General features: G+C 38.1%; 2 protein-coding genes and 1 non-coding gene across 9 annotated transcripts; 2 read left to right on the forward strand and 1 right to left on the reverse strand.

Annotated features, from left to right (window-relative positions):
- Positions 1-345: 345 nt before the first annotated feature.
- On the reverse strand, positions 346-450 carry LOC133236057 (U6 spliceosomal RNA). Its single transcript, XR_009732717.1, has one exon. It is a non-coding gene; the product is annotated as a U6 spliceosomal RNA (small nuclear RNA).
- A 6,749-nt stretch (positions 451-7,199) lies between these two features.
- Positions 7,200-10,369, forward strand: ATP5MC3 (ATP synthase membrane subunit c locus 3). The gene is made up of 5 exons (XM_061434834.1): positions 7,200-7,308; positions 7,496-7,607; positions 8,762-8,839; positions 9,352-9,545; positions 10,111-10,369. Exons 2-5 carry the CDS (start codon positions 7,569-7,571, stop codon positions 10,223-10,225), a joined length of 426 nt encoding a protein of 141 aa, XP_061290818.1. The 5' UTR covers positions 7,200-7,308; positions 7,496-7,568; the 3' UTR covers positions 10,226-10,369.
- An 18,517-nt stretch (positions 10,370-28,886) lies between these two features.
- On the forward strand, positions 28,887-112,378 carry ATF2 (activating transcription factor 2). 7 transcript variants are annotated; one of them, XM_061434852.1, is made up of 15 exons: positions 28,920-29,068; positions 39,770-39,869; positions 47,395-47,512; positions 53,350-53,424; positions 54,912-54,981; positions 67,071-67,167; positions 69,872-69,990; positions 70,119-70,247; positions 74,223-74,401; positions 75,897-76,011; positions 78,981-79,067; positions 90,499-90,648; positions 93,287-93,493; positions 105,370-105,475; positions 109,843-112,378. In XM_061434852.1, exons 4-15 carry the CDS (start codon positions 53,393-53,395, stop codon positions 110,067-110,069), a joined length of 1,518 nt encoding a protein of 505 aa, XP_061290836.1. In that variant the 5' UTR covers positions 28,920-29,068; positions 39,770-39,869; positions 47,395-47,512; positions 53,350-53,392; the 3' UTR covers positions 110,070-112,378. The 7 variants fall into 7 exon arrangements, 6 of the variants coding, with proteins under 6 accessions (XP_061290828.1, XP_061290836.1, XP_061290861.1 ...); XM_061434844.1 differs by lacking the exon at positions 47,395-47,512 and having other exon boundaries at positions 28,887-29,068; XR_009739997.1 differs by lacking the exons at positions 47,395-47,512; positions 109,843-112,378 and adding an exon at positions 93,938-94,008 and having other exon boundaries at positions 28,909-29,068; positions 105,370-105,454.
- The last annotated feature ends 31,801 nt before the right edge of the window (positions 112,379-144,179 follow it).

Here is a 144,179-nt window from a genome sequence, read left to right on the forward strand (position 1 = left end):
CTCCTTTTCCTATTTGGAACCAGTATGTTATTCCATGTCCAGTTCTAACTGTTGCTTCCTGACCTGCATACAGATTTCTCAAGAGGCAGGTCAGGTGGTCTGGTATTTCCATCTCTTTCAGAATTTTCCACAGTTTATTGTGATCCACACAGTCAAAGGCTTTGGCATAGTCATTAAGCAGAAATAGATGTTTTTCTGGAACTCTCTTGCTTTTTCCATGATCCAGCAGATGTTGGCAATTTGATCTCTGGTTCCTCTGCCTTTTCTAAAACCAGCTTGAACATCAGGAAGTTCACGGTTCACGTATTGCTGAAGCCTGGCTTGGAGAATATAGTAGCAGACTATAAAAATATAGAATACATGATGGGTTTGCATGTCACCCTTCCACAGGTGCCATGCTAGTTTTCTCTGTATCACTATAATTTTGGTATATGCACTGCTGAAGCAAGCAATAAGTTAGATTTTACATGGGTAAGAGCTCAGAAGTGGAAACTACCTGGAAGAGATAGCTTCAGTAGCTGCTGCCATGGAGAGCCTAACATAGCCACGAGACACCAAGAAAGTACAAGGTGCCAGCAGAGAGTCAGCTGCCCACTGACAGACCAGTGGCTTTGAGAAAAAAGTCAAGGACTAATCACCGACAGACCTTGCCTGCCTCACAAGCCAGCCCAGGGCCTATTCTGCTTCTGCTCATGTCCCATTTCTGCCAATGTTCTATTGTATCACGTGCACTGTGTGTGCTCAGTCATTCACGCATGCATGTATGCGCGTTCAGTCGCTTCAGTCGTGTCTTACTCTTTGCTACCCTAAGGACTGTAGCCCTCCATTCTCCTCTATCCAAGGGATTCTTCAGGAAAGCTCAGTTGTGTCCAACTCTTTGTGACACCCTGGACTGTAGCCCACCAAGCTCCTCTGTCCATGGGATTCTCCAGGCAAGGATACTGAAACTGGTTACTATTTCCTTCTACAGGGATCTTCCAGACCCAGGGATCGAAACTACATCTCCTGCATCTCCTGCAGTGGCAAATGGATTCTTTACTACTAAGCCACCTGGGCAGCCCCTTTGTATCACAGAACAGGTCAATAAAGGACTTTATTGTTTTGTTTTTTTAATGAATTCTTTAGGTACACAAGACTATAAATACAGAATCCTTCTTAGGTACACACACAGAATGTTTATTTGAACAAACTCATGCCACACATTAAAAAAAAAGAAGAAGAAGAAAATGTTCCTCGAGTTCTCTAAGTTTGAATTTTGCAATACAAGTAAGAAAAAGAAATTCTAGAGGTCATTCCAATTTGTCCCCACAGCCTAAAATTTTAGTTAGAATAAGTTTTTGCAAGTTACTTCAACCATACTCAGTACCTTAGTTACTACTGAGCAAACATTTATTGAGTGACTACTATGTTTAATACTTTATGTTAGCTGCTGTGGAAGACATAAATATGAATTAGGCCTAATTCCTGCCCTTAAAAATCTTACCATCTCTGCTAATTAGTAACTTATGACTCTCAGCTAGAAATCCATGCTTCTTTGCCTTGTTTCTGTTCTACAGCTGAACCCTATAGGCATTTCCACTATGACAACTGGCAGAACGTTAGGTTTGGCCAATAGAGGGTGCTGGAAAGACACTGGGAAGCCAGAACAAGAGCAAGGACTTTCTCCTTCAGGTGGATTGGCTTGCAGCAGAGGCCTGCTTGTGTTCACCTCAGCAATCCTCGTGGTTCGCTTGTGCGGCCCCTGCCTCCAGCAAGTTTCTTCACCACAAGTGGACTGTGGACTGCAGGTTCCTGCGACAGCCATGCCCTCTCCTCCTCAGCCAAGGGTAGCAGCTATTCTTATAGTTCCTGCTTCTAGACCCCTGAGAACCTACTCTCCCATTTTTAGTAGTTAGATACCTTTTACTGGTTAACAAAGTTTATATTAAATTTTCCCTGTTCAAATTACTATTATGATTTCTGTCTTGTGGTTGGTCCCAGCAGAAATACCTAGCAGATAAGGGAAAAAAGACAGATGTAAGTTAATGTAAATTCTGTGAGAGAATAGGCCACTATAATCACAGCCCCAAATCCAAAAAAGTTTCAGGTGTAAATCTACAGAATTATGTATCAGTTTGGATTGTGTTCAACTGCACATAACAGAAACCTGACTCAGTGGCTTAACCAAATAGATTGATTTTCTCCTGTACCATGAAGTCCATAAATAGGCAGTTAAGGGCTGCTGTAGCTACTCTAAAAGAAAGTTAACTCAGACTCCTTATTTATTTTTTAATTGAAACATGGTTGATGTATAGTAAAATTCCAGGTGTACAACATAGAGATTAACAATTTTTCAGGATTATGCTCCATTTACAGTCATATAAAATATTGGCTATATTCCCGGTGCTGTACAATATATCCTTGTAGCTTATTTATTTTGTATGTAACTGTTTGTGCTTTTTCATCCCCTACCCCTGTCTTCCCCATACTCTTTCCCCTCTCCCCAGTGGTAACCACTAGGTTGTTCTCTATATCTCTGCTGCTGCTGCTGCTAAGTCTCTTCAGTCGTGTCCGACTCTGTGTGACCCCATAGACAGCACCCCACCAGGCTCCCCCGTCCCTGGGATTCTCCAGGCAAGAACACTGGAGTGGGTTGCCATTTCCTTCTCTAATGCATGAAAGTGAAAAGTGAAAGTGAAGTCACTCAGTCATGTCCAACTTTTAGCGACCCCCTGGACTGCAGCCTACCAGGCTCCTCCGTCCATGGGATTTTCCAGGCAAGAGTACTGGAGCGGGTGCTACCTTGTTTTATTTTTATATTCCACACATAAGTGATATCATATAGTATTTGTCTTTCTCTGCCTGAGTTATTTCACTTTGTATAACGCCCTCCAAGTCCATCCATGTTGTTTCAAATGGCAAAATTTCATTCTTTTTTATGGTTGAGTGGTATCCGGCTCCTTTTCTTTCCCAGCTTCTCCATACTTAATGTGTTGTTTCTGTACTCATGGTTGCAAGATTGCTGCTTCACCTCCAGACACTGGTTCATATTCCAGGCAGGAAAAAGAAAAGGAAAGAAAAAAAATGAACCAGTTGCCTCTAACTTCTTTCTAAGCATTCTTAGAGGCACTGCCAAGTAACTTCAACTCACAAACCATTGATAATTCCTAACTGTAAGTGAACCTGGGAAGCTCAGTATTTTTTTAACTGGGAGCAGGATCCTGTAAGTAAGAGAGAAGGGGAGAATAAAGCTGAATAGGTAACTAGCAGCATCTGACATATTAATTGGAAAAGGAGTAAGTTACTTACTTCGAGATGGGTTAGAGTCAGCAGAGGAACATGATCTTATATTCATATACGTATTCTTTTAATGAAAATGACCTTTCTATATTAATTATCAAGCAGTTGATTAGATGAAATGAGTAGCAAAGTCACATTGCACAGGAGCATGCAGGATAGGGAAGGATTTATTTAGAAATTATCTTTCATACTTCTTTTTACTGCCCCTTTCCTTTCTTCCTCATGCCATCATCACCCAGATATTATCAGATATTACCTAATTCTAATGTCCCATAACTTAACATGACTGACTCCACAGTCTAAGGAAAAATGTAGACAGGATTAAATACTTATGACTAACTTATTATTTGTCTTTCTTTGCGTCTCTGTTTTAAACATGTGCGTGTGCGTGCACACACACACACACACACACTGTTCTCAAAGGTAGAACATCTGTTCTTTGAACACCTAAAATTCTTCATAAATATTTAAACTGTAACTGACAGAACCCACAAAGGACCTATTCTCTTCTAGGCCAACTCATCTGCTCATTGACATGCTGACACATGTCAGGCGGGAGCCTGGACACAGAAGGTATCTCTCACTCCTATAGGCAGCTAACCCATATGCACCATGCAAGTGAGACTGTTAGGGGGCCTGGCTTTTCTCCTGCCTCTTCTCAACAGTTACTGCTACTGATTTATGGCTGGAGAGGAAGGGCTTTTCTCTAAGCCATTTCCATACACAAATTCATTTAGAATAATTTTTCCCTTAAGATAATCTATTACTGAAGTATAAGGCCTGTGATGATTAATTTTATGTGTCAACTTGACTGGGCACAGGAGTATGTATATTAAACTTTATTTCTAGTGTCTGTGAAGGTGTTTCTGGATGAGATTTTTTTTTTAACTGGAGGATAATTGCTTTATAGTGTTGTAGTGGTCTCTGTCATACATCAATGTGAATCAGTCAAAATTATATATATAATTTTATACATATATATATATATATATATATATATATCCCCTCCCTAGTGGGCCTCCCTCCCCGCCAAGATCAGCATTTGAATCTGTGGACTCAGTAAAGTAGATTGCCCTCCCCAATGTGGGTGGCCATCATCCAGTCCATTGAGGAATAGAACAAAAGTCAGAGAAAGGAAGAATTCACTTTTTTCCTCCCTGTCTCACTACTGAAGTGGGCCATTCCATCTTATTTTCTCAGACTGGGATTTATATCATTGGCCTCCCTGATTCTCAGGCCTTCAGATCCAGTTCAATTATACCATCAGCTTTCCTGAGTCTCCAGCTTGAAGACATCAGTTCATGGAACTTCTCAGTCTCTATAACCACATAAGTCAATTAATTCCACATGGTCATTCTGTGTGTGTGTGTGTGTGCACGCGCGCACACAGGCACACACGCACACTAAGTCATTTTAGTTATGTCTGACTTTTTGCGATTCTATGAACTGCAGCCCTCCAGGCTCCTCTGTCCACAGGATTCTTCAGGCAAGAATACTAGAGTGAGTTGCCATGCCCTCCTGCAGGGGATCTTCCACGTCTCCTGCATTGGCAGGTGGGTTCTTTACCACTAGTGCCACCTGGGAAGCCTATATATATATGTAAACAATAATGCTTAATATAATAATGCTCTGTGTTAGTCCGGGTTCTCCACAGAAACAGAACCAGTAGGATCCTGCCAAGAGAGGTCAAATTTTTCTTACAACTAGTTTTGTTTCTCTGGTGAACCCTGACTACGACAGAGCGTTATTGTTTCCTCAACTTTAGATATCAAAGGACATCTTACCATATACTTCAGGCAAGAATTGAGTGCTTCAGAAAATATACTAATAAGTTCTCCTTGAACTGCACATGTGAATTAACTCTGTTTTATGTGCTAAAGATTGGGCCTAAAATGATTAGCTCACATGTGAGTTTGAAGCATTTGCCTGTGAAGCTGGATCAGTGTCTTAATTGCCTATGAAGTAGATCGGTCTTAACTCGTTCTTCAAGTTTTAGTTCTGAGGGCTTCTCCCCAGGATTACTGCTAGATGATACTGCACCGTGGTGCCAACTAGAAAAAAAGTGATCCTCTGGGTCCATGTTGTTTCAGGGCTCTAGGCCAAGTGGGTCGGATTTCAGTCCTTAGACATCCCTAGATACTTAATCTTTCATGTTGACTTGTACCACCTCCACAGCCACTTGTTAGAACTACTAAGTCAGATTTACAGAATTCAAGACCTGACACAAGTCCACTAAGAGCCATTTTTTTCCCTAAGATATTTCTGTATTGATCTGAAGCCCAAAGTTACCCACAACAAGTGTTAAAGTTGGGTCAGTTTTGAAAATACTCGGACTTTCCTTAGTCCCTGGCCCTACACGAAAAAACATTTACAACCCTTAATTCTCCCAATCACAGGGCTGGGAGAAAAACTGACCTCCCTCTCTTTATCAAGAGGTAACTTTGTGCCCAAGTCACAAAGCTCTTCAGTTCAGTTCAGTTCAGTTCAGTCGCTCAGTCGTGGCCGACTCTTTGCAAGCCCATGGACTGCAGCAAGCCAGGCCTCCCTGTCCATCACCAACTCCTGGAGTTCACTCAAACTCACGTCCATCAAGTCCATGATGCCATCCAGCCATCTCATCCTCTGTCATCCCCTTCTCCTCCTGCCCCCCATCCCTCCCAGCATCTGAGTCTTTTCCAATGAGTTAACTCTTCGCATGAGGTGGCCAAAGTACTGGAGTTTCCGCTTTAGCATCATTCCTTCCAAAGAACACCCAGGGCCAATCTCCTTTAGAATAGACTGATTGGATCTTCTTGCAGTCCAAGGGACTCTCAAGAGTCTTCTCCAACAAAGCTCTTAGATCTATTCATTTGCTTATTCCTTTGTCCCAGTATTATTTTGGGGGGCTCCAAAATCACTGCAGCTGGTGACTGCAGCCATAAAATTAAAAGACGCTTGCTCCTTGGAAGAAAAGCTATAACAAACCTAGACAGTATATTAAAAAGCAGAGACATTACTTTGCCAACAAAAGTTCGTCTATTCAAGGCTATGGTTTTTCCAGTGGTCATGTATGGATATGAGAATTGGACTGTGAAGAAGGCTGAGGGCCGAAGAATTGATGCTTTTGAACTGTGGTGTTGGAGAAGACTCTTGAGAGTCCCTTGGGCTGCAAGGAGATCCAACCAGTCCATCCTAAAAGAAATCAGTCCTGATTATTCATTGGAAGGACTGATACTGAAGCTGAAACTCCAATACTTTGGTCACCTGATGCGAAAAACTGACTCATTTGAAAAGACCCTGATGCTGGGAAAGAGTGAAGGCGGGAGAAGAAGGGGACGACCGAGGATGAGATGGTTGGACAGCATCACCAAATCAATGAACATGAGTTTGAGTAAGCTCTGGGAGTTGGTGATGGACAGGGAGGCCTGGCATGCTGCAATCCATGGGCTCGCAAAGAGTCGGACACGACTGAGCAACTGAACTGAACTTGTCCCAGAAGGTCAGGCCCACTTTCCCCCAAAAGATTATTCCAGACTTCTGGAACTCTTTTTCAGATTCCTTTACAGAAATGTATTTTCACTTTCTGCTAAGCAGTGAATGAACCGTTTTCCCACAGAGTCCTATTTTCACAAGGAAGAATGACCAGGAAGGGATCTCTTTACGAAAGAAACCTACCAACTGATAAAAGGCCAAATCTCATTAAGAAAGTCAACTGAAGGATTAAGTCCCACTGTCCTGCGACCAGCTTAGATCAAAGGCGAAATAATCCGTTCGGTTCCCTCTCCCTGGGCTAGTTTTCAATATCTACTTTTTGTCTCTCCTTCACCCCTCTTCTGCCCGCCACTCCATCTTGGGGCGGCTGTCTCTGTCCTTCCGGACTGGTTACCAATAAAGTTGTTACAAATGACCTTGAGCGTTTTCCGGGCTGCACCCAATTCCCCGCCTTCTCCATCCGGGTGCTGCGGTGCGGATAAGAGCGGGACTGCGCTTGCGCGCCCAGCCCCATTCCTTCGACCTCTGCCGCAGCGGCCGCCGCCACCTCCCTGGAAGGTAAGCGGAGGGCGCGGAAGCCGGGTCTGGCCGTGGTGGAGCCGCGCCCCAGAGGGACCCATTCATTCTGCAGGCGCCTCGTTTGGCGCTGGGCCCGAGCTGACCGCGTGCACGGGAACCTGAGGGACTTGGGTGGAAGTACGGGCCCTCGGAGGACACTTGACCTTAAGCCTCTTTGCCTCCGCAGAGAGGAAGCGGGAGAGGAGCCCACGTCTCCTGTCACCCAAGTCCTCCAGCTGCGCTGCCCCGAAGAGTGCAAGATGTTCGCCTGCGCCAAGCTTGCCTGCACCCCAGCTCTGGTGCGTAGCCCAGACTGGGCCCGGAGCTCGAGGGCCCGACCTCTTGGCCCAGACGTCCACGTTGTTGAATGGGTCACCTCCGCGTGGAACTCACGGCCCTTTCGGGACAGTTCCCTCACGCCTCTTAACCTCTGTGTCTTTTTATCCCTTTCCTATTCCTTCCTGGGGTTTCTTACTTCGCTCCTCCCCTCCACTCTGGCTATGGAGAACCGCCGAGGCCTAGTTGTCAGGCCCAGCTCGGTGTAGGTCAAACCCTCCTTGCTCCTTGTCCTGGAACGGCCCCTCCCCCACCTCCTCCGGCACCCTGTTGGATCGGGGCACGCGAGGGTTGGGGTGCAGAGAAGGCTGGAAGGGGCCTCGAGCCCTACGTTCGCTACTGCTGCGGTCTCCATTACGATCTGTAGGTCAAACTCGATGCTGCAGAGGGAGGAACTTTGCCTCACCTTGTGTGGGCGGAGGCGGCTAGTGCAGGAGCCGAAAGTTTCTACTGCGTTTGGGGTGTTATTTCCCAAACTATTTTTGGGCACTTTGTGTGAAGATCTGCGGGGTTTATCTTAGAGAATCAGGTCTCGGTTCTGAAGGAATTTTCTGTGACCTTAGTGGACACTCAAGGGCAGGAATATGTCCTTATGGTCAGACTGTTTAAAAGATTGTTCTTCCACCAGTGTGGAATTGTTTAAACTGCTTTTTAATTTTATGATTAATGGACATATAGGAATAATCTTAGAAATAGCGCGAGCTCATTTTAACTAATGGGCTATTTAAAATGACAAGCGTGTATAGTACTTGTTGATCCACTTAACTTACCAAAGAATGTGGGGTATTTATTGCTGGTTTTCTGATCTGAATTGTGGCGCTACAATAATTGAAATTTTAAAAGCAATACTTACTCTTTCTAACTAATTGTTCTTAAAAGTTTTGTTCAAAGTATTACAAATACACTATGAATAAGTTTTAAAATTTCATTAACAGTTTTGTTAAAATTGCTTCATGCATTGAAACATGATCAAAAAGCCAGGATAAGAATCAATAGAGAGAAGTCATGATGTTTCTGACTCATTTTTGCAACTTGCCTTTTTAGAATTCATGGTGTGGGAAGGGTCCTTGAAGTCATATCTGTTGTCTTAATAACATGGAATCTTTTTCATGAACAGATCAGAGCTGGATCCAGAGTTGCATACAGACCAATTTCTGCGTCAGTGTTATCTCGACCAGAGACTAGGACTGGAGAGGTAAAATTAACTAATGCTACCAAAGAAGTCTTAGGGTCTTTATCACAGCAAAGGGGGAAAACCTCATTAATGAATGGTTTTAGGCAGTCCTTTCCACCCTTTCATCCAAAAAATTTGCAGAGGATGAGCCAATGAAAGAAACTTTATCTAAAACTTAGTCACCTGAATTTTGGCCAGGAAGTATAATTAATATATATACTTAAGTGTATAATTTTGACTTGCTGGTGTTTATGATTTTGATAACAACAGTTACTGAACAGCCTACTCTATTAAACAGTATATGCACATACACTGTTTCTTAATTTTCAAAGACCTTATCTGGTGTAGATACTGTTCTTTTTCTGCAAGACTGGAATTATTCTAAGCCCTAGAGTTTTCCATTGTGCCACACCATCTTCTATTCAAACTCAGCTACAAATATAGAGAAGTGGTTATCATTTTGACAGTACCATGATTAAAATAGCTAACTATGATTACTGATTTGACCTTTGCTTTTATTTCCTGCTCTCTAGGGCTCTACGGTATTTAATGGCACCCAGAATGGTGTGTCTCAGTTAATCCAAAGGGAGTTTCAGACCACTGCGGTCAACAGAGACATTGATACTGCAGCCAAATTTATCGGTGCGGGTGCTGCCACAGTAGGAGTGGCTGGTTCTGGTGCTGGTATTGGAACAGTCTTTGGCAGTCTCATCATTGGTTATGCCAGGTAATTTCTATTGCCAAATAAATAGTTTGAAACATGTTTGAAATAGTTGGAAACTTAGAAAACTAGTGAAATAATAATAGCTACTTTCTATTAAGTGCCTTTCTGTGTCTTGCATTTCATTTTGAGTACTTTGCATGCATTGTCACTGCTCCCAAAACCCCTTGGAGAGACTCCAGTATACCTATTAAGGACCAGAGAAACTCCTTGTCTAAAGTCAAAGCAAGAGAGCTCATGCTTTAAAAAAATACCAGTCTCCATTTTATTATTTAAGACCTTTTATTTAAACTATTAAATCTTAAAACATACTTTTTTGGGGATAAGAAGGTCAGAATAAGAAGGTAATAATGGATGAAGACTGACCATTGACATAGGGAGAATAATGCCTCCCTTTTCCCATATGATTAGGAATGAGGGGAAAGGAATGTCACAGGCAGAACCAAAAGAGATCTGGGCAGAACGGTGTGCTAGTACTTTTCAGGTTACAAAGAACCCAACACTAATAATCTGGTTCTTTAACATTTATCAACCATGCTAAAATTTGAATAATATGTGTTGTCTCTTTTAGAAACCCTTCACTGAAGCAGCAGCTGTTCTCATATGCTATCCTGGGATTTGCCTTGTCTGAAGCTATGGGTCTCTTTTGTTTGATGGTTGCTTTCTTGATTTTGTTTGCCATGTAACAAATTACTGCTTAAAATGTTGGCATTCATATTAATTACGGATATAATTCTGTGTATCTTACTGTGACTCCGAAAACTATAGTGTTGGTGTCATGGAAATGTATGTTATTTCCAAAGTCATTTCATTAAAGATGAAAACTTTAATTTTTGCTGTGGTTTGTATTTACCTGAATTTAAATTTAGATCATCACTGAGAAGACCATGTATTCAGGCAGAGGCTGTACCAGTCCCTGATGATGGAAAATATGCTAATATAATTTTTAGGGGAATTATTTTAATGTTTTGCACATTGTAAATTATAGGGCTTTAGTTTATTCAAATAAAGGGGAAATGTTTGAGTGCTTTGAGCTTCTATGAAATATGATTAAATCAGAATAGTTAATTACTTAAGATGGTTTTATGTTTTTAAGGGCTAATATGAATTACAATACTTGGAAGCAGTATTACCTTCCAAGACTAACCTGGCTGGTCTTACACACCTGGATCTAAAAATAAATCATGTCGGGTTTTTAGGAATTGAAACTTTATTAAATAGGTGTTGGGATTAGGGAGGCAATTTTTGATTGTCAGTAAGTCTCACATGAAGCAATTGTGTGTCTATAGTGAATCTTATCTGTCTTCTTAGAAGAAACTCAATATCAAAAAGCAAACTGAATTGGCTTCAATTTAAAGCCAAAAGTTGCTATAGCATTGCTTATCTTTGATACTAACAAATGCTTACAATAGGAGTCTTGGGAATGACAACTGGTTCAGTTATGGGCTTCCCGGGTGGCTCAGATGATAAAGCGTCTGCCTGCAATGCAGGAGACCCATGTTCAATCCCTGGGTCGGGAAGGTCCCCTGGAGAAGGAAATGGCAACCCACTCCAGTATTCTTGCCTAGAAAATTCCATGGATGGAGGAGACTGGTAGGCTACAGTCCATGGGGTTGAAAAGAGTTGTACACAACTGAGTGACTTCGCTTTCTTTCGCTTTCAGTAGTATTTTATTTGTAATACTATGTGTTGCTTATTGGTCAAGTTTTGCCTATTAAAATGAAGAAAGTCTTAGAAAGACTTGAGTTTTCCTCACAGCAGATATATAATTTCCTCAGCAGATATATTGTTTGTCATCACAGTTGCAGGGTTTCTATAAAAGATTAAGATAACAGTTGAGAAAGCTTCATTTTACTCCTTTAATCCCTTCTGCCTAATCTGATTTCAGTTGAGAAAAAGCCATCAGCTTCAAGGGTTTGTTAAAGTGCAGTGGAAAGACCATCTCCATCAGAATTATCTAGGATGTCTATAAAGTACAAATTCTGGGCTCCAGACCTACTGAATTAGAGTATTTGGCCTTGAGACTCAGCCATCTGCATTTTTAAAAAAGTGCCAGGTAATCTTTGTGCACACTATTTGAGAATCAGTAACTTTTCCATATCCTTCCCACTGCTGCTGCTACTGCTAAGTCACTTTAGTCGTGTCCCCCAGCTTCACTCTGTGCGACCCCATAGATGGCAGCCCACCAAGGCTCCCCTGTCCCTGGGAACCTCCAGACAAGAACCCTGGAGTAGGTTGCCATTTCCTTCTCCAGTGCATGAAAGTGAAACATGAAGTTGCTCAGTCGTGTCTGACTCTTTGCTACCCCATGGACTGCAGCCCACCAGGCTCCTCCATCCATGGGATTTTCCAGGCAAGAGTACTGGAGTGGGGTGCCATTGCCTTCTCCAATCCTTCCCACTACCTAGTGTCAAAAACTATAGGGCTAGAGCTACTGCCACTTTTTGGTTAATCATCTAATGTGTGTTAGATAATTTCCTGGAGCCTTCACTATTTTCATAAATAGTACCACTCAGTATTTGAATTCAGCAATTTAAATGAGAAGTATTATATGTATTATATGACCCAGCAATTCCACACCTTGGTGTATAACCCAAAAAACTATAAGCATTCAAGCAAAAGCTTTATATACGGATGTTCATAGTGCACTGTTCACAGCAGCCAAGAGGTGGAAACAACCAAATTGATGTTTGGATGAACAAACGATGGTGTTTGCATAAACTGATGATAAGATGTGGTATATCCATGTAATGGAATATTCAGCCATAGAAAGGAAGGAGGTACTGATAAGTGTTACAACATGAATGAACCTTGGAAACAGACTAAGTGAAAGAAGCCAGACACAGTAAGGCTGCATATTATATGATTCTATTACATGAAATACTCAGAATAGGCAGATCCATAGAGACACAGAATTCCCTGGTGGTCCAGTAGTTAGGACTCTGGACTTTGACTGCTGAGAACCCAGCTTTGATCCCTGGTTGGAGAACTAAAACCCCACAAGCCTTGCAGTGCATCAAAAAACAAAAGTCCACAGAGACAAAGCAGATTGGTGGTTACTAAAGGCTAGTGGGAGAAGATTGGGAAGTGCCTGCTTAATGGTTGTGGGGATTCTTTTTGGGGTAATCAGTGTTCTGGTGATAGTTGTACAACACTGTAAATGTACGAAGTGCCACTGAATTATACACTTTAAAATGGTTGAAAGTATGCATTTTACAACTTAAGTACTGTACAATTAAGTCCAGATTGTAAAGTCATGCCAGTTTTGAAGCCCTAGGGAAATACTTAGATTAACCAATCCTTTGTAATAAGTTCATTTTATTTTGTTAATTTTTAAAGCCATAATTAATTTAAACTATTTGGCTGTGCCAGGTCTTATATGCAGCATGCAGGATCTTTAGTTATGGCATGCGAACTGGTAGTTGAGGTATGTAGGATCTAGTCCCTGAGCAGCAATCTAACCTGGGTCCTCTGCATTGGGAGCCTAGAGTCCACCACTGGACCACCAGCAAAGTCCCCAGTTCATTTTAAATAAGATCAGCTTAAGTCAGACAAACCAAAACCTGCTCTTAGTGCTGGTTTGGTGGTTAAAGAGGCCTGAAACATTAATTATGGAACAGGTTTCTTAAAAGACATGCCCTTAGCTGAGGAAATCCCCTGAGAATGAAAAGGAAATTGTGCTATGGCTGCTTGGCTTCTAAGTTTCTGAACAAAAAAATTCTTAGAAAATAAGTATAACTTAGCAGTGTAACCACAGGCAATTTTATCATACTTACAATAACAAGTTTCCAACACTGGAATATATCTTTAACAGCAGCAATGTTTATTGTACAACATTTTTGCAGCAAGTGCTACCAGCCTTACTAGCAAATATTAATGGTGTTTGCTTTTCACTAACTTCTTGGTTTCTGAACAGAGGCCAATAAAGATGTTTTCACATCAAAGACCAAATGACTTTTCCATGTTGATAAGAGTTTGGCCTGTTTAAATACTCCGAGAGACCCCACCACCCAAGAGTGGTAGAAGAATGTTGTTCCTAATGGTATTTCAGATTTCCATGTGTACCTATTTAGTGACACGTTGTTACCTTTCCTCATTGCAAAAATGGGGTATTTTTGATGCCTTTGGGATTAACCTCAAATGCAGATTTGAATATAAAGTGTAACTAACGAGAATTTTGTCATCTAGCCACAAACACTAGACACTCAGGGAAATACCTGAAACAAAGTAGAATGGTGAGTTGCAGAAGAATGGCAGAAAGTACTACGATGTTCAGAAGGGGTAGGAAGAGTTTTCTAGTGATGGAATTACATGAAGAAGAGTTATTTTTCTACAAATTAATATAAACCTTGAACTGGTGGAATGAAGAAAGCGTAGATTAGGAGGATATCTTAGCCGGTGAACAGCATGAGGTTAAGTTCATGAGAAACAACTGCCAGGGTAGGGAAATAGTATAAGATAAGGCTACAAAAGTAAACTGAAGCCAAATTATGTAATCTGGCAGATGTAATTCATTTGACCACAGCCAGCTATTGAAGGTCTAGATCTGCTTAAAGTTTAATACAAGAACAGTGTGTAGGATGGACTGGAGCCACTTATGGTCAAGATAGAAGCATACCCTTAAAGACTTACGGGCTCGAAAAGGGGAGATGTATATGATATGGAGTGTACGTGAATAAAAGAAGTGCAGAGCAGGAGTAAGGACAGTGACCACGGACTCAAAAACACCTGGGAATACCTTAAGGTTTACACATCAGGCTGATTGATCCTTGGCCCAAGAGCCCACAACAATCAAAAAATTAAATCTTATAGAAGGAAGATAATCTGATTTCCAGATCAGATCAGATCAGTCGCTCAGTCGTGTCCGACTCTATGCGACCCCATGAATCGCAGCACGCCAGGCCTCCCTGACCATCACCAACTCCTGGAGTTCACTCAGACTCAAGTCCATCGAGTCAGTGATGCCATCCAGCCATTTCACCCTCTGTCGCCCCCTTCTCTTGCCCCCAATCCCTCCCAGCATCAGAGTCTTCTCCAGTGAGTCAACTCTTTGCATGAGGTGGCCAAAATACTGGAGTTTCAGCTTTAGCATCATTCCTTCCAAAGAAATCCCAGGGCTGATCTCCTTCAGAATGGACTGGTTGGATCTCCTTGCAGTCCAAGGGACTCTCAAGAGTCTTCTCCAACACCACAGTTCAAAAGCATCAATTCTTCGGCACTCAGTCTTCTTCACAGTCCAACTCTCACATCCATACATGACCACAGGAAAAACCATAGCCTTGACTGGACGAACCTTTGTTGGCAAAGTAATGTCTCTGCTTTTGAATATGCTATCTAGATTGGTCATAACCTTCCTTCCAAGGAGTAAGCATCTTTTAATTTCATGGCTGCAGTCACCATCTGCAGTGATTTTGGAGCCCAGAAAAATAAAGTCTGACACTGTTTCCCCATCTATTTCCCATAAAGTGATGGGACCGGATGCCATGATCTTCCTTTTCTGAATGTTGAGCTTTAAGCCAACTTTTTCACTCTCCACTTTCACTTTCATCAAGAGGCTTTTGAGTTCCTCTTCACTTTCTGCCATAAGGGTGGTGTCATCTGCATATCTGAGGTTATTGATATTTCTCCCGGCAATCTTGATTCCAGCTTGTGTTTCTTCCAGTCCAGAGTTTCTCATGATGTACTCTGCATATAAGTTAAATAAGCAGGGTGACAATATACAGCCTTGACGAACTCCTCTTCCTATTTGGAACCAGTCTGTTGTTCCATGTCCAGTTCTAACTGTTGCTTCCTGACCTGCATACAGATTTCTCAAGAGGCAGATCAGGTGTTCTGGTATTCCAATCTCTTTCAGAATTTTCCACAGTTTATTGTGATCCACACAGTCAAAGGCTTTGGCATAGTCAATAAAGCAGAAATAGATGTTTTTCTGAAACTCTTGCTTTTTCCATGATCCAGTGGATGTTGGCAATTTGGTTCCTCTGCCTTTTCTAAAACCAGCTTGAACATCAGGAAGTTCACGGTTCACGTATTGCTGAAGCCTGGCTTGGAGAATTTTGAGCATTACTTTACTAGCATGTGAGATGAGTGCAATTGTGCGGTAGTTTGAGCATTCTTTGGCATTGCCTTTCTTTGGGATTGGAATGAAAACTGACCTTTTCCAGTCCTGTGGCCACTGCTGAGTTTTCCAAACTTGCTGGCATATTGAGTGCAGCACTTTCACAGCATCATCTTTCAGGACTTGAAATAGCTCAACTGGAATTCCATCACCTCCACTAGCTTTGTTCGTAGTGATGCTTTCTAAGGCCCACTTGACTTCACATTCCAGGATGTCTGGCTCTAGGTCAGTGATCACACCATCGTGATTATCTGGGTCGTGAAGATCTTTTTGCACAGTTCTTCTGTATATTCTTGCCACCTCTTCTTAATAACTTCTGCTTCTGTTAGGTCCATACCATTTCTGTCCTTTATCAAGCCCATCTTTGCATTAAATGTTCCCTTGGTATCTCTAATTTTCTTGAAGAGATCTCTAGTCTTTCCCATTCTGTTGCTTTCCTTGAAATGCAAATAACCCACTAGAATAGTTACATCAAAAAATTACATAGTTGACATAATAGGGAGACAATGGAATCCTTATGCACAGTAAGTAGAAATGTAAAATAGTATGGTTGCTGTAAAAAAAATAGTATGATGTTCCTCAAAAAAAAAAAAAAATGAGAGTAGTCAAAATCATGGAGACAAAAAGAATCATGGTTGCTAGGGGCTGAGGTGGGGGAAGTTGGCGGGGTGGCTATATATTAATGAGTGTAGAGTTTTAATTTTACCAGATGGAAAGAGTTATGGAGATGGATGGTGGTGATGCTTTCACAATACTATGTATTTAATGACTGAAATGTATACTTAAAATGGTTAAGATGGTAAATTTTATGTGTATTTTATCAAAAACTTTTGAAAGGGAGGGATTAAGGGCCTAGAGATTTCAATAAGGTTGAAGATCCTTTCAATGTTTAGACAAATTCTTCAAATTTCAGTGTTCAAGATCTCAGAAGTAAGGTAGGTCCAAGGAATGATGACATTTTGTGGGTAAGTTGCTGAACAGCTAAAGTTGGGTAGAAATTAATGTTATTGAAGTTAAGCTTAAGGGAGAATTGTAGAAAAATGGGAAATAACATTTAAGAATCAAACTATCTCATGCTTCTAGTACGTTTAAAATTCTGTTTGATTATTTTAGCTAATATGGTTTTGTTTGCTTGATAAGTAAAGAAAAGTTTGTTATATTGCAGTACTATCCTCTGCAAAACCTAGAGAAAGTCCCCAGGTCAGTAGGTGCCCAATATGCTACTGGAGATCAGTGGAGAAATAACTCCAGAAAGAATGAAGGGATGGAGCCAAAGCAAAAAGAATACCCAGCTGTGAATGTGACTGGGATAGAAGCAAGGTCTGATGCTGTAAAGAGCAATATTGCATAGGAACCTGGAATGTCAGGTCCATGAATCAAGGCAAATTGGAAGTGCTCAAACAGGAGATGGCAAGAGTGAATGTCAACATTCTAGGAATCAGCAAACTGAAATGGACTGGAATGGGTGACTTTAACTCAGATGACCATTATATCTACTACTGCGGGCAGGAATCCCTCAGAAGAAATGGAGTAGCCATCATGGTCAACAAGAGTCTGAAATGCAGTACTTGGATGCGGTCTCAAAAACAACAGAATGATATCCGTTTCCAAGGCAAACCATTCAATATCACAGTAATCCAAGTCTATGCCCCAACCAGTAACACCGAAGAAGCTGAAGTGGAATGGTTCTATGAAGACCTACAAGACCTTTTAGAACTAACACCCAAAAAAGATGTCCTTTTCATTATAGGGGACTGGAATGCAAAAGTAGGAAGTCAAGAAACACCTGAAGTAACAGGCAAATTTGACCTTGGAATACAGAATGAAGCAGGGCAAAGACTAATAAGAGTTTTGCCAAGAAAATACACTGGTCATAACAAACAGCCTCTTCCAACAACACAAGAGAAGACTCTATACATGGACATCACCAGATGGTCAACACCGAAATCAGATTGACTATATTCTTTGCAGCCAAAGATGGACAAGCTCTATACAGTCAGCAAAAACAAGACCAGGAGCTGACTGTGGCTCAGACCATGAACTCCTTATTGCCAAATTCAGACTGAAATTGAAGAAAGTAGGGAAAACCACTAGACCATTCAGGTATGATCTAAATCAAATCCCTTATGATTATACAGTGGAAGTAAGAAATAGATTTAAGGGCCTAGATCTGATAGACAGAGTGCCTGATGAGCTATGGAATGAGGTTCGTGACATTGTACAGGAGACAGGGATCAAGACCATCCCCATGGAAAAGAAATGCAAAAAAGCAAAATGGCTGTCTAGGGAGACCTTACAAATAGCTGTGAAAAGAAGAGAAGCGAAAAGCAAAGGAGGAAAGGAACGATACAAACATCTGAATGCAGAGTTCCAAAGAATAGCAAGAAGAGATAAGAAAGCCTTCTTCAGCGATCAATGCAAAGAAATAGAGGAAAACAACAGAATGGGAAATACTAGAGATCTCTTCAAGAAAATCAGAGATACCAAAGGAACATTTCATGCAAAGATGAGCTCAATAAAGGACAGAAATGGTATGGACCTAACAGAAGCAGAAGATATTAAGACGAGATGGCAAGAATACACAGAAGAACTGTACAAAAAAGAGCTTCACGACCCAGATAATCACAATGGTGTGATCACTGACCTAGAGCCAGACATCCTGGAATGTGAAGTCAAGTGGGCCTTAGGAAGCATCACTACGAACAAAACTAGTGGAGGTGATGGAACTCCAGTTGAGCTATTTCAAGTCCTGAAAGATGATGCTGTGAAAGTGCTGCACTCAATATGCCAGCAAATATGGAAAATTCAGCAGTGGCCACAGGACTGGAAAAGGTCAGTTTTCATTCCAATCCCAAAGAAAGGCAATGCCAAAGAATGCTCAAACTACCGCACAATTGCACTCATCTCACACGCTAGTAAAGGAATGCTCAAAATTCTCCAAGCCAGGCTTCAGCAATACGTGAACTGTGAACTTCCAGATGTTGAAGCTGGTTTTAGAAAAGGCAGAGGAACCAGAGATCAAATTGCCAACATCTGCTGGATCATGGAAAAAGCAAGAGAGTTCCAGAAAAACATCTATTTCTGCTTTATTGACTATGCCAAAGCCTTTGACTGTGTGGATCACAATAAACTGTGGAAAATTCTGAAAGAGATGGGAATACCAGACCACCTGATCTGCCTCTTGAGAAATTTGTATGCAGGTCAGGAAGCAACAGTTAGAACTGGACATGGAACAACAGACTGGTTCCAAATAGGAAAAGGAGTACGTCAAGGCTGTATATTGTCACCCTGCTTATTTAACTTATATGCAGAGTACATCATGAAAAATGCTGGACTGGCAGAAACACAAGCTGGAATCAAGATTGCTGGGAGAAATGTCAATAACCTCAGATATGCAGATGACACCACCGTTATGGCAGAAAGTGAAGAGGAACTCAAAAGCCTCTTGATGAAAGTGAAAGTGGAGAGTGAAAAAGTCGGCTTAAAGCTCAACATTCAGAAAAGGAAGATCATGGCATCCGGTCCCATCACTTTATGGGAAATAGATGGGGAAACAGTGTCAGACTTTATTTTTCTGGGCTCCAAAATCACTGCAGATGGTGACTGCAGCCATGAAATTAAAAGACGCTTACTCCTTGGAAGGAAAGTTATGACCAACCTAGATGGCGTATTCAAAAGCAGAGACATTACTTTGCCAACAAAGGTTCGTCTATTCAAGGCTATGGTTTTTCCTGTGGTCATGTATGGATGTGAGAGTTGGACTGTGAAGAAGGCTGAGTGCCGAAGAATTGATGCTTTTGAACTGTGGTGTTGGAGAAGACTCTTGAGAGTCCCTTGGACTGCAAGGAGATCCAACCAGTCCATTCTGAAGGAGATCAGCCCTGGGATTTCTTTGGAGGGAATGATGCTGAAGCTGAAACTCCAGTACTTTGGCCACCTCATGCGAAGAGTTGACTCATTGGAAAAGACTCTGATGCTGGGAGGGATTGGGGGCAAGAGGAGAAGGGGACGACAGAGGATGAGATGGCTGGATGGCATCACTGACTTGATGGACATGAGTCAGTGAACTCCAGGAGTTGGTGATGGACAGGTAGGCCTGGCGTGCTGCGATTCATGGGGTCGCAAAGAGTCGGACACGACTGAGTGACTGATCTGATCTGATCTGACACATGAAATAATGAATGAGTTGCTGAATATCTGTACAGACTGAGAATATATAAATTTCATAATTTCATGGTATTGATAATACTATGAACTTCAGAGACAGTCTATCACTACTTACCCAATTATTAGGGGCAAAAAAAATTTTTTTTCAGATCTTATACCATTCTCCTCTGCCTCAACAAACATAGCAATATTATGCCTTAGCTTGCTTTGATAGTTAACAAGTAGTAGTGAAAATCTGTCATAGTATAGGATTTATTCATTGGAAGGACTGATGCTGAAACTGAAACTCCAATACTTTGGCCACCTGATGTGAAGAATTGACTCATTGGAAAAGACCCTGATGCTGGTAAAGATTGAAGGCGGGAGGAGAAGGGGACGACAGAGGATGAGATGGTTGGATGGCATCACCGACGTGATGGACATGAGTTTGAGGAGGCTCCAAGAGTTGGTGATGGACATGGAAGTCTGGCGTGCTGCAGTCCATAGGATCTCGGAGTCAGACGTGACTGAGCAACTGAACTGAATAGGATTTATAAGAAACAATAGCATTGTAATAGTTTTTTTTTAAGTATTTAGCATTAGTTTGTTTATACTTCTCTCTCTCCTCCACTTGTCCCTATCCTACACTTCCCTCACACACAGAAGCTCATTTGTGCATAGTCCTATAGGTTTTCTGGTGATATGTATATCATAATTTACTTGAACATTGCTACTCAAAGTGATGTCCATGGATCAGCACCATTAGTATCTGGGAGCTTGTTAGAACTATAGGTTCTGGAGCCTCACAGCACATCTTTTGAGTCAGAATCTGAATTTTAACAAGGAACCCAGATTATCTGTATATATTAATACATTAAACTCAAAGCTTACAGTGCTTCTCAAAGAAGCACTTCTGGAATACTACAATTGCCAGCATGCCATGACTCAGACTCCTTTATCTTTCAAAAAGCTGTCAACTCACTCGTTGGGAGACTTATTTTCTCCTCCCTATTGCAGTGTACCCAGAGAAGGCAATGGCACTCCACTCCAGTACTCTTGCCTGGAAAATCCCAGGGACGGAGGGCCTGGTGGGCTGTAGTCCGTGGGGTAGAAAAGAGTCGGACATGGCTGAGTGACTTCACTTTCACTTTTCACTTTCGTGCATTGGAGAAGGAAATAGCAACCCACTCCAGTGTTCTTGCCTGGAGAATCCTAGGGATGGGGGAGCCTCGTGGGCTGCCGTCTATGGGGTCGCACAGAGTCGGACACAACTGAAGCGACTTAGCAGCAGCATTGCAATGTACCACTTGTGGTACTACATTATGTAGTGATACACTGCAGTGATTCTTAAAGTGTGGTCTGAGAATTCTGAGAGCCCCAAGAGCTCTTCAGGGAGTTCATGAGGTCCTCTTTTCCATATACTTCACTCCGTGAGGCTAGATTTTCATCATTTGCTTCAACTGCAAATCAAGTGCAGAAGAAGATACAATAATGCAACTATCTTCTCTTAAGCATGACATAGTAATTTGGGAAAATGAAAACAATTTTATTCCTTTTGTTTTGGAAAATATAATTATTTTTCCCCAAAATGTTACTTAGGTTAACATGTGGTTATGAGGTACAGGGTCCCAAAGTCAGGAAGTTGAGAACCACTGGTCTAATTTGTCAGAGAGAAAACAGGCTTCAATACACATCTCAAAAATCTATAGAAATGTCAATTTTGTAAATTGAGAGTCATCTGTCTCCCTAGGTCATATCCTTTTAGTATCAATCTCTTTATAATCTCGAAAAATTGGCATTGGTTCTTGGCAAGAATCTATACTTCTTTCTCCCAAATGATGTAAGTAATCTGTCTCTTAGATATTTTGTAATTTAGAGCTTCTTTCTCAACAATAATGAAGGGGAGAACTGACCTAAGATCAACAGGGACTTGTAAATCCAAGAGCTCCTGATTGTTCTGCCTATTAGCGTTAGCTATCATCCTGCAGCAGATCTTGGTAGAGACTCCTAAAAGGACTCATGGTTGTTGTCAGTGGCTGCTTTTGAACAAAAAGCATTTAGTCAGCAATTCCCATCCATGGAAATTCCAGGATCTGCTCCTCTTATAAAAAAGTCACAGGAAAAAAAAAAAAAAGTCACAGGATTTGCTTCCTCAAATAGCTGCATAGGTTGGCTGAGTCTCTCGGATGCTGGACAGCTCAGTATTATTCCCTCAAGACTTGTATCTAAAGGACAGTTCAAAGCATTTATCTACTTCTCTAGAGAGGTCTAAACTATCTGTAGTTCTCAAGTCCTGTAAAGTTGTATAAAAGGAGTAAGCTTATCATACTGCATGTTATCACACTCCTGCTTTATTTTCTCCACAGCACTTACCACTGAGTTATCTTATTTATATATGTACTGTTTTGCCCCTCCTCCCACCATGAGGATCTGCTTAGAGGACTTTGCCTTGTTTATTGTTGTGGTCTTAGGGCCAGGAACAGTGCCTAACATTGAGCATGTTTTATGTTCCATAAATATTGACACTTGATGAAAAATAGACAAAGCATTTGGTTGACAGTTATCCTGAGAGACTGTGTCCAAGGTAAGAAGGTAACTGGAAAGAGCTAGGTATTAGCTAGGGCCCAGGAGAGTCCATATGACTAGACCTACCTTGGTTTCTGATAAATAAGGAACTCATGGTTTTGGTCTTACTTGGGCTTCAGGTTGATAAGTAGACTAGATATGGGGAGCCAGGAAGGGTAGACACAAAGGACAGATAAAAGTCTTTATTCTGGGAGTAGTTCTATCTACTTTTACTGGTAATTTAATAGTGTGTGGAAAGCAGACCATAATGATGACAAACCCTCTTTGTAGAGAGTGGGATGAGAGAGATAAGAGAAGTCATTGAGATGAAGGACGAAATGAGGCCTTAAATTCCATTCTCTCTCTTTGGGCTGGTGTCACTGAAGCTGGAATAAGCTAATTGGTGTAATTTGAAGATAAATACAGCTCCACAATGCCACACACAATGATAAATTCTTTTGAGAACCAAAGATTGGGGGCTGGGAGGTGTGTAGTGGTCTTCCTTGCACTTGAAATGTTCAGAATGGAAACTTCCACGGTGAGACCAGGTGCTAAGAGATAACTATATCATAGGACATGGCTGGCAGTGTACAAGAAAACTCTGGCAGTGTACAAGAGAGAGAATCTGCTACGAGATAGAAGCTACCCCCAAAATCAACTAAAGTGTCTTAGGCTATGCAGTCCTCATCTTTCAGATATCAGGTGGGTGGGTAAGTATTCTGCTTCACACGACACAGATACACATAAACACACCCTTCCTGATTCCACAGGCAAATCTAAACCACTGTACTGAGTTGCACCTTGAGGATACCTGTGAAAATGTAGACTCTTTCCCCTAGTCCAAGGCAGACATAAGGGATGCCCTGCACTATGCTATGTTTTGTTTAGTTACAAACAGAAACTACATCTTATAAATCTTTCCATTTTACTCTTTATAGATAGATATTTATCTATCTATACATAGTAGGGTTTTAGTAGCATTCTTATGAGCAATAACAGATTTTTGGATTAATAATCACATAAATACTTCTAAATAAGATGGAAACATAACATTCTGTGGCATTGGGAAAGTTTTGAGAGCATTTAGAGGCCACCATTTTTTCTTGTGTTTATTTAGTAATGGACACTTTTTTCAACAGAAAGGTGTTTTCTTCAAATAGTCTCTCCTTGTATCGAATGAATACGAGTTTTATTCAGAAGTCAGGCTAGTTTCTTAAAGGTGATTCACCAGGTCCTCACTAATTTTCCTAGGAGTAAGTTAGATAGATACATATGGGGAACAATAAGACAGGCAAAGAAGCAGTCCAGAAGTTTCCTGCCCTTGTAAAAAAAACTTGCAAAGAACTTTAGAGCTCTCGGGGATATTGAGAAATGAGAAAGTGAGAAAAATTTTATGAGACTATTTTTGCCTGGAAAACCCCATGGATGGATGAGCCTGGTGGGCTGCAGTCCATGGGGTCGCTAAGAGTCGGGCACGACTGAGCGACTTCACTTTCACTTTTCACTTTCATGCATTGGAGAAGGAAATGGCAACCCACTCCAGTGTTCTTGCCTGGAGAATCCCAGGGACAGGGGAGCCTGGTGGGCTGCCGTCTATGGGGTCGCACAGAGTCGGACACGACTGAAGCGACTTAGCAGCAGCAGCAGCATGCATAAATAGTGAGCTTACAAGTTCACAGGATCAGAACTGAAAATACTGACTGCATTTGTACACACCTAATGTTTTCTCCATTGCAGAAAAGCTATAGTGAAGGAACTGTTGTGGAACTAGATGTAGATAAAGTGAGCTACTTTGCTATGCTAAACTGCTACATGTATATATAACAGATTTGCATTCATTCCACCCGTTTTTCCCTCTGAACTTCATTTTTTAAAAAGTTTTTAATTTTTTGGCTGCATGGCATGTGGGATCTTAGTTCCCCAACCAGGAACTGAACCCAAATTCCCTGCATTAGAAGCATGGAGTCTTAACCACTAGACAGCCAAGGAAGTCCTCCTCTGACCTCCTTTATGTTTTTTCAGTTTTGATATATTTTCTCTTTAGAAAATTAGCAAAATGTATCCTCACAACAGATCAGGGTACCATCTGTATAACTAATGATTCTTCTCTTGTCTAAAAGGACTCCCAAAGACTTTTTTAAAAAATATGTTTTAACCCATTATTTAGATAATTATCAACTTGGCAAAGTCCTGGAGGAGGAGGGATGAAGAGGAGAAATTTAAAACCAAACCTATTGCCAACTGAAAATGAATCAAAACTAGAGAAAAGGATTTCAAATTTTTGACATAAGTGAATGGAAAATGTTTTTTAAATTCATCTAATTTGAAATACTGTAACATTTATAACTGACTTATAAATGAGTGACAAGTGACATTATACAGGGTATACTGATTGACATGAGTGACATGTGACAGTATTCAGTAAACAGGGTGACAGTATACAGCCTTGTACTCCTTTACCAATTTTGAACCAGTCCATTGTTCTATGTCCGTTCTGACTGTGCCTCTTGACCTGCATACAGGTTTCTCAGGAGGCATGCAAGGTGGTCTGGTATTCTCTTTAAGAATTTTCTATAGTTTGCTGTGATCCACTCAGTCGATTTAGGATTTGAAATAGCTCAGCTGGAATTCCATCACCTCCACTAGCTTTGTTCCTAGCGATGTGTCCTAAGGCCCACTTGACTTCACACTCCAGGATGTCTGGGTCTAGGTGACTGATCAGACACACCATTGTGGTTATCCAGGTCATTAAGATCTTGTTTTAGTTCTTCTGTGTATTCCTGACACCTCTTCCTAATATCTTCTGCTTCTGTTAGGTCCATTACTGTTTATTCCTTTATTGTGCCCATCTTTGCATGAAATGTTCCCTTGGTATTTCTGATTTTCCTGAAGAGATTTCTAGTCTTTCCCATTTTATTGTTTTCCTCTATTTCTTTGAATTGTCCACTTCAGTTCAGTTCAGTCGCTCAGTCGTGTCCGACTCTTTGCGACCCCATGAATCGCAGCACGCCAGGCCTACCTGTCCATCACCAACTCCCGGAGTTCACTCAGACTCACATCCATTGAGTCAGTGATGCCATCCAGCCATCTCATCCTCTGTAATCCCCTTCTCCTCCTGCCCCCAATCCCTCCCAGCATCAGAGTCTTTTCCAATGAGTCAACTCTTTGCATGAGGTGGCCAAAGTACTGGAGTTTCAGCTTTAGCATCATTCCCTCCAAAGAAATCCCAGGGCTGATCTCCTTCAGAATGGACTGGTTGGATCTCCTTGCAGTCCAAGGGACTCTCAAGAGTCTTCTCCAACACCACAGTTCAAAAGCATCAATTCTTCGGCACTCAGCCTTCTTCACAGTCCAACTCTCACATCCATACATGACCACAGGAAAAACCATAGCCTTGACTAGATGGACCTTTGTTGGCAAAGTAATGTCTCTGCTTTTGAATATGCTATGTAGGTTGGACATAACTTTCCTTCCAAGGAGTAAGCGTCTTTTAATTTCATGGCTGCAGTCACCATCTGCAGTGATTTTGGAGCCCAGAAAAATAAAGTCTGACACTGTTTCCACTGTTTCCCCATCTATTTCCCATAAAGTGATGGGACCGGATGCCATGATCTTTGTTTTCTGAATGTTGAGCTTTAAGCCAACTTTTTCACTCTCCACTTTCACCTTCATCAAGAGGCTTTTGAGTTCCTCTTCACTTTCTGCCATAAGGGTGGTGTCATCTGCATATCTGAGGTTATTGATATTTCTCCCGGCAATCTTGATTCCAGCTTGTGTTTCTTCCAGTCCAGAGTTTCTCATGATGTACTCTGCATAGAAGTTAAATAAGCAGGGTGACAATATACAGCCTTGACGTACTCCTTTTCCTATTTGGAACCAGTCTGTTGTTCCATGTCCAGTTCTAACTATTGCTTCCTGACCTGCATACAGATTTCTCAAGAGGCAGGTCAGGTGGTCTGGTATTCCCATCTCTTTCAGAATTTTCCACAGTTTATTGTGATCCACACAGTCAAAGGCTTTGGCATAGTCAATAAAGCAGAAATAGATGCTTTTCTGGAACTCTCTTGCTTTTTCCATGATCCAGCAGATATTTGGCAATTTGATCTCTGGTTCCTCTGCCTTTTCTAAAACCAGCTTGAACATCTGGAAGTTCACGGTTCACGTATTGCTGAAGCCTGGCTTGGAGAATTTTGAGCATTACTTTACTAGCATGTGAGATGAGTGCAATTGTGCGGTAGTTTGAGCATTCTTTGGCATTGCCTTTCCTTGGGATTGGAATAAAAACTGACCTTTTCCAGTCCCGTGGCCTCACTTACGGAGGCTTTATTATCTCCCTTTGCTAATCTTTGGAACTCTGCATTCAGATGGGTATATCTTTCTTTTTTTCCTTTGCCTTTCACTTCTTTCTTTTCTCAACTATTTGCAAGGCCTCCTCAGACAACCAGTTTGCCTTTTTGCATTCTTTTTCTTGGGGATGGTTTTGATCACTGCCTCCTATACAATGTTACAAACCTCCATCCATATTTCTTCAGGTACTCTATCAGATCTGATCCCTGAGCTCCTGAGGTTTTAATTACACTACACTAACAGTACTACAGTGTTACTAACATATAGGGATGGTACTTTCATTTTAACTTGAGACATAAACTGTGTCAATACTTTGGCTTCTTTCAGGTCTCTTGAGTAATGATATTAGTTTTAAAAGAGGGGTTTGTTGACTCACATACAGGCATACAGGCCGGAAACCTGCTAAATGCCAGATACCGTTACTGAACTGCAGTTCTTTAACTGTCAAATACATGCCCCACAATCTTCCAACAGTTTCTGTTTCACTTGAGTTTGGAGATGTTCGAGAGTACCATTTATGCTCATGAAAGTAAAAGTGTTGGTTGCTCAATTGTGCCTGACTCTTTGGGACCCCATGGACTAAAGCTCGCCAGGCTCCTCTGTCCATGGAATTCTCCAAGCAAGAATATTAAAGTGGGTTGCCATTCTCTTCTCCAGGGGATCTTCCCAACCCAGGGATTGAACCCATGTCTCTTATGTCTCCTGCATTAGCAGGTGAAGTTTTTATTGTTGAGCAAATATGTTTATATGTAAGCTCAATTCACAATTTTGCTACAGACTAGAAATCATCACTTAATAAGCAGAAAAATAGGCACTGGAAAAAATGTGCTTTAAAAAAACTAATGCAAAAAATAAAAAACTAATGCAGATTTTTGCAGGGGTCCCTATCATACTTTTCAACGGTGCCAGTGTGTATTTATTGAACAACCAATATCCCTACAGTTAACATTTGAAACATTTAAGTTGTAAAAAGAATCACAGATTTCTAGTTTGTAGGAGTGTATTTGTGTTAACTGCGGCACAATAAATATGATCTCTTTTGTCCTTAATGTTAATCAAATGACCCCCCCACACACACACACACAGTTTTTAAACAGGTACCTTCAAAGTTTGACAGATATTTTCTTGGTATTGCATCGACCTGTGAAGCAGTAGGATAGTAATGTGGAAACAGCGCTATTTCTATGCCGTATTAGTGCCCTTTGATTTTCTCTGAAGTGTTAACACGGAGTTGTTCATGTTCTAAAGATTTGAAATTATCTCTACTAAAATTGATGTATTTTTGCCTATAACTAACTTAGTAAAGGAAAATTGATAAAATAGGATACACCATAATATGGAAGGTTTTCTCATAAAATGTTTACTATTTTAAGTTAGGGAGATATAGTGTAAAGCACTGTATTTCCTTTCGGTAAGTTACTTTGAACATAATTATATGCTAACATCACGTACAGGGCGCTAAGAGCCGGAGGAATCAGTTTCAGCTACAGCTTAGTAAAATTCGAAAAAATGCCATTCATAGTAAAGGCTTTCTCGTTTATTTTCAGAACTGACATCTTTCCCATTTCAGACATGTTGGGGGCTCGAGAGTTAATTTCCAGCACACTCCGCTTCTAAACCGAAGCTCTCCGTCTCAGGGTTCAGTTGTAGCCGGAAGGTGGGTTTTGGTGAGCGCCTCCCTACGCTTTACTCTCCTTTCTACCTAGGACCGGGAAGTGACAGCAACGGAAATACCACGTTTCCGGAGCTGGGCTCAGAGGACTCCTGCTTTCTCTCCCGCCGCTCGCAGCCTTCCCAGAGTTCACCTTTCCTTCCTGCACACCATCAACCTCACGCGACCTCAACATCCACCTGCTCCAGCGCCCCACACTCGCGCCCGCCTCCCAGCCGTCTGCCAATCACAGTCTGCAGTTGCTCGCGGGTTACAGAGACACAGCTCTTTTGACTCTCTGGTCCCGCCTCCTCCATAACTGCTTCCCGCCCTTCGAGTTCTTTATCCAATAATCAGCGCTCGAGTATCCCTTGGTTCCCGCCCCCCTTTCCCTGCCCTCCTGAAGTCCCACCCACTTCCTTAAGCCTGAGGGAACCACCTGACCCGGAGGCGCTCCGTCTGAAGGAAGGCTAGAAGGGGAGTGTGCGTGTAGGGGAGGGGCGCGAAAAGAAAGGAGGGATGCCGGGAGTGGGGCGGAGAGAAGGGTTGTCAGTCCGATCTCGCGAGAGAGGACGGAAGCCTGTGGGAGCCCGTGGCCTTTAAAGTGCGGTTCAGCCCTTTCCTCTAGGGGTAGTTTGTAAACACCGCGGAGCTTGGGTCTTCCCAACGACCGAAAAGAGCATGAACTAGTGAGCTGGAAAGGTGAGTAGTGATGAGGAGAGAGCCGCAGGACTGGAGACTGTAGGGATACGGAGAAAGAAGGCACTAACATGGCGACGTCGCTCACCATAGTCCCCACCCCCCGCTTCCCATCACCTCGGGCTCTCCTGCCTCTGTGCCTAGCCCTCGGGGCGGCTGTGGCTGCGCTGCCGCCTCTGCGGCCCGCGCGGCGTCGGCTTCAGGAGCCGGACTGGCCAGGCCGGACCGTTAGGTAACTGGCATTTGTTGTTCCGGCCCCTCCCCGCTCGCGCGCTTTCCTAACGTGGAGGAAAAAGGAATAACGGCGTCTCTTAGACCCCTCCCCCGATGTACCTTCCCCTTCTCTGGTCTGTTCAGAGGTCGCGGGGGCACATGTCGGAGTAGCAGAGGGCGCAGGGAAACCCCCCTTCAGTTCTGGAATGGAACAGGAAGAGGGCCGGCTCTGGTCTCTGCACTCAGTGGTTGGGCACTGTATATGATGGTGGCGTGGGGAGGAACTGGAGGTGCGGTAGAAAATAGGGTCAGGGTCTCTGGCTGCGGTGGAAGCTGACGGAACAAATGGAATGGAGAACCTGGGACTTGGAAGTCTTGGCCTTATCTGTCCTTTCTGCCCCTTCACACTCCCGCCACCCCCCACTTTTTCCCGATGGGGCGGGGCTGAGGTGCGGTGCAGATTGATTCTCCTATTTTCCCCCATTTTTTTTTTTTTAAACCTTCCTGGGTAGACTGTAGAGAATCGTAGGGGTATAACCTTTTTTTTTTTTTTTTTAATTGATGCCCTGGGGACCAGTACCGAGAGTGTGTGTGTATGTATGTGTGTGTGGGGGGGTTCTGTGTTCATTTGTTCAACTGACGCTAGAAGGAGGGAGAGAGCGAAAGAGATGGGGACTATTTTTGTGCCCTTATATCGTATAAAATTATCTTTGCCTTTGGTTAATGAAGAGTTTTAAAACTGGCCAGGCCAAGAGCAAAACTACTGTGAATATGATGGAGTAAAAGGGATTACTCCTGATGGACTTTAGGCTATTGACTAATACCTATTATTATGTGAAAGTAACAATTTCTAGGGAATTTTAAAATTTGGAGACAGTAACAGTAGATACACTTAATGTATAGATTTGAAATCAGAACAAAAACTGTTGCGCTGAGCACATTTTTTGTCCTATCCGAAGTAATTTATAACCACTGTCAGTCTCTCTAGGCATTATCTTAAAGCCTATATTTTTGGTGTTTTGTACCAAAACTATGAAGGTGAGAAACTTCTTAGAAAGTCATCCCTATATGGTTAAGTGCCCTGAAAGACAAATATAATAGCAATTATATTTTGTTATTTAATTGATTACACTGACTTGAAGAATCTACTAAAAACACTGTTCTCAAAACTGCAGGAACATCGTTGTAAAGTATGTTAAAAAAAATAGAGATGTCTTTCTTCAGATCAAACAATTAAGGCCATCGATAATTGAATCCTAATCTTTGTAAAATAATCTGTAAGAATAGTCCAAATTTACAGTGCTGTGTATGCTGCTTCCCCAAGACATGTTTAATCTTACTCTGAGAGGATGCTGCCGCCATTAGGTTTTTAACTAAAATATAATATTGTAATTTAGAACATAAGTGCTTGTTTTTTAACTGTCATTAAGGACGGAGCTTTCAGGTGCTTTTGTGCTTATGTTTTTAAGGTACATGATACCTTCTGCAGATTTGATTGTATTTTCTAGAAGTTCTTTTTAAAACATATTAGAATGTTTATTTTATATTTGGGGCACTATATTATCTATTAGATAATGTAATCCAGAAATTCCTACATTTACTTTACTTGGAGTATTTGTTTTGTGTTTTAAAACTAAGATTAACAGTAAAAATGATTGTGTCAGCTCTTTCATAAATTGGAGTATTTGTATTTAGGATTTAGAAGCTATATGAATTTCGTTTTTAAAAATGATGTACTCTGCCTCAAATTTCTACTACCTATAATTAGTATTAACTTTCAATTAATCATCTACATTTTTTCTACTTAAATTTTTGTATTTTGGAAAAGTTGGGGTTTAATGACTTGTATGTTATCTGCTGGTAAATTGTTGTTAGATCATATTAGATCAAGTAAACAGTCCCACTGTACATGCTGTTTCCACTCATTTTTGTTTTCAAGCTCTTCCTTCCATTATGAAGTAAAGACTATAAGCTGGTACTTCTTTCTCTTTAATAGTCTTACTGTAATGTCCTCCAACAAGGTAAAGTAGTTGAAGTCTCCCTATTTAAAACCAGATTTCCACCAGTCTCTCATTGAAAACCCAGTGAGTAGCAATAATGTATTTTTTAAAATTAATACACAAAATGTTATTCTAGGCTCTAATTAAAATGTACTGTAAATAAAACAAATTAGCAGTTATAGTCAGAAGTTTAACTTACTATATTTCTGTTTATCTTATTCTCACACCTATTCCTTAAGACTAAGAACGTACATAAAATTCCTCATGTTCTCTTAATGGAACTTAACGAGGAGGTAGTAGTAATAGTATTCACCATTCATATCTAGGGGCCAATCCCACAAAACATCTTATTTCTGTTTCTTAAGGTTAAAAACTTAGTGTAAGGTATAGTTTCAAAGAAATTTAAGGAAGTTTGTGGATTTTTAAGGCCAACAATAATTGGAATTATTTTACATATATATTGTAATTGTAAATACAGATTATTACTTTCACTTAATTCTTTTTAACAAGCTTGAAACTGATACATCATTTACATTTTTATTTTTACTGATGCTTTTTTTCCTCTTGGCATTTTGGTAATTGTAGTAATTAAAAACATTTTTTGCAACAAGAAGGGATGTAAATAAATGCTTTGGGGGCTAGGCCTATTCACCCCTCTGCAGTCTGTCTTAACAAAGATAGTGATTCTCAGTCATTTTTTCTGTCACAATATCCAAGGAATAGAAAGCACTCCCAACAGCTGTTGTTGTTTAGTTGCTAAGTTGTGTCCAACTTTTTGCAACCCCATGGACTGCCAGGCTCCTCTGTCCTTGGGGTTTCCCAGGCAGGAATACTGGAGTGGGTTACCATTTCCTTTTCCAGGGGATCTTCCCAATACAGGGATCAAACTTGTCTCTCCTGCTTGGCAGGCTGATTCTGTACCACTGAGCCACCTGAGAAGCCTAGTCCCAACAGTAATAGTAGCTTATTATTGGAGAGATTCTCAAGATTAGTAGAGAAAGACAAGGAAAAGGCAATGGCACCCCACTCCAGTACTCTTGCCTGGAAAATCCCATGGACAGAGGAGCCTGGTAGGCTGCAGTCCATGGGGTCGCTAAGAGTCGGACACGACTGAGCGACTTCACTTTCACTTTTCACTTTCCTGCATTGGAGAAGGAAATGGCAACCCACTCCAGCGTTCTTGGCTGGAGAATCCCAGGGACGGAGGAGCCTAGTGGGCTGCAGTCTATGGGGTCTCCCAGAGTCAGACACGACTGAAGCGACTTAGCCCCAGCAGCAGCAGCAGAGAAAGACAGGTGGGAATGATTGTAATTGGCAAAAGCCAGTTGGTAAATCACCAGGTGTATTTTGGTATTACATGGCTACCTTAATAATGACCTTAAGTTTATAAATATGTTCCCTAAACATTCTTTAGTTTGCCTCATGGAACCTGAATCTTTGACATTCCAGTTTTATAACTTAGTTTTTTTCTAATTGTATTGTTTGGGTTAGTGAGTTTCCTTTTATTTATTGGATACTTGCTAGGATAGTGTTACCAGAAATCACTGAACTGATAAAATTATAATACTGTGATTTCTGTGCAATCCAGTTATCATTTTCTTCTACTTCACCAATCCCACTATAAACATTTCAGTGAGACCTTTCATTTCTTCCTGATGATTCAATTTAAAGACCATACTTCTGATATTTGTGCTTTTGATTTGTTTACTAATTATTTACTATAAGTACAACATCATTTCTCAATCACAGTGTTGAGAGTCACTGGTATCTTTTATCTTTCGTAAGATAGATTTTAATGATTGTGAAATATGGATGTTGGAATGAGGGTTACTTCTGAGGTAGTATCTCTTTCATTTACTTGAATTTTGACATACTTTGTATGGTGTCGGAGGATATAAGCTTAGTAGTGTTGTTATGGGAATTGTACATAATCTATATCTTATTTGTGCCCTCTTCATAATGAAAAATTATTATTGATATACTCCTGAGGGGTGATTATGAATTATTTTAATTCTTGCTGAGCTGTGAATTTCTATTTAATCTTTTTATTCTTTCAGAGATAAGTTTTTAGGGAGGAAAAGCAGTGATCAAGAAGCGTATTTTGCTCATCTGCCTTGAGCAGAAACAATGCTGGAGATGTTATTTCACATAACTCATATGATTACCAAGTCTAAAATAATGTTATTGGTAAAAACTTGGATTAGCACTGTTCACATTCATAACCATTAATCTGTAAGTTCTTTGTGTTTATATATTTCTAATCTTGTTCTATTGTAATTTTAAAATTTAAAGTAAGAACTTGCTTACCTTGTATCACCTAGGAAGTAGAGGTCTGGGAATAATCAAGACTCACTTGAGAAATGAAGTTCGACTTAAAAATTGGACTACCGTTATTTTTATTAAAGAATATTTTGAGACATTGGGCTAATTTCACTATTCACGTACAGCTATCCCTCAATATCTGTGGAAGTTTGGTTCCAGGATCCCCTGTGGATACCAAAATTTATTGATACTCAAGTCCCATATATAAAATGGCATTGTATTTGCATATAACCTAAGTTCATCCTCCCATGTTCTTTAAATCATCCTACATGACTTATGATACCTAATACAGTGTAAATGCTGTGTACATGGTTGCCAGCAGGAGACAAACACAAGATTTGCTTTTTAGAACTTTCTGAAATTTCTTCCCCCGAATTTTTTTTTTTTTTTTTTTTTGCCACACTGCTTGGGATATTGGAACTTCCCTGACCAGAGATTGAACCTGTGCCCCCTGCATTGGAAGTACAGAGCCTTAACCATTGGACCACCAAAGAAGTCCTGTTCCCCCAAATATTTTTGATTCAAGGTTGTTTGAATCCATAGGGCCATCTGCACTCATAATGTACTTTCATGAATACAGTATTGAGAAGAGTCTATGATGCTCTTCATGTATCTCATCAACTTTGAGGAATTTCATCAAAACTTGGGTATACTCTTGGGAGTGGTGATATGTATGAAGAACATCCGTCATGTGTGCTGTGTGTACGTATGTGGAATTTTCCAGGCAAGAATACTGGAGTGGGTTGCCATTTCCTACTCCAAGGAATCTTTCTGACTCAGGAATCGAACCTGTGTTTATTGCATCTCCTGCTTTGGCAGACAGATTCTTTACCACTTTGGCAGGCACAGATTCTGTGCCACCTGGCAAGTCCCATGTCTGCTGGCAGTGGGCAACAATTAAAAACTACTGCTTTCATCCTTAAAGCTGAGTTTATATTTTTCTCACTTCCTTACACTGATGAACTAAACATGTACCAGATAACTTGAGGGGATACCATCAAATTCATGGGTTAAAGATTAATTAAAAAAAACTTCTGTCTAAAAATTTAACTAGTTCTCACCTTCAGACTTTAAAAAAAAGGAGGTAGTAAGATTAGGATTATTAGGAAAATGTACATTTAAAGTCAAAATAAAACAGTAAAATTTATAATAAACTGAATAGATACTGTATGAGTGCTGTGCACTGTACTTAATGTATTTTACATATACAGTAATTTCACTTTTTTTGGACAATCCTGAAGCTAGTATATTTTTCTTACTGGAGAGGATAGTAGTGAAATCATACCATTTAAATTTTTCGTAGCTTAGAAATTCAAAGAATCTTAAACCTTGAAAGGAGAATGAAGTCCTTCTAGCTTACACCTTCAGGTTTTCAGCTTCTTAGGTTTATTATGACTATACTGCTGTTCCCAGTGTGAGCTCTAGGATCATTTCTTGGCTTTTTTTTTTTTTGGTGCTTACCAAGATATGAGAAGGAAATTAGATCACAGAGAAAACTCTAATGAATCTTTGCAGCTCCTTGGTCTGCAAGCCTGTCCTCCCAAGTCCTACAGTTTTTGCTTTATTAATTTTCTATTCCTCATCAAAGATAACCACATACTTTGCATTATAGAACAATTGAAATTTATCTCACAACTTTTGTCAGAAGTCCAGCTGGGCCCTCTTTTTAGGACCTTACAAAGTCTAAATCAGTATGCTCACAGAGCTACATTTTTTGGGAAGTGGGGAGTCTCTGAGGAAGAATCCACTTTCCAGTTTGTTTGGATTGTTAACTGCATACAGTTACAGGACTGCCGTTCCTCTTGCCTCGTTGACTGTCAGTTGGAGCTGGTCTTCACTTGTAGAAGCTAAAATGCTTTCAGTATTGCTGCCTCAAGTAATGGCAAGTAAAGTCTATCTCTTGCTTATCTCTGACTTCTGCTACTGTCAGAATCTGACAGAGAAAGTTCTCTGCTCTCACTGGGTCATATGATCAGATTGGCCCATTTGGATAACCCAGGATAACCTTCCTGTTTCAAAATCTGTGACCATTTTTATATCTGCAAAGTCCATTTTGCTCTGTAACATAACCTATTCATAGATTCCAGGGGCATCGGGGTGTGGACATCTTTGGGCAACCATTCTGTCTAGTATACTCATACTCCTGAAAATAATTTGATGAACTGTGTACTCTTGCACATTTCTAAGTTGATTCTTAAAATTTTTCTTTGTAAGTTTAGTTTTAGTTGGCTTAAAACTCATCATTCAGAAAATGAAGATCTTGGCATCCAGTCCCATCACTTCATGGCAAATAGATGGGGAAAAAGTGGAAATGGTGTCAGATTTCATTTAATTGGGCTCCAAAATCACTGTGGACAGTGACTGCAGCCATGAAATTGAAAGATGCTTGCTCCTTGGAAGAAAAGTTTTAAAGCAGAGACATCACTTTGCTGACAAAGGTCTGTATAGTCAAAGCTATGGTTTTTCCAGTAGTCGTGTGTGAATGTGAGAGTTGGACCATAAAGAAGGCTGAGCGCCAAAGAATTTATACTTTCAAACTGTGGTGTTGGAGAAGACTCTTGAGAGTCCCTTGGACAGTAAGGAGATCAAACCAGTCAATCTTAAAGGAAATCAACCCTGGATATTCTTTGGAAGGACTGATGATGAAGCTTCAGTACTTTGGCCACCTAATGTGAAGAGACAGCCCATTGGAAAAGACTCTGATGCTGGAAATGATTGAGGGCGAGAGGAGAAGCGGGCAAGAGAGGATGAGATGTTTGGATGGCATCACTGACTCAATGGACATGAGTTTGAGCAAACTCCGGGAGATAGTGAAGGACAGGGAAGCCTGGCATGCTGCAGTCTATGGGGTTACAAAGAGTCAGACGCAGCTTAGTGACTAAACAACGAGCTGAAAAAAAAATGATTTCTGACTTTTCAAGATACTGACACCATTCTAAGTACAGTTGATTTTTGATGAACACAGGTTTGAACTGCATGGGTTGACTTATGTGAATTTTTTTCAGTAGTATATACAATATTACTGCGTCACCTGCCAGTAGTTCAACCTGTGGGAGCAGAACTGCGAAAGTGGAGGATCCACATATACAGAGGACATCTCTTCAGTTACAGTCAGGTTTTGGACTGTATGGAAGATTGGTGCCCTGAGTTGTTCGAGCGTCAACTGTGATCCTTAGTGATTCAATCTGTCATTGGTTTAAAAAACAAACGACTTAATTCACCTTTAACAATTGAGCATTTTTATTGTTCCTTTTTCTTACTGAACTTATAATTAAGAATAATTTTATTTGAATCCAGGGTATTTTAATGCTTTAAACTATTTTGATCACATCACCTTATCCTACTTCTTTGCAACAAATATAAATTGAACTTTACAGAGTTTCCTATTGATTTCCTCTTTGCTTTGTTCTCATGAAGCTCACTCTCAGGACAATGCATTTTTCCACAGTATTTTGAGAATAGAAGAGGCAATCATTAAATGAAAGGGTTTTTGTTCCTGTCATCACATTGTTCAGTACATCTGAATTCAAAACATGCCTCAACACAAGGCACGACACCATTCTTAAAAAGCCATGCTTTGCTTTAACAGCACTATTTTAAGGGTGCCTTGATTAATGGAGGCTTTAAGACACTCTTATTTTAAATCATCCCCTTGTTTTGTTCCATGGAGATTTTTACAATCCAGGGCAATGCATTGTAATAATATTTGATATGGCTAAGAGGTATGGGTTTCTTTTCAAGTATGGAATTATGAGCACTTAGGGAAAGCAGGCAGATTATTATTAGGAAAGCAAACATAGGGAAGTTGAAGATACAAGAATTGATGTTCTTAAAACATGTCTTACTTATGAGTCCCTTGAAAAGTCTTAGTGTATCTGCAGTAATACAAACACCTGTCTGAATGTTGCTGCCTTGAAAGTCTATTCCCCCACCCACCTAGCTCTTCTGCTCCCACAAGGCCAGAAGCTAGCTTCTCTCCCAGAATCACCCTTAAGTAGAATTAATTCCTTTCTCACACTGATGTCTACCTTTTTGGGCCCTGTTCCTTGCCCCAATTTCTCTTTCCTGAATACTTGTCATTAGTAGTGTTTGTCCCCTTTAGCAGACAGATCCTACCTCTTACCTACAAGTCGATTTTATCCAAGTATAAGACACACATACACAGTAGCTGGGGTAGGGTAGTAGTAGTAAAGGAGAGAGTCCTTACATTTGTGCCCTTCAAGTTACAAACAAATAAACCTTTATTTTTAATGTTTTTCAAAGTCTAGATAATTAGCTTAACCTTGCATGCATTAAACATGAGCTCTGTTTGGCAGATTCAGCTGGCTGGCTTAATGTTCTTGCTTTTGCTTGAAGTAAAGATCATAAGGCTATCTTCCTGCTTTCTAGATATAAGTTCCTGGTCTTTTGTAAGCAGCTGCTGAACTAAATGCAAATATTCAATAGGAAAATCTGAAGCCATACTTAAGCATTTCCATGAAAGATAATTTGCAGAAATTTCTCTCTCTCTGGAAGATGTGAAACTTTGAGCTATCCCACAGAGCCATTTGTCCTTTGAATTGCTGCTCCTTTCATAGTCCCCATTTTACATTTGTCTAGCAGAATACCCTCTTCTGGTCCCTTTTCCTTTAAGGAATAGTCTGTATATAAAACAGAATTTTGTTGCCAGCTTTGAAATAAAGAGTCATTATCGCTTTTGGTATTTGCATCAGAAGTTTTAAACATATTAAGGCCTTTTCAGCCAACCTTATTCAAGGTAAAGTACAAGTTCCTCTTTTCAACAGTTTGTGCAATAAGGAAAAGGAGCTTCAAATTCACACTTGGCTCTCACGTAAGGGAGCTCAGCACTCAAATGTAGAGAAAAGTTGATTTTCCCTTTAACTTTGTTCAGGAACAAAGTTCCTGCCTTTTCCTAATGCAGTTAATAACTGAGCTTTCTAGCAGGTTCTTACCCAATTTCATCTTAGGCACTCCATTACTTACCTAACGGTCCCGTGTAATCATTTTTATGGAAAGTTTATGGAAAACCTAGTGAGATTATCCTTCCAAACCTTAGCTATTTACGTTGTTTCTTTACTCTGGTCTTCAGATACAGATTGGTCTTGCATATTTAGAGAAGTCCTTATTAACATTGGTCTTGCTCCTTGGCTGCTAGCAGAACTATCTACTTTTGAAAGCTCCCATCAGTGAACTGATAAGGCATCTCTACAAGGGATCCAACCATCTTCCATTTTAGAACGACCAGAGTATGATGATAGAAAAAACTATCCACCAATATTCATTCTCGTCTTTTTTCCTTATTGTAGATGCTCCATTTCCCCCCACCCCCACCTTGAGCATATGATGAAATAAAGAATGTATTTCCCGGCTTCCCTGCTAGCTCTAGCCATGTGACTTAAGTTCTGACCAGAATAGAGGTTTCCTGTAAAATTTCTGAAAAGTGTCCTTGAAAGGAGGCTATCACTCATCTCCCCATTTTCCTTCTTGTCATCTGATGTGATGGTTAGACCTTGAGCAGTTATTTTAAGCCATGATGGAGATGGCACATGTTGAAGATGGCAAAACTGCAAAATAGAAGGAACCTGGGTTCCTAATGGTCATGGTTCTGACTGCCTGTTTTCATGTGAGAAATAAACTTTTGACTCACTTAAGCCATTGTTATTTTGAGTTTTCTCACTCACAGCTAAACCTAATCCTAGCTGATACAGGTGTAAAAAAGTCAAGTTGTTTTCAAATAAGAACCACATAAACTGTTGTGTAGAGCACACAGATACAGGAGGAACTATTAATATGTTCACTCTAAGAATTTTGCTGCTCAGATTCAGCACTGCCATTTTACAGATCAGCTATGACTACCTCTCCCTTCTGTTGCATTAAAAAGTTTTATTTTTCTCTTTTCACCAAGACTCCATTACCATGCTTCCATCCTTGAAACTATTACACCTCTAATAGGTGGCAGTGTGCCAGGAGTTGTGGGAGGCCACAGGATAAGTATCTTCCTGGAAGATTTTTGAGGGAACCTTAATTTTTATATTAAATAATGGAATGGAAGGCAAAATTCACATGCACTTTAAAATGTAAAATAGCCATTTATAAATTTTTGTAGTGAAGTTATTTAGCTCTTGCAGAGTAATGAGTTTTCTCTTTTCTGTCTCTCCTTTGCCCTAAGGATATTTAGATGGAAGCTTGAGAAGCACTGCTTACTTGATAAGAGCTGACAGATACCTGGCAGCAGAGTAGATAAAGCTCATGGCCTACCAGCTAGAAAGGTAAGAGATTTTAAGTTTTTACTGCAAAAGTGGCCTTTTATTTTGTGATTGTCTCTCAAATATTATTAAAGAGGTATTTCCAGACAGCAATCCTCAGAATGTTAGTGTCCTACCGTATTGACTATTGTTTAATAAAAAAAAAATTCTGAGGTTTGGCAGATTTGGAGATGTCCTTTTGGAGCTACAATGCATATCAGCATATAAAAGCACACCAAAGACTTTACATAAAAGTACATAATTTTAATTCAAAGGGTCCTAACTTGTCTGACTAGGGAGTCCTTTATAGCAAAGGGTCCCAGTATGAAAGTCGCAGCTCTTGTAGGACTTCATAAGGATAGTAACAGGAGTTAATCCTTGAGATATTTTCTATATTTTAAAAACAATTTGGACAGAAAGTCCTACTCTCTTGGATGTGCTCAATAACTGGATTACTAAAAGAGACATTTGAAATTACAGGGTATGGGGAAAGTGGAGGGAGGAAGATCAGTGGTGAGTGGCATTAACTAAGAAACAGATGAATGGGAAGTAAAAGCACTCTAGGATGAGAGAGTGAGCTGATTAAAGTTTGCATTGCTACAGCCAGAAAATCAAGGTATCATAAGAATGCGGTGGGTGTCAGAGGCCAGTCCATGCAAGGGTATCCAGACACTGTTAAGGATTAGAGACCTAATCATAAGAGCATAACTTCTCCTTTCCTCTCATTTTGACTGGCATTGTTTGAGTATAAATCATCATTCTCTTTCCTGAATCTAGATGTTTGTAACTGATTTTCTTATGCATGGTGTTACTCTCACTAATCATCCTCCACACTTCTATTAGTGATGTTGCCAAAATGCCCCTTTGATGATCTAAATCACCTATTTAAAATCTTTACATTTTTTATTATTTAATTCTTTAAATTTTTTAAATTTATTTTTTAATTGCTTTACAGAATTTTGTTATTTTCTGTCAAACCTCAACATGAATCTTCCCATTTTTAATAGCAAGATTAAGCAAACTTCTTTGACGAGCCAAATAGTAAGATTTTAGTCTTTATGGGGGTCACATATAGTCTCTATTGCTTCTTTCTCTCCTCCGCCCCTCCCACCCCACACACACCCCTCAACTATTTAGAAAGTTGAAAAACTTTAACATTTTGGCACAGGGCCATAGTTTATAACCTCAGGGTAGGGGTCAGATAAGGGAATAAGGTTGGACTCCAGACTCCTGCTCGGGCACTAAAGGCCCTTTGAAATTTGCCTCCTGCTGTGGCCCCAGCTCTCTTCTTCTTCAATCACATAGCCCATAGTTTAGCCATTAGAGGTTCTTGGAGATCCATCCTTCTGTGTATTCTGCTATTTCCTCTGCCCAAAACATCATCTCTTTTTTCTTTGAGAAGACTTAAGTCCAGGCATTACTTCCTTTAGTACCCTTCGCAGATCCTTTGTCTCTCCAGGGTTGGTTAGGTACTTGTCTTAATGACGGGGTAGAAGATCTGATAAATTTAACTTTAGAGAAAAGAAGAGCTCATACTCAGTATAGAAAAGATTCTCACTTGACCCAGTCACAGAAAGCATCAGGCTTCATTTCACTCATCTTGGCTACATGGTTTTTTGTCCCTGTTTTCTGTGCCTGCTCCATTCTGGCTTTCATTAATTTCTTTTTTTGTTTGTTTGTTTTTTTTTCCATTAATTTCTTATCAGTATGAACATGATAGAAGGTGTCTGTGAATCCTGAGTATGATTTTAAATGTCTAATGTATAGCTCTGGTTGACTTTTTTTTTTTTTTTAACACATTTCTTGAAGAGGTAATCTGATTGGCTTAACTTATTCAGATGTCTTTCCTGGTTTACCTGAGTGAAACAGGTATGTCGGGTAATGGAAATATAGGATTGCCCTTTGCTGGCCATCTGGCTCTAAGAGGGGATTACGGGTGGGGAAGAAAGGTAACCAGCTCTAGTATACTCCCTGTTCCCTATGTTCCCATAGCACCTGTGTATATCTTTATTATTGTATGTATATCACTAAATTAGTATTACTATTTTCACTTGTTTGTCTTCCTTACTAAACTAATTTTGAGGTCAGGAAACATACCTTATTCTTAATGCAGTATCAGGTACAAATAGTCAAATATCTTCAAATAAATTTCATAAAATATATTTGTATTAGAAATGTTTGGGAATTCTGCACATCATAGGTCACATTAAATATTATCTGTATTTCAGAAATCTGCTTTGAAACTTGAGTACATGTTTTAAATGTAGAGGTTACAACATTTGTAGTTCTATAACTAGAAGATGAGTAAAATTCATATTTTAGAATGTAGTGATTTCTGAAATTAACCACCAGAAACGGATTCATTTCCCCCACTTCTGTTTTCAAAGATTCATTTGCTCATACTAGTTTCTATGAAGTGATTTCCTTTTTACTTGTTTTTGATAGGAGATCTAAGAAAAGCAGATATTTTTATCAGTTGTATCATTTGAATAATATAATTAAAAATGGCATGGGAATATTGATATTACAGGGTAAAGGATTGTCTATCTTAATATGTTTAATATTGTCTATCTTAAAATGTTTAACCCACATTTCATGTTTTAAACAAGGGAGTTGCCTATAGGACAGCTAATTGTCTAAATTTTAGTCACCTCTCAAGTCTTTATTCAGATATAGAAATTATTATTCTGTTTGCTCTTAACTTTCAATACAGAACATAGTTTTTCTGTTCTTTGACACAATATGAAAGTTATAATCCAGAAACAATCAGAGAATTGTTAAGAGAATTTGTATATTTTAGTATATTCTCTTAACTATTGCTAAGTTACATGATGCTAATTATATAATGGTTATATGTGAATTATGATAGTGCATGTTATTTCTATACACTTTAAGCTCCTCCTGTAAGTTTTTCAGTTTTTATTTTTAGTTTTTTTTAGTTCAGAACCTTTTAAGATAAGTTGCTAGCATGATGTCTCATTCCTGCAAATACTTTATTTTCTACAATAAGACATTCTCCTCTTAAATCATAATACAACCATGAAAATCAAGAAGTTAATTTTAAAATATTGCTATCATCTAATCTGTACATTATATTTAAGTATTGCCAGTTATTCCAATAATGTCTGTCCTTTATAGCAAACAGATTCAGTCTAGAATCTCATGTTGCAGTTAGTTGTCATGACTCATTGGTCTTTTTCGATCTGAAACAGTTCCTTGATCTTTCCTTGACTTGGCACTTTGAAAATTATGGGCCAGTTGTTTTGAGGGGATTTACCTCAATTTGGGGTTGTGTAGTATTTCTTCATGATTAGATTCAGATTATGTGTCTTTGGCATGACTATCATGAAAGTGATGCTGTGACCTCCTCATTGCAACCCTTTGGTTGCAATGATATGGATACTGATTTTTCTTATTTTTAGTATTGTTAACTTGTATCACTTGAGTAAAGTGATGTTTGCCAGGCATTTGTACTGTATATTACTCTTTTGTCTTTAGTAATTAAAATGTATTTTATGGGGAGATAGTTTGAGAGGATGTAAGTATCCTGTCTAATCAAACTTTCAGTTTATTCTTCTATATTGGTATATATCTTTATATCAGATTAATGAAATCCTATTTTATTTATAATATCTATTACTGTCATTTATTTTGATTCTGAAATTGTCTGAGATCTAGCCACTTTCTGACTAAATCCATAGTATTCCTTCTTTCTTGCACAAGGTACTTAAGGCCCATCATGTATTTTTCCTGCTTCAGCCCTGAAATCAACCAATTCTTCAAGGATCCCAGGTTCCTTTTGGTTGAAAATGGCATTTTGACATCAAGGTCTGGGTGCTAAGTGGGCTTCTTGCTTATGTGTTATCAGTGTTCCTAGGCCCTCTCAGTGACACAGCTAGGGAACTATGTGAATATATGTGCATATTTATACACATATTATCATCTGTGTTTCTGTATGTTTACATTGAAAATCATGAGTTCATACCAATATCTCTAAATCCCATCATCAGGATTTATTCTGTGTAATTATTTCCATCCTCTGTATAGTGTTGCCTATTTTCATCCACTGTATCCTTGAGAAATTCACTTATTCATTCATTACCTGCGTTACATGTAATGAATTGCCTGTTGCCACCAGGCCTTTTCCTCTCAGCAGGTAGGTATCCTCTTGCTCGGTCCTGATATCCTGTCTTGGGCTGATGCCATCCCTGTTCTTTACCTCACGTGGATGCCTCCTCACCCTTCTGGGGCACCGACATCCCACATCAGACTGCTTCCCCCTGCATAGACAGATCTTTCCTCACCTAACTCAGTCTCCTGTCCAGCCCAACCTCCTCCCCCCATGAGCACCTTTCTCTTCTTGTCCAGGTTCCCACACTCTGTACTTAGACAGGCTGCTCCCTCAATGGCCTGACTAATCTGTCTCCCGTGAAGATACCCTTATTTATGTTTTTCCTTGGAAGGTTGTCTTTTTATTCATTTTAAGTTACAAGAAATGGTTTGCTGGTTAATTTCAACCATTTCCTTCCTTTCATCTTTCCTTAAAGTGTTCTTCATTAGGATTTTTTAATTGGCGTCTTATATTATGTGTGGTTTTATTTGATAATGGGTCTATTGAGTAACTCTACAAGTTCCCAGAGAGTCTTTCTGTACTATTTTTTTAAAGTGGTTTACATAAAATTGCTATATAGTTGGTAAGCAAAGAATTGCAACGCAAGACAGTTCATATGCACAGTATAGCAAAGCTTGCCAGCTGGCAGGCACAGTATAGCAGGAGAAATTTCTCATACCATTTTTTACCTTGAGTAAGTCATTTCACTGTTTAGGGCATCATTTGTAGTTTGCATAGTTAGGACTAGATCAGGAATACAATGAGGTAAATAATCAGAAATCCATGTTATAAGAAAGAGCCTCTGACCTGTATTCAAGAGAGAATTTTGGACTAACATTTTATTTTTTTGAATGGGCAAAAGGCATAAATAAAGTTGATGTTTAAGGATACAGATTTGAAAGGAGTAAGCTAGGGTGATCTAATGTACAGTATAATGGATATAGACAACAATATTGTACTATAATTAGGTAATGTAAAATAAATATACAATGTCAGTTGTACTACAACATACAAATGTATCAAGGTAGCGTATTTTACACCTTGAATTTACACAATGTTGTATGTCAGATATCTTCCATTTTTTAAAAAAGATTGGGCAAAGGAAGCAGTTTAGAGATTACAAAGAGCCAATATATATATGAAAAGGTTCAATCTCATTTGTGTGTCAGGATATGCAACTTAAACATTTTTTTCCCACTAATTTAACAAAAATGTTAAATATTCACTGTTGGTGTGAGCATTGAGAAATTAGGTCTTTCTGTACACTTACAGGTAAAGTAGAAGTCAGTGTTATGTGTCTGAAGAGTTTAGCAATATAAATTAAGTCTTAAAAATGTGCCTTCACTTTGATATAGTAGTTTCAGTTCTAGAAATTCATCTAATGGAAATAATTACAGATATTACACAAAGATTTGTCCTCAAAAATAGTAACTGATGATGAAAATCAGTAAGAGAATAGTTGTAATAGAGCTCAGACAGTGAAGAATTCACCTGCACTGCAGGAGACCTACTTTCAATCCCTGGGTCAGGAATATCCCCCAGAAAAGGGAATGGCATACCTTTCCCTTCTGGTATGGTGCTTCCCAGGCAAGCACCCATACCAGTATGTGCTTGCCTGGAGAAACCCACAGACAGAGGAGCCTGATGGGTGACAGTCCATAGGGTCACAGAGTCAACACGACTGAGCCACTAACACACACACATAATGGAGTAATAGAGAATTAGTTATAAATATGTTGTATCTGTATGACACTGTAGATCTATATGGAGTACTATATAGCCATTAAAATGACATTTAAAATTTAATGATTTTTATCAGGAGTCCCTAACCCCCCAACTGCAGACCAGTACCTGTTCTCAGCCTGTTAAGAACTGGACTGCACAGTGGGAGATGAGCATCAGGGAAAGTGAGTGAAGCTTTGTGCCATGCACCAATCCCCATCACTCTCCTCATGGGTTCAGATTACCACCTGAACCATCCACCCCCACCCCAATCCTCCACCTCCATCTGTGGAACAATTGTATTCCACAAAACTGGTCCCTGGTGCCAATAAAGGTTGGGGACTCCTGATACTATTTAATAATGTGGCAGAATTTCAGTTCAGTTCAGTTGCTCAGTTTTGTCCGACTCTTTGTAACCCCATGAACTGCAGCACACCAGGATTCCCTGTCCATCACCAACTCGCTGCGCTTGCTCAAACTCATGTCCATTGAGTTGGTGATGCCATCCAGCCAACTCATCCTCTGTCGTCCCCTTCTCCTCCTGCCTTCAGTCTTTTCAGCATCAGGGTCTTTTCCAATGAGTTAGTTCTTTTGCATCAGGTGGCCAAATTATTGGAGCTTCAGCATCAGTCCTTCTGATGAATATTCAGGACTGATTTCCTTTAGGATTGAAAGTTTGATCTCCTTGCAGTTCAAGGAACTCTCAGGAGTCTTCTCCAACACCACAGTTCAAAGCATCAATTCTTTGCATTCAGCTTTATTTATAGTCCATCCATATCTGACATCCATCTATACGATTACTAGAAAAACCATAGCTGTGACTAGACAGACCTTTGTTGGCAAAGTAATGTCTCTACTTTTTAACATGCTGTCTAGGTTTGTCATAGCTTTTCTTTCAGGGAGCAAACATATTTTAATTTCATGGCTGCAGTCACCATCTGCAGTGATTTGGAAGCCCAAGAAAACACAGTGTCACTGTTTCCATTGTTTCCCCATCTATTTACCATAAAGTGATGGGACTGGATGCCATGATCTTAGATTTTTGAATATTGAGTTTTAAGCTAGCTTTTTCACTGCAGATGGTGACTGCAGCCATGAAATTAAAAGACGCTTGCTCATTGGAAGAAAAGCTGTGACAAACCTAGACAGCTCAGCATTTCACATGATGTACTCTCCATATAAATTAAATAAGCGGGATGACAATATAAAGCCTTGACATAGTCCTTTCCACTTTGGAACCAGTCCATTGTTCCATGTCCCATTCTAACTGTTGCTGCTTGACCTGCATACAGATTTCTCAGGAGGTAGGTAAGGTGATCTGGTATTCCCATCTCTTTAAGAATTTTCCACAGTTTGTTGTCATCCACATAGTCAAAGGCTTTAGTGTATACAATCAAGTGGAAATAGATGTTTTTTTGCAATTCTCTTGCTTTTTCTATGATCCAGTGGATGTTGGCAATTTGATCTCTGGTTCCTCTACCTTTTCTAAATCCACCTTAAACATCTGGAAGTTCTCAGTTCACACACTGTTGAAGCCTAGTTGGAGAATTTTGAGCATTATTCTGCTAGTGTGTGAGATGAGTGCAATTGTGCTATAGTTTGAGTATTCTTTGGCATTGCCTTTCTTTGGGTTTGGAATGAAAACTGACCTTTTCCAGCCCTGTGGCCACTGCTGAGTTTTCCAAATTTGCTGACATATTGCTGACATTTTAACAGCATCATCTCTCAGGATTTGAAATAGCTCAGCTGGAATTCCATCACCTCCACTAGCTTTGTTCGTAGTAATGCTTCCTAAGGCCCACTTGACTTCGCATTCCAGGATGTCTGGCACTAGGTGAGTGATCACAGCATCATGGTTATCTGGGTCATTAAGTTCTTTTTTGTATAGTTCTTCTGTGTATTCTTGCCACTTCTTCTTAATATCTTCTGTTTCTGTTAGGTCCTGTATTAGGTACAATTATTTAAATAATTGTGTTTTAAAGGAAATTGTAATATTCTTTTTTTTTTAATTAAAAAATATTTGTGTATTTTTATACATTATTCTTTCTTTTTCTGTATTTTTCTGAGAGCAAATTTAAAGTTCTTTACAAAGTCTTAATTCAGCAAGTGTAATTTAGTTCATAATATCCAAAAATAGCAATGACCTCTTTGTGAACCCCAAATAAACCTTAAGCTTTAAAGATTTTTTTTTAGAATTATATTATGTAAGATTGATCATTTATGTGGTATACTTAGTAGTGGATACTGCTATGACTCTGTTATAACAAACAAAATTTAAACTATACCTTCAACCATGTTTGGAGTTCTAAAATAAAATGCCTTATAGCAATGAAATAGAAAAAATATGAAGAACATACACATGTTTATATGTGGAATTGTCCTAGAAACTGGAAAGAGAAGTCTGAGCTGGATATTTGATTAGCTAGTATAAACTCCATCACTATTCTGGAAGTCTTGATAGCAAATAGTCTTGAGAGTATCTTAGTTCACTACTACATCCCTAGCACATAGCATAGAGTGAAGCACAAATTAGACCCTCAGATATTTGTTGAAAGGTGGAAAGTAGAAACCTTGGCAGTAAATCACAAAGAGAGGGAAGATGAAGAATATTAGAAGAAGAGTTAAAAGAGAGATTAGAGAAACTAAAGAAACTGACTTCTTAAATCTTGTGTAGAACCCTCTGTGTACTCTTCATGCCAGTGATTTTCCTACCAGTATAGGTTGTAGAGTCGTCTCCTGTGTTCTTGGAAGAGGGTGTTTGCTATGACCACTGTGTTCTCTTGGCAAAACTCTATTAGCCTTTGCTCTGCTTCATTCTGTACTCCAAGGCCAAATTTGCCTGTTACTCCAGGTGTTTCTTGACTTCCTACTTTTGCATTCCAGTCCCCTATAATGAAAAGGACATCTTTCTGGGGAGTTAGTTCTAGAAGGTCTTATAGGTCTTCATAGAAATGTTCAACTTCAGCTTCTTCAGCATTACTGGTTGGGGCATAGACTTGGATTACCATGATATTCAATGGTTTGCCTTAGAAACGAACAGAGATCATTCTGTTGCTTTTGAGATTGCATCCAAGTACTGCATTTTGGACTCTTTTGTTGACTTTGATGGGTACTCCATTTCTTCTAAGGGATTCTTGTCCACAGTAGTAGATATAATGGTCATCTGAGTTAAATTCACCCATTCTAGTCCATTTTAGTTTGCTAAAATGTTGATGTTCACTCTTGCCATCTCCTGTTTTACCACTTCCAATTTGCCTTGATTCATAGACCTAACATTCCAGGTTCCTATGCAGTAGTGCTCTTTACAGAATTAGACCTTGCTTCAATCACCAGTCACATCCACAGCTGGGTGTTGTTTTTGCTTTGGCTCTGTCCCTTCATTTTCTGGAGTTATTTCTCCACTGATCTCCAGTAGCATATTGGGCACCTACCGACCTGGGGAGTTCATCTGTCAGTGTCCTATCTTTTTGCCTTTTCATACTGTTCATGGGGTTCTCAAGGCAAGACTACTGAAGTGGTTTGCCATTCCCTTCTCCAGTGGACCACATTTTTTCAGAAGACTCAATATATGGACATCACCAGATGGTCAACAGTGAAATCAGATTGATTATATTCTTTGCAGCCAAAGATGGAGAAGCTCTATACAGTCAACAAAAACAAGACCGGGAGCTGACTGTGGCTCAGATCATGAACTCCTTATTGCCAAATTCAGACTGAAATTGAAGAAAGTAGGGAAAACCACTAGACCATTCAGGTATGACCTAAATCAAATCCCTTTTGACTGTACAGTGGAAGTGAGAAATAGATTTAAGGCACTAGATCTGATAGAGTGCCTGATGAACTGTGGATGGAGGTTCATGACATTGTACAGGAGACAGGGAGCAAGGCCATTCCCAAGAAAAAGAAATGCAAAACAGCAAAATGGTTGTCTGAGGAGGCCTTACAAATAGCTGTGAAGAGAAGAGAAGCAAAAAGAGAAAAGGAGATACACCCATTTGAATGCAGAGTTCCAAAGAATAGCAAGGAGAGATGAGAAAGCCTTCCTCAGTGATCAATGCAAAAAAAGAGAGGAAAACAATAGAATGGGCAAGACTAGAGATCTCTTCAAGAAAATTAAGAGTTATGAAGGGAACATTTCATGCAAAGATGGGCTCAATAAAGGACATAAATGGTATAGACCTAACAGAAGCAGAAGATACTAAGAAGAGGTGGCAAGAATACACAGAAAAACTATACAAAAAAGAGCTTTACGACCCAGATAATCGATATGGTGTGATCACCCACCTAGAGCAAGACATCCTGGAATGTGAAGTCAAGTGGGCCTTAGGAAGCATCACTACAAACAAAGCTAGTGGAGGTGATGGAATTCCAGGTGAGCTATTCAAATCCTAAAAGATGATGCTGTGAAAGTGCTGCATTCAATATGCCAGCAAATTTGGAAAACTTAGCAGTGGCCACAGGACTGGAAAAGATCAGTTTTCATTCCAATCCCAAAGAAAGGCAATGCCAAAGAATGCTCAAACTACCTCACAGTTGCACTCATCTCACATGCTAGTAAAGTAATGCTCAAAATTCTCCAAACCAGGCTTCAACAGTACGTGAACCGTGAACTTCCAGATGTTCGAGCTGGTTTTAGAAAACGTAGAGGAACCAGAGATCAAATTGCCGACATCTGCTGGATCGTTGAAAAAGCAAGAGAGTTCCAGAAAAGCATCTATTTCTGCTTTATTGACTATGTCAAAGCCTTTGACTGTGTGGATCACAATAAACTGTGGAAAGTTCTGAAGGAGATGGGCATACCAGACCACCTGACCTGCCTCTTGAGAAACGTGTATGCAGGTCAGGAAGCAACAGTTAGAACTGGACTTGGAACAACCGACTGGTTCCAAAAGGAAAAGGAGTACGTCAAGGCTGTATATTGTCACCCTGCTTATTTAACTTATATGCAGAGTACATCATGAGAAACACTGGGCTGGATAAAGCACAAGCTGGAATCAAGATAGCTGGGAGAAATATCATTAACCTCAGATATGCAGATGGCACGACCCTTATGGCAGAAAATGAAAAAGTACTAAAGGGCGTCTTGATGAAAGTGAAAGAGGAGAGTGAAAAGGTTGGCTTAAAACTCAGCATTCAGAAAACAAAGATCATGGCATCCCATCCCATCATTTCATAGCAATTAGATGGGGAAACAGTGGCTGACTTTATTTTTCTGGGCTCCCAAATCACTGCAGATGGTGACTGCAGTCATGAAATTAAAAGACACTTTCTCCTTGGAGAAAAGCTATGACCAACCTAGACAGCGTATTAAAAAGCAGAGACATGATTTTGCTAACAAAGGTCCATCAAGTCAAAGCTATGGTTTTTCCAGTAGTCATGTATGGATGTGAGAGTTGGACTATAAAAAAAGCTGAGCACTGAAGAATTGTTGCTTTTGAACTGTGGTGTTGGAGAAGACTCCTGAGAGTCCATTGGACCGCAAGGAGATCAAACCAGTCCATCCTAAAGGAGATCAGTCATGAATATTCATTGGAAAGACGGAGGATTTGAAGCTGAAGCTCCAATACTTTGGCCACCTGATGGGAAGAGCTGACTCATTGGAAAAGACCCTGATGCTGGGAAAGATTGAGGGCAGGAGGAGAAGGGGACAACAGAGGATGAGATGGTTGGATGGCATCACCGACTCAATGGAGATGAGTTTGAGTAAACTCCAGCAGTTGGTGATGGACAGGGATGCCTGGCGTTCAGCAGCCCATGGGGTCGCTAAGGGTCAGACACGACTGAGGGACTGAACTGAACTGATGGGTTTGTAGATGCTTGCCCGAGAGCGGTGTGCTGTAGTAACAGTTCTCTATCTGCAGTCGTTGTCTTCTCTGACAGTTTAGAGTTGAACAAAGCCTCCTTCCCATGCTTTCCTAGGAGCATATTTTCACCCTTGATGTGAAAGGGAGATAAACCTGGATTTAGAGGTTTGAGATTAGCATTTAAGCCTGCTGGAGAAGGTGCTTCGACTGTTGTCTTTACAGCTACCTCAGCTAGATATTAGGAAATAGTATAAGGAATGAGAATTGTTATTGGTTGGCTAGAAAATAATCTGCTGTGTATATAAGGAACTTCTTTTGTAGAATGGGACAGTAGTAGTCATGGGGGTAGAAAAGAATACCAAGGGTTAATTCCTTCAGAAAGCTTTTCTATAAGTATTGTATTGGTTCCCTGAACTACTTCTATATTTTTAATATTTTAACTCTTATTCTTAACCAGATTGTAGTGAATTTCTGTTTTCTTTCTTCTGCTTGACTAAAAGTTTCTCAGAGTGGAGGGTCTGTTTGTTTTTTTCACCTTTGTGTCTTTGTGTGTGATGTTTAAATGTTTCCTGAACTCAACTGAGTTTAAATATTGCTTTGATTTTTCAAAGTAATATGAACTGCATCTTCTTACTAGTTTTAGGAGTTTATTGAGATAGGTAACATAATCTAAACTTACCTGGTTCATATCATATAGCAGTTTATTCATTCCTTAGTATTTAATGGGGGCTTCCCAGGTGGCACTAGTGGTTAAAGAATCTACCTGCCAGTGCAGGGGACACAAGAGGCACAGGTTCAGTCCCTGGTTGGGGAAGATTCCCTGGAGTAGGAAGTGGCAACCCACTCTAGTATTCTTCCCTGGAGAATCCCAGAGACAGAGAAGCCTGGCAGGAAATAGTCCATGGGGCTATAAGGAGTCAAGATGACTGAGGAACTAAAACGTTCTCTCTCTTTCAGGAGAACTTTCTTCTTCCTATCTCTTATATCATCTTTGATTCCGGGACTCAGAACTGTAGCTATTTGCACATTTCTCCACAGGAATTACCCAATTCTGTTGAGCAGGACATTCTTCACCACATTTATAAGCAATATTATGTAAAAATAATTTTTTTTCTCTTATGTACCATTGGCTTTTATGGATAAGCATATAGTTAACTCTGCTCGCCACTAGATGGGGTTTCAGTGAATGTAATGGAGTATTAGCTGGGTTTAAAAATGAGACACTTAGGGGAGGGAGGTGGGAGGGGAGTTCAGGATGGGGAACACGTGTACACCCATGGCGAATTCATGTTGATATATGGCAAAACCAGTACAATATTGTAAAGTAATTAGCCTCCAATTAAAATAAGTAAATTTATATTTTTTTTTAAAAGTGAGACACTCACCTAAGTAGTTTAAGTGTTGTACTCATCCTTAAGCTAATATCAGATAAGTAAGCTATGAAATTAGGGAAGAGGGAGCTCCTTCAACAACATTGTGGCAAATAGACTTTGATGAATTAGGCTGAGAACCAGACCACGCTGACTGCATTTGAAAAAATTTAAAGCTTTCTGAATAGGTATTTTGAAATACGAGGTCTCGTCTTTTTGCCAGACTTCAAAAGTCAGGATTTTCACTCTTAATTATTGCCCTTCAACCACAACCTTAAAGGCTAAGCTAAATGTTTCTCTTTTACCTTACGGTCGAGTTGGATATATTTTGCATTTATATGGGTGTTTTGTTTTAGGAGCAGAACTCTATTATAAAGATTCTTAATAGTGAGTGGGTTTTTGGATGACAATAGTTACAGAGAGTGTAATTATCTGAGTTTTTTTATAAGTGTTTCAAAACTAAATACTTAATAGTGTGAAACCACTTTGTTTTTCAGTATCCTTGCCATGAAAAAGAGGACGTGATAAGTTGTTCAGCTTATGAAATTCAAGTTACATGTAAATTCTGCCAGGTGTGTATGCAATAATTTGGTATTTTGGGCTATTCAAACTTTATTTTTCATATTGTAGATTATAAGTATTTTCATAGGTTATTTCTAGATCATGTTTTTTTAATATATAAATAAGGAATACTTATTTATATAGTATGTAGTTTAGCTGATACTCCTATTGTATTTTTAAATTATTAAATAGAGCATCAAAGTACACTCAACTATGACAAAGATAAATATATATATTTTAGGGTTTTGATTTCTCCTTAAATGAGTTCCAAATAATACTAGTCCCATGAGGTGAAAAAGGGTTCAGATAGAAAATGGATGTGGCAGATATGCTGCATTCTAGGTGCTCTTCTGGTCATTTCCCTTGAATATACTGTCTTTGAAAAGTCCTGCCTCCCAAAAGAAATAGTCTAGCACTTCCCAAATCTGACTATAATAGCTATTGTCATCTCTGTTTGTGAAGGGGTTTTTCTGAAAGGTTTTTGAAGGTTACATATTTCTGAAAGGCTAACAAACTAGTGTTGAGAAAGGAATAATTTTACAGAATTGTTAGTTCATTCAAATATAGTTGTTACATGTAGTTTGTAGGAAGAAAGCAAAAACAAAAACCTGCAAGTTAATGGAAGGACTAATTGGGAACTTTCAAGTCTAAATCAAAAAGTAGGAAAATAATATTGACTTGAAGATGTCTTTTTTTGTAGTTTTTGGTTTAAATCAGGATCCAGGAAAGTCCCCATATTGTATTCTGTTTAATATGGTTTATTCAACCTCTTTTAACCTAAAGCAATTCCCCTCTACTTTCTCTTTTCTTTTATTCCCCATGACATTTATTTTTGAGGAGACCAGGTCTTTCGTGCTGTAGAATTTCGCTAATTGTATCTTAGCAGTGGTGTTTGACCTTTTTGTCTATCTCCTTTATTTCCTGTAGTAGAATCTAGAAAAGCTTGATTCGATTTCAGGTTTGGATACAGCCGCACCCTCCGCCCCCCACCACGAATACTTAATGTGCTTTCTATTGTCTCATCAGGGGACTCAAAATATTTGTCCCACTTTTGGTGATGTTAACTTAACACTGACCCATGAGTTCAGATGCTGTCAGCCTGACGCAGCCATTATGAAGCTCCCATCACCTTTGCTCCTGATGGTTTTATCAGACATTGATGAGAGTTGCCTATCTATTATTTCATTGGTATTTAAAGTAGTGATCTTCTAATTATTTCATTCTTTCCACACTTATGCTACTGAACAGGAAAGGTTTAACCTAATAGATCAGAGTTCTTAACAATTTTTTCTATAATGTAAAATCTGCATGTTGCATGTCTTTATTCATAGTAAGAAAATGGAAGGTGGGGTTAAGATGTCGGTAAAACTGTTTTATTTCACATTCAGATAGAAAAGGTAAAAAACTTAATGAAAATCAAGTAATACTACATTTTAAGTTCTTTATTTAAAAATCTGTACTGTAAAATGTTTAACTATCTCTGAATGTTTTATTATAGGCAATACAAGGACCTGTGGAATATGAGTGATGACAAACCATTTCTATGTACTGCCCCTGGATGTGGCCAGGTAATACATAAAGTATTTGGTATGTTCACATTTATTAAACACTTACGACAGTGAATGTTGTCATTAAGGGGATTCCTTTACGATATTTTGTACAATTTTGGAGTTAGAATGAAAATAACCCAGAAAAATTTGGAGAAAAAAATTCATTTTCCTCAGCAGCATATCTGAATTTTAAAGAAGACAATCTAATATGGAAAAAAAAAGTTAAGTCTTGTAAGGGAAAGATGGAAAACCTGGAGAAAACACAAGGTTTAAAAGTATTTTCATTTGACCATTATTGGTTAAAAATCATTGTAAACTGCCCAGTTGGAAATCAGATACATTATCTTATATGAAAATTGTTTTATTTGCTGAACTCTTGTGAAATTAACTAATTTTTACCTCTGAGCAAATCACTAATGTACAGCATATCACTAATATACTAGTGTTATTAAGTCTAAAATCTTTAGGCTTGTGTGGAAACATTTTCAGAAAATAATATTTTAGTGTTTCAGAAGATATTTCTGTGGTTTTCAATAGGCCATTAAATAATCTAATATTGTTATAATAATCTTAAAATAACTATAGACACTGAGGAATGAAAAAATAAATTTAATGTGTAGTAAAATTGTAGAGTACTTAAATATATAAACTGTAAATCATAAATATTAAAATGTTTCTCTGGTTCTCATTGTTTTCTTTAGTTGATACTTTGAGATATAATTTATATACAGTAAACTGCAATTACTTCTAAGTGTACAGTTTGATACATTTTAACATATGTATGTACCCATAAAACCATCACAATTCAGATAGTGAACGTATTCGTCATCTCGCAAAGTTTCCTGTGCTTGTATTGCCTCCCTCTCACCCCTCCCAACCCTGTCAGCGTCTGTTCTGCCTTCTGTCGCTATAGGTTAGTTTTTATTTTCTAGAATTTTATGTAAGTGAAATCATACAGTATGTACTTTTGACTGGATTCTTTCATTCCACATAATTTGCAGTTTCTCCCTTTGTGATCCATAGTTAATTCCTTTTCATTGAGGAATAATATTTCCGTAATTCACAAGCAGTTACTTATTCACTTATTTATGGACTTTTGGCTTATTTCCAATTTTTAGTTGTTAGAAATAAAGCTATTGTGAATGTTTAAGTACCAGCCTTTGTGTGAACACATTCTTTCTTTTCTCTTGGGTGACTACCTAGAAGGGTAGTGGTGGGATCATATGTTACATATAATAGGAAACTGTCAACCTGCTTCTAAAAGGCAGGAACCACTCACTATTTCCACTAGCAGTCTGTGAGCAGTCCTGTTGTATAATACCCTTGCCAATATTTGGTGTGGTTCTTTTAATTTTAGTCATTTTCATTGGGTGTATACTGATGTGTGTTAATTTGCATTTCATTAATGAAAAGATGAGCACTTTTTCATTTGCGTATTGGCCATTTTTATACCTTATTTTTTGTGAAATATTTTCAAATCTGCTTGTTTTTTAAAATTGGGTTGTCTTTTAATTATTGAGTTGTATGAGTTCTTTAAATATTCTGGATACCAGTCCATCTTCAATTTTTTCTTTATGTCTCTGGTTTCCAACTTGATTTTCATAATATGAAAATAATCTGTCCATCAAAAGATGGACAGATGTTTCTAATTTTAATGAAGTCTGATGTGTTAATTTTTTCTCTTTGGTGGTTGCTTTCTGTGACTTATCTAAGAAACTGTTGCTTACCTTTAAGGCACAAAAATACTCTCCTTCATGTTCCTCTGAAAGTTTGGCTTTTCATTTAGGTCTCTTGCCTTTTGAATTAATATTTGTGCATAAGTATGAGGTAGGAGTTGAAGCTCACCTTTTTTTTCCCTTACGGCTTTTCAGAGATTCTAGTGTCACTTGTTGAAAGATTTTTTTTTTCTTTCTCCATTAAATTGCTTCATCCCTTTTCTTGAAAACCAAATGATTTGTAAAGCATGGGTCTGTTTCTGAGCTTCTATTCTGTTTTTTCATCAATCTGTCAAGTTTTATGCCAGTACCATATGTCTTGATTACTCTAGCTACATAGTGAGCCTTCCAGTCACTTAGGGTAAGTTCTCCGATTTAGTTCTCCTTTTTCAGGATTGTTTCAGATGGTCTTTTAATTGTAGTCCTTCTGGTGAGGGTGTAGTGGTATCTAAAGATTTTAGTTTACATGATGTCCAGTGATGTTGAGCAGGATAAAAGTGGGGCTTCCCTAGTGGCTCAGACAGTAAAGAATTCGCCTGCAATGCAGAAGACCCAGGTTCAATCCCTGGGTTAGGAAGATCCCCTGAAGAAGGAAATAGCTACCCTCTCCAGTATTCTTGCCTGGAGAATTCTATGGACAGAGGAGCCTGGTCTTGGGGTCACAAAGAATCAGACACAACTGAGCGACTAATGCTTTCACTTTAACAGGATAAAGGTAGAAGTTACCAGAGTTGGTGATATTTTAAATGGGTTGGTCAGTGAATGCCTCTGTAATAAGGTGACACTTGAATAAAGATGTGGAAGCAAACCCTATACATACCTTGGGGAAGAATTTTTCAGAGTGAAAGAACAACAAGTTTAAGGCCACGAGGGAAGAAATGGATTTGGTGTGTTTGAGAGCAGAAAGATGACTGCTGTAACTGGAACATATAGTGATTAACTAGGATAAGGGTAGGAGATGAGGTCAGAAAGGTAGGGGAATAAAAAGAGCCCATAACCTGTAGAGCTTTTTTGTTGACTGTGGTCTAAGGTGTTTGGGTTTTATTCACAGAGGAATGAAAAGCCATTGCTGAGCTAATAGTAGAAGCTGGGAAAGTAGACTGGCAGCAGTCAGCTGAGAGATAATGGTGGTTTGACTAGGTGTTAGTAATGTACATATAGAGAAATAGAGTGATTTGACATATATTTAGGAGATAAATTTTGTATACATTTTTCTATAAATTCAGGAAAGCAATTTCCAAAATCCTTTTCCACTAAAATTTTGGATATGATTTACTTATAATGGTAAATTACATTTACTCCTTGGATTTGGGACTAAGTTAAATAGAAAGGTGGACTTAGAGAGTCCACCACTTAAAAAGTCCACCACTCTTTTTTTTAATGGACTTAAAAAAAAGTCCATTTTGCTGAAATGGACTGTACAAAGAGAGCGTAATTCTGTAACCCCTGGATTATAGCTAATACAGTATATTTCTCAAGCCAGCCTTTGGACCATGACCAATTTTGCTGTGTTGTTCTAGGAATCATTCTTGAAAAGTCAGTCTCAGACAAGTCCCTGATTCTTTGTCTTATTCTTTTCTGCTTAAAATAGTTGGAATTATCATCTTGTGATTGACTCTTTAGTAATATATATGCCACTTTTAATAAAAAGCATTGTATTTAAATTTACTTAAGAAATAAGGTTAAATGAAGCTTAGCTCTCATCTGGCATTTAACCAAATGAAGATTAAATGCCAACAAAAGATCAGAGAGGATGAGAACCAAAGATCGAATTAGTAACATCTAACTTTCCCGGTTTTTGGTACCTCAACCCCAAAACTGGGAGATAGAACCAGTGAGAGAATGAATTCAATAAAATTAGGGGAATTAAGGTAAATGAAAATGAGATAGTTTTCAGGTAGAGAAAATATTTTAAAATTGCTGAGGAAAAGTACACAATCTGTTCAAGCACACCCATACTGTTTATAGACACTATTAATGCTTCCTTAGCTGATGAGATGAGGCAAATGGAACATTACACAACACATCCCAGGGGTAAAGCCAGAGCTTATTCACCTCAATACCAGATCCAGGAAGTCTGGGAACTTTTTGATACTCATCATTTGAGTTCTCATAGCAGACTGCCTTGTACATGCCCAATCCGTGGCACAAATAGTCAAGAGACTGAGAGGTAGACTACCCCTCAGGCCACGAAGAATAGGAAGGAGAGCCTTTGTAGAGTCTTCGGCAGATAGCAAGGGTGTTCCAGTGCTTTATCAGGCCTAAAAATCACCCAACTGTTCTTCCTCAGTATATATATATCAGCAGCATTTCCATCTAATGATGCTGTCTATAAATCAATCTATTATTATTTTGACATTTTCTACCATCAGAATGTTTATATTTTTGGCAAAGCAGCAGCCATTTTACTTCAGTCATATTAAAAATACTCCTTCTGCACTCTCCTTCATTGTGGATAAAAGTGCAAGATGGCAAATGCATTTACGGTTTGACCCAGCAATCCCACTTCTGGGATTCTGTCCCACAAATGTTATGTCAAAACTATGAAAGGACATATGCCAAGGTTATTAAATATATGTTCAATATATTTTGTTACCTGGGAATCGTTGGACAGCAGTTTTCCATGGGAATAGAAGCTGAAAACTACAAAGCTCCTTGAAGCTTTAGTTTGGAAGTGACAGGGCATCAGTCCTGTAGCATTCTGTTGATCATGCAAGTCACCAGACCAGCTCAGACTCAAGGGGTGGAGAAATAGGTACCATCCTCTGGATGGGAGAACCAACGTTAACCACATGGCAAAGGGAGGAGGGTATATATCATACCAAAAGGAATTTGTGGCCATGTTTTACAATGTGCCACAGATGAATACTGCAATATTTCTAGGTAAAGTAATTCTTGGGATTGGTCTCAAAAAAAGAAATGCTTTGGGTGAATTGTGAGTAGCGATGAAATGAGATGGATCATAGGTTGATAACTGCTAAAGCTGAGTGAAGTGTACCAAGGGTGTTTATTACACTATTTTTTTTTAATTTACTTAAATTCAACAGAAGAAAAAGCAACCTATGGCTGAATATAAGAACATGTGTGTATCAGAGATTGCTTAAAATACTTAATTTTTTTAGAAAATATGAAAAAATATTGTTAGAATAGTTTTTTAGACTCCCTTTTATGAAAGGAGATAACACTCATTTTTCTTCTTCTCCTTTCCTCCTCCCTTGATGTCTGATAATAATTATTTTTCCATTGGTAGAGTTAGAAATACATTTTGATAATCCACACTCCCCATATTTCTTCAGTTTTACTTCTGTATTTAAGTAGTATAGAGAGGAAGGATGAGAACTAAGCTTTAAGGCACTCCAGTGTTTAGCAGTCAGAAAGAGGGGAAGGACACAGAGGAGGCAGAGAAGCAGCAGACAATGAAGAAAACTGTTCTAGAAGTCAAGTAGAAAAAGTTTCAAAATGTGGAGAAACAGTATAGTCATATAGTTGATAGGATAATTCAGTATTTACTATTGAATTTAGGAATATGGGGACTGTTAAGACACCCTGGTAAGAGTAGTTTCAGTGAAAGAGCAGTGACGACAATGAGATTGGAGTCAGCCTGAAGAGTAAATGTGGAGAATCAGAAGTGGAGACTTTATAAGATACCTTTTGTAATAGCTTAAAGGGAACAGTGAAATACTGCTGGAGGAGGATTAAAGATGGAGCTTTTTTGTTTTGAATTTTAAGTTGCGACTATCACAGCATACTTTACACTGTAGAGAGAGGAATTGTTGCAGAAATAGGGTCCTTAAGAGAGGATGGGATTCAGTGTTCAAGTGGAAGGACTGGCCTTACATAGGACCATGGACAATTTATCCATAGTACCTGAGAATGAAAACTCAGGAAGAGGTGTAGAAGGTTTGAATAGAGAAAAGGAACCATATCAAAACTTAGACATACAAACATGTTTCTTCGATATGGTCACCATCACATCAGATCAGATCAGTCGCTCAGTTGTGTCCAACTCTTTGCGACCCCATGAATCACAGCACGCCAGGCCTCCCTGTCCATCACCAACTCCCGGAGTTCACTGAGACTCACGTCCATTGAGTCAGTGATGCCATCCAGCCATCTCATCCTCTGTCGTCCCCTTCTCCTCTTGCCCCCAATCCCTCCCAGCATCAGAGTCTTTTCCAATGAGTCAACTCTTCGCATGAGGTGGCCAAAGTACTGGAGTTTCAGCTTTAACATCATTCCTTCCAAAGAAATCCCAGGGCTGATCTCCTTCAGAATGGACTACATTTCTGTATATTCCGTTGCACAAAAGAAATTATCTTTAGAGGCTATGGCATATTGTTATTAAGAGATGCAGGCTGAGACAAAGAATCAACCTTAACAACAGACTGATCGGCTTGTTTTTTAATATAATAACCAGGAAGTAGGAGTCCCAGGTTGGCTGATTATGTAATCCTCATCATGCTGCTTCCATTTTTAGGTCCAAAATGGCTTTTCAGCTCCTGACATGAAGTCCACATTCCAGCAGTAAGGGAGGGAGAAGGGGAAGCAGAGAAGAGCATGTATACACGCATCATTTTAGGAGCATTAACTGGAAATAATGCATATGATTTTCACTCATTCTTTTGATCCCAAAAGAATATGGCCACCTAACTGCAGAGAAAGCTAGAAAATGTGGTCTTTGTTCTGGGCAGCCAAGCGCTCACCTAAAATTTAGAAATTCTTAATTTGAAGGAAAAAGAGTAGTAGATATTAAGGGACAGCTGGCAGTCCTTGACATAATTTTCAGAGATGATTTTGAATTTGGGAACATAACAAAAAGTCATTTGGAGCCAGAGTCTGGTTAAGCTGGGCAATACTAAAGCTACCAGTTGTGAGTTTAGTTAATAGTAATATATTAGTGTTGGTTTCTTAGTTTTGATAAATGTGCCACAATAATATGAGAACACTAGGGGAAACAAACTGAGTAAGGAGTGTACAGGAACTCTGTGTACAATTTTTGCAACTTATCTGTAAATTTAAAAGTTTTCCAAAATAAAAAGTGTATTCAAAACAGTAATGAAAAAGGTCTACCTGAGAAACTCAAAAGTTGCTTGTGAACCATAGACTAGAGCTTTCAAATATTTATCAAGTGTGTAGCATACCATGTCTAAATTTGTGCTCCAACTTGTTTCAAAAAAGATTGGAGGAATTAAAAGTTCCATATAATCGTTGTTGTAGTAATAAAAGCAATTACAATGATACTAACATTTTTCAACTGAGTCACTGTGCTACTAAGCTTATGTGGGTTATGTTATTTAATCCTGCACCAGCCCTATGAAGTTGGTGCTACTGGCCTCATTTTACACATGTACAATCAAATATACATTATTGAATGCCTCTCAGTCACAGAACCTGTGAACACTGGAGATAAGTGTGAACCCAAGCCTACTTTTGTGTTATGTTTATAGCAAAATATCGCAAAGCCTTCGAGGTATATTTCAATAGGGGTCTTTGAATATGTATCTTTTTCAGTGAACATTAAAAGTTTTTCTTTTTTCTTAATTACAAAAGTATCACTGAGAATGCTGACAAAGTAAAATCTAGAGAGGATGTCTGTCAACATTTTGTGCATTTCCTAAGTCCTTCCCCCCTTTTATTTTTCAAACAAAATTGGGATCATACCGCATGTATTAATTTGTATTCTATTTGTATGCAGATGACATTATATAGTATTATCCTATACATTATACAGTATAGCACTGTACTATATTACATAGTATATTATACATTATATAGTATGATATATTGTGTGTTAATTGAAAACATGAGTTTGAGTTCCTGTCTAGTGTTCTGTTGTCAGAATATATCCCAAAATCTACTTACCTATTCCTCTTTTATGGCCTAAAAATTAATTATTATGGCCTAAAAAAATCACAACATTGTGATGAATATTCTCTATAACCCCTTATGTACATCTCCCTAATTCCTCAAAATACATTTTTAGAAACCAAATTATCAGATCAAAATGTATACACATTTTTAAGGCTCCTCATACATTTTTTCATATTGTTTTTAAAAGCGAAAACAACTTTTTAGTTTCACTAATAACTTTTAAGTATTGTTCTCATCATGAACGCTTCATTCCTAGGTATTAATAACTTTTTTGGCATATATTTGTTCTCTGAGATACTTAAAATAGTCTAATCTATATTATAGTAATACTTTATAAGTGTTACTGGCCAAATGATAACTGGGCCAAGGTCAGCATCATCCATTTGTTAAATCTTGCTTGGACTAGGAATAGTTATGGTCTCTCTCTAGATTCAAATAGTAATTTCCTAGGAAATCAAAAATTCTATTAAGCATTGATTTTAGAAGCACCAATCTGATGGTGGTAGTCCAAATTATTTTTTGTCACTAGTTAATAACATTCTTCCAAATTTGAGTTTTAGCTTTAAAACACTTAATGAACTTAAATTTTCAAATAGATTTAAAAAATTTTAAGTATATTTTGTTGATAATGTTATTTCAGAGAGACCTATAGAAATCAGTGCAAAAGTTTTAACTGTTGGCTCTTTCTAGTAAATTTTTTTATGTCCCAGTCACTGTTAGGTATTTCATAGATAGACTTTTGATAATTTCATTTATTTTAACATGATGTTCCATTGAATTTGGTAAAAGAGACAAAGTTGAGATAATTTAGTGAAAGAGTCTTTTTAACATTGAAATTTTTACATTTTATTGATAATAGCTTTGCTTTTGGTGATGCTCTCATTGAAAATTTTTTCTTTGGTGAAATGTTAATACATTATAACTTTTTTTAAAGGAGATAAAGATTTCATTTTATTTAATCTGAAGTTTCAATGAAAGTATGGGAGAGTGTGTGTATCTGTGTGTATTTGATCAGTAACTCCCTGGTGTTAAATTAGAGTACTTAAATTCGTGAAAGAAGTAGTAAAATGGGCTATTGGCCTAATGACCTTATAATTTAATACCTATTTAATGTTTTATATTAGGAATAATCATCTATATCATGGATATAAATGCATGTATTAAATGCAGAATGACTCATTTCTTAAGTTAATTCTGATAAGAGTGTTCACACTTTGGAAACACAAATTTCTCCAATACCTGAGCTTAAATTAATTTTTTATGGAAGCAACTATTTCACCGCCTCCTATATTTGTCAGGTTACCCTTACTTTTTAACCCTGTAAGAGACATTGTTGGCCTATTCTAACTTTCTTGACTGCCTTTCCCATTGTTTATTCAGCTGCATGTTCAAAGTCTTTCTTATTTGACAAAACACTGCACATGTATAACATTTTCATTGGAGTAGTGCTCTCAATTGCCTGGAAGAAAGAAATTGTATGAATGCAATATATTATTACTAGCAGTCCCACTCCAGTGTTCTTGCCTGGAGAATCCCAGGGACGGGGGAGCCTGGTGGGCTGCCGTCTATGGAGTCGCACAGAGTCGAACACGACTGAAGTAACTTAGCAGCAGCAGCAATATCATTATTTTTCTACAAAACTTATTTTTAGAATAAACCTTTTAATTTGTCTGGAAAAGCAGTTCAAATAGATTCTTGCAAAACTATTTTAGCTTGTAGTAGCTGTTTTGTATTTGTTGAAAAAATAATGCATTTTACATATATATATATCTTTTCCTGGTGACTGCCTTTTGACACTGTTTTAAGTTTCTCGTTATAGGTAAATAAGTCTTCTCAGATGGTAGGCAACGTTATAGATATAGATAATATCTATATCATGATAAAGATCCATGATACTTGATACAAGTGAGTGTCAGTGTATCAACTTGATACTAACTTGTATCAAGTATCAATTTCAATGTATTTTACCCATGTATAAAAATATTATATGATTAACAGTTCCTTTATAAATAGCATTTAGATAAACTTGATCTGTGTTCTCTTTGAAACTTTGTGAATTCATATTCCTGGCATTTCTCCTTTTACTATTCATATGATCTTAAATGTATTTTATGGTCTTTTTACCTGCTACTTTTCACTTAGAATCAATCTTGTTGGTATTTTCACATATTTTGTACAAAACATAATGTTATTTATTGTATATGTAGTTGCTGTTCGATTTGAATATTTGTGTTCAAACCAGTAACTAAGCAGAGGATACCGTTGGGATAAAATTCCTAGGAGATAACTTTGTAAGCTTGTCTGTTAATTATGCTGACTTTGCTGTTTTAAAATCTAAGACCTCTACTAAAACGCATTTATTTGCAAATGTTTAATGATTACCTTCAGTGGAGAAGCCACATTGTTAGGTTCTTTGGAACATAAAGTGAATCTTGCTTTAAGATACTTGTAAGACATTCAAAACTGTAATGCAAAGTAAAAAGCAATGAAGTAGTGCTGGTAAATGCTATCGCTATGTTCATTCTCCAAAAGCTTCGTTATTGGAAACTCTACGAAAGGATGACTATTTCTTATTTTTCCAAATTTGGAAAGGATTCTTACACATAATGACAAAGCAGTAGGAAAATAGCACTTGCATAGGGCAGAGCTAGATTATGATTGCTCAATGATTGTTTCAGTTGTAAATGAGTAAGTCAAGGGATAGAGTTACTCTTTGTATATGTATACTCATCTTCAATGGGAATACAAACAGGTTCCAAAGAGGGGACATATTAATAATTTTCCACTGGTGTACAGTAACTTAAAGACTTAGTAGAAAGCATACTTACATGAGAAAACAATATAACCAAATTAAATTAACGCTTAATTCACCTTTAGGAACAGTCTGTGGTTTGGTGGTTTTTGTTTCTTTTAGATTGGGCTTGAAGATTCAGTTCTTTACTTGTAAGGAGTTCATTCTTTTAGTTAGCATTTATTGACTATTTACTATATGTTAAATTTAGGGAAACTGAAATAGTAGGAGCTCAGTCTACTTGAAAGGAAATATGAAAACATCAATATAATAAAGGCAATGGCACCCACTCCAGTACTCGTGCCTGGAAAATCCCATGGGCAGAGGAACCTGGTAGGCTGCAGTCCATGGGGTCATGAAGAGTCGGACATGACTGAGCGACTTCACTTTCACTTTTCACTTTCATGCACTGAAGAAGGAAATGGCAACCCACTCTAGTGTTCTTGCCTGGAGAATCCCAGGGACGGGGAGCCTGGTGAGCTGCCATCTATGGGGTCGCACAGAGTCAGACATGACTGAAGCGACTTAGTAGTAGTAGTAGTAGTAGGTGCTATAAACATGTACCGTACAGAGCAAAATCAGATATAAATGACAGGGATTAACTTTTTACAGTGGGCTTGTGGGCTGGGCCAAGGATGATACAGGTCATACTTTTAATATTTAGAAAAGAAAGCGTAATAGATAGAAATATTTCTTTCTTTTACATTGTTTTAAGGTTAACCCTAAAGCTGCTATCACTAGTTGCATGAAAGGAAGTATGTATTGAGTTGAATAGGGAATGGTAAGACCACAGGGTAAGGAATCCATTTCTGGTAGTTCTGAGAAACCATGTTCATTATTTTAACATCCCATTTTTAAGGATATAGCCTAGAGAGTGAGTATAGATCTCTTAATTTAACATCTTATAATTATTTCTTTGAAATTAAAAAGTGCTCTATATTCAGTTGTAAATGTTGCTAAAGATAAGGAGCATCTTCATAAAGATTGCTATCCAGACACAGGAGATATTTAAACAATGTATTTATTATATTGTAATCATAAATGTCACCTTTAGCATGTAGGACCTATCAAAGTTAAGTGTAGCTTTAGAAATAATTTTGCTTCATTTTTTTATGTAAGAGTATGATAAAAAATGTAAAACCACTTTATTCTAAGTTAAAATTTTTATTTTGAAATGAATTGCTTTATTGTATTGACTGCTGTTTCTTTGCTGGATTATAATCAGGGCATTCTTTTTTTATGTGGTAACATAAAGCACCTGATTTACTTCTTAATTTGTCCAGGAATAATATTTTTATAAGAAAGTTCTCATTTTAAAAGTGGTAAGTAACCTGAAATCTAAGTAAAATAACAGTACTTTGTTCAAAAGTCATTATACTGTGGAGTATATATTTCTACTATGATATGGCAAAAATTAAGTCGTCTATTTTTAGTGTCCAGATGAAATTTATGTAAAGTTTCTTTGCCTCAGGTTTTGTTTTTAAATGCTCTCAAATGAGTTAAGTGACCTAGTATTATCATTATTGCTCATTCTTGGGTAATGAGTTTCTCTGTGATTGAGACCTAGTATGTTTATCTATACTAACAGTAGATTCTTTATAGTTAACAAACTGCTATGTCTTTGTTAATGGTGGTTTTACATGTTGTTGTGGAAATGAAAATTTCCTTATCATTTAACTTATTTGATCAAATTGAAAATCTTAACTATATTTTAAAACTTTTTGCCACAGCGTTTTACCAACGAGGATCATTTGGCTGTCCATAAACATAAACATGAGATGACACTGAAATTTGGTCCAGCACGTAATGACAGTGTCATTGTGGCTGGTTAGTATATGCTTTTATTAATAGTTTATATACATATTTCACCTGGAATGTGCACAATTTTTGTGTATTCTCTGTAAATAATATAGTCTGGTGATATTCCAATGACTTCATTTACAATAAATGTTGGCAACATGTATTTTACCCATTACATTTTCATGTTTCCTTCTGACCATTCATTTCACATTTTTGTATAGTTTTCAAATGTAGACTTCAATATCATTTTTTGTGGAAGTTAGTTAGGATCTGGGAGCATTCATACCATTTCCAGAACTTACATTTAACTGATAATTCAATTAATGTGATGTTTAGTCATTGTTTCTTTTAGCTGTTTACATCTGCTTTACAGTGCTATGTGAAGCTAGAAAATGATCAGGCTCCTCCTGTTGGAGAAAGCAGTTAGCAGACTTGTTCATTAGGATTTTGTTTATGTTTCTGTTTGGACTAAACATCTGTGTTAGTAAAATACTCTCAATAAATGGGGCTTAAATTCAATAAATGATTTTTATTTTCCTATGTTGCTCCTGTGAACATACTGTATCACCTAAATGGATGATTATCTTTCAGTATGTGAAAAGAGAAGCCCAGTACATGCATTGGTTTATTGTCCTTCCATGCTGTGTCAGCTACTTCTTTTTTGGGTATTTATAGATACATACATCTCTGTATATGTATACACACAGAAGTATTGTGATAAAATAATTTTATATAAAATTTAATATATAAATTTCAGTCCTTTTGTCATAACCACAGTCATGTAGTCCAAATATTCAAATTAATGTTTTAATTTTTTTCTCTTGTAAAGCTTAGGTTATATATTTGTAAGTCTAGAATTATATCTAAATACTGAATATTATTAATACTTTTAAGTTATTACCCAGCTTGAAATCAAATTATCTTTCATAAGCATTGCATATGATAATGAAGAAAAAAGATAATTCTTGTCATTCAGTATCAAGATTTTTGTCTTGAAAAAACTGGAGGTAAAACAGATAATTCACCAAAAAACAATTTGTTTAGGAAAAATGTAGGGAAACATTCAGCATATCTTTATTTCTATAAGTAAAAGGAAGCAGGTAAGAGTGTGGTGTGCATTTCTTTAAAATCCCATGTATCAGATATTGAGAGAGAAAACCAAAAATGCCAACAAAATAACTACAGCCTGGAAGTTTCACTCCCCTGAGCATGAAGGTCTTTCCTTCTCTGGAACTTCTTGCTTTAGAGCCATATCTCTCTCTGTAACATTTAACTCAAAAATATTTTGAGATTGGTTTCTAGAACTTACTTTCCGATCTGTTTACATTTAATGCGCTAGAAAAGTAGAACACATTTAAACATAGCACTTGACTTTTTTTCTTTAAATACATTTGAGATCAGTAGTATAGCGTAACTGTGTAAATATAGTGCATGATGCGTGTGATATATATTTGATGATCAATAGCCAAAAACCACATATGCATGTTTAAACAATTGTGCCTGTGTTGACTTTTTTCTTTCCAAGCCTGATCATTATAGTAATTGCTGATAAAAAATGATTTTTGCATATGTATTTTAAAGACTCCTCTCCCTTTAATACAAAATAGGAACCCTCTGTTAGGCATAGATAAATCCTTTGGGCATGAACAGAAGAGTCAAATTTAGGTTCAATTTACTATTGCAGTCATGATGGATGGACCTAGGTTGATACAAGAATGCTGGGCCCTTATTACCATTTTGTATGTCTTTGGGGGAGTACAGGTTATGTACATTGCAGACTGTTAGGTAAAATGATGACAAAAAGTCCTTCAGTAATTTTGATAATACTACTACTGTCTGAGGTAGGCCTATATTATATCTAATGTGTATGACAAATAGATCGTTTTAGTGTAAAATATTTATACGTTGGGTTGAGGGTGATGATAAAACAGTAAGTAATGCCCACTCTAGGAACCCAGTAGTTAACAAATATATATTTTAATTTCACAGAAGGTTTTATGAGTATTATATCTTAAGCCAGGAGTCATCCTTATACTTTTATTTAGTTTAGGCTAGATCCTTGATGTAACTTATGAAGTTGATGCCCTAAAGTATATAAAATGTGAATAGAATTGAATGTGCTATTAATCCTAATCAATGTGAGCAAATAGCCTTGAAAATAATAAAACAGGCAAAATTCATAACTTGGCTGTTTTTCATTCAGTGTAGACCTTAACTAGCTATTGTTTTGTAATTAATATGTGCTCACATGTACACCCAGTTTGTGTTTTAGTGCAGCATTGTTTCATCTTAAGCTTGCTTTCATAATAGATTATGAATACTAGTGGAAGGGCCAAGTTCAAGCAAATATACATGTTCTGGTCCTAGTTTTCCCCTAGTTTTAAGCATTAGTAAGTTTTAATACTATAAATTTTTTTTAATTTGTGTTAGATAATGATAATAGTTTATCTCTGAATAGAGGATGCTTATGTCACTCTACTCAGAACCTGTGGAATAAGGAACAAGAAGGAATTCTTTTCATACTTTTATTGTTCATAAAGTTGGAGGAAATACCTTAAACTGCAACAAGAACTTAACCAAATTTTGTTTGCTTTAAAGGAAGAGGTCTTTCCAAAGAGAATTAACAGCTGACTGAACCAGTCTTGCTAATTCATTAATTTACTAGCTAAAATACTTTAGAGTCCTGTATGATACTTAAATCTGTGTAATTGCTTATTGACATTTATTTCAGATCAGACCCCAACACCAACAAGATTCTTGAAAAACTGTGAAGAAGTGGGTTTGTTTAATGAGTTGGCAAGTCCATTTGAGAATGAGTTCAAGAAAGCCTCAGAAGATGACATTAAAAAAGTATGTTATTAACCATGAAATTAAAAGAGTGCTTCTGACAGAACAGTTTTCACTTGTTGCTTTCTTATTTTAGATAAACTGATTGGCTGTTTTTAAACTCCTAACACTTTCTCTAATTTGCATTTTAGATGCCTCTAGATTTATCTCCTCTTGCAACACCCATCATAAGAAGCAAAATTGAGGAGCCTTCTGTTGTAGAAACAACTCACCAGGATAGTCCTTTACCTCACCCAGAGTCTACTACCAGTGATGAGAAGGTTAGAAGTTTGTATTTACAGAAGAAACTCAAACTAAGTGGGAAAAAAAATCAGCATTTTCAGTGAAGTCTAATATTTGGTCTACATAAAATTTTAATGTAATATGCCTTAATCAGCATCAGGTTGTACTTGTCTTATATGTGAAAGCCTGTGAATACTCAGATATTTTAGGGAAAGAAGATAATTTGTTTATAGATAATTTTTTATGACAAATTATTGGAGAGACTAATAGTCATTTAAGATAAACCTGTTATTTTTTTAGAGGATACATACATTTATAAATTTAATTTCTCTGGGTTTTGCTATTTTTTTTTTTTTTGCTACTTTTATACAGTGATAGCTTAATTAAGAATCTTTGCAACTAAATATTGTTTGAATAAAGGTTATTTAGACTTTTAAAGGGTTAAAGGAATAGCTACTTACTTCAGCAGTGATGTTTGGTAATACCAACTAATATGATGACGATGACACTGTCTTACTTGGTATAGTCTTTTTGTAGTAATTTAGTGCCTCATTCCTAGATCTGAATACTTTGGTACCTGGGGCCAACTGGGGTATATTATGTGCTGAGTTAACCATTATTACAGATATTTCTCAATTAATGTTCATTCATTAGCACATCTGCTAAACACATTTATTTGGAGGCATGGGGCACAGTGAAAGGCAATGACAGTGTTCTTTTGTAGGTTATGTTACTCTAAAATCATAGCCTAACGGACTTTTGCCATGACAGAGGAGCTAGAAGTAAGGCAGAAAAGGTAACTATTTATTGATACCTAGGAATAAATGCTTTGACCATTAGGTGTTTTGTATTTTTTTATTTACTTATAATAAAAGTGCATTCTCATTATTAAAAAACTTTAAGAATCCAGAAAAATATAAGAAAGAAAAAAACACCTTTTACCCCATGACTGAGCAATAAGAATTACTAATATTTTGAAACATTTTTCCTAGATACATGTATACTTTTATACATAAAAATATACATATATGTATTAGGCTTCTGTAGTGGCTCAGACAGTAAAGAATCTGCCTGCAGTGCAGGAAACCCGAATTCAGTCCCTGGGTTGGGAAGATCACCTGGAGAAAGGAATGACTACCCACTCCAGGATTCTTGCCTGAAGAATTCCATGGACAGAGAGGAGCCTGGCAGGCTACAGTCCATGAGGTTGCAAAGAGCTGCCTAACACTTTCACACATATACAAGTGAATAGTTACATAGAAGTATAAAGGGATAAAAAGATAAATACCAAGAAGAATCATAGTTTACTTTTTTATATCATGTTTTAGACATTCAGCATTAATCAAGATTTTCCCATGCCATTAGAAAATTTTCCAAAGTCATAATTTTTAATGTTTGCACTTTATTTTATCATTATCATAATGTATTTACTGATCTTGAATGTAAATATTGTTTCCACATTATCGCAGTTATAAGAAATGCTGTTACATCTTTGATATAAATACCTTTTACCTAGAGAGTATTCCAGTCCCTTCACACTCAACAGTTTTTTCCTGCTGGTTGCTGCTTTATCCCTCTTAGGGGTATTTCTTTTTCCTGCATTCTTCAGTCATTAGCTCACACTGGGCAGGGCATAGTTATTCCAAGTTGTAAGAAGTAAATTCTGAGCCCCCTTCTCTTTCTCAGTTTTTTCCTTCTTAAATGCTCTCATCCAGACATGTAACTTTAAAAACGATCAACCTGGTTTTCAAATTTATATCAATCAACCCAGATATTTCCCGGATTTCCATATTCATATGCAGCTCTGTCTTGACATTTCCTTTTATGTGTCATCTTAAACGTAGTACGTCTGAATTAGAGCCCCGCCCCCCAGTCTTCTCTGTCTCGGTAAATTTTCTCTCCATCCATTCTCTAGTTGGCTCTGGCCAAAAATAAAGAATACTTAATTCCCTCTTTTCCTTCTCAGTGAAACCAGTAGCATATCTTACCAAACCTACTTCCTGAATATATCCTTAATTTATCTGTTTTATCTTCACTGTCACAACTGTAGTCATCTTTTACTTGAATAATTAACAGTTACCTTCTAATAACTGTTAATAATTATTTGTTAATATATTGTTCAGTTAATATAACTTTTAACAATTACCAGGACTTTCTACTTCCATCTCCAACCTATTTTCCATTGGCTGTATATTTTTCTTAATTGGTGGCTTTGTTTTTCTTTTTATTTTTAATTGAAATGTAACAAATATGCAGAAAGTATCCAAACACAAGCATATACAGAATACATGTACATGTACATGTATATCTGAATATATATGTATGTGAGTGAAAGTCACTCACCAGAATACTGGAGTGGGTAGCTGTTCCCCTCTCTAGGGGACCTTCCCAACCCGGGGATCGAACCCAGGTCTCCTGCATTGCGGGTGGATTCTTTACCAGCTGAGCCACCAGGGAAGCTAGGATGTATATTTTTTAATATATTATGTCACTTCTCTGCTTAAAATCCTTCAGTGGTTTGCCTTTGCATTTAAGGTAACTCACACTTCTTCCATAAGCCATCATTGATTTAGACTTGTGTTCTTATCCAGCCTCACCTCATGCCTTTTCTGTGATAGTGTCCATCAGATATTCTAAGCTTTTTCCTCCCTCAAAGACATTGCTCTTGGTATTGCTTCCTTCTCCCTAGAATGCACTCCTCATCTTTTCAGTACCAGTTCAAATGCCATTTTTCAAAGAAGCTCACTTTACCTCACTATACTATCTAAAGTAGCCAACTCCAACTTTCCCTCAGTTAATCTCTCATGATTTATTGATATTATATTTATACTGTTAGCCTATAACACATTATTGTCCAAAATTTTCTTGTTTGTTTTACCTGTGTACTGTCTCTTTTCCTACTAGTCCTTCAGGGCATGTTGTAATTTCTCAAATTTGTCAAGTAAACAAAGTTCCAGTAGTACTAGTTTTATCTTTCTTCCTATGTAGCTTAATAAAATTCTGAGAATAAATGGCAGTATAAAGGCAAATTCAAAGAACATGGTGGACCAATTTTTATTCTAGTTATGGAGTTCTGGATAACCTGTTTTCTAATCTGTAAACTGGGGAAAAGACCCATCTATAAGGTTCCGTGTTTTTCTTTACTTTGGAAAGATCTTACTCCAGTAGTTTAGTTTTACATTCAAGGTATTAATATTACTTCACCTTTTGATATTGAGAAATTACTGGTAATGTAGAGATAGTTACCTGAAATTAGCAAACATTTGTATTACTTAAAAAAAAATTTTAACATTTCTATTATTGAATTTATATCAACTATAAAAGAGTCTCCTGGACCTATTTCTTCTTTATACAATATAATGATGGAGTAGGACAAGGAAGTCCCATCTGGATTTTAAGTTCTGTACTTCCATGAGCATGGAATTGTAGTTTTATTTTTTATTAGAATTCTCATGGAGTTATATAGCCAAGTTGCCCAGCCTAAGTTATTTCTAGATTGATGGTAAAACAAGTTGTACTGAAAAAACCACTCAGATGTTTTTTAAATTAAAATATTAACATTGCATTTGAAACAACTACTTCTACAATTTTCTCTTTAGTTCAGTTCAGTTCAGTTCAGTTGCTCAGTCGTGTCCGACTCTTTGCGACCCCATGAATTGCAGCACGCCAGGCCTCCCTGTCCATCACCAACTCCCGGAGTTCACTCAAAGTCACATCCATCGAGTCGGTGATGCCATCCAACCATCTCATCCTCTGTCGTCCCCTTCTCCTCCTGCCCCCAATCCCTCCCAGCATCAGAGTCTTTTCCAATGAGTCAACTCTTCACATGAAGTGGCCAAAGTACTGTATTTTCTCTTAATTAACTTTAAATAAATATTAATATATTTTGGGGTGATACTAAGTACTAAGTTTGTGGGGCTTTTTTAAGAGATGTGTTATATTCCTTTCATAAAGGTACATGAATTGACTTGGATTTTTAAATTTCATTGTTTCTCCATCTCATTACTAAATAGGAAGTACCATTGGCACAAACTGCACAGCCCACATCAGCTATTGTTCGTCCAGCATCTTTACAAGTTCCCAATGTGCTGCTTACAAGTTCTGACTCAAGTGTCATTATTCAGCAGGCAGTACCTTCACCAACCTCAAGTACTGTAATCACCCAGGCACCGTCCTCCAACAGGCCAATTGTGTAAGTGATTTGGGCCAGTCATTGAATTTTATGAATTGTTAAGTTTTTCTTGTCATGATTTTCCAAAGACATTTAATTATTCTAATTGTGGCCTTAGTTTTGTGTGTGTGTTAATCATTTTTGCATGCTTTTATTTTTGGAAAAAATACTCGGGTAATTTTTTTTTTAATATAAATGTTTTCTAACACATTAGAAAACATATACAGTGCCTAATTTTAAAGACAAATTAAACAGATTGTGATTTTAAGATGATCTCTTATTTTCATGCTATTTTACACAAAACACATAAGATTATCTTTATCACTAGATAACATTTCTTTCAGGGCTTCCCTGGTGGCTCAGACGGTAAAGAATCTGCCTGCAATGCAGGAGACCCGGCTTTGATCCTTGGATCAGGAAGATCCGCTGGAGAAGGGAATGGCTACCCACTCCAGTATTCTTGCCTGGAGGAATCCCATGGACAGTGGAGCCTGGCAGGCTATTGTCCATGGTGTTGCAAAGAGTAAGACACAACTAAGCGACTAACACAAAACATTTCTTTCAGTTTTTACAGGGAGTTCTCAAGAGTTTTCTGACAAGAATTTTTCTCAGTTAATATATTGCAGATTGTTCTCTAAGTAAATTCGTAGCTTTTCCCATTTTTTTTCTTTTTTTCTACACTGCTTACATACATTGTACATTTAAGATGCAATTAAAACTAATTAAATTTTACAGTGTGCTTTGCAGTGGTTCAGAAATTTTTGTTTAATTACTTGAGCAGTGTATATATACCATGTATGATTTTTTGTGGGTATTTTGTTCATTTTATGAGAAATGGTATCAAGTTTGCATCTGTCACATGGGCATTTTCCTTGGGCTGACCTCTTGTTCGTTTTTTTTCTTCTAGTTTTATTGAGATGTACAGTGAACGCTTAGGGCTTCCCAAGTGGCGCTAGTGGTAGAGAACCCACCTGCCAGTGCAGGAGACATAAGAGATGCTGGTTCAATCCTTGGGCCAGGAAGATCCTCTGGAGAAGGAAATGGCAACCCACTCCAGGATTCTTGCCTGGAAAATTCCATGGACAGAGGAGCCTGGCAAGCAGCTATAGTCCATGGGGTTGCAAAGAATCAGACATGACTGAGCACACCACATTACATCCCTAGTACTTATATATCTTCTAACTATAAGTTTGTATCTTCTGACCACCTTTGTTACCATACAGAGATGATATTACATTATTAATGATTATATTCCTCACACTGTGAATTTCATTCCTGTGACTCATTTATTTTGCAACTGGAAGTTTGTACCTCTTAATGTCTCTCATCCCTCCATTCCCTTCCCTCTGGCAACCACCTGTCTGTTCTCTGTTTCTCTTCTGTTATGTTTATTAATTTTTTAGATGTCTCTGGAAAATTTATTTTTAAATTATAATGGTAAAAATACTTTTATATTTTTTAGACATCATTGATATGGATTTCTTTTTTCTAATTGCCCTTCTTTTGTTTTCCTTAGTCCTGTACCAGGCCCATTTCCTCTTCTGTTACATCTTCCTAATGGACAAACCATGCCTGTTGCTATTCCTGCATCAATCACAAGTTCTAATGTGCATGTTCCAGCTGCAGTTCCAGTAAGTTTTTAGACTATTTAATATTTTCTTTATAGAAAACTGATCTTTATAATCAGAAAATACACTTGGGGCTGCTTGATTGGTTTGTGAAACTGAGTTCAACAAAATACTTAATGTTGAGTAATATTTACTCATTGATATTTACTGTGATCGCGTAAATCTTTCAAGGCAAACATAACTGGATAAGTAACATTTTTCAATCCTCGAAATCTTAATTGTTTTCCTTTTATTTTTAGTATTAAGAACTAATAATTTAGTAATTAAGAACTAATTCCTAAGGTTCAAAAGGGAGGGGACATATGTATACCTATGACTGATTTATGTTGCTGTTTGGCAGAAACCAGCAAAATTCTGTAAAGCAATTATCCTTCAATTACAAAATAAATTTAAAAAATAAACTTAAGGTTGAAACTAAAAAAAAAAACTAATTCCTTCTTCAACCCATTTCAATTTGCTAGATTTGTAGAATTCAAATATTAACATAGATTTCTGTTCTGTAAGAAGATATTTATACTGGAACATTTATCAGGTAACTTCATGTTATTTTGATTATTAGAGAAATCGTTTATAAAAGCATTCTGAACTTTTATGATCATGTTGGGTTTATGGAATTCCTTTGCTTTCCCAAGCGTGTGAAAATCTAAATGGTCTACTAGAATGGACAATAGATAGTTTCCACTTTTCCTAATGAGAAGATCAAAAAGAAGTTTTTTGAAGGGCATGTTAATTATATAAATGTTGAAAGACATAGTAGTTAAATATCTACTTATACTATTCAGTAACTTAGTGAGTATTTAAAGGCACATTGTTCTGAATAATATGTTACAAATAATGCTTTTTTTTCTATTCTCACATTTCATAAAATAACAGAATCTTCAAGTGTGTCTTCAACATGCAAGTTTTTGTCATTAGAACCACTTTTTAAGGAGCCTCACAAAGTTTTCCGAAACACATTATTTTCATCCTCATCTAAATAATTTCAGTGTAACACTTTTTGAATCTACTATTATAATCCTGGAAATCTTACATCAAGTCCTGATACTCAAAAATACAGTCTCTTTATCACCTTGTAGATAGATATTTCTGGTCAGTACAATATAATCATTTATTGTATAGTTCTTAAAAATTATTTTTAAAATGCTCTTTACACTTTTGGTGAGATTATATCCTCATGAATATTAACTAAAATTACTATTAAATATTTATTTTATTAACTAAAGTGACCTAAGTATCCAAAATTAGCATTGATTGTAATATTTCAGATATTTCCACAAAATCAAGGTAATGTGTTGTCTTCAAATGGAACTTTGTAGTTCAAAATGCATTATTTGAGAGTTTTATAAGGACTCAAATATAAGGTGACTACTCTCTCTTTTCTCCAGATATTTTTGATGGGGAAGCATTCTTGTATCTGGGTTTATATGGTATCCTGTTAAATGTAACTGCAGTGAGAGAAACTGAAATGAAAAAGAGATATACTTTAGTATACAATAACTAATCATTCACTGTTGATATTATGTTTTTTTTAAAGGCAAAAGACGATGGAAAATCTGTTAAGTAGTAGTATTAGTGAAATTACTAGAGGTAATCAGGTTCTCCTTTGTCATTATGCTGTATTTAATGTATTAAAGAACTTTCATGTATATATTTTATAAATTTTATATGTATATATTTTAGAAAAGCAAAGTTCATTGTTGAAATTACTTTTTATGCCTAGTTATACAAGTTTTAACATTCTTTCTCATTCAAAACGGAGGTGTGACAGATCTATGAGAAATTTTGCATCACTGTGAATATTATTAGTTTCTGTAAGAAGGAATTATTAAAAATAAATTATGAGAATTGAAGATTAAAAATGAATGTCTCAGAAAAATTGACAAGTTTTGAAGGATAAGTCAGGATTAAGATCATTAAGGGTTCAGATACAGTTTTCTGAAGTTTTCTGATTCTGCAGTCTCAAATAATTTTATCAATTATTATATTTATATTACAATATAAATATTAATATATTGGGTTGGCCAAAAAGTTCATTCAGTCCCTCCCCATGAGATGGCTCTAGTAGCACTCAGTTGTCTTTAACTTCATTTGAAACAATTTTGTTAGATTGTATTGTGACAGCTGTCGTATTAGTGTACATTTTTTTTAAAAAAATTGAAATCGGTGAATTATTTATAGCCATTTTAATATTGAGGATGAAAGAAAAAGCAACATTTTCAACACATTTATGCTTTATTATTTCAAGAAAAGTAAAAACACAATTGAAATGCAAAAAATAAAAAAAGATTTGTGTAGTAAATGAAGAAGGTGCTGTGTCTGATAGAACGTGTCAAAAGTGGTTTGTGAAGTTTGTGCTGGAGATTTGCTGGATGATGCCCCATGGTTGGGTAGTCCTGTTGAAGTTGATAGTGGAGGCATTAATTAAGAACACTCAATCTTATGAGTTTGATAGCTGACATACTCAAAATATCCAAATCAAGCACTGAAAATCATTTGTACCAGCTTGATTAATCATCACTTTGATATTTGTGTTCCATGTAAGTAAAGTGAAGAAAACCTTCTTGACTGTCATTTCTACATGTGATTAGAAAGATAATGAAAACATTGCATTTTTAAAACAAATTATGACAGGAACCTAGAACAGTTCTTTGCTCAAAAAGATAAAAGGTTTTGGGAAGACAGAATCATTAACTTGCCTGAAAAATGGCAGAAGGCAGTGGAACAAAACAGTGAATATGTTGTTCAATACAGTTCTTGATGAAAATGAAAGATGTGTCTTATTTTTACTTTAAAAACAGAAGGAACTTTTTTGCCAACACAATATATACTTTCTGTTAATGTGTAATATATTGTCATATACATATTAATATATACTTATTATGTAAATTATTATAGCAGCCATTTTGCAAATAAAGTACAAATCTCATTTTGAATATATTTTCTAGTAATTATTTTTCAATATCTTCTGATAGCTTGTTCGACCAGTCACCATGGTGCCTAGCGTTCCAGGAATTCCAGGTCCTTCCTCTCCTCAACCAGTGCAGTCAGAAGCAAAAATGGTAAGCAAAATTTTATTTGTTCTGTACATATCTTGACTCTGTTTTGAATTAGCTTTTTCAATTAAAGCCCACTTCAGATGCACAATTTAGATCAAATTTTATAAATTTGTGGGCCTGTACTACATTATAGGGGAACCAGAAAGTTTGGAAAAGGAAAGTTTTAATTAGCATGGTGACAGGGTACTGGTACTTGAAAGCAAATGAATCGATTGGAAGTAAAGTTCTAGTTTTTACCATTGGTTTGTCTGATGTTTGATGTGGCTTTTTAGGCAAACTCCTCCTGCTGGAGGCTAGGGATATTGCAGCTGAAACTAGAAGTAATCATCTGAAGGCAGCACTGACATTATGAATGATTTTAAACAGTCATTCAAATGAGTAGAACAGTATTAAGAAAAAATTCTGAAATAGTATACAGGTTAGTAAACATTATATATAAAGGAAAACCATATTTTTGACTTGTGTTTCAAGCACTAAGAAATCGATGTTAAGGGGTGAACTATAGAGTAGGAATCAGAAGACATTTTCATTTTACTCATAATTCTTCTGTTCACTACCCCCAAACAAGCCACTTTAATTTTTCTGAGACTCATTTTCCTCATCTGTAAAATAAAGGGATTAAACTTTGATTTCTGGGGTCTTTCTTAGCCTCAAATCTTTCTTACTTGCTAACTTCTTAGTAGATGACCTGAAGCTGCTGCTAAGGGGTGGGAGGATCAGTGGGGTAATTTTCTTTTAAATCAAAATAATTCTCCTTTCTACAATTTAACACACTTTAGAGCTAATTTTTAACTAAAATCAATCGATAGTTGTTAGACACCTATTATTTGTTTCAGTTATATGCTAGGCACTACACTGACATTATAAATTTGTACACATAAAAACCATTATATATTATTGCAAGGCTTTAAATTTTTTACTGCTATTCTCCATTAATGCAAATAATCATTCTGAATTTGGCATGTGATAACTTTTTTTTTTTTTAACAGTAAAACTTATATACTGTCTGAATAAATAATAGTTGGTTGAAGAGTATTAAAATTAGCTGGTTATTGATGATAGTGAAAGAACTTGAAAATCCAAGAGGACAATTTTTCATGTAACACCATGTTTAGGTCAAAGCCATGGAACTAAGATGAATCTTTTTCATTTGTTAGCAGAAGACCTTCACTAGGAATGTGTTTTACACTTCCTACTTAACGTAACTAGTATAATGAAAAAATGAATTAGTGAGAACTATGTAGAATAGAAGTTAAAGAGATCCTGTTGTTGTTCTCTGCATCTCAGAATACTTTTACATATTCAGTGGACTTTTCCCTCCACAGTTTGTAAAGAACAGATCAGATTTAAAGAAATACTTTTGGCTATAAGATAGAAACTAGTAAGTTTCCCTGAATAACTGAATAAATTTGAGAAATTTAATTAGTAAGAATAAAAATACTTTGTATGCTTGTACACTGAAAAATACCAAAGCTGTATTTCACATATTTATGTATGAAACACAGTTATAGGTTGAAGGCCCCCCAAATTGCATGGGGAGTCACAAATTGCCTCACTTAAATTTAACAGTCCAATTAAATTTCTTAGTAAAATATTGCTAACATATAAAATAGCCACATTTAGGTGATTACCTATTTTAATTGGGATAGTAAATAAGATTGTCCTATTTTTTAATTAAATAAAAAGATTCAGAAATTAGCCTCCCCCCTCCTTTTTTTTAAGCTTTTTGTTATGGAAGATTTCAAGTATTATATACAAAGTAAATAAGATTCTGTAATGAATCCCCATGTGCTCATCACCCAGCTTCAGTTATTAGCAATGTAACTGTTGTTCTTCCTCAGACCACTCCTTACCGTCACTGAATTATTTTTTAATAAGTCTTTCTTAAATGTAAAATTTACATAGATTGAAATGGACCAATTTAAACTGTACAATTTAAGTGCATTCATGTAACTCACCTCTATTATGGTATAGAACATTAACATCTACCCACGTTTCTTTATGTTCCTTCTTCCCTCAGTCCATCTCCCCCAGCTGTTAATATTTATCACCAGCAATGTAAATAAAATCAATATATACTCTTGCATTCAGTTAAGTATATGTCTGTGAAACTTACCCATGTTGTTGCATGTTCTGTAGTTTCTTTTTATTGCTGCGTATTTTGCTGTGAGTATACCACAATTTCTTTATCCATTCTCCTGTTGCTAGAACTTTGAATGGTTTGGTTTGATTGTTTCTAAACTTGAATTAAAATGTCAGTGTCATTGATTTTCTTAATTTATTAAGCATCAGGGGGCTAAAAGATTTACTAAATAAATAATTGTATAATTCTAATGGGAGAAAGTTGAGACTAGATTCATATCCTAGTGCACAGAGGTTTTTTAATGATCAGATAAATGATCATAGGATTGGATTCTTTTCTCTGTCAGTGATAGAACTCTTAATTCCATTCTCTCCAAATGAATGGTCCCCAGCTCACATCCCCTAGATTCATGTTACATGTTAAATAATTTTTCTGACTTTTTACCAGTCTGAAGCCCCCCAGCAAACATTATAATTTCTTCTTTAACTGCTTCAATTGGATTTTGCTTTGTTGTTTTCAACTCTTTGAAAATATTTAAACATCCTCCCTGTTTGATTCTGCATCTCTGCTAAGGATTTATTTGACCTTTGTGGTCACAGTCTGTTAATGTTAAATAGTACAGCAATAGTAACTCTGCTAAAATGTGGTTAAAAAAAAAATGTTTGAGAAATGGCAACATTGGAACACAGAACAATAAGTAGTACACTATAGCTGAAGAGAAACTTACTTGTATCCTAAGATAGCCAAGGATGCTTTTGCAGTGGCCTGGTTTTCATGTGCCCAGTGCTTACTGGAAGATTTATATGCATTGTGTTTGTTACAAATATTTTAAAAAGATCTTTCTTTTTTTTTTATGAAGAAATTCTTTCAGGACAAGTTGTGCTTGTTTTGTTTTTTAAGAACTTTGAGTTTTTGGAAAAGTAAAAACTTAGTTTAAGTAAAAATGTATTGGGGGGGGTCCACAAATAAAAGATTACCCAGTATTTTTTAATACTCTAGGAAAATTCCTGGGATCTACTGTTTTCTACAAAATTGCACTGGCTCTCACCAAATGTACATATAGTTTAGGGGTTTTGTTTGTCTTTAAGCACATTAAACCATAGATATTTGCTACCTGTGTTACTCTTCTAAAAAAACAAATTTCCTATGTAATATTTATAATCAAAAAGTAACTCATCTGAATAAGAAAATGTTAACCATCCATGAGTTTCATTTAAGAAGATTTAGTTAAGTATTTAAGATGTATTCCCCAGAATCATTTCTTTAAGACTTGTGTGACAAACTGAGAGAGATCTTTGCACACAGTGGGTAGCTGGTAGGTTTTCTGCAGGGGGTTTCTACTGAGAGCTGACAGAGGGCATCTTGGCAAATGTTCAGAAACCTACATTAACTTAGTTGGGCCCTGCATGGAGCCTCATGTTCAGCAGAATTCTTCTGACCTCCCTCTGCATGCCAAGCTAATGAGCAAACACCAAATGAGCCCACTCCAACGAAACAGACTCTTTCCCAACCTACTTCATTTTCATATGTTCTCTGGGGGTGGGGAGCAAGATTTCACAAGGACTGATGATGCTGCAAAGACCACAATAATGATAATTAACTTGCTGAATTTAGAAGATTATGCTGTTAATTAGTTGCAAAATAAAGATAAGTAATAGAGCAGCAGATGGTAGGATAACACCCAGGAGAAGGAGGGTTATTACTCTGATGAGCTTTTGTGGTGCTTATGAAATATGGATCTGACTTTTTCATAAATTGTTTCTAGAGAACATTGTGTTTTTTCTTTGAACTATGATCGAGTAGTTTATTCCTACCAGGTACTGACAGATGTGATAAAAATTTGCTTTCATGGGTACAACATATAACATAGAATTTGAATAACATTATTTTTAGCAGATTACCTCTTAAGATGGATATCAGATTGGTCAGCACAAGACTATATTCACTTTTTTTTCCCCTACATTCACTCTAATTGACATAGTCTTTAATACAAAAAGTTTTCAACATAGTAGCTGAATTTTACAACACTAAAATGTAACTCTACCATTAAATTACTAGTCTGCTTAGAAACATAGTAATAAAGATTTTCGTTTTCTTTCCTTTAGTTTAAAATTAAAATTATGCCTAGCTTTTATTGTACATGTTACAGAATATAGACTTGTTAAATCTTATATAATTTCTCTGAGTACTTAATCTTCATTTACTTACATTAGATTTCTCTATTGATAGAATTTTGATCCAGTAATGGACAGACCAGTGTTTGATACTCTTAATGGTTACTAAACTATACTTAGAATACTTAATGTTAGGACTTCCCTGGTGGTCCAGTGGCAAAGACTCTGTGCCCCCAAGGCAGAGGGCTGGGGTTGGATCCCTGGTCAGGGAACTAGATTCCACATGCTGCAGCTAAGACCCAGCTAAATAAATAAATACTAAAAAAAAAAAAAAAAGAATACTTAATGTGAGACAAAAGCTCTAGTTTTTTCAAACCTTTTCAACCTTTTGTTTAAAATATGTTTGTTCAGTGAATCAGGAGTCAACAGACAGAATTTCTGGTCCTAGATCTGCTTCTAACTTGCTCTGTGATCCTGGGAAGTAACTTCACTCTTGGGGCCTTAATTTCTTTACCTGTAAGATGGTAATTGGACTAATTGAGTAGCTCCAAAATTCTGTTGTAAGATAAATATCTATCATATTTATAGATGTTTTCATTAATTTGGGGGGACCAAATTACCCTTCTTTAAAATGTCTCAACATATATGTGGGTGGATTATAGATATCCTTACATTAGTTGTAAAATGTATATGAATCACCGTTTAGACAACTTTCTTCTCCTAACCCACTGTAATTTTTTTAGCATACATTTGTTTTTAAACATGTTTGTTTAAAAAAAATTTATAGTTTAAAAAAAAATCTGTAGTTGAAAGCAGTGTTAATTAACCCTTGAAAATCTTTTTCTTGCATTTTGTATCCAGTGGCACACTTCCAAGATAGACCCATTGTAATCAATGTAACAGCATGGAGCAAACATTAGCGCTTCCTCACTAGATGAGTACTGTATACCCTAGGGCAGTCAAGAGAGGATAATGAATGAATACTGATGCTGCTTTTAAGTGCTCTATAAGGTAGTAACTTGCCCTACTAAAGATTATTCAAGAGAGTGATGTTTATGTACTTCAGACTCCCCTATGTGCAGTTACTGTATTTCATTAATTCTAAGAGCTAAGCTCTTTACTATAAAACTTTAAATGCTCTTCAATTCTGTTTTCTACCTAAGGACTTAAAAATGTTTTACCAACACATAATTTACCAAGGTTCACATCTCAACCAGTACTTATATTTTTATACATTTTATATCCAGAAATGAAAGCCCTAACCTAACGCTATTATAGATTGGCTTATAAAAGATGTAATTATGCACACTGACCACCTTCCCAGATCTTCCTCCTTCTGTTTATATGACCCACACTTTCAAATTCCTCTCTTTTTGCTTTCACTTCTTTGACCATTTAGTTTAAGTATTCCTTCCTAACTACAGCCAAGTACTACTTTGGTCACCTACCTAATTAGTTTTAATCCATCCACTTCCACATTATCCCATCAGTTATGAGTGTCCCAATTTCCTGAATCTTAGCTGCTAATGTGGTTATTTCTGCTTGTTTATAAGAGAAGGCAGAGAAGGCAATGGCACCCCACTCCAGTACTCTTGCCTGGAAAATCCCATGGACGGAGGAGCCTGGTAGGCTACAGTCCTTGGGGTTGCTCAGAGTCGGACACGACTGAGCGACTTCACTTTCTCTTTTCACTCGCACGCATTGGAGAAGTGAGCAACCCACTCCAGTGTTCTTGCCTGGAGAATCGCAGGGACAGGGAAGCCTGGTGGGCTGCCATCTATGGGGTCACACAGAGTCAGACACGACTGAAGTGACTTAGCATAGCATAAGAGAAGGAAGAAAAAATGGAACTGGGAATCTTAATCTGGATTCTGAAAGATGCAGTGTACCATGTGGTCTTGAGAATATATTTTCCAAAATAAAATACATCTGGAGGAGTTCATGATGGTCCAGTAGCTAAGACTCTGCGCTCCCGATGCAGGGGACCCAAGTTTGATCCCTGGTCAGATCCCACATGCCACAACTAAGAGTTTGCATGCTGCAACTAAGAGCTGGCACAGTCAAATAAATAAATTATATATTTTTTAATTTAATATATTAAATATTAAAATTTTAATTTAAAATTTTAAATATTTAGCTCCAGACTGAGCTAAACCTGTCCTTAAGATGATCCCTGAGTACTTTTTTTCCTAAGTATATTTTGAAAATACAAAAGTAAAGGAACTCTTGTGATTCTTTGGTGTCCGTACCCTAACACCTGAACTATGAAAATAGAGGGCTCAATAGATATTTTTGAAAAAGGTAAGGAAGCTGATAAAAAATTAAGAAATCCTTATATGACTCAGGTAAGTTTACTAGGTTGGTCATAACTTTCCTTCCAAGGAGTGAGCGTCTTTTAATTTCATGGCTGCAGTCACCATCTGCAGTGATTTTGGAGCCCCCAAAAATAAAGTCTGCCACTGTTTCCCCATCTGTTTGCCATTAAGTGATGGGACCAGATGCCATGATCTCAGTTTTCTGAATGTTTAGCTTTAAGCCAACTTTTTCACTCTCCTTTTTCACTTTCATCAAGAGGCTTTTTAGTTCCTCTTCACTTTCTGCCATAAGGGTGGTGTCATCTGCATATCTGCATATTCAAAAGCAGAGACATTACTTTGCCAACAAAGGTCCGTCTGGTCAAGGCTATGGTTTTTCCAGTCGTCATGTATGGATGTGCGAGTTGGACTGTGAAGAAAGCTGAGCACAGAAGAATTGATGCTTTTGAACTGTGGTGTTGGAGAAGACTCTTGAGAGTCCCTTGGACTGCAAGGACATCCAACCAGTCCATTCTAAAGGAGATCAGTCCTGGGTGTTCTTTTGGAAGGAATGATGCTAAAGCTGAAACTCCAGTACTTTGGTCACCTCATGTGAAGAGTTGACTCATTGGAAAAGACTCTGATGCTGGGAGGGATTGGGGGCAGGAAGAGAAGGGGACGACAGAGGATGAGATGGCTGGACGGCATCACCGACTCAATGGACGTGAGTTTGAATGAACTCCGGGAGTTGGTAATGGACAGGGAGGCCTGGCGTGCTGCGAATCATGGGGTCACAGAGTCGGACACGACTGAGCGACTGAACTGAACTGAACTGAAGTTTTACATATTTAATCTTTACCTCAGCCCTACAAGGAAGTTGTCATTGTTCCCAGTTTTACAGATAGTTTGTTCAGATAGTTTGAGACAGAGTTAATTTCTAAACAGTAAAGTATCTTCTCAGCTGTACACATTTTGTATGCTAATATATATACACAGTATATCTTATGTATGCTAACCAGTGAAGAAACTAGGACTTTATGAACTGCTATTTGCAGTTCATAAGGAAATACTTAGTCAGAAAAGATGGGGAAAATATACCTAATCTGGGGTGATATGGCTTTAGAGGTTACAGTATCAGACTTGGCATTCCGAATCGTTTGTGGTTGTCTTTCACACCACTTGGCTTGCTGGATCTTAGGTCCCTGACAAGGGATTGAACTTGGGCCTATGACAGGGACAGAGCGAAGTCCTAACCACTGGACCACCAGGGGATTCCCTTGTAGTTGTCTTTTGAATCATCAAGCCACCCAGTCTTAGATTATCTTTCTTGATTTTTGCATTTTCTTTTTTTTCCCTTCTTTTTTTGGTGGGGGGAGATAGGATAATATACATAACATGATGCCATGGAAAAACTGCACTTTGAAAAGAAGGAGATCCAGATTTAAATCTAGGATCTTAACTAGCTTAATGGCTCTGTGACCTTGGGCAAATGATCTCTAGTGTCCTAATGTGCCATATTCAGACTGAAATTGAAGAAAGTAGAGAAAACCACTAGACCATTCAGGTATGACCTAAATCAAATCCCTTATGACTATACAGTAGAAATGAGAAATAGATTTAAGAGACTAGATGTGCTAGAGAGGGTGCCTGATGAACTATGGATGGAGGTTCATGACATTGTACAGGAGGCAGGAATCAGGACCATCCCCAAGAAAAAGAAATGCAAAAAAGCAAAATGGCTGTCTGAGGAGGCCTTACAAATAGCTGTGAAAAGAGAAGCAAAAGAGAAAAGGAGATACACACATTTGAATGCAGAGTTCCAAAGAATAGCAAGGAAACATAAGAAAGCCTTCCTCAGCGATCAATGCGAAGAAATAGAGGGAAACAATAGAATGGGAAAGACTAGAGATCTCTTCAAGAAAATTAGAGATGCCAAGGGAACATTTCATGCAAAGATGGGCTCAATGAAGGACATAAATGGTATAGACTTAACAGAAGCAGAAGATATTAAGAAGAGGTGGCAAGAATATACAGAAGAACTGTACTAAAAAGATCTTCATGACCCAGATAATCACGATGGTGTGATCACTTACCTAGAACCAGACATCGTGGAATGTGAAGTCAAGTGGGCCTTAGGAAGCATCACTACGAACAAAGCTAGTGGAGGTGATGGAATTCCAGTTGAGCTATTTCAAGTCCTGAAAGATGATGCTGTGAAAGTGCTGCACTCAATATGCCAGCAAATATGGAAAATTCAGCAGTGGCCACAGGACTGGAAAAGGTCAGTTTTCATTCCAATCCCAAAGAAAGGCAATGCCAAAGAATGCTCAAACTACCTCACAATTGCACTCATCTCACACAGTAGTAAAGTAATGCTTAAAATTCTCCAAGCCAGGCTCAGCAATAAGTGAACCGTGAACTTCCAGATGTTCAAGCTGGTTTTAGAAAAGGCAGAGGAACCAGAGATCAAATTGCCAACATCTGCTGGATCATCGAAAAAGCAAGAGAATTCCAGAAAAACATCTATTTCTGCTTTATTGACTATGCCAAAGCCTCTGTGTGGTTCACAATAAACTGGAAAATTCTACAAGAGATGGACATACCAGACCACCTGACCTGCCTCTTGAGAAACCTGTATGCAGGTCAGGAAGCAAGTTAGAACTGGACATGGAACAACAAACTGGTTCCAAATAGGAAAAGGAGTACGTCAAGGCTGTATATTGTCATCCTGCTTATTTAACTTATATGCAGAGTACATCGTGAGAAACGCTGGGCTGGAAGAAACACAAGCTGGAATCAAGATTGCCGGGAGAAATATCAATAACCTCAGATATGCAGATGACACCACCCTTACGGCAGAAAGTGAAGAGGAACTAAAAAGCCTCATGATGAAAGTGAAAGAGGATAGTGGAAAAAGTTGGCTTAAAGCTCAACATTCAGAAAACTAAGATCATGGCATCTGGTCCCATCACTTCTTGGCAAATAGATGGGGAAACAGTGGTTGACTTAATTTTTCTGGGCTCCAAAATCACTGCAGATGGTGATTGCAGCCATGAAATTAAAAGACACTTATGCCTTGGAAGGAAAGTTATGACCAACCTAGATGGCGTATTAAAAAGCAGAGACATTATTTTGCCAACATAGGTCCATCTAGTCAAGGCTATGGGTTTTTCCAGTGGTCATGTATGGATGTGAGAGTTGGACTATAAAGAAAGCTGAGCGCAGAAGAATTGATGCTTTTGAACTGTAGTGTTGGAGAAAACTCTTGAGAGTCCCTTGGACTGCAAGGACAGCCATCCAGTCCATTCTAAAGGATATCAGTCCTGGGTGTTCATTGGAAGGACTGATGCTAAAGCTGAAACTCCAATACTTTGGCCACCTCATGCAAAGAGTTGACTTATTGGAAAAGACCCTGATGCTGGGAAAGATTGAGGGCAGGAGGAGAAGGGGACAACAGAGGATGAGATGGTTGGATGGCATCACCGCCTCGATGGACATGGGTTTGGGTGGAATCTGGGAGTTGGTGATGGACAGGGAGGCCTGGCGTGCTGTGGTTCATGGTGTCGCAAAGAGTTGGACACGACTGAGCGACTGAACTGAGCTGGACTGAATCTGTAAAATCAACATACTGTTTATTAGAAACTGATTTAAAAACTACTGATAACACAGCAGCAGGGATGGATCTCAGGTGCATTATGCTAAAGGAAATAATCCAGATTCAAAAGGCTTATTATATATACTGTATGATTCCATTTATATGATATTTGGAAAAGCAAAACTTTGAAAATCAGAAAACAGACTTGGGGTTTTCAGGGACTGTGGTGGGAGGTAGTCATATGTGGATGTGAGAGTTGGACCATAAACAAAGCTGAGCGCTGAAGAATGATGCTTTTGAGCTGTGGTGCTGGAGAAGACCCTTGAGAGTCCCTTGGACTGCAGGGAGATCAAACCAGTCAATCCTAAAGGAAATCAGTCCTGAATATTCATTGGAAGGACTGATGCTGAAGCTCTAATACTTCGGCCACCTGATGCGAAGAACTGACTCATTGGAAAAGATCCTGATACTGGGAAAGATTCAAGGTAGGAGAAAGGGGATGACAGAGGACAAGATGGTTGGATGGCATCACCAACTCATTGGACATGAGTTTGAACAAGCTCTGGGAATTGCTGATGGACAGGGAAGCTTGGGGTGCTATAGTCCATGGGATCTTAAAGAGTTGGACATGACTGAGTGACTCAACTGTGGTGGGAGGAGAGTGTGACAAGAAGCATGAGGAAGTTTTGGTGGGTGATAGGACTGTTCTGTATCCTCATTGTAGGAGGTGGTGCACAACTGTATGTGCTTGTTAAAATTCATAGAAATATATGCTGAAAAGACTTCGTTTTACTGTACGTAACTTATACCTCAACAAAACATTTTTTACACTACTGACCTTGTTTTTAAAATCATACCCAGAATCTACAATGATTAGCAGTAGAAAATGTCTACTAACACTTGCTTAAGCAGAAATATTGGTGGTCTTTTAATATATACCTCATTTCTAAGGTATCTGAATCAGTTATAGATATTAAGATATGCACAGATGAAAATAAATTACAGATTTTCCAGATTATTCTTAGTTGAAGTAAATGAAAACAATTGTATTAGAATCATGTAGGGGATTTTGTCTAAAGCTCTTCTCTAGTATCTACCCCTTTATGCTATTTCCAAAGAAAGAAGAGAGGAAAAGTTGCCAAGAAAGACTCAGGAAAGCTTCCCAAAGGTCCTTTTATCTGTCTTACTGATATTTAGGAATGCAGTGGAATATAATAAATCAAAACTAAGTTTAAAGCCTATGTATTCATTAACAAATGTCTCATTTGGTTAACTAAAAGTGTGTTGGGAGTTAGATTTGGGTAGAAAGCAGGGAGCATTTTTATTTTAATTGGTATTTGCATTTCAGAGATTAAAAGCTGCTTTGACCCAGCAACATCCTCCAGTTACCAACGGCGATACTGTCAAAGGTCACAGTAGTGGTTTGGTTAGGACTCAATCAGAGGAATCTCGACCACAGTCATTACAACAGCCAGCCACATCCACCACAGAAACACCGGTATGTGTGTTGTTTTTATCATTCATCTCTCAGTTTTCCTTTAAAAAAAAAAAAAAAAAAACACCACACAGTGTGACTTCAATGACTATATACTTTGAAAAGATTTTCTCGTCAAATTTTTATTTCAAAAGTGTATTTAAAAAGCCTTAAGAAAAGGTAACTCAACATAAAAGTTGAACATATAAAAAATAAATAAGCAGTTGTTACTGCTGAGGGCACTCTGTAAATGTTTCTCAGAGTATCTGTATGTTGGTTTAAAATGGCATAGTATCCATCAATAGTATTTAAAGAAAATTTTACTATTGGTTGTATTCAACAAGTAATTTATATATGAACCATATTACTGATATAAGACAGTTCTTGAATTTAACACTTGTGAAATGTCACCAAAGTCGCAGATAGGTTTAATGGCAGCTGTTTATACTAGAGGCCCATTTCACTCTAATTTGTGTCTGGCCATTAGATGATTGCTATTTCTATATGTCTACAGTAAAGCATTACTGTATTTCTGTTAAATGTTTCAGAGCTCTATTTAGACCTTTTTCTTCTCTACTTAAAGAATATTAGCATTTAAAAGTAAAACTTTCCAATTAAAGAAACACAGCTGAACAACAAGTTTAATACTACCTCCTAAGCATAGGTGTTTAGATAACAGTATTTTTACCTTTGTGAAACTTAAGATAAAGTGAAATAGTTGTGGTTGTCATCCACCAAGAACTTTACCTAGGAGCCAAAAGAGAGGAAAAGTGAATGTGTTCTTATGTCTTAATTCAGGGTTAGCCAACTGGCTCATGAGCCTAATGCAGCTCATGGCTGTTTATCTATGGCTGGCAAGTTCAGTATGGCTTTTACATACTTAAAAGTTTATTTAAAAGAAAGTAAATGAATGTAATTTACTTTCTTGTACTAACTATAGTTTACCTGGATCTCGTTTTTATTTATATTTTTATACTTTATTGTATTGGGATGAAGCTCCAGGACAGCAGGACTTTTATCTGGTCTATCACTGCTATATCACTAAAATAGTTCCTGCATATTTTTCAGTGAAGTAGAATGAATGAATCAATAGAAAAAGGGAGAGAAGGAAGAATATATGCTTCTAAGTAGCCTCAAATCCTTGTTAGAGGTAGAGATATATATAATTCAGGTTAATTACCTGCAGAACGTAAAGATTTCTGCCTATGGTATAGATGAAGAGAATGTAGAAATTTTTGTTTACATCATTAAAGTAGAGGCAAGAGATTTGTTTTCAGGCTGCTACTTTGGATCACGTGTCTACGGCCACAAAGTGCTTTCTTTTGCACTGTTTCCAAGGGTTTATATCGTATCTCCTGTATTCAGGTGTTTTGTGGCACTATTTGGGGATTTGTGAGAGACATGAAGATATCCTATAATCCTAAACACTGGACAGTATCACTAATGACTGAAGATTTCTGTCTGGCTGATATTGCTGGGCAGGCGGACCAATTAAAATGAAAATCTAGACTCTGGGATTCTACCTACCGGAAAATGAGCGTTAATAATTATATAAACCTGACCCTTAGAAAAAGACTGACCCCAAATTTCAGAAACTGAAGAAAAGCTGAATACACTAAAATGTGTATGTACTTTCAACTCCTTAATTTTAGACAAACCAATTTTTAAAAAACATTTACAGTTTAATGCTATTTTTATTGTAAAAATAGCATAGAAACCATGGTTTCCCATAGTGAACTTAAATAAAAAGTTATTTTTTATTAGTACCTTAATAATTATCAAAGCACTGAATAATAACATAATGTTTGCTTAAAAGTGCACTTGGAAAAATAAAAGATCTGTACATCATCGTTTGTATTACATTTTTCAATTTCTTTGTATTCTGTCTATAAACATGAAAATATTATTTATACAAATGTTAAAGAATAGAATACAATCCTAAAGGAAATCAACTCTGAATATTCATTGTATGAATATTGATGCTGTAGCTCCAATACTTTGGCCACCTGATGCAAATAGCCGAGTCATTGGAAAAGACCTTGATATTGGGAAAAATTGAAGGCAGGAGGAGAAGGGGGTGATAGAAGATGAGATGGTTGGATGTCATCACCGCCTCAATGCACATGAGTTTGAGCAAACTCCAGGAGATAGTGAAAGACAGAGAGGCCTGGCGTGTTGCAGTCCATGGGGTCGCAAAGAGTCAGACACAACTTAGCGACTGAACAACAACAAAGAATACATTCACTGTGATAGTGAGAATCTCAGTTTAGCAATGCTTATTTATTTCAAGGAATTTGTTAAACAACAGGGTGATTTGCACATTGCTTCAGAATATTGATGTATACAATGAGAGAAAATAAAATTAGTACCTGTCACCTTTGCAAGGGGCTTCCCCGATAGTTCGGTTGATAAAGAATCCAGCTGCAATGCAGGAGAGCCCAGTTCGACTGCTCGGTCGGGAAGATCCACTGGATAAGGGAAAGGCTACCCATTCCAGTATTTTGGCCTGGAGAATTCCATGGAATGTATAGTTCACGGGGTCACAAAGAGTTGGCACAACTGAGTGACTTTCACTTTCACCTTTGCAGTCCTTTACTGCCTATTATATTAATTTTAATCACTAGGTACAAATATAAAAAACTTTCATTTGTGTCTATTATAGGCTTCTCCAGCTCACACAACTCCACAGACCCAAAATACAACTGGTCGTCGAAGAAGAGCAGCTAATGAAGATCCCGATGAAAAAAGGAGGAAGTTTCTGGAAAGAAATAGAGCAGCAGCTTCAAGATGCCGACAAAAGAGAAAAGTCTGGGTTCAGTCTTTAGAGAAGAAAGCAGAAGACTTGAGTTCATTAAATGGTCAACTGCAGGTATGGTGCATATATGTAAATTGTTTTATTTATTTTTAATAATTATGAACACACATTTTCCTTATTTTTTCCTAGTTAGCTATTCAGACATTTTAGGACATAATATTGGGTGTGTATGGAATCTGTAGTAAAGTGTAGTTTAATAAACTAAATACCAAGATGAAGTAATATAATTTTCAATACTGATACAGTGAAGAAATTTTTAAATTTAAGTGTTTACTTGCATAGTACAAAAGCACCTAAACTGTCTGGTTTAAACTTTATAAAGTTATGATATAGAGTTCCACAGAATCTTAAACTGTAAAATATTACTGGTACTTCACTTTTCTTATTTTTTGGTTCATGTCACAACTGTAGAGTTGGTTCAGTTTACAGTTTTTGTTTTTAAGTTCTTTTGTTCTTTGAATTATAAATTTTGTTTTGTTTTGTTTGTTTTATTTAAAGTGAATATAGTGCTCGTGAAAGGTGCCAGATTGACAGCTTTGGAACTGAAGGACTAATTACCCACAGAACAGGTACAATATGGCCAGTGGCAGTAGAAAGCATTTCATACTGCCCTGCCAGTGTGCCTCAGATTTATTTCTTAGGAACCCTATGTGGTATAAAGGTTTTAAGGCTCCTTCCTATTCAGTCTTTGGTAAGATTTTCAGTGATGGTATTTGGCAGCACTAAGTCTATTTCCTTCCTTCTGTTTTTTCTTCCTTTTTTGTTGTTTTTAATGTTGTGAATATTCTCAAGTAAAATCTTCTAAACTATCAATTGATAAGCATCAATGACAAAAATCGATGAATTGATGAATTAAATTGATGAATTTAAATTCATTATGAATTTAATGAATTAATCGTAGTTGTTATTATTGGTCAATCCTCTGAGCTGTCCATTCCTACTTAAAAATTAATCATGACCGATGATGAGACTTGCTCTCATCTTACATCTTTAAAGATGTCACCAGTATCAGTGTCTTGTTTAAATGCTTAGGAAAAAGCTTTCTAGCTTTTTAGCTCCAGGCATAGCATTTCACCTAATGTAAATTTTAATAACTTAACACTTTTTCATATGTGAGACAGATATCTTTTAAAACTCTGTGTTGGGCTTTGAATATTGACATGTTAGCTTTAGAACAAATAAATTATCTTGCAAAACTTACTTTTAACCATTTAAAATTAAATATTTTAATTTTACCGTATCACAGAGACTTCAATATGTACTTATATACTGCTGCTGCTGCTGTTGCTAAGTCGCTTCAGTTGTATCCGACTCTGTGCGACCCCATAGATGGCAGCCCATCAGGCTCCCCCATCCTGGGGATTCTCCAGGCAAGAACACTGGAGTGGGTTGCCATTTCCTTCTCCAACGCGTGAAAGTGAAAAGTGAAAGTGAATTTGCTCAGTCGTGTCCGACTCTTAGCGACCCCATGAACTGTAGACCACCAGGCTCCTCCATCCATGGGGTTTGCCAGGCAAGAGTACTGGAGTGGGGTACCATTGCCTTCTCCGACTTATATACTAGGATATGTTAAATAATATATTACCTGATAAATAAATTCTTCTTCAGGAACTATTTTCATGTTATAATTTTTCAAAACAAACTTTTGAATTTTTTTCTTTAAAGTGAAACATTATAGATACAAGTTTATTTATGTACTGTAAAAATGGTTATTTATCAGATTTCTGAATATTAACTATCATTTAAATGTTTGAGTATTCATACTAATACATTAACAAAGTGATTTAGGTGGATCTATTAAACTAACAAAATCATTCTTCTGAATGACTTGGCTTCTTAACAGTTACATGGTATTAAAAATAACATTCTTTGTCAGCCTTAGTTATCTTACCCATGGAATAGAGATAATAATACTTGTTGGTCCTCCTGCTCTGGATTGTTATTTACATCAAATTAGAATTTTTGCAGGCATTTTAAAATATATTAATTTTAATAGGATAAATTTATCAATATTTTCTTTTGTAATTTGGCTAATTATGCCTTTTTTTGAAGTGAAAATGTTTCAAAACTGTAAAGTGGTATATAAATATATGGTTATATTCTCAAGGTACTGGACTTCAGGTTGGGCCAGTTTTCTGTTCTGACCCAAGTTATAACAATATTAACAACTTTTAATGAGATTGTTGTTCAGTGGCTAAGTCATGTCCAACTGTTTGTGACCCTATGGACTGCAGCATGCCAGGCTTCCCTGTCCTTCACTATCTCCCAGAGTTTGCTCAAACTCATCAGAAAACTTTGGAGAATTCAGTATTCACAATAAATGTAATATTTACTTCATTAATTTCATGTTATTTCCACCATCCAAACTATATAAAATACCATTATTGTCATATGTATTCATTTTTACATTTCCTAATTTGAGTAGAAATTTCTTGATTGGAGGAATAAAGGCAAGATTTATCACCTAGGTAAAAGTTAGCTAACACCTCAGTTTTGAAGCAGGCATGAAACTTTTAAATAGAAGTCACAATCAAGAAATCACGAAGTTAAACTATAGTTGAACATAACTACTTAATATCTCAAATTAAAACAGAACCAGTTTTTTTTTAAATGGAGGTATAGTTGATATATAGTATATAATTACATGTTGCCATGTACATGTCATGATTCACAATTGTTGAAGGTTATACTCCATTTACAACTTACTTTATTCCTTCTGCTGTACAATGTGTCCTGGCAGCTTGTTTATTTTATACATAGCAGGTTTTTTAAATGTTTGTTTATATATTTGTCTGTGCTGGATCTTAGATGTGGCATGTGAACTCATAGTTGAAGCATGTGGGATTTAGTTCTCTGACCAGGAATCAAACCCTGGGTGCTCTACATTGAGAGTGCAGAGACACAGCCACAGGACCACCAGGGAAGTCCCTACATATAGCAGTTTTTAATATCTTAATCCCCTATCTCTCTGTCTTGCCCACTGGTAAGCACAGTTTTTTCTCAGTATCTGTTTTGTTTTTGGTTATTCACTATATTCACTAGTTTTATGTTTCAGAACCAAGATACAGGTGATATCATACAGTATTTGTCTTTCTCTGATTTATTTCACTAAGCATAAAAATCAGTATTTTTAATAATTGAGGGATGGATAGCATCATGGTTAGAAAGAAAGTGTTCTTAGTTTTAAAGATGTATACCAAAACATGAAGCTAGGTGAGACGATGTGTTATCGGGTTTTTAAAAAAAAAACTTTTGCAAAAAAGAAAGAGGATAAGGTCCTTCTGAATATATTAACCTGGAAAATGTCTGTAATATTATGGGCAAAAAGTAAGTTGCTTGGAAACAGCCCAGATGTCCATCAGTAGATAAATTGTGGCATATACATCCAATAAAATATTTTTCAGCCACAAAAAGGAGTGAAATTACATGCTACATTGTGAATAAATCGCAAAACATTATGCTTAAGTGAAAGAAGCCACAAAGTCATAAACTATGTGACTCCATTTATATGAAATATATAGAACAAATTAATCCATAGAGACAAAATGCAAATGGGTAGTTTCCAGAGACTGGGGGGAGGAAGAGGAAAATAGGAAGAAACTGGTTAACGGACAAGAGGTTTTACTCTTGAATGGTCAGATAGAGGGTGCGCGTAGCACAACATTGCAGATGTGTACTAATGCTACTGAATTTTTCAGTTTAAAATGGTTAATTCTATATTATGGAAATTGCACCTCAACAAATTACTCAAAAGTCACATACTAAAAATGTATAGCATAATTCTTTTTCATTAATGAAAGCTTTATAGTTAAAATGTGTAAATGTGTAGGTATGGAAATCAGTATAGAAATGAATCTTTAAACAGGTAAAATTTTAAGAATGACATGTATTAGTTTGTAACAACAGTGATAAAGGGGGTTTGAGAAGAAAGGGTACTTTCAACTATGGCTTTCTCTATTGTTTCAAGTGGATATATGATTTTTTGTTGTTTTTTTACTTACGCGTCACGTAAAATAAGTTTTAAAAAAGTAAGTGACACATTCTAGTTTTCAGAATATGAAGAGTTAATATGCTTATAATAGATTCTGGAGAAAAATTTCATTCAGTCTGCCAACAGCAAAACTGTTAACTATGAAGAACAGAATGACTTGTAAAGAAAATTGAATGTCAAAGAAATAATTAAACTCTACTTTATGGGAAAACATTCATCAGTTCTACATTTCCTTAATAATTCTTCACGTGACATTCAGGTTTAGCTGATCAGTGTAATGGGCAGTAATGACCCATGGTTACTTACATATAATAAAAGGTTTAATGAGTGTTGAGGTGTGACTGTTCATAGTTTTACCAAATATATATTAGGTTTTAAGAAAATACTAATTATTCAACTTTACTGCCCCATTCACTGAATTTAATTATATTTTAGCTTTCTAGAATCATTACTTTAAAAACAATTTCATCAAATTGTATTAGAGACATTTATGGTACTCTAGACCAAGAATTGGATGCTGTTGGTTATAAACTATTATATTTTCAAAGGTAATATATGATTTTGTCTTTTACTTGAAATGGTTTTAACGCCATTATGTCTTTGTCTGTCTTTCTTTTTTTTTTTTTGATTTATTTTTTTTATTTTTTTGTTGTTCCTAATTTTATTTTATTTTTAAACTTTACATAATTGTATTAGTTTTGCCAAATATCAAAATGAATCCGCCACAGGTATACATGTGTTCCCCATCCTGAACCCTCCTCCCTCCTCCCTCCCCATGTCTTTGTCTTTCATACACTCATCTTGTGGGTTAGTTTTCAGTTTAGAATTGCAGCATTTCCTTTATGACAAAAGGCAGACTCATAGGAGCTCTGAACAATCTGTGATAAAACCTGTAGAATTTGTTGTGGATTTTGCTTTTAAAACTTACGCACTGCAAATGTGTGTGGACTGGAAGCTTGGTAAATTAATAGAAGCATTCTTTGATAACAAGATATGTGAGGAGTTTTCACTAATAAGTTAATGATACAGAAAAGGTATTGTTTACTGGTCCATTGACTTAGGGGGAATGGGATCAATTTTTTAAATCCTGGTACCTAAACAGTATTTTAGTATTTATCACTTGAAATAGAAAGGAATGGCAACAATTGGGAGATGGTATCCAATACCTGAAAATTAAAAAATGTTAATTCCTGAAAAATTCTAGAACTCCACTCCCAGACTGAGTTTTTCACTATAATCTAGAGGGGAAAAGGGTAATAGTGATTCCACTTCTATCTCCTGTATTCTATTCTGAGTACTTCTTTTTACTGTTGTTGCTCAATCGCTAGGTTGTGTCCGACTTTGCGACTCCATGAACTGCAGCACGCCTGGCTTCCCTGTCCTTCACTATCTCCCAGAGTTTGCTCAGACTCATGTCCATTGAGTCAGTGATGCCATCCAATCATCTCCTCCTTTGTTGCTCCCTTCTTCTCTTGACCTCAATCTTTCCCAGTATCTGGGTCTTTGCCAATGAGTCAGCTCTTTGCATCAGATGGCCAAAGTATTGGAGCTTCAGCATCAGTCCTTCCAGTGAATATTCAGGACTGATTTCCTTTAGCATTGACTAGTTTGATCTCCTTGGCAGTCCAAGGGACTCTCAAGAGTCTTCTCCAGCACCACAGTTTGAAAGCAGTTTGAAAGCAGTTTGAAAGCATCTTCAGTGCTCAGCCTTCTTTATAGTCCAGCTCTCACATCCATACATGACTATTGGCAAAACCATAGCTTTGACTATATGGACCTTGCAAAGCAAGGTGATGTCTCTGCTTTTTAATATGCTGTCTAGGTTTGTCATAGCTATTCTTCCAAGGAGCTAGCGTCTTTTAGTTTCATGGCTGCAGTTTTTACTAGTCTTTACTAAAATCTTCCCAAGCCTTTACCTCCTCATCTGTCAAACTCATAGAATAAGTACTATTTTAAAGACCAAATAAGAGAGGTAATAGAGAAGTTAAGATACTTAAGCTACTCTTCACAAAAATCAATGATAATAGCAATGAGAAACTCCCCAAAGAAGAAACTATCCAATATTATTTCTTTAATTTGGGGGATAGTAGCTGAACTAGAAGTCAAAGATCATGAATTTATGGAACCTGATCATCAATCTGTGGCCAAATATCAATGAAATGTTTTGATTGGTTAATCAGTTAGCTATCCTGTCATTATTTCATCAGTCTGATCTGCTTCAGACAAACTGTAAATATATATATATATATATATAAAATTTGTTCATCAGTATGTAATTAACTTTTGAGTAGATACAGATAGATTAGAGCAATGGTATAGACAATGCCAAACAATTACATTTTCTCTTAGACCATAATTAGCATCTGCTTTATCTTACCAAATACATTTTACTTTGACCCCCCCACAAAAAAAAATCAGTAATTGGTCACATTTGAATGGGACTTTAATGTTTTCAAAATGTTTTCATGTCTCATATTTCATTTAATCTTCAGAATGACCCAGAAAGACAATTAATATATTCTGCAAATAAATAACAGACTAACCAGAAAGGTTTTGGAGGCTGAATCCAATTATAATCATTCTAAAATAATCCACAGATACAGAGGTATAAATATTTCTTTTCTCATTTAATATTAAATCTGTTTATCAGTTCAGTTGCTCAGTCATGTCCGACTCTTTGCGACCCCATGAATTGCAGCACGCCAGGCCTCCCTGTCCATCACCAACTTCCGGAGTTCATTCAGACTCACGTCCATTGAGTCAGTGATGCCATCCAGCCATCTCATCCTCTGTCGTCCCCTTCTCCTCCTGCCCCCAATCCCTCCCAGCATCAGAGTCTTTTCCAATGAGTCAACTCTTCCCATGAGGTGGCCTAAGTACTGGAGTTTCAGCATCATTCCCTCCAAAGAAATCCCAGGGCTGATCTCCTTCAGAATGGCCTGGTTGGATCTCCTTGCAGTCCAAGGGACGCTCAAGAGTCTTCAACACCACAGTTCAAAAGCATCAATTCTTCTGTGCTCAGCTTTCTCTACAGTCCAACTCTCACATCCATACGTGACCGCTGGAAAAACCATAGCCTTGACTAGACAGACCTTTGTTGGCAAAGTAATGTCTCTGCTTTTGAATATGCTGTCTAGGTTGGTCATAACTTTCCTTCCAAGGAGTAAGCGTCTTTTAATTTCATGGCTGCAGTCACCATCTGCAGTGATTTTGGAGCCCCAAAAAATAAAGTTTGACACTGTTTCCACTGTTTCCCCATCTATTTGCCATGAAGTGATGGGACCAGATGCCACTTAGTTTTCTGAGTGTTGAGCTTTAAGCCAACTTTTTCACTTTCCACTTTCACTTTCATCAAGAGGCTTTTTAGTTCCTCTTCATTTTCTGCCATAAGGGTGGTGTCACCTGCATATCTGAGGTCATTGATATTTCTCCCGGCAATCTTGATTCCAGCTTGTGTTTCTTCCAGCTCAGCGTTTTCTCATGATGTACTCTGCGTTTAAGTTAAATAAGCAGGGTGACAGTATACAGCCTTGACGTACTCCTTTTCCTACCAGTCTGTTGTTCCATGTCCAGTTCTAACTGTTGCTTCCTGACCTGCATATAGGTTTCTCAAGAGGCAGGTCAGGTGGTCTGGTATTCCCATCTCTTTCAGAATTTTCCACAGTTTCTTGTGATCCACACAGTCAAAGGCTTTGGCATAGTCAATAAAACAGAAATAGATGTTTTTCTGGAACTCTCTTGCTTTTTCCATGATCCAGCAGATGTTGGCAATTTGATCTCTGGTTCCTCTGCCTTTTCTAAAACCAGCTTGAACATCTGGAAGTTCACAGTTCACGTATTGCTGAAGCCTGGCTTGGAGAATTTTGAGCATTACTTTACTACTGTGTGAGATGAGTGCAATTGTGCGGTAGTTTGAGCATTCTTTGGCATTGCCTTTCCTTGGGATTAGAATGAAAACTGACCTTTTCCAGTCCTGTGGCCACTGCTGAGTTTTCCAAATTACATGTATTTCTTTCAGATTCACTATGGCTTAAGCAAACTGGTTCTGTTATGGCTTTAAGTCATGGTTTATGGAACTGCCTTGTCTAAATACTGTCTTTTTAAGTTCTTTCCTTTGTACATATAATTATGTGACTATAATTCTTGAATGTTTTGTTTAATTTGTTGAATTTTCTGCATTTGTCATAAATGATTTTAAAAATCCTGGCCAGGCTTTGGCAAACTCTTCTAATTTTGCCTAATGTAAAGGTTATATACCAGGATAAGCCTCCTTTTATCAACTCCTACCTGGGACCTGATGTAGACCATAAGCATATGCTTATACTTAGGGCTCTGCAGCTCAACTAAATCCATTTCTTTAAGGTTTGGCCTCTTTTATCCAATTGTGTTTGCTTTGCAGTATTTCTTAGAGTCCAATTCTTTGCTAGCAACCATGTCCCATTTGCTGCTTTCAGTCTAGTGCTGATAACCAGTTTTTAAAGAAATTGAGTATTAGGATACAATAAAATACAAACTATTGATTTAATTTAACCTTTTGATCAAAAATCACTTGAGCTTCAGGATTACCATTAGGAAAATCTCATCATTATAAAATATTTTAGATGAGGATGATGTAAAAGATTGGACTAAATTTGTATTGAGCACACCTTGAGTTTGTTGTGTTTTTTTTCCTTACAGTTTCTGTCATTTAAAGGTATGGGGGGAAATTACATTATTTGCATTTTGGATAAAGAACAGCATACTTGTGCACTGTATCACTTCAGTTCAGTTGCTCAGTCGCATCTGACTCTCTGCGACCCCATGAATCTCAGCACTCCAGGTCTCCCTGTCCATCACCGACTCCCAGAGTTTACCCAAACTCATGTCCATTAAGTCAGTCGTGCTATCCAGCCATCTCATCCTCTATTGTCCCCTTCTCCTGCCCCCAATCCCTCCCAGCATCAGGGTCTTTTCCAGTGAGTCAACTTTTCGCATGAGGTGGCCAAAGTATTGGAGTTTCAGCTTCAGCATCAGTTCCTTCCAGTGAACACCCAGGACTCATCTCCTTTTTAATATATGCAAATTATAATATTTAATCATTTTTAAATTTCCTCCTCTCTTCCAGTTTTTGCCCCTGATTCAAATTAAAGTCAGTTAACATAAATATAAGTTGTGAAAGTGTTAATCGCTCAGTCATGTCCAACTCTTCGCCACCCCAGGGACTATATAGACCACCAGGCTCCTCTGTCCATGGAATTCTCCAGGCAAGAATACTGGAGTGGGTAGTCATTCTCTTCTCTAGGGCATCTTCCCAACCCAGGTCTTCTACATTGCAGGCGGATTCTTTAGCATCTGAGCTCCCAGGGAAGCCCTTATAACAGGAATCAAATACCTTCTCTCTAAAGTCTGTAATGTTCATTACCCATTTTTAGCTAGGGGCATCTTTACATTTGTTGACTTGTTCGTGGACCAGGTAGTCTGATTAGGTGAATGACCTAATACCACCAACTGTTAGATGGTTGATACAGTTTCTGTATTCAGACTTTCCAGTTTCAAACCTGTCATTTAAAGAGAGATTTTTTGAATATATTTATTTCTGAGTGCATAGGAATATTGTTTTAATGGTTAACACCCAGAATTTTATTTCAACTATTTTGTATCAGATTATCAACTTGTGACTGCTCAGGAATTTTATCTAATACATCATTTCCTTTCATAATATGGTTTATGATGAATGTCCATATGGAGTATTTAGTTGAGAAGGCATTTGTGATTTTTAAAATTCTGTAATTGAGATGATGCTATTAAGTATGTCAATCTTCCTTTTCTAAGAAAATGAACAGTGTGACTATGTGGTGAGGTTGTTGACAAAAATAATGAAATTAGAACCATTGACCAGTTTTATATTATTTAAGCTATTTCATTTCACCCTCTTTGGTGGTGGTTTTTTTTTTTACCCACTGGAAATAGATTTTAGAGAAGACCATGGTAATTCAGCGTACTCAGTTTATGCTAGGCCATGGGCTGTGATCTAGGGATATAGAAAGCAAGGTGATCCCTGCTCTTGAGAAACCCCAATCTAACAGAGGTGGCAAATAAGTAAACCAAAAACAATCCAGTGTGATAAGTGCTATCACACTATCAAACACACATACGTACATAGATGTAAATATGGCTGTGGAAGCACAGAAATGAACACCATGTGTATTTATATTGTACTGAGTTGACTTTTAAAGATAGTGAAATAATTAACAAGGCAAAAAGGAAAGGTTTTCTAGATGGAAATAACAGTATATATTTAGTTAGGCATACAAAATTTCTATTTATAGGTCAAAATGATTAAATATTGATTAATAGGTTCAAACTAATGAGAAGGGTGATCACAGGTACTCGATTGTAAAAGATTGTGTATTCTTGACTAAAAATACATATCCCGCCCTATTTCATATTAGAGAAATTAATGAGAGAAACTTGTAAATGGGAGTCTCAAAATCAAGCTGACAGCAGAAAGAGTGAGAAACATTTTGGATTATATATGTTGGATTATTCATAATATGGTTTCTCATAAGTACTGTCATTAATAGAGATAATTAGCAGTATTGACACTAATGACTTCAGTATTCCATAGAAATTAATTTTCTAAGTAATAGCTGGTTTTTTAAAGCAAAACTTTAAACCTTTTTCATTTGTACTGTAATCACTATACACCCATTCTTGTCTCAAATACAATGTTTTAAACATAATTTAACCTTTTTTTTTTTTAATGGTTCAAAGTTCTTGTAAAGCATCAGTTTTTGTTTTGTGCTTTAACACAGCATTTACAGTTCGTTGGTATTGGGGTATGAGGAACTGTTTGACTCGACAAACTTGCCTTTGGATTACTGAACTTTTATTCTTTTGATCTTGTATGTTCCTACCATCAGTCACTTAAGGAGACTTAATGAGTCTAATCTACTAAATTATTTTACATTCAGCTTTCTGGGTAAGAGATTTAGGGATGGAAAAAGAAGTGCTTGAGCTTTTATGTATACCTTTTTGCTGTATTTCTTCATTTAATTTTGGGTTCATGGATGAAATGTGAATAGTTAATATAAGTCCAAATAAGTAGAGGTATTTGTAAGTTAAGATTTTTTAATGTTATTAATCTATTACACTCATATTATTTGTAACTCTTGAGTATTGGTAATTTTCACTAATTTATGTGTTAAGGTTTGGGGGTGATCCAAAGGAATTAATTGGGCTTTCTCAACTTGGAACTTCAACATAGAATCTACCAGATTAATGCATCCAAAACAAAGACTGAACTGCTTATTCTGTAAGAAGGACAAATCATCACTGATTTATCAGATTTAAATTTAGATGTGTACAAATGGCCTAGGTCAAAGGCAGCTAAGCCGTTTAGACATCAGGTCTACTTTCATTGGTTCCGTGTCCAAAAACACAGTGCCTTGTGATGCACTTTAGATAGCTGTGATTCTCCAGTTATTGTGCTTTCCCCTATGGAGATTTTCCTAGTTTCTAGAAAGCTGTTTAATTAGTTTCCAGGATAAATTTTTTTTATTTTCAAGTGAATAGAATCAGTGAAATTTTATCCTGACTCCCTTGATACTTCTAATTGTTCATATAATCAAAAGAGCATGTAACATATGTAAAATAAAAATACCTTTGATAGGTAACCTGTGTAGTATATAAGCAGTTCCAAGGCAAATGATAATGTAAAAAACTTTGAAATACGCTATCCACTTGTGATTTAAATTTTTATGTAAGTTGCAGGTTTTATGTAAATATTAAAATATAAAAGCTAATGTGTAATGATTAAATAAATCTAAGCAGCATATTTTTGTTTATTTCTTGGTATTTTAAAGATATCTGATTTTCATATCTTAATCTTCACTTGTTTTAAACAGTGAAAATTGTTTAGTCTGATGCTGGTAAGGTACATAAGTTGTTTCCCCTCCAGAGTGAAGTCACCCTGCTGAGAAATGAAGTGGCACAGCTGAAACAGCTTCTTCTGGCTCATAAAGATTGCCCTGTAACCGCCATGCAGAAGAAATCTGGCTATCATAGTGAGTAATGTTCCATTACCTATAGCCTTAGGCTATATCAGTGAAATACTGCCAGAGTGAACCAAGCTACCATTAAAAAAATGGAGATTGCAGTTCTAATATTTAATATTAAATATCAGAAGTTCTGCAGAGTTATTATGGAATGGAGGATATACTTCTCATAATCTAGAGTTTTTTAATTTTCCTATATCTAGCTTTTCCCTAGAGATTACTATAGATCAGCAAAATCAGTTGGTTAATAATTTAAAATATAGTGAAAGTACTTATGATATTTTGTTTATATTCTCAGAGTAATAGTTTTCTTGGACTGACAGACTGAACACTTCTTTTCCAGCCTCCATTTAGTAATTTTTTTTAAAATTAACTATCTTAACAGTCAGTAACAGATCCTATTGTTACAGTAGCAGATCCTAGTGTTCTTCCTTAGATAATCAGCATTGTGCAGTTTCATTGTTCTGAATGTTTATATTGAGCCTTCTAGTTACAAAAATACTAAACTAGAACAGTATTGAAATTATCTGCTTGTAAGTTTCCTCTTAAATATTTCCCTTTAAAATGAGGTGGGTTTTTTTTTCTGTTTTCAGCATTTTAGAGGTTAATTGTGCTTTTCTTCTTGTAATGTCCTATTTTGATAACATGCACAATGTTGGAACCAGCTGGTAGTCTTGAATAAATGGCCAATTTTGTCCATCGTACACAAATCTGTAACAAATAACATAGCTGGGAATGCATTAGGAACATTCATAATATATAACCCATAGCTTTCATTTTTATGATTTAGTGATATTTCAGGATATTTGTAAATCTGAAGATTGTTTCAACCATCTGTATCCACTTCATTTTAATTTGCCAGTGTCAGTAATTCAAAGCAAAGAAACATTTTGTATTGGATGCAAACAGTTCCTCAGGTGCTCACGATAAAACTTAATGGCCACCGTCTTTACTTGTAGTCATTGTAAGCAGTTTCATCAGAATGGGCAATATTTTTTAATTTAAAAGATTCAGTAGATTTAGCAACTCTCTATGCCATGTATATTTAGAACATTGATTTTTGCCAGTTTTGAGCAAATAAATCTCAGGCCTTTGACGTCTTGTCATTTTGACAGGATTGTGAAACACATTGTAGAGTAAATTGGAACCATATAGAATTATGTTTGGGGCTGTACTAACAACGCCTGCTGCGGGGATGAGGCCGTTATGGCTCCCGTGTGACTTCACAACATCATTTCCTTTAGAAGCTACTGAGTCCAGCATTATGCATACATGATTTTCTTAACAAGAGAGCTCTCCTGAATTTTGATATTCAAAAAGAAATATACAAATAATTCTGTAAAAGTAGAAGGAAAATTAACTCTTAAGTTGCATTCAATTTATAATTATCTTCAATTTTTTAATCTAAATTTATTGGATAACCCCAACAGTTCGCTGTTATCCAGGCAGTATATACTCAGCAAATGCAAACCAGTTCTTTATTTGAAGCCATAAAGATTTTTTTAACTGTACAGATGTATAGGTTTGCATGCTGTATCCTCAAACTGACTTGGAAATCTAGATTAATAAGTTTTTAGTGAAGATACACAAGGTTGTGGAAAATGTAAAAAAAAATAAGACATTTTGAAGTTTTGGAACAGTTCCCATCTTTTTTCCTGTCTAGTTATCTGTATGTCAAACTGATTGACGTCAGTATAGTTCTTGCATAAAATTAGTTCTCTTCAGCTCTACAAATTGGATTTTGTAGAAATTTCAAAATTTTTATTTTCAAATTTGAAGTCTGGAAAAAAATGTGACTTCTCTGTTTGGTAGTCAAAGTAAAGATTGTTTAAGTTAATGTTTACATCTCAGAAAAAAATGTGGAGAAATTTACAAATACATAACTGTTCATCAAATTATAACACACAGCAATTGCTAATGATAATGAGCTGTAATACTAGTTAGCTCTTTCAAAACGATGTGACAGAAAACTAAGGTTTAGAAGAAATTAAGTAATATCACAAAATCTTGCAGGTAAAAGTGACAATATAAAGTCACACAGTCACAGGGTCTCTTTTTTAAAAACAGAAAGTCCCATATCCTAGGAAACCTTTCAGTCATGAGAAAACCACGACATTGATTTTAAGGGTCAAAACAAGAGTGGAAATATGAAAACATTTTTAATGTTTGGATTCCATGAAGAATAAAACATAAGAGTAATCTTGCTGCCATTAATTCATCTTCTGTAAACCTCTGGACATAATTAACATAACATATAGTTGTTTCTGTAATCATAAGTGGGAAGTAAAGTTTATTAGACCCTAAATGTGAGTTTATATTTTCATTAATGAAAATATGTATAAACATTAGTGGAACTTTAGAGAGTGAATTGTCAAATAACTGGTTTCTTTTGGTTTAAGTAATGCTAAAAACGGCTCTTAGAGTGTAATAAGATCTCTTGTATCTTTCTATTGTTTGTGATTTACACTAGTAATTCTTCTCCCCTTACCATCTCGAACTGGACATAGGTACAGCTGTATGACATTACAAAGGTATTTTATACATAATTTATAAGTGAGTACCTGATTCTTTGTACAGCCTAGAGATTTGTTTTACCTAATTCTGAAAGCTTGGAGAAAGATACACCTGTCCCTTATCACTTTCATTTTGACTCCATCTCCCCCATTGTGTATTTATATTTCCTCATACCACTTGTCACAGCTCGCTCTATTTCTGAAAGCTGTTATATCCCGAGAACTTACATTGAGAGGAAGGTCATTTTGTTATCGTGTTGAATAGTGGTGAAATAAAGGGCTTTTTACTGTTTTCTCCAGTTAAACTGTTATTTGCCAGTGTTTTCTTTGAATGCATTATTATTGTATTGGCTATTTAACTGAATTGTAAATATTTTATAACATTCATTGTTGCTTAATCAGAAAAGTACCTTTATGCTTTACATAATTTTAAAAAGGATTACTGATAGTGGTTTGTTTTTGTTTTTTTTTTTTAAACTATATCTTGACATCAAACTTTTATCCAGTGGTGCAGTTTTGTATTTAAAGCAGATTTATAGAGAGGTGAGATTCTTTCAAAAATGCATGGATTTGAGGCAAAAGTATCAAAGTACTGTAAGGGTTACTATATTTCAGAAAACCCTCAAAAGGAAGAATTATATTTGAACTAAAGTTGTGCTTGCCAGATTCCTCCCCCTCTATCTTCTACATTACAAATCACTGGGTAAGTCCTGCTTCATGGGGTCCACAATCTTAATAATTGACTTTCAGAATGAGCACCTGGCCATCAGTAAGCAGGCCAGTATGTACTCTCAGATTTCATAGAAAGCCAGCTAATTGTTATTTCTGAGCACTAAATAAAAATTATTTTAATACCAAATGCAAAGTGCAAAAGAACACATCCTGTATAACACTGTTTTTAAAGTGTTCACAAATAAAGCTGAACGATACTGTTTAGAGATTTATACTTATCTGGTAAAACTTCAAAGAAAAAACAAAGGAATTACAAAAGGAATACATATAGAATGGTGATTACCTTTGGTGAAGAGAGGACCCTCCAGGAAGCACAAGTGTTAATTGCAGTTTTTAAGTTGGGAAGCTGAGTTCACAGGTGTTGATAGGATCAGTTGTCTCATAACTTGCATACACTGTAACAATTTGTGGGTGTTATACAAATGGAATTATTGGTTTCTCTTCTGTTAAAATAAGAAAGATGTAGATTTGTTCAAGCCAAAAAACTGGTAATCTGTTTTCATAAATATTTAGAATGCCCTGTCTCCAGTTTTATATGGATTTTTATTTGAATCTCAATGCATGCAACTATAACAGGTGGTGGCATTTAGATTCTAAATATTGCTTATTCTCATGTGTATAGATCATTAGAATCAGGTATTATAATCATCCTTTGCTGCGGCAGATTGAAAGTCAGTCAGAATAAATATAGTTCTGCAGAGGGAATTATTTGAAGACATAATTTGTATGTTAGAATTCATTTTGATTATATTTTCTAACCTTTTAATAACAAAACCAGTCTATTGGCCTACATGTCAAATGTGTTGCTGGGTGTTTCATCTATAAGAGACTTACCTCTCAAATTCCTACTTCATTTTCTTTCTTAACACTATTTAACAAATAATTCTTCAGCTCTGCTTTACTGGACTTGAGGGGTTTCCATGTGCATGCCTGTGCCTTCATTTGGCTTGGTGCAGCAAAATTGCCTACTTCATGACTTATAGCCACCTTTCAGTTACTCAGTTACTGTGATACCAACTTCTCTAAACTGATGTAAAATGTCATCTAACCTTTTATTCTGTACATTGACTCAGCCTGATAAATTTTTACAACTATTCTAAGAAACTGAGTAGTTTTCTTTTTTCCACTCAGCTGCTGATAAAGACGATAGTTCAGAAGATTTGTCAGTGCCGAGTAGTCCACATACCGAAGCTATACAACATAGTTCTGTCAGCACATCCAATGGAGTCAGTTCAACTTCCAAGGCAGAAGCTGTAGCCACTTCAGTCCTCACCCAGATGGCGGACCAGAGTACAGAGCCTGTGCTTTCGCAGATTGTCATGGCTCCTTCCTCCCAGTCACAGCCCTCAGGAAGTTGATTAAAAACCTGCAGTGCGGCAGCTTTAGATACTCATTAGTGACTTCAAAAGGAAATCAAGGAAAGACCAGTTTCCATTTATGCGAAATCTGTGGTTGTAAATTTTTTTTTTTTACTTGAAATTAAATTTGACTCTAAAGTTGGTGTAGCAGCAGTTGATGATCAGACTGAACAAGTTTTTAGTCTCTGGAAAAAGACTGATTTTGCTTTTTTTATAAATATTGTTAGATTTATTAATTTTTCTGTGCTCAATGTGTAAATTGTATTATAATTCATTGTGGTTTATTTCACTTTTAATTTGGGGGTGTTTTAATAAATGGGGGTGTTACTGAATCTTTCTTCCTACTTCCACTTCTTTTGACCACCTCTTAACCCTCAACTATGATGGTAGTTTTGTTATATCATTTATACCAAAGTTCTGCATAGTCCCTATTGACTTTGTAATGTTAACAAGGTCATAAAGCACTAGCAAGTGAAAGAAATTTGCTTTTAATCTTTTTGCCTTTTATTTTGCACATTATGCAAAAGGAAGAACATTAGCGAACACTTTTTAAGTGAGTGAAATGTGGTAAAAGACATACAGTGCTTTTAGGCACACTCTTAATGAAGGTCAGTAATAGTGCATTTTCTTTAAGATTTTAAGTAAGCATGAATATTGGAATCCTTTATCATTTCAATGATGACTGTTTTTCAAGTCTTAAATTCAGTATTTTAAATCCTATGTTTTGAGGCTAACAATATGAAATTATATAAAGTACAATACAGGGTTATCGGATACCTAATAATTTTTTGATATTAGATTTTTGGTTTTGTTTATTTTTTACAGATTTCAGGTTTTAAACTGAGAAGTTTATGCATAATCAAGTAAGGTATGGTTGCCAGAAAAGCCTAAAAATTACTACTTAGAAAATTTAAGACTGTTTACCCCCATTGTCTTGTACTTGCAAGCTAACTTGTACTTATTCTTGTGGAAGCACTGTCATCTTTTAGTAGCAAATTTTGATAACGTTTCTCGTGGGAAAAAATCAGTATCTATCTTTAGAACAATGTAACTATAATGTGGGACACAAGAGTGAGTGAGAGAGAGTGAGTATGTGTGTATGTGTGTGTCTTTCAATAGTTTATGCCAGCAATCTTTGCTTGAATGTTTAACGATGCCTTCAGTGTGATGCTGGCCAATAGATGATTGCAATTTAAGATGTCATTACTGTGCAGGCTTGGATAACTAACATTCCATGATGTAGTTTGTTTCTGATGAGATGATTGTAGGTACACTTTTCTCATTATCCAATCATCTGTGGGATACTGAGTTTTCTAATGTGCCATTATCTATTTTTATTCTGCAGTTATGTTCAAAATACAGTACAATATTTTAAAATAGACAAAATTGTTAAAAATAAAGTAGTAGATGTGTGTAAAAAAACTTTGTAAAATAGTTATGAGTCCTCCCCAGTAGCGACTTCTGGCATTCAAGCAGGATTCCATTATGTAAATATCTGTAACACATTTATAATAAGTTGTGTGGTTTGTTCTGCATCCATACTACACTATTTGCTAAAGTCTCAGTGCCATCTCCTAATGAGACTGACATTTTAAAAACCTGTATGGAATATCCTTGACAATTCAAGAAAATACCCCACCTTGCCTAAGTTCCGAACTGGGAAACATTCAGATTGTACAAATGACATTTCAGGACTTTCAAGTATGAAGATAATAGGAATTTTATTGTTTGGCTTATAAAAAATGAGAGCATTTTTGGTTGATAATTGTACTTCTAAAGTTTTTTTTTTTAACTGATTTTATAATTTTCAGGTACTCAATTTCTAATCATGACTTTGCCGTAGTTATGCTAAGGAGTTGATCTCAAAGGCACAAAATATGAATTCTGCAAGAAGGGTGTTTTTTATTGTAGTTTGGATGGGTTAGGAAAAGCCTCCGTTTTTTATTCTCCTAGGTCAGTCAGTGCATTTTTCTTAAATTTTATTATTTATGCAAGTTAAAGTTCTTTGGTAACAGGAATTCTTGCAACTGTAAAATAAAACTACATAGATGTAAGAAGTCATGTAAACGGTTAATGAGCTTATTACCAAGGTTAGCAAAACTCATTGTAAATCAGTCTGTACTCAGCAAATAAAAATCATTATTAGTTGTATAAACACAAATTCCATTTTGACTTTCAGGATGTCACACTACTTCTGTACCTAGCATTTTGAGTCCTTATATTTGCAATGTTACACAAACTGTACTATTTTCTTTTATGTGCAGTTTGCATGAGTAAACCATCAAAGAATAAATTCTATCTTTAAATTATGTTCATAATTTGCTTGTTCTTATCTGTCTTTCCTAAAATAAGATTACTTGATCATGATGTTTTTCTCCTTCAGAATGTTTATTACCTGAGAAGAACCTAATATTCTGTTTCCTGTGATAAAATTAATTTCTTCTCAAAGACCTTTCAGCTGCAAGGTCACTCAGGCCTCTTTCTTCTTCTCTGCATTCACTTTAATTTATGTCTCCAGCCCAGAATATTCCCTTACCCACACACACAACTACTACACACAGAGGCACCAGCCTTTGGTTTATCTTGGTAACTGCCTGCCAAAACAACTCTTATCTTTCACTCTGAACTGTATAATCTTCCCTTACCCTGCCTTCAAACACACTGCTCCCATAATGTTTCATAAAGCAATTGATTACCACACCATCCTTCCAGTTGCTGAGGTCAGAACAACCTTGTTCTCATCATTGATTCCTCACTTCTCACATCCAACACATCAAGAAATGCTGTTACTTTACCTTCAGAATAATACAGAATTCAGCCACTCATCATTTCCAGTGCTATCACCCTGATCTGTGCCCTCGTTGTTCCTCACCCAGAGTACTGTATACCTTACACCCACCTCCTTTCTTTCACCCTGCCTGCTACAGCCCATCCTCAATACAGGAGCCCCACTGAAGCTTTCCAAACATGCAACAGGTTAGGGCACTCCTCTGCTCCGAGTTCTAGAGCGGCTCCTCATTACATTCAGAGCTGGAGCCAGCCCTTACAGGGGCCTACAAGGCCTGTTCCCCCAACTGCATCCCATTAGATCTCTGACCTCATCTCCTACCACACTGTGAGCACTGCTGGGTGTCCGTTTTTCTTCTAGGCACTGGGTATACACTAACAGCCAAAACAAAAACTCCTGCTTTGGGGAGGCTTACATTCTAAGTGGGGAGAGAGGTTTTAGGGAAACACAACACAGTATCAGTACATCATCTTACTGTGTTACAATAGAAACCATCAGTGCTAAGTGAAGAAAGACATCCCAGTTGTGCTGGAGAGCATTGGAGTGATGTTTCAGTCTTCTCTCTCAGAGCCAATCTGAAAAGATACAAAGAAACACGTGGTTATTTACTTTTAAGGTGTACATTTCATAAATGTGCTTAATCTGAATTACATGATATCAAAGACTTGATAAAGACAAACTGATGTGTTTCTGTAACAAAGTTTGACTAATGATACACTGAGAAACTACACATTTGCTTTATTTCAGAGGATAGGAAAGATAAGTAAATTCCACAGACAAGAGTTTAAGTGTAGTTCTGCTCATTATCCATCTCTGAAACTATAGTTTGATGTTTGACAATAATAATTTATTTCTGAGAATGTAATTATGAGAGAATCCATTTACTGCTAGGACTTCATCTTATAAAAATATATACATGTACACACACAGACATGTATACACTAAATACCTAAAGAACAGTTATAAAACCAAGTAGAAGAAAATTTTAATCTGATGTTTCTAGATTACCTTGACCACAAGGTAATACTTAACTTCTGAAGCAATTAAAATTATACCATTTTATGTCTGATATGAAAAATCACCTTTAAACTTTCAATAAATACAAATACATTTTTTCTGTGATTCTCATACATTTTTAAGTGAAGATCTTTCTAGCCATCTAAAATTAGACTAACAGTTGGGTTTTCACCGAAGCAAAGTATTAAGATCCTTTCTGTGTGGGAGAAAAAAACTCACAAAAAGTAGAATAAGGGTTTTTCTGGAGAAATAAATAGTTTTACCATTTAAGTAAATGGTGAGTTGCCAATTACACATTGCCATAGAAGTAAAATTAATGGAAATGTTTCCAGAACTAAACATTCATTAGTTCTGAAATAACCAAGGCCATGTGACATTGGAACCTACAATAAAAGAAAATATGAATAGTTTTATTCTGTTGTAGCAGTCCAATGCACCAAATATTGTAAAATTTTCAAAAATGTCATAGCACTCAGACTAGAAGAGTTCTGATATTCAACAATGGGCCAGTAAATTGTACCTTTTTTCCTCAAATGGACATCCAAATTTTTCCAATGACTATGAGAAGAGGATGGCATTAGCACACCATTGTCATGGTCATGGTGCTTCCCTTGCTTTATTTTGCATTAGATTTTACGTTTAAGAAATAATTCATTGAGCTAGAACCATGGTTTTATCATGCATTACCTCAATTATTTGGGGAAGTACTTACTATTATGAATTTCATTTTTAACTATCAAGTCAAATAAAGGTAGTTTTACTTTATTCACTTAATTTTACAGTAGGTTTTGCTTTCTATGAAAGTAGACAAAAGAGACTGTTCCCTCAAAAGAGCTCTTTTTAAAATTATTTTTGCTTTAATGATTTTTTAAAAGCATGTAAATTAAGAAATGCTGTTTTCCATAACCTGACACAAAAAGTATTTAAATGAAGTTTACTTAACAGAATTTAAGATGATAGAGTTGTCTGAGTTTCTCATAACTGGAAGGAGAGAAATGCATTATGTGATGCTTGAGAAAATGCAAAAATATGTCACTACCATTATCCTCAAAAAGAAACCCTTTTGCACAGTTCAGTATTAATTGATGATTTTATTTTTTTCTCACCAATACTTTTTTAAATCTCCCATGTAATTAAACAGTAGCTAAATTTCTCTATTTTTAGGAGATGTGCTTGTTAAAATTCTGTTCATAGGGTCTAATACTATCATTGAAAATAAAATGAGTTAGGTAATATAGCTATCAGCATAATTAATTTGAGCATCTAAAACTTATTCAACAGATAATTAATGACTTTCCCCAGTTGCTAAATTTTTAGCATTACATCTTAATCTGTTCAGCTTAGCTAATGGATTCTGAGGTAGCTTCCAACATTGAGGTAATCTGCTAAATTACCAAGGAGAAGGCAATGGCAACCCACTCCAGTACTCCTGCCTGGAAAATCCCATGGATGGAAGAGCTGGTAGGCTGCAGTCCATGGGGTCGGGAAGAGTCGGACATGACTGAGCGACTGAGCGACTTCACTTTTCACTTTCATGCATTGGAGAAGGAAATGGCAAGCCACTCCAGTGTTCTTGCCTGGAGAATCCCAGGGACAGCAGAGCCTGGTGGGCTGCCGTCTATGGGGTCGCACAGAGTTGGACACGACTAAAGTGACTTAGCAGTAGCAGCAGCTAAATTATCAACAATCATATCAATAGTCTAAATTAACATATTGCAAACCAAGATCTTCAGATATTTTTTGTGACTGAAGATCAAAACTGGAAATTCATTGTTTGTTCCTGGGTTTCGGCACCAAAAACAAAAAACAAAAAAAACCTGGAAATTCTTTTTTATGGACTAGAGATTATTTATGACAAGGTAATATTAGACGACAATTTTGAAAATATCTACTTCTATTGTCATTTTAATTGTGTTCTACTTATCTGTAGAAGTTACGTAAGTGCTCAAAAGTAGTAGGCGCTTGAACATATTAATGATCTATAATTTAAGAACTTGCATAAAATATTTGTATGTTTTCTATAACTAATAGTGCATGCTGCTGCTGCTGCTAAGTTGCTTCAGTCGTGTCCGACTCTGTGCGACCCCATAGACGGCAGCCTACAAGGCTCCCCCGTCCCTGGGATTCTCCAGGCAAGAACACTGGAGTGGGTTGCCATTTCCTTCTCCAACGCATGAAAGTGAAAAGTGAAAGTGAAGTCGCTCAGTCATGTCCGACTCTTAGCGAGCCCATGGACTGCAGCCCACCAGGCTCCTCCATCCATGGGATTTTCCAGGCAAGAGTACTGGAGTGGGTTGCCATTGCCTTCTCCGAATAGTGCATAGGTATATATAATTTTAAATTATCATTTAACAATGCTTTAATCTCTTGCTTAAAGTTTTCCCCCAATTTTTTCTGAATTTCTAACATAAAAATATTAATTTAGGTGTCTCATTTCTCTTGCTGGTGAAAACACTTACGAATATTGGCCCACTAAACGAAGTACCTAATAAGCACAGACTTTGCACCGAGTTGTTGGACTGTAGGGACCACAGTAATAATAAAGACCAGGATCTTACCGTCAAGGAGAATCCATTTGGAAAGACAAAATATTTGTTACATCTATGACAGGAAATAATCAAAATCTACAACTTCTGAAACAATTTATAAGTTCACAAAAGGAGGCAAACCATACTATATTTGAACTTCATTTAAATTATGAATGAGATGGGTAGAAAGGAAACAAAAGTAACAACAAAAGACCACATAAATGAGTTATGTTTATAGGACAATGGAAAGATAGGAAGAAGAGGGTTAGCAATGAGCAAAACTGCATAGCTGGAATAGGGCTAGTTTATAGAGGGTCCTAAAGTATGTAGGTCAGGAAGCAACAGTTAGAACTGGACATGGAACAACAGACTGGTTCCAAATAGGAAAAGGAGTACATCAAGGCTGTATATTGTCACCGTGCTTATTTAACTTATATGCAGAGTACATCATGAGAAATGCTGGGCTGGAAGAAGTACAAGCTGGAATCAAGATTTCTGGGAGAAATATCAATAACCTCAGATATGCAGATGACACCACCCTTATGGAAGAAAGTGAAGAGGAACTAAAAAGCCTCTTGATGAAAGTGAAAGAGGAGAGTGAGAAAGTTGGCTTAAAGCTCAACATTCAGAAGACTAAGATCATGGCATCTGGTCCCATCACTTCGTGGGAAGTAGATGGGGAAACAGTGGAAACAGTGTCAGACTTTTATTTTGGGGGGCTCCAAAATCACTGCAGATGGTGACTGCAGCCATGAAATTAAAAGACGCTTACTCCTTGGAAGGAAAGTTATGACCAACTTAGATAGCATATTCAAAAGCAGAGACATTACTTTGCCAACAAAGGTCCATCTAGTTAAGGCTGTGATTTTTCCAGTGGTCACATATAGATGTGAAAGTTGGACTCTGAAGAAGCCTGAGCACCGAAGAATTGATGCTTTTGAACTGTGGTGTTGGAGAAGACTCTTGAGAGTCCCTTGGACTGCAAGGAGATCCAACCAGTCCATCCTAAAGGAGATCAGTCCTGGGTGTTCATTGGAAGGACTGATGCTAAAGCTGAAACTCCAATACTTTGGCCACATGATGTGAAGAACTGACTCATTGGGAAAGACCCTGATGCTGGGAGGGATTGGGGGCAGGAGGAGAAGGGGACGACAGAGGATGAGATGGATGGATGGCATCACCGACTCGATGGATATGAGTTTGAGTAAACTCCGGGAGGTGGTGATGGACAGGGAGGCCTGGCATGCTGCGATTCATGGGGTTGCAAAGAGTCGGACACGACTGAGCAACTGAACTGAACTGAAGGGATTTAGACTAGAAAACAGGCAACTATTGACTTAGCTTAAAAAATGCACAATAGAAAGGGTGGCCCATGTGGCAATCAGCCTACAAATTGCACTAATCCAAGTTGTAACCAGCACTAAGGGAAGAAGAGCCAATTCAGAGCAAAAGCAATGGGAATATTACTCAGCCATTAAAAAGAATGCCTGCAATGCAGGAGATCTGGATTCAATCCCTGGGTCAGGAAGATCCCCTGGAGAACAGAATGGCAACCCACTCCAATATTCTTGCCTGGAGAATTCCATGGACAGATGAGCCTGGTGGGCTACATATACATAGTCCGTAGTCGCAAAGAGTTGGACACGACTGAATGACTAACACTTTAATTTTCTAATGCCATTTGCAGCAACATGGATAGACCTAGAGATTATCATACTAAATGAAGCAAGACGGATGTGAAACACTGTGTGATAGCCCTTATACACAGAATCTAAAAAGCAATTATACAGATGAATTTATTTACAGACAGACTTACTGACTTAGAGAACTTACAGACTTAGGGTTACCAGGGGGAAAGGGTTGGGATGGGAATAGTTAGGGAGTTTGGTATATTTTAAATGGATAACCAACAAGGACCTATTGATAAGCACAGGAAACTACACAATGTTATGTGGCAGACTGGATGGGAGGGGAGTTTGGGACAGAATGGACACATGTATATGTATGACTAAGTCCCTCTGCTCTGCATCTGAAACTATCACGTTATTAATCAGCTATACTACAATATGGGCTTCCCCAGTGGCTCAGCAGTAAAGAATCCGACTGCAATGCAGGAGACACAGGTTCAGTCCCTGGGTCGAGAAGGTCCTTGGAGGAGGGCGTGGCAGCCCACTCCAGTATTCTTGCCTGGAGAATATCATGGACAAAGGAGCCTAGTGGGCTACAGTCCATAGCGTCACTGACTGAGCGACTGAGCACACACGCATGCACACATACTCCAATATACAATAAAATAGTTGTTTTCTTAAAAGACATATACTAATCAGACAAAAATTAAATACAGAGGAAAAAATGTAAAAGCAACAACATACAAGGAAATTCCCATAGGATTATCAGCTGATTTTTCAGCAGAAACTCTGCAGGCAAGAAGAGAGTGGCATGATAGCTTTAGAGTGATGAAAGGGGAAACCTACAACCAAGAATACTACCTCGGTAGGCTCGCATTCTGGAGAAGGCAATGGCACCCCACTCCAATACTCTTGCCTGGAAAGTCCCATGGACAGAGGAGCCTGGTAGTCTGCAGTCCAGGGGGTCACTGAGGGTCGGACAACTGAGCGACTTCACTTTCACTTTTCACTTTCATGCATTGGAGAAGGAAATGGCAACCCACTCCAGTATTCCTGCCTGGAGAATCCCAGGGACGGGGGAGCCTGGTGGGCTGCCGTCTATGGGGTCGCACAGAGTCGGACATGACTGAAGTGACTCAGCAGCAGCAGCAGGCTCTCATTCAGATTCGACAGAGAAATCAAAAGCTAAGAGAATTCAGCACTACCAAACCAGCTTCACAACAAACTCAAGGAATTTCTCTAGGAGAGTGGGAGGGAGGGAAGGCCACAACTAGAAATAAAATTACAAGTGGGAAGGTCATCAGTAAAGAAAAACATACAGTAACATAGGAAATTATCCATACACAAAAATGATAAAACCAAAGACTAGGAGAAGAGAGTACAAACACCAGAAATGGGAATTGCATTTTAAATTAAGAGACCAGCAACTTAACCTTCAGGCAGACTGAATATCAAATAGCTCATGCAATTCAATATTTTAAATAAGAGTCAAAAAATGGGTGGAAGACCTAAATGACATTTCTCCAAAGAAGACATATAGATAGCCAAGAGACACATGAAAAGATGCTTAACATCACTAATTATTAGAGAAATGCATATCAAAGCAAAATGAGGTATCACTTCATACTGGTCATAATGGCCATCAAAAAATCTACAAACAATAAATGCTGGAGAGGATGTGGAAAAAAGAGAACCCTCTTGCACTGTTCCTGGGAATGTAAATTGATACAGCTACTATGGAGAACACTGGTGATTCCTTAAAAAAGAAACTAAAAATAGAACTACCATATCACCCAGCAATCCCCCTACTGGGCATATACCCTGAAAAAAAACCATCCTCTGAAAAGACACATGCCACCCTAGTGTTCACTGCAGCACTATTACAAGAGCTAGAACATGGAAGCCACCTAAATGTCCATCAGCAGGTGAACGGATAAAGAAGTTGTGGTACATATATATAATGGAGTATTATTCATATAAAAGAACAAAATTGGGTCATTTGTAGAGACATGAATGCACCTAGAGCCTGTCATACAAAGTAAGTCAGAAAGAGAAAAATAAATATCCTATATTAACACATATGTGGAATCTAGTAAAATGGTAGAGATGCAGGCATAGAAACAGATGGGTGGACGTGGTGGGGCAGGGGCAGGCTGGAAGGGTGGGATGAATTGGGAGATTGGGGTCAGCATGTGTACACTGTATGTAAAATAGATGGCTAGTAGGAACCTGCTGTGTAGTTCAGGGGGTGCAACTTGATGCTCTGTGGTGACCTAGATGGGTGGGATGACGTGGGCTGGGAGGGAGGTCCAAGAGGGAGGGGATGTATGTATACATACAGTCGATTCACTGTGTTGGACAGCAGAAACCAACACAACTACATCGCATTAAAAAAAAAAAAAAACCTTATGGGAACTGCAAACCAAAAAACTACATTAGATAACACACAAAAAAAGTAAAAACAACCTAAACACAACACTAAAAGAGAGTCATCAAATCACAAAAGAACGAAAGAGGGGAGGGAGAAAAAAACACCTGCAAAAAACAAATCCAAAACAAAATGGTAATAGGAACAAAAACCGCTATAAGAGACAAGGAAGGGCACTATAGAATGAACAAGGGATCAGTACCAGAAGACGATGTAACAATTTTAAATACACATGCACTTAACACAGGAGCACCTTAATACATAAGGCAAACACTAACAGCCATAAAAGGAGAAATCGAAAGTAACACAGTAATAGTGGGGACTTCAATACCTCACTTACACCAATGGACAGGTTACTGTATGGTCTTGGCACAAAACAGAGATCAATAGAACAGGAAAGTCCAGAAACCATGCACCTATGGTCAACTAATCTATGTCAAAGGAGGCAAGACTATACAACAGAAAAGATAGTCTCTTCAGTAAGTGGTGCTGGGAAAACTGGACAGCTACACGTAAAAGAATGAAATTAGAACTCTTAACACCATGCACAAGTGACGGTGTCAAAATGGATTAAAGACCTAAATATAAGGCTGGATAATATAAAACTCTTAGAGGAAAATATGGACAGCGCACTCTGACATTTATTCTAGCAATATCTTTTTTAATCCACCTCCTAAAGGAATTAAAAAGAAACAATTGGGACCTAATTAAATGTAAAAGCTTTTGCACAGCAAAGGAAACCATAAACAAAATGAAAAGACAACCTACAGAATGGGAGAAAATATTTGCAAAGTGACCGAAAAGAGGTTAACCTCCAAAATATACAAACAGCTCATGCAGCTCAATAACAACAAAAAGGGCAAAAGACCTAAATAGACATTTCTCCAAAAAAGACATACAGACGGCCAACAGGCACATTTACGATGCTCAGGATCACCAGTACAATAAGGTATCACCTCACACTGGTCAGAATGTGTGCATGCTAAGTCACTTCAGTCATGGCTGACTCTGCGACCCTATGGACTGTAGCCTGTGAGGTTCCTCTGTCCATGGGATTCTCCAGGCAAGAATACTGGAGTGAGTTGCCATTTCCTCCTCCAGGGATCTTCCTGACCCAGCGATTGAACCCGAGTCTCTTACATTTCCTGCATTGGCAGGCAAGTTCTTCACCACTAGCGCCACCAGAATGGCCACCATCAAAAACTCTACAAACAATAAATGATGAAGAGGATGTGGAGAAAGGGGAACCCTCCTACACTGTTGGTGGGAATGTAAATTGGTACAACCATTATGGAGAACAATAATGGACAGTCTTCCTTAAAAAAATAAATATGATCTAGCAATCCTACTCCTGTGCATATGGAGAAAACCTTAACTCAAAAAGATACACACACCCCAATATTTATTGCAACACTTTACAATAGCGAAGACATGGATGAAATCTAAATGTCCATCAACAGAGAAACAGATAAAGAAGATGTGATACATATACACAATGGATTTTAGCCATAAAAAAGAATGAAATAATGCCATTTACAGCAACATGGATGGACCTAGAGGTTATCATACTAAGTGAAGTAAGTCAGACAGAGGAAATCAAACATCACATGGTATTGCTTGTATATATATGGAATCTTAAAAATGGTACAAATGAGCTGATTTACAAAACAGAAATAGAGTCACAGATGCAAAAAACAAACATGGTTACCAGAGGGGAAAGGGCGGAGGGGGCTATATTAGGAGATCAGGACTGAAAAATACACACTGCTATATACAAAATAGATAACTAATCAGGACCTATTGTATAGCACAGGAAACTACTCAATATTCTGTAATAACCTATATGGGAAAAGAATCTAAAAAGAATGCTATATGCATATGCATAACTGATTCACTTGGCTGTACACCTGAAACTAACACAGCACTGTAAATCAAGCATACACCAATAATTAAAAAAAAAAAAAAGAACATAAAATGGAGAAAGAACAATCTCTTCAATAAACAGTGTTGACAAACTGGACAGCCATATGCAAAAGAATGAAGCTGGACCACCATCTTCTACCATACACAGAGACTAACTCAAAGTTGATTCAAGACTTGAACATAAGCCCTGAAACCATAAAACTCGAAAACAGGAGGTAAACACCATGAAGTTGGTATTGGAAACAATTTTTTGGATTTGATACCAAAAGGCAACAAAAGCAAAGATAAATAAGTAGGACTACATCAGACGAAAAAGGTTCTCCACAGCAAAAGAAATCAACAAAATGAAAAGGAAATGTACCAAATGGGGGGAAATGTTTGAAAGTCATATATCTGATATGGGATTAATATCCATACTATACAAAGAACGCACGCAACTCAACAGAAAAAATAAATAATAAAGCCTATCAATTGAAAAATTACATACAGAAGAAAATGGTAAGTTTCACCACAGATTTCTTATCCAAATAAGTAAGTCTCCTTTGTGTCTCCTTAAAATGGCTGGAGAAGACTGATGAATCTAGATTTCTATATTCAGTGAAAATACTTTTCAAAGATGAAAGACAAATAAGGATTTGTTAGACAAGCAAATACTGAAAGAATTTATTATCTTCAGAATTGAACGGCAAGAAATGTCAAAAGTCAAGCAGTGTTAACAGACAGAAACTTAGATTGACAAAAAGGAAATTTTCTTGAAATGGTTAAAATGGAAGTAAATATAAAAGAGTTTTTATGTCTAATCACATTTTTTCTAATGTCTAATCAGATTTACAATGTTGTATTAGTTCCAGGTATATGGCAAAGTGAATCATTAACTGTCTAAAGCAAAAATAATAGCAATGTATTGTTATAGCATATGCAAAAGTTATATATATCTCCACAGTAGCATAAAATGTGGAAGGAGAGATTGAAATAATACTGTTGTAAGATTCTTATACTGTATGTGAAGTATATGATACCATTTAAAGATACAGTATGATTAAGATAAATGTTGTAAATCCTAGGTCTACTACTAAGAAAAATGTATAAATAATATCCTCTTTGAATTATATAAACCACAAATTAATATGAAAAAACAATGATACAAAAATTTCTCATCAGATTAGAAAAATAAATCAGATGTGACCAGGTATTGGGGGAGCATGTGAGAACATTAGACCAAGGTGGAAGCATATATTGGTACCATGACTTCAAAGAGCAACTTGATAACACTTTATAAAGCTGATGACAGTTTCTCTTCTCTTGTCTAATTTTCTATAAATGTTTCATAATTAAAATTTAAAAATAAAATATTACATTAAACAAATAATTTTACTAAAATTACACTAAGTTTTTCAGAGTAGCACATTGCCAGTTTTTCATGCATAACATCATGCATCCATGTGTGTTTAGTCGCATCCAGCCCTTTGGGACCCCACGGACTGCAGCCTGCCAGGCTCCTCTGTTCATGGAATTTTTCAGGCAAGAATACTGCAGTTAGTTGCCATTTCCTTCTCCAGAGGATCCTCCTGACCCAGGGATTGAACCTGCATCTCCTACACTGGCAGGCAGACTCTTTACCAGTGAGCCACTTCAGAGGTTAAGTTCAGTTTCTCAGTTGTGTCCAACTCTTTGTGACCCCATGGACTGCAGCACCCCAGGCCTCCCTGTCCATCACCAACTCCCGGAACTTACTCAAGCTCATGTCCATCGAGTCGGTGATGCCATCGAACCATCTCATTCTCTGTCGTCCCCTTCTCTTCCCACCTTCAATCTTTCCCAGCATCAGGGTCTTTTCCCATGAGTCAGTTCTTCACATCAGGTGGCCAAAGTATTGGAGTTTCAGCTTCAGCATTAGTCCTTTCAATGAATATTCAGGACTGATTTCCTTTAGGATTGACTGGTTTTATCTCCTTGCAGTCCAAGGGACTCTCAAGAGTCTTCTCCAACACCACAGTTCAAAAGCATCAGTTCTTTGGCGCTCAGCTTTCTTTATGGTCCAGCTCTCACAACTGCACATGACTACTGGAAAAACCATAACTTTGACTAAATGGACCTTTGTTGGCAAAGTAATGTCTCTGCTTTTTAATATGCTGTCTAGGTTGGTCATAATTTTTCTTCCAAGGAGCAAGCGTCTTTTAATTTCATGGCTGCAGTCATCATCTACAAGTGATTCTGGAGCCCAAGAAAATAAAGTATCTCACTGTTTCCATTGTTTCCCCATCTCTTTGCCATGAAGTGATGCCATGATCTTAGTTTTCTGAATGTGTTACCTGCGAGGTAAAACTTGCTTTTTAAAACGCCATGATCAAATCCCAATTCCTACATGTTGCTTCTTTTGAGGGTATTCAAAATCTTAAATATAGGCAAATATTTACAACAAGAGCAGTAAATTTGAAACAAGTAGCCAATGATTTTTTTACCCTAAAATGCCACTGCTGATCAGCTTTTGATATATTCAATATGCTTCAGAGATTTTCTGTCCTACATTTGTGTGAAATACTCTTTTGGACAGAGAAAAGATGTTGATATAGCACTAGGTCATATTCCTTCAAGACAAAGCAAAATGGACCCAATTTAAGCAATGCATCTTCAATATATACCAGAACCTCTTTCTGAAACTAAAAGAACAAATGTTGTATCTTCCCAAATGGAAAGTCTATTAGGAAAATTACATTTAGAAGGAAAGTCAATAGTTAGGAGTTTTTTATAAAGCTTTTTTTTTTCCCCTGATCTTAAGATCAGACGTGAGGGTGAAGGAGAGGGAGGGATGAACTGAGAGAGCAGCATTGAAAATACACATTACCAAATGCAAAATTAGATAGCCAATGGAAATTTACTGTATGATGCAGACAGCTCAAATTCAGTGCCCAGTGATGACCTAGAGGGGTGGGAGATTGAAGAGAGAGGGGACATGCATATGCCTGTGGCTGATTCATGTTGCTGTATGGCAGAAACCAATACAATATTGTAAAGCAATTGTCCTCCAATCAAAATTAAGTGAAAAAAAACTATACTTCAATAAATTTTTTAAAAATGTATCTAAATGTAAACTGGTATATTTATGTTCTACTTAATGACTAGCAAGCAGAAGCCACTAAGAAATTCACTACAAAAATACTGTATGGAACCTGATAAATATTATGAAAATATTAAAATCATGATTTACATGCTAATTACAACTATGTAAAGAGATGCATAGGATAAGATGAAGTAAATATTTTAAAAGGAAAATGTTTCTGTTTTCCCAGTGATTTAACTTTTTTTTTTTTTTTTTTGGAATTTTGCATTTTCTTTTTGGATGTTTGCTGTTTTGGGAGAACTTAAGGATGGAGATGATGCGGAATGTAACCCTACCTCCTCCAAACACATAAAAATGCTATATATAATATTTGAAATATTTCAATGTACAGCTGAGCTATAAAGCAAGAGGAGTGCCATAAATAAGGAGGACACCCACAACAGAGAGTTGGATTTGAAGTTAGGTGTCCTTCGCAGTAAGAGACTGCCCTGGGCTCCCATTATAAAGCCAGAGCCAGGAAAACATGACACCAATAAAACTAATCCCCGGCAGAAGAACTGATTATATGTCTTTCCAGCAATGTCTCTACACTATAGGGAAGAGCACAGTTTTCAGTGGAAGACGGTGATGTCTACAGCAATCTACTCCTTTGCTTTGGCTACTTTTTTTTTTTTCCCAAACAAGCAAGGGTTCTATTTGGGGAAACGCCTGTGAGAGAAAAGGTGAAGGAGCCTGATAAAGCTGACCCCTCGTAAAATAGAGAAGGAGGGAAAGTAGAGAGGAGGCTCAAGAAGGGTCATCAGGGCCATGGGATTGGGGATATCCTTGAGCCAAAGTTCACTATCAGAGGGGCCCCAATATCCCAGCCACATCCAGGCTTTGGTTAGAAGCAGCTGGTGGGAAGAGGGCGATGTGGCCATAGAGCAAACGTGGCCATGGATTTCAGAGTCAGCAGCTGGGGGAGCCCTTCGTCAGTGATGCTCCCTGTACTTGAAGGTCTGTCTCCCGCTCCCTCACTGGGCTATTGCAAAGATCCAAAGAAAAAATGACATGCAAGGACACCAAGAAGAGGCTAAGGTGATTGCTAAAATCGGAATCCAGCCTTCCTGCTTGAGTCTTGATTGCATTTCCCCCCTTCTCTGGCTATCAAATAGTGAGCATACTCTTCTTCCCATACTGAACATACTCTCATCTTCCAAAGGAAGAAAACCAAAAGTCCCATCAAGTTACTACATCCAGTTCAAAGTCCAAGGCTGATGCAGCACACCCCTATCTCTGAGATCTGGATTTGGCTCTGTGTGACCTCACAACACATGAACTAGTGGACATGCTATCTTCCCTCAGACCCCCCAGTACTCTTACTGCTACTGCTGCTAAGTCGCTTCAGTCGTGTCCGACTCTGTGCGACCCCAGAGACGGCAGCCCATCAGGCTCCTTCGTCCCTGGGGTTCTCCAGGCAAGAAGACTGGAGTGGGTTGCCATTTCCTTCTCCAATGCAGGAAAGTGAAAAGTGAAAGGGAAGCCGTGTCTGACTCTTCTCGACCCCATGGACTGCAGCCTACCAGGCTCCTCTGTCCATGGGATTTTCCAGGCAAGAGTACTGGAGTGGGTTTAGTACTCTTACTAAACCACTGCAAATTCAGGAGAGGACAACTACTACAGATACTTCCCTCCAGAAAAAGGACCACTGGAGAATACACAGCAATCACTGGTCCGCAGCAACTACAGAGTCTGATGGGACAGGCATTGTGAGGATTTTTTTTGCTGGCAGTTGGGGAATTTCCTGGATGAGGCCTGATGCCACTTGTTGATGGAATTTCCCTTTTTTCTGTGGCCCCAGATCACCTTTCTGGAGGTTCTTCCATGTTCTGTATCCTCTTTGGCCACATCATGGCGGGTGTTGTTGATTTCACAGCCTACTTCCTGCCTCTGCAAGTTTTGGGGCCAGAGAGTGTTTCAATCTGTTAAAAGCTTTTTAGTCTAGGCTCAGAGATTCTTCTGCAATATAACTTTCTCAAAATCTCAACTGGCTTATGATCTTTTTGTTTCAAGTTAGTGTCATGAGCCAGTAGGCACACCCAACTTTCATTCCAATTCTTAGCTTTCCAAAAACATCACTTTACTACATTACTGTCTCACTCCCAGGCCTCTCTCTCTCTCTAATCACTGGCAGTTTGATGCCATCAGACTTCAGTGAGAAGACTCAATCCTTTGTTGCTGGGTTTATTACTGATTGGCCTTTGATATTCAAACTTTTTCTTCAGGTCTCTTATTCTTTGGAGTTTAGGAGTAGGTAGTACTCTTGCCTGGAAAATCCCATGGATGGAGGAGCCTGGTAGGCTGCAGTCCATGGGGTCGCTAGGAGTCAGACACGACTGAGCGACTTCACTTTCACTTTTCACTTTCTTCTTTCCTGCATTGGAAAAGGAAATGGCAACCCACTCCAGTGTTCTTGCCTGGAGAATCCCAGGGACAGGGGAGCCTGGTGGGCTGCCGTCTCTGGGGTCGCACAGAGTCGGACACGACTGAAGCGACTTAGCAGCAGCAGCAGCAGCAGCTTCTCAAATCTGCCACTCTGTCCCCTCAGACCTAGACAAGAGGGACTACTGCCCTCGGCTCCATACTTCAGCGAGTCTCTGTGTCACTTAAGATCTGACAGTCAGCCCTGACACAGCACCAACAGCTGTTCACAACTTACACCATTCAGGCCCCACGAATACACTTCTCTACATCTCTTTCATGCATCATCAAAACAAAGTAACTACATCAGAGTGACATGTACCTTTGTGGGCTGTCACTGCTGATATCAGAGATGAACACTAATTTGTAGTGGATGAAGATTCAAGTTATGGAAGTGAAAGAAAAAAGACTAATTTGTCAAATCTCTTCTCTGAACATGAATGCAATAAATTCATGCACAAAGTATTACTTCCCAGTAATGTCAAATGCTCATTTTCTTTTCCTGTTCCAATCTGTAGTATTGTCAAAAGATGTACATAGTGCCAGAGAAACACTGTGCAATATTAATAATTCATGTTACTCTTTTTTTTTTCATGTTACTCTTAAATTTGTAAATATCAGATCTAGATGCATGCATAAAGTGATGCCAGTTTCCTTTATATTGGCAACTGGATAGACACTGAACACTAAAATTGCAATAAAAATTATAAAATAGCAATAAGATTAACATTTCAAAATATTAAAGTTATTTACACTTATTAACTTGATTTATAAGCTTAATATCCATATATTACAATAAAATTATATATTATTTTACCTTTTCATAGATTGAAAATTTTGCTATTTATGGGAGAAAATGTTTGTGAAAACAAAATAATTTTAATTTTTGATTTTGACTTTGCATCTATATAATTTTCCATTTTGATAAAATTCTACTTAAACTTTTATACTTTGAATAATTACTTTGCTTTTAACCCTTTATATCACTACTGTCAAAAGAACAGGAATATAAAATCTTACTATATCTATAATTAGTGATTTCATAAAAGAATTATATCAAACGTCATAAATTTTATTTCTTAATATTCTTGCTCATGTAATATTATTGACCCAACAAAGACCACCTAAAATATGTGCAATAATTATCTGTGACATTTTGTTGACTCTCAGTCATAAAAATAGATTTAAACTAGTTTTTATTTTTTCATTATGGAACTATATTTGTTAAGGCAGGAAGGTGGAACATATTTTATTTAATATTTTATCTCCATTTATAACTTTCACATATCTAGACAACTGAATATAAATTTTTGTGCTCTGGCCTCAGACCTCAAAAATGTTATGGGCAAGCCTACCTACAAGGCCTCAAATTCCAAGATTCTCTTTATTCCCTTTCATTTGTGTGTGCAAACTGGGCAATTCTTACCATCTTAAACATGGCTTATCACCATGCCAAAATTTCGGGGAGGGGACTCTTGAAAGTCTCAAATCAACAATTCCATGGATCACAAATGTCATTTCTACTCACAACCAACGATTAGTCACACAGCTTAACCCACCACAAGGGGACTTGAAAGATTTGGTCAGGACAGATGATGTGTTATTTTCCTATTTTACAGATGAGGCAATGAAAGTCTAAGAAACCCGGGTCACGTGGTTACCCGAGCAACAGAGTCAGAATTTAAACACAGGCACTTTTGGTTATGAACCTTTTTTTTTTTTTTTTAACCACTATGCTACACAAATCCCCTGGGAATCTGAAGAACTCTTGGGTACTGCTCTGAACATGTACAAAATGTGAAGTCACGGTTCAAGTGGATCTCACACAGTTCTCAAGGATTCAAGAAAGCCACACTAATATCTAAGAGTAATTTTCTTACAGTGTTCTGACCCTAGAACTGCACACCCAGCCAAATTATCTTTTATATGTATCAGTATCAACATTACTGAGGAGATAAACATCCAAGAGCCTCTTGATGAGGGTGAAAGAGGAGAGCGAAAAAGCTGGCTTGGAACTCAACTTAATAAAACTAAGCTCATGGAATCCAGTCTCATCAGTTCATGCAAATAAAAGGGGGAAAACTGAAGGCAGTGACAGATTTTATCTTCTTGGGCTCCAAAATCACTGCAGATGGTGACCACAGCCATGAAACTAAAGCTATGACAAACTACACAGTGTGTTAAAAAGCAGAGACATCACTTTGCCCACGAAGATCCATACTGTCATAAGCTATGATTTTTCCAGTAGTCATGTACAGATGTGAGAGCTGGACCATAAAGAAGGCTGAGCACCAAAGAATTGATGCTTTTGAACTGTGGTGCTGGAGAAGACTCTTGAGAGTCCCTTGGACTGCAAGGAGCTCAAACTAGTCAATCCTAAAGGAAATCAACCCTGAATATTCATTGGAAGGACGGATACTGAAGCTTAAGCTCCAATACTTCGGCCATCTAATGTGAAGAGCTGACTCTTTGAAAAAGACTCTGATGCTGGGAAAGAATGAAGGCAAAAGGAGAAGAGGGTGGCAGAGGATGAGATAGTTAGATACCATCACCAACTCAATGGACATGAATTTGAGCAAATTCCAAGAGATGGAGAACAGAGGAGCCTGGTGTGCTGAAGTCCATGGCGTTGCAAAAAGTCAGAAATGACTTACTGACTGAACAGCAACTATACACCCAAGGGCGCTGGAGGTTCGTTTTCTCACCTCTCTCAGTAGCTTAACAAGAAGCCCATGTAGCAGGTTTAAATGAGCCCAGTAGAAGAACAGGTTAAAACCAAAGGCTGAGCTCTGGAGGCTCTTTATTAGCCTCCTGAACCAGGAAACCCCACTGTTATATCCACTAAGTGTTCCTCCATCTTCCCTATAATTATATAAAGTGCTTTGGAGGCCTCGTTTCCTGGCAGCCATTCCACATGCATGCAGTCCACGTAGGTCACACCAAGATCAGCCTTCTGTGGAGTAATGGGAGCTCAGGGCACTGATGCCTTGTGCTACTTCTCTGTTTTTTCCCCCAAATAATCTAAGTCAACATTACATGACACTACAGACATGTACAGCATTCACGACAAGACACATTTTCAAAATCCAGGAATCCAGAATGTATGCAACATACTCCCAGCTCATTTTTTCCCTAAAAAAAAAAAAAAAAACCCAGGGGAGGAAAAAGAATAAGAATAACTTATAAAATAAGAAGATCTGTTATATCAAAGAGTTATGAAAATAAAACCAATAAAATGTTAAGTCCAAATAATTATTGTGAATTTAAGTAGAACTGTTTAAGAAAGTCTTTAAATGTTATAGGCATAAAAAAATTAATCATCTGGAACAAAAGCTTAACACGGTTTCAACAAATCTTGAAAGATATGGTGGGGTTATGCCCCCAACAGAATGAAATTGACTAGAATTCTTGATCTGTTTTGAAGATAGCAGTTCTCAATATCCATTTTCCCCATCCTAAACAGCACTGGAATCTTTAGTGCCATTTGGCCATCCAGCTACAGATTAATGTGCTGGGCAGGGTCCATTCAGGAAAGCTGAAACCATACTAATTAAATAATAAGAATTTAATATAAGAAATTAGTTTAACAGCTGTTAGAGGACTTCCCCGTTAGTTCAGTGGTTAGGGATCCACCTGCCAATGCAGGTGACACGGTCCCTGGTCTGGGAGGATCCCACATGGCGCTGAGCAACTAAGTCTGTGAGCTACAACTAACGAACCCACGCATCGCAACTACTGAAGCCTGTGTGCCTTGGGGCCCACGCTCCCCAGCAAGAGAAACCACCGCAGTGAGAAGCCCGCGCACCGCGACGAGTAGCCCCACTCACTGCAACTAAATAAAGCTTAATCACAGCAACAAAGACCCCATGCAGCCAAAAAAAACAAAACAGATGTTGGAAGACTGAAGAATGTGGCGGTAAAACAGAGGTAAATAACTTCAGGAAGAAGCTACAACTCCTAGGGCTTTGGGAACAAAGAGAAGAAATTAAAGTTGTAGAACCTAAAGGTTCAGAGAAAGGGTCTCCCAGAGCTGTGATTCAGACTTCTGAGGTCTGGTTCTAGGAGAGCCAAAGAAGTTGGAGACTGAAACCAATTGGTGCCACTGGGACGTACAACCATTCCCGGCATGACATGAAAACGACAGCCAGCAAATAAAGAAGAAGTACTCCCCTGTCCCCTTCTGTCTTCCAGCTTGTCCTACCTCCACTGCATTCTCTTCGTGGAATTTATCACAAAGTCAGCTGACACAGAAGAAACATAGTTTGCAGAGTCCCAGTTCCAGCATCAAAAACCAGAATTTAGGAGGGTGGAAATGGATCTGAGAGACAAGCATTCAACAGCCGCCCCTCTGCTTTTTCCCAGCGTCCCTTGCTACGGGGAGGCCGTTTCTTGTTCATTGAACGAATGGGAATCACCTATGCAATTGCTGGGTCAAGTCCTGCCCTTGTTCTCTTTCCTTGGGCTATGATGTCCACGTGGAGGCGAGCCATGATGGCCACACAAGTGAGTCAACACCTGATGGTGAAGTAATAAAATTTAAAGGAAATTGTGGAGCCACCGTACATGAATGCAGAAAACGTTAATTCAGCAGAAATTGTGACATTGAGTGAAAAGGTAACAAAACAATACTACATAACATAATAAACAGAAAGTTAGGTGAAAGAGCAACCAGCCCCCAACTATACTCTCTGTACAAGAGATGCATATAAAGCAAAAAGAGAGAAGGTTGAAAATGAAGAGATGGGAAAAAAGATATGGTAGGAAAATGCAAACTAATAAAATTAGGGGTGGAGGAACACTCAAAGTCTAATGTATTACATGAGACAAAAAACATTTAAAATAGTAAAAATGTATCAAAAATATGAATAAGCCTTCTATTCTGAACAACACATCACCAAAACACATTGTAACCAAGTGAACCATGGATAAACTGGATTCCAAGAATTTTGATTTCTTGATGAGAGACCGCAAAGGAATTGGACTTAGATTATCACACAACCCAAATTCAATTCAGCTTTTTTTGTTCCAAACATATTCTTATATTAGGTAAAACAGCCCAGAATTTGAGAAACATACTTGTAATTATTGAGTAATTATAGGAAGCTTTTGTGAGGAGACTGGGTTTTCCCTTGACGGGGTGGATACTTTCACTGTCAGTCATTCTGGGAATAGCTCAGACCACACAGAAGGACATTTTGCGCTGGAGTGCGAAGTGTCCCGGGAATGAGAGCCATGATCTGGAGCATGGAGATGTCTGGTGTGAGCTACTCCTTGCTCAGGTGGGCTGGGAGTGAGGAATGGGCGTCAGGTCAGGAGCCCTGGGAAGGTCTGGCCTATTGGGAAGTTTTTGTTCTTGTGTTGTTCCTTTGTGGGTCCCGCCTCCACCACCCCATATGATACTTTCTCCACAATTGCTATAGACCTTTGGGGAAATCTCAGTAAGTCTTTTCAAATGTTCGCACCTGACCTCAGTTTTCACTGTGGGTGATGGAGGCAAAGCTGGTGCAGGGAGACGCAGCTGAAAGCTCAGTGCAGCCCCAGCAGGCTGGTGGCCAGGGACATCAGTGTCCTTTTGGTCTTGCAGCTCCCCCACCATCTCAGGCCTCTTCAGACTCCCTAACCAGAGGCCGGTTGCCGCTGGCAGCTGGCTGGGCCCACGTGCTCCGCGTCTGCAATGTCCTGCCATCACCCTGGCCAGTGAGGCTTCAGGCCTAGGACCTCATCACCAGCCCACCTCCTACTCCAAGAGGAAAGGCCCTCCGGCTAAGTGCCCACAGTTCTGGGCCAGCACTACTCTTATAGCCAGATTTTATTCTTTATTTGTGTGTGTGTATGGGGGTGATCTTTTGAGATGGTTTTGAGCTGTCATAGGTGCTTCACTCAAAGAAATACGGAGCAAGTGAGGAGAGCAATAATGAGGGTTCATTTGGGAGTGGATCAGGTGTTGGGAGGCAGTGAAGGTGGCTGAAATCTGGATGGGATGCTACAAGGTCCCTACTGTGTCGCCCTCACTACTCAGCAACGTTAAAGAGCATCACACAACGTTGAGCATTTTGGAGTTCTTAGGTCAGTGCAGAAGGGCTGGAGCTTCACCCTGGGTCTGATCCACACTCAAACCAAGGAGACTGGGACTCAGGAGCACAGAAGGCAGTGGAAGAACACAGCGGAAGTAGTGGGGAGGCTTTCAAATTCAACTCCTGGAATTTGGGTTCTGTCCAAGTTTCACCAAGATTTCCAGAGAAACACAGAGGCCCCAAGCAATGAAGAGTCCAAGGACATTTCTTGTAGTGGCCTCCAAAATTAGCAGAAGTCTTGGATCACAGAGACCCAGCAGGAAAAAGATGGTACACTTGGGTTATGTGAGGAGCGTTTAATAAAGAGACTATGTAATAATACAAAGAGCAGCACGGAGATCCTACAAGTTCAGTAACGGGTGAGAGTCGCTGCGAGAGCAAGGACAGTGAGAAGTTGCTAAAACTCAGAGAAACAGAGAGAGCTGTGTCACGGTGAGGCTACCTGGGGGAACCTGGGAAATTCAGTTGAGAGCTGCAGCCAGCCCCCAGTGACCCCACAGGAAGGGAGCTAGACGAACAAATATCCCAACCTTTCTCCACCCTCCCTCCAATCTCCTGTCCACTGTCCAAACTCAGCGAGAAGCCAGAGGATAAAGAAACCTGTCCATCCAGTCAACACAAGTCAACCCCCTGGGGCACAATACAAGATGAAGACTTGTATTCTTCTTGGGTGGACACTGGGCCTCGGGGGGAGGAAGAGAGAGCGGAAGATGTGCTACACAACTCTAGCACATTAGTTTTCAGGCAGAAATAACAATGAAGCGGAAAGAATGCACTTGTACTTAATCTCTCCTATTTATCAAGCATTCTGTACCCCAAACTTCACAAAATTTAAAAAAAAAAGCTTCTGTTCACCATAACAACTCTAGCGGTGGGGGCAGGGCAGATATTGGTATTACAGAGTGAGAAAGCCAAGGTTCAGAGAGGTTAAGAGGCTGGCCCAAAGTCACAGAGCTGGTAAGCATCAAGTTTAGTGTTCAAACCCAGAATGCACACAGAGGGAAAGGGAGGCTTTGGGTTGATACATAAAATCCTATTTTACCACTTCTGATGAGAAAGAAAACAATGTACTTCTTTTACTTAAATAGTTGTTCTACTGGCTTCTACCTTCATAAGAGATTAACCATTTCAGTTTTCAACAGAGCGCTTTTAGTAATGAATTTACAGAAGACCCGGTATGTCTAGCATAGAAGTGACAGGCACTATTAAATGGAACTACAAGGACCAGTAAGCATCTTTGGTTTAAAAGGCAATGTGATTTTTTTTAATATGAAATTTTATTTCTTTTTTTGGCCACACCCTCTGCAGTGGAAGCGCAGTCTTCACCACTGGACCACCAGGGAAGTCCCCAAATTTTAATTTTTTTAAAAGGTGTAAGAATTGCAAATACAAAGTGATTTCTCAATCACGCATACATCCATATTTCTTTCTCAGATGAGACCTGCCTCCTGCATCACTCCCTTCACCAGGTCCTTTGAAGGGGACAAAAAGAAGGACCTCCTCATCTCCATTTCCTTTAAAGACAAGCAGGACCGTGCGTAACACTTGAGAAAAGCAAAGTTCTCCTTTATACCACAGCTGGTCTAGAAAACTGGAATGAGTTGGAAAGTAAATATTAGCACTGAACTGCAGCTGGCAGCGTGTTTACTTTTCAGTGCATTTCCTTCTGAATCAAAAGAAATTTTACTTTTGAATGAATTGAACAAAGCACCACCTAGTGGTAGTCAGAAATATTTAAAAGTGAAGAGTTCAGGGAACACAAGAAAATACGGAACGAATTCACTATCGGTTTACTTTACCAGGTAACTTTCAATATTAAAATATTGAAGGGTTTACATAGTTGGGGTTGGGGTGGGGGGCTATAACTGTAAAAAGTCAGGCTGATAAACTCCTGTTGAACCAAGTATCCCTGAATACTCCTTTCTTAATGCACATGCTGTGTCATGTACACAGCCACTGGCACACAGATTCTACTTGCGTAGAGAAATACACTCTCCCCACATTTCAAAATTTTCATTTCAAAACTAGCAGGCTACCTGAATGGGAAGGAAGTCCAAAAGGGAGGGGATATACGTCTATGTATGGCCGATTCATTTCGTTGTACAGTAGAAACTTACACACAGTTGTAAAGCAACTATACTCCAATAAAAATTAATTTAAAAAGAAAAACTAGCAGGCTATGATCGCTTGCTTCACTAGATGTGTCAATGAGCCTGGCAGTGTCCCTTCTGTGCGTAGCCTCCAGTCACCTCCACTCTTCTCAAATCTTGATCCATTCACCCGTCTCTCTGAAGGAGCTGCTGTGCCTGTGACTTCACACAGAAGAGGGGAGCCGTCACAGAGAAACTCTCACCTTCCTGCCACTGAAGTGACACACTTCCCTCCTGAGAGGACAGAGAGGTGTCTTTTTTCCATCTGAGCTCGAGCCTACTACTTCCATCTGAATATCGGCATCTCTCTTGGAACGTTCCTCTTTCTGCCGTCTCCAGGCACCTCCCTGCAGACTCATCCCCAGCTTCCTTACAGTGGGCTGTCTCTCCCATCCTGGCAGCGGCGGTGGTGGTTTAGTTACTAAGTCGTGTCTGATCCCTGCGATCCCATAGACTGTAGCCCTGCAGGCTCCTCTGTCCATGGGATTCTCCAGGCAAGAACACTAGAGTGGGCTGCCATTTCCTTCTCCCTCTCCCATCCTCCAAGCAGACAAACCTCACATTTATTCAGTGACCGCTTCTATCTATCCTTAGTCCTGTTTCCCTTCTTTACAGGTTATCTGCCTTTTCTGTCCCCAGTTCTTAATCTGCCATTTGTTCCTTAACCAAATGGATTCTGGGAACTTAAGGCCTCTCCGCAGCATTGACCTCAGCGGTCATTCCTTCCTTCCTGAAGTGATCTTTGTCCCTTGATTTCTATGGCACTCTCCTGCTTTCTCCCACCACCCTCACCTCCTTGGCTTGTAGATGGCCACCTTCCGTCTCACTGTGTTCACACAGGTCTCTCCCTGTGTCTTCTTCATGCTGGCTTCCCTCTGTGTCCAAATGTTCCCTTTCTACAAGTGACAGAAAAAGAGAAGATGTAGAGACACAGAGAGGGAGGGCACGTGAAGCTGAGCCAAAGTAGAGTGATGCAGCTACAAGCCCAGGAAAGCCAAAGAAGGCAGTGATACCCAAAGCCAGGACAGTAGCATGGAACAGATCCCCACGAAGAGCTTCCAGCAAGAACCAACCCTGCTCACACCTTGTTTAAGTGCTGGCCCCCAGAACTGTGACAGAAGACACTTACTGGGTCTTACCCAGTCTGTGGTAATTTGTTATTGTTACTGTTCAGTCACTCAGTCATGTCTGACCTTTTGAGACCCCATGGACTGCAGCATACCAGGCTTCCCTGTCCTTCACCATCTCCTGGAGCTCACTCAAACTCATGTCCATTGAGTTGGTGATGCCATCCAACCATCTCATCCTCTGTTGTCCCCTTCTCCCACCTTCAATCTTTCCCAGTATCAGGGTATTTTCTCATGAGTCAGCTCTTTGCATCAGGTGGCCAAAGTATTGGAGCTTCAGCTTCAACATCAGTCCTTTCAATGAATATTCAGGGTTGATTTCCTTGGGACTGACTGGTTTGATCTCCTTGCTGTCCAAGGGACTCTCAAGAGTCTTCTCCAATACCATAGTTCAAAAGCATCAATTCTTGGGTGCTTAGCCTTCTTTAGGATCCAACTCTCACATCCATACATGACAACTGGAAAAACCATAGCTGTGACTAGATGGACCTTTGTCAGCAAAGTAATGTCTCTGCTTTTTAATACGCTGTCTAGGTTATTTGTTAGAGCAGCCCTATTGCACAACCTTTGTGGCCAGAAGTGCCACATTTACACAAAGAGAAGCTCCTCTGAACTGGCTGAAAACTGTCATACGTGGAATAAAACCTCCAAAAACTCAGCTGAACGCTGGCTTTAGCAGACAAGCAGCAGGCAGGCAGGAGTTAACAGGCAAGCTGGCCCCTGATACCCTGACAACCAGGATCAGCCCCCCACAGCGGGGTGGAGGTGCTGGGCGAAGAGCCTGCAGAGGTAGTGATGACTGCTGACCTGGGATCCGGGGAAAGGAGACCAAGTCTCCCAAAAAGGGAGAGCTGACTACAAGCCAGAGGAGATGGAGAACAGAAACTAGCCTGGGCTAGTCAGCTGACAAGATCACACTTTAGGACAATGGAACCAGGTAGCTGCCACTGGTTCCGCTACCCCTGGACACTCAAACTGCACTGCTGTCCCACTGAAGAACTCCTCAGTGGTCCCTTCCTCTTGGCATTGTTGCGAAGAGTTAAAGCCGCAGGTGGTAGCTAGCATCTGACTGGCTGAGCTCAGGTCCCCAGCTGCCCATGCTAACTTCCAGGAGATGGAAAGAGGTTACCTGTCTGCTTCTGCCTCTTCCATGAGAGGGAGGCCTTTCTCCGCCCAGCCTTATGCAATGGAAGACTCACCCAACACAGAAACAAAGTTTGGATGCTGAGTAGGCAAAGGAACTAACAAGCACCCCCCACAGTGAAACTATGCAATCGAAGCATCAGAAAAAACCCAAGTAGGACCTGAAACCAGAAAAGCAGAAGCCTGCATCTCACCTTATGGAGAAGGCAATGGCACCCCACTCCAGTACTCTTGCCTGGAAAATCCCATGGATGGAGGAGCCTGGTAGGCTGCAGTCCATGGGGTCGCTAAGAGTCAGACAGACTGAGAGAAGACTGAGAGACTTCACTTTCACTTTTCACTTTCATGCTTTGGAGAAGGAAATGGCAACCCACTCCAGTGTTCTTGCCTGGAGAATCCCAGGGACAGCGGAGCCTGGTGGGCTGCCGTCTATGGGGTCACACAGAGTCCGGCACGACTGAAGTGACTTAGCAGCAGCAGCAGCATCTCACCTTAAATGGTCTGGGAAATGAAGGGAAACTTCATTGATTGAGATAGGAATGGTTGTAAATGTGTTTTCATTTCACTGGGCTAGGGCGGACGGAACAATACCTTGTAGGGAGCATTTGAAAGGAAAACTCCAGGTTTGGCGTAATTCCCGAGTCCCGGACCGCAGACGCAACTCTCGAGGAGTCGCAGGGGCGAGCAGCGGCGGGTGACTGCGCATGCGCAGCGCGAGGCGTGGGCTCGGGGTCCACCTGCTGGAGCAGTTTTTCTCCAACTTTTCTTTCGTTGAGCCTTCACTGTGCAGGGCTGTCACTGCCCAGCACTGTGGAGATTAACAGAAGTGGGCCCAGCTGCATAGTCTAGGATGAGTTCCCCAAATAAGAGCAAAGGAGGGCCGGTTCATCAAGAAGACAGTTCGTGATGGGGACTGGAAGCTGGGTTTTTTTTCATTTCAGGATTCACAAGACACGTTGGCCCTGGAGCAGAGGATTTCTGTGGTTCTGAGACTGGGTGCAGGGCTCTCTGTGGCTCTCAGGGGTCTGCACCTCACCCTGATGACCAGGGCAGGGAACAGATGCCTGTTAGAAGCTTCAGGGCCCTTCCTGGCCCATCTCCTTCCTCCCCCTTTCTCATGCTGCTCCAGAATCTATCAGCAGAAGAGAGGCTGTTCTCAGCAGGTCTGTTCTCGCTGTTTGTGTGACTCATGGCTTTTTGGCCAGAACTTCTCTCTTGCCCAAGACTTGTCTGTATACACACAGCCCAGATCAGCTGAGTTTTATCACTGCTCCCTAGATTTCTCCAGCTTCCCTTTTCCTGCTGGAAAGACCAGTACTTCCTCCCACCTGCTCCCACGTGTCACCTTAGGGCTTCCTGGGTCTGTGCCCCACATTTTGGAGACATACCCAGGATGCTATAGAACAAGTTTAGATTGTTGCTGGGGGACTAATTCACTGCTAAACAATGTCGATAAATACCTTTGGGGATAGACCAAGGAGGCTCTTGTTACCGTGGAATGCCCACGTAGTGATCACTGATTAGAAGACAGTATTTCTGGGGCCACCATCCTTGGGTCTGACACCTTAATTCATAGGGACAAGCCCAGCCCCAACCAGCCTTCTTAAAAATACAGTTTGACTGTGATTAAAAATAGAACAAGACAAAAAGCCCCCCAAAATACAAAACAAAGTAGGCCTGATTAAATCCACTGATATTAAGTGTAGAGCTTGAAGAGTGTTTATGAACTGATGTCCCTGTGTAACTGCCACACAGTTCCAGATATGTATGTGATTGGGCTTGAGAGTCTGAGTCAATTGGAGCCAGTTCCCTACTGCGGGATGGGAGCACCCCAGACAGTGGTTCTCACACATCAGAATCACCTGGAGGGCTTGTTATAACACGGATTGCTGGCCCCCACCGCAGAGTTTCTGATTCAGTAGGTGTGAGGTGGGCTGAGAATCTGCATCTCTTAACAAGTTCCCAGAAGATGCTTATGCTGTTCTTCAAGACCACACTTAGAGAACACCTCCCCAACCCGGGCTCAGAGATTGCCAGTAAGTGTTAGTTAACCATACAAAGAAGGAAGGGTTTTTTTTTTTTTTTAGAAGGAAGTTTTAACCACAGCAGTTTTGATGAAAATGAATCAGCCAGGTACTTCGCTGGTGGTCTTTCAATTCTGGCCTTCAGGTGCCTGGCCCAGAGAACCCTTTGATGCAGTCTGTTTCCAGCAGATATAAGCATAGATTGCATCAGCGCATCACCTCTTGAGACTGCTTACCAGGGAATGAATTAGTCCAAAGAGCTCCAAAGGATCAGTATGATTTTAAAGTCTAGAAGATTCACCATACCCTTTTATGGTCAGAGAAGGGATACTGACAAATTTGTTTGAGATCCTCAGAGGGAGATTAACCAGTCAGTACTTACGTTAGGACATTTTAAACATTTTAAAATAGAGCCCTGTGGCATAACAAGAAATACATATATTTAGTCTTTGTTCCCAGTTCCTGACACACAGTTCCTAAAACCGTTGGAAACTCTGGGGAGTGATAAGTGTCCTTTGTATGCGCATGTGATGACTGGTACCTGGAGGCACGTAGATGGCTTCTGGATGGAGCTGGTCTCCAAGGCATGAGCAGAAGGGTGGAACTTTCCATTCCACCAAATTTCCCACCCCTGACTGGAGACTGAGCTCAATCACCAATGACTAATGATTTCACCAGTCATTCCTAAGTAATCAAACCTCCATAAAACCCCTAAACCATGGGTTTGGAGAGCTTCCTGGTGGATGAGAACAATGAAGTACTAGGAGGGTGGCCTGCCTAGAGAAGGCAGGTCATGCTTTGCCCTATACATTTCTTCTGTTTGGCTGTTCTTGAGTTGTAGCCTTACAATAAACCAGTAATAGTAAGTGAAGTGCTTTCCTGTGTTCTGTGAACCATTCTACCAAATTATTGAATGAGGAGGGAGATCATGAGAACTCCTATTAATAGCCAGTTGGTTAGTCAAAAATACAGGTGACAGATAGTCTGAGACTTTTGACTGGGTAGTCCTATAGAATCTGCAAAATAACTCTGGGTAGTTAGGGTTAGAATTGAATTGTAGGACACCCAGTTGGTGTCTGGAGAATAAGAAGAATAGGTTAGTGTAAAAAAAAGCATCAACACATCTGGTGTCAAAAGTGCTGTGATTAAGGACAGCTAAGCACATTTTATGTGACCCCAATCACCTAAAATGTGCATTTTTGTTTTCGTATTCATTTTTCTGAACCTAGAAATTTTTTCATAATTTTCCATATATTCCATATTTTTAAACAATTATTATATATTCCTTTTATAATCAGAAAAGAAACAAACTCCTGTTGAAAATTCAATTAACTATCAGGAATAAAAAAGAATTTTATTCAAACCAAATGGAGGATTATAACCCTAGAAACAGATTCTCAGAAAGCTACAAGAACCGTCCCAACTGTTAGAAGGCATAGTCATATACATTTTTGAGACAAAGGTCATATATCAAAATGACACACTGATATTTTACATAAAGGTCACCAAGGATACGTAGTCCAGGTAAGCTTGTACTAAGTGAGCAGCAAGTCACCATGACCCCTACGGAGCTGGAAAAGAGCACTATTATTTTAAGAAGTTACATTGCTAGCCTCAGAACAAAGAAAAAAATTGGTTTTTATGGTTGAGCAGGCACTCCCATCTTTGAGGAGCTCTGGTTAATGTGTAATGCACATTACGGAGGGAGAAGGCCCAAACAGAGAGAATTCTGTGTTTAATTGTTTTCTTGTCCTGTCTTAAAATATAAATTTTATTTTCCAGGGAAAGCAGCAATAGGGATTCAAGGAGTTTAAATGATTCACTGATTGACACTTCTTGCTGCCTCTAGCAGCTGGAGTTAAGAGTTTCTGTATAAGATATTTACATTTCTTCCTATACACACACACACACATATCAAACACATAAATATCAAAGTGTCCCTGGGCTGTTTCTCAGTGCTGTTTGAATCTACAGTGTACAAGAAATAGATTTTTAAACAATAGTATTTCTATAGTTTTTTTTTTTTTCTTTCTTTCTTTCTTAAAAAGAAGCATGGAGGTAGAGCAGTGTTTGGATATGGAGGGAAGGTGTTTTGTGTTTTTTGTTTTTTGAAGAAAAAGTAAACCATCCACGTTTAGTGTGGAATGATTCTGCCCCTCATGATTCATTTTAATCCCCTGTGATTATTTAGTGTGAGTTCTGCTAGCCAGTGGCTGTTCTGTGAGCAAACATTCTGGCAACTCTTTCTTTAGAAAGAAATGCACTTGCAAACGGGATTTGCACTATCAACTCTCTTCCAAGCCTCCTGGGCTGAGGGGGAAGTGATCAAAATGACATATTACACCCAGATGTATTCATAAGGCTTCATCTTATCATCACACTGGGGTGGGACTTCCTCTGGGTCATTCCAAGGCTGTGGGCACAAGTGTCAGCAGTAGTGAAAGCAGATTCAATGCTAACCACTTGGCATGATCCTGAAGACAGGCCCAGCTGGGCCATTCTGCCCTGGGAGACAATCATGACTCTTTCCACTCCCAATAGGGCAAAGGGCAACCCTTATATGCAGCTGCTCCTACTTTTCAAAAGTTGCAACCCATCAGTCAAGTGTTTAGTTGACCTCTTTTAAATCTAAAAAACAAAAATAAAGGAATGTTTTTTCAGAATGTGAAATGAAACAGAGAAGTCATGAATGACCCATCCTTCCTACATTTCAGGTTCTTTGTTAATATGTCCCTAAGCTCAGGTTCTGGAGAAGGAAATGGCAACCCACTCCAGTATTCTTGCCTGGAGAATTCCATGGACGGAGGAGCCTGGGAGGCTACAGTCCATGGGCACACAACTGGGCAGCTAACATACTCACACACAAACTCAGGTTCACCCAGTCCCTCTCAGGGTCAGGGGCTTGTGGCTTTTCAACGCAGCCCTGTCCATCATTAAACAGCTCTAGTTGGTAAAGAGCTGCTGCTGCTGCTAAGTTGCTTCAGTCGTGTCCGACTCTGTGCGACTCCATGGACGGCAGCCCACCAGGCTCCCCCGTCCCTGGGATTCTCCAGGCAAGAACACTGGAGTGAGTTGCCATTTCCTTCTCCAATGCAGGAAAGTGAAAAGTGAAAGTGAAGTCGCTCAGTCGTGTCCAACTCTTTGCGACCCCATGGACTGCAGCCTACCAGGCTCCTCCGTCCATGGGATTTTCCAGGCAAGAGTATTGGAGTGGGGTGCCATCGCCTTCTCCGTGGTAAAGAGCACGTACTCACGTTGAGCCGGGGTCTGCCAAGAAGGCCTTGGCAGGGCTTCTGGAGAATGTCAGGTAAAGTGCCATCCCTCCGCCACAGGACAACGTTTTGAGTACCTTTTATTTCATTTTCTCTTCAACTCTTGTTATTCAGAACAAGCATTTTAAAGGCTCTCAATTGTTCTTCAAATTACCTGATTGAAATATCCCTCACTCTGTCTAGCTCTCTACCAGACACTCTGCAGCCTATTGAAGTGCTGAATCTGTACTTGAACGCTGTGCGGAGACCCAAGCATTGTAATCTTTATTAATTGACACTACTGTTTGCAACCTGTCTGACTTCTGAAAGTCAGCCTTGACATTGTATTAGCTCAAAATGAGCTTGTGGTCAGCTAACCCCATGCCTCTCCCCAAACTCAAGGTCCTTATTACATGAACTTCTATTAAACCACCTGTGTTTCATTATTTGAGCCACAATATAGGACTTTATGGGGCTTCCTTGGTGGCTCCGACAGTGAAGAATCTGC

Source organism: Bos javanicus, chromosome 2 (assembly GCF_032452875.1).
Source record: "Bos javanicus breed banteng chromosome 2, ARS-OSU_banteng_1.0, whole genome shotgun sequence".
NCBI lineage: Eukaryota > Metazoa > Chordata > Mammalia > Artiodactyla > Bovidae > Bos > Bos javanicus.

Bases quoted from the DNA above. Each gene is read 5' to 3' on its own strand.
- ATP5MC3 (XM_061434834.1), top strand. From the start codon at position 7,569: ATGTTCGCCTGCGCCAAGCTTGCCTGCACCCCAGCTCTG. The intron at 8,840-9,351 runs GTAAAATTAACT...CCTGCTCTCTAG, and splicing joins CAGAGACTAGGACTGGAGAG to GGCTCTACGGTATTTAATGG. The intron at 9,546-10,110 runs GTAATTTCTATT...TGTCTCTTTTAG, and splicing joins CTCATCATTGGTTATGCCAG to AAACCCTTCACTGAAGCAGC.
- ATF2 (XM_061434844.1), top strand. From the start codon at position 53,393: ATGAAATTCAAGTTACATGTAAATTCTGCCAG. The intron at 54,982-67,070 runs GTAATACATAAA...TTTTTGCCACAG, and splicing joins CTGCCCCTGGATGTGGCCAG to CGTTTTACCAACGAGGATCA. The intron at 79,068-90,498 runs GTAAGCAAAATT...TTTGCATTTCAG, and splicing joins TGCAGTCAGAAGCAAAAATG to AGATTAAAAGCTGCTTTGAC.